This window comes from Plodia interpunctella, chromosome 13 (assembly GCF_027563975.2).
Source record: "Plodia interpunctella isolate USDA-ARS_2022_Savannah chromosome 13, ilPloInte3.2, whole genome shotgun sequence".
NCBI classification, from domain to species: domain Eukaryota; kingdom Metazoa; phylum Arthropoda; class Insecta; order Lepidoptera; family Pyralidae; genus Plodia; species Plodia interpunctella.
In genome coordinates, this window is record NC_071306.1 from 3,087,809 (window position 1) to 3,206,699 (window position 118,891).

General features: G+C 34.2%; 9 protein-coding genes across 16 annotated transcripts; 5 read left to right on the forward strand and 4 right to left on the reverse strand.

The window, feature by feature from the left end:
- Positions 1-2,250: 2,250 nt before the first annotated feature.
- On the forward strand, positions 2,251-19,448 carry LOC128675003 (uncharacterized). Of its 3 annotated transcripts, XM_053754050.1 has the most exons (28): positions 2,251-2,503; positions 3,067-3,209; positions 3,819-3,980; positions 4,366-4,564; positions 5,380-7,554; positions 7,812-7,952; positions 8,127-8,267; positions 9,080-9,234; positions 9,552-9,622; positions 9,704-9,795; positions 10,125-10,385; positions 10,492-10,677; positions 10,811-10,938; positions 11,367-11,528; positions 11,871-11,957; positions 12,477-12,675; positions 13,147-13,272; positions 13,757-13,885; positions 14,204-14,413; positions 14,877-15,083; positions 15,231-15,324; positions 15,800-15,892; positions 16,508-16,650; positions 16,808-17,048; positions 17,145-17,312; positions 17,849-17,936; positions 18,671-18,776; positions 19,255-19,448. In XM_053754050.1, exons 1-28 carry the CDS (start codon positions 2,327-2,329, stop codon positions 19,399-19,401), a joined length of 6,231 nt encoding a protein of 2,076 aa, XP_053610025.1. In that variant the 5' UTR covers positions 2,251-2,326; the 3' UTR covers positions 19,402-19,448. The 3 variants fall into 3 exon arrangements, 2 of the variants coding, with proteins under 2 accessions (XP_053610025.1, XP_053610026.1); XR_008405220.1 differs by lacking the exons at positions 18,671-18,776; positions 19,255-19,448 and having other exon boundaries at positions 16,808-17,052; XM_053754051.1 differs by lacking the exons at positions 16,508-16,650; positions 16,808-17,048; positions 17,145-17,312; ... (1 more) ...; positions 18,671-18,776; positions 19,255-19,448 and having other exon boundaries at positions 15,781-15,869.
- A 15,077-nt stretch (positions 19,449-34,525) lies between these two features.
- On the forward strand, positions 34,526-57,228 carry LOC128674952 (uncharacterized). Of its 4 annotated transcripts, none has more exons than XM_053753971.1 (28): positions 34,526-34,822; positions 35,911-36,053; positions 36,863-37,024; positions 37,508-37,703; positions 39,584-41,758; positions 42,199-42,339; positions 43,832-43,972; positions 44,739-44,896; positions 45,422-45,492; positions 45,833-45,924; positions 46,019-46,279; positions 46,968-47,153; positions 47,576-47,703; positions 48,257-48,418; positions 48,839-48,925; positions 49,522-49,720; positions 49,927-50,052; positions 50,231-50,359; positions 51,056-51,265; positions 51,350-51,556; positions 52,655-52,748; positions 52,890-52,982; positions 53,747-53,889; positions 54,418-54,658; positions 55,038-55,205; positions 55,356-55,443; positions 56,335-56,440; positions 56,988-57,228. In XM_053753971.1, the coding sequence occupies exons 1-28, from the start codon at positions 34,649-34,651 to the stop codon at positions 57,147-57,149; spliced, it is 6,243 nt and encodes a 2,080-aa protein (XP_053609946.1). In that variant the 5' UTR covers positions 34,526-34,648; the 3' UTR covers positions 57,150-57,228. The 4 variants fall into 4 exon arrangements, with proteins under 4 accessions (XP_053609946.1, XP_053609947.1, XP_053609949.1 ...); XM_053753972.1 differs by having other exon boundaries at positions 37,517-37,703; XM_053753974.1 differs by having other exon boundaries at positions 36,953-37,024.
- A 2,225-nt stretch (positions 57,229-59,453) lies between these two features.
- Positions 59,454-67,929, reverse strand: LOC128675013 (uncharacterized). The gene is made up of 11 exons (XM_053754062.1): positions 67,791-67,929; positions 67,604-67,667; positions 67,247-67,391; positions 67,002-67,092; positions 66,330-66,440; positions 65,845-65,925; positions 65,589-65,687; positions 64,475-64,557; positions 61,821-61,929; positions 60,812-60,950; positions 59,454-59,815 (listed from the first exon to the last, which is right to left on the reverse strand). Exons 1-11 carry the CDS (start codon positions 67,825-67,827, stop codon positions 59,668-59,670), a joined length of 1,107 nt encoding a protein of 368 aa, XP_053610037.1. The 5' UTR covers positions 67,828-67,929; the 3' UTR covers positions 59,454-59,667.
- A 644-nt stretch (positions 67,930-68,573) lies between these two features.
- On the forward strand, positions 68,574-70,371 carry DCTN5-p25 (Dynactin 5, p25 subunit). Its single transcript, XM_053753433.1, has 4 exons — positions 68,574-68,764; positions 68,880-69,067; positions 69,474-69,585; positions 70,030-70,371. The coding sequence occupies exons 1-4, from the start codon at positions 68,717-68,719 to the stop codon at positions 70,228-70,230; spliced, it is 549 nt and encodes a 182-aa protein (XP_053609408.1). The 5' UTR covers positions 68,574-68,716; the 3' UTR covers positions 70,231-70,371.
- An 836-nt stretch (positions 70,372-71,207) lies between these two features.
- Positions 71,208-87,850, forward strand: PAN2 (Poly(A)-binding protein-dependent poly(A) ribonuclease 2). 2 transcript variants are annotated; one of them, XM_053753726.1, is made up of 23 exons: positions 71,208-71,442; positions 72,138-72,298; positions 72,787-72,956; positions 73,325-73,445; positions 74,023-74,222; positions 74,651-74,876; positions 75,330-75,469; positions 76,126-76,278; positions 76,633-76,729; positions 76,904-76,999; positions 77,645-77,761; positions 77,987-78,068; positions 78,151-78,308; positions 79,432-79,678; positions 80,369-80,395; positions 81,383-81,525; positions 82,637-82,821; positions 83,485-83,569; positions 84,132-84,223; positions 84,626-84,737; positions 85,264-85,460; positions 86,112-86,243; positions 86,886-87,850. In XM_053753726.1, the coding sequence occupies exons 1-22, from the start codon at positions 71,391-71,393 to the stop codon at positions 86,212-86,214; spliced, it is 2,964 nt and encodes a 987-aa protein (XP_053609701.1). In that variant the 5' UTR covers positions 71,208-71,390; the 3' UTR covers positions 86,215-86,243; positions 86,886-87,850. The 2 variants fall into 2 exon arrangements, with proteins under 2 accessions (XP_053609701.1, XP_053609702.1); XM_053753727.1 differs by lacking the exon at positions 80,369-80,395 and having other exon boundaries at positions 71,209-71,442.
- A 72-nt stretch (positions 87,851-87,922) lies between these two features.
- On the reverse strand, positions 87,923-94,181 carry LOC128674818 (potassium voltage-gated channel unc-103-like). The gene is made up of 10 exons (XM_053753728.1): positions 94,060-94,181; positions 93,182-93,374; positions 92,541-92,712; positions 92,242-92,353; positions 91,763-91,956; positions 91,298-91,499; positions 90,813-90,910; positions 90,118-90,303; positions 89,486-89,675; positions 87,923-88,696 (listed from the first exon to the last, which is right to left on the reverse strand). The coding sequence occupies exons 1-10, from the start codon at positions 94,109-94,111 to the stop codon at positions 88,371-88,373; spliced, it is 1,725 nt and encodes a 574-aa protein (XP_053609703.1). The 5' UTR covers positions 94,112-94,181; the 3' UTR covers positions 87,923-88,370.
- A 330-nt stretch (positions 94,182-94,511) lies between these two features.
- Positions 94,512-98,358, reverse strand: LOC128674913 (leucine-rich repeat-containing protein 28-like). Its single transcript, XM_064436325.1, has 4 exons — positions 97,738-98,358; positions 95,804-95,954; positions 95,023-95,604; positions 94,512-94,699 (listed from the first exon to the last, which is right to left on the reverse strand). Exons 1-4 carry the CDS (start codon positions 98,132-98,134, stop codon positions 94,576-94,578), a joined length of 1,254 nt encoding a protein of 417 aa, XP_064292395.1. The 5' UTR covers positions 98,135-98,358; the 3' UTR covers positions 94,512-94,575.
- A 1,615-nt stretch (positions 98,359-99,973) lies between these two features.
- Positions 99,974-104,290, reverse strand: LOC135309840 (uncharacterized). Of its 2 annotated transcripts, XM_064436326.1 has the most exons (3): positions 103,372-104,263; positions 103,166-103,195; positions 99,974-101,453 (listed from the first exon to the last, which is right to left on the reverse strand). In XM_064436326.1, the coding sequence occupies exons 1-2, from the start codon at positions 104,090-104,092 to the stop codon at positions 103,179-103,181; spliced, it is 738 nt and encodes a 245-aa protein (XP_064292396.1). In that variant the 5' UTR covers positions 104,093-104,263; the 3' UTR covers positions 99,974-101,453; positions 103,166-103,178. The 2 variants fall into 2 exon arrangements, with proteins under 2 accessions (XP_064292396.1, XP_064292397.1); XM_064436327.1 differs by lacking the exon at positions 103,166-103,195 and having other exon boundaries at positions 103,372-104,290.
- A 10,254-nt stretch (positions 104,291-114,544) lies between these two features.
- LOC128674757 (larval cuticle protein LCP-17-like) lies at positions 114,545-116,799 on the forward strand. The gene is made up of 4 exons (XM_053753630.2): positions 114,545-114,593; positions 115,256-115,432; positions 115,876-115,977; positions 116,517-116,799. The coding sequence occupies exons 1-4, from the start codon at positions 114,591-114,593 to the stop codon at positions 116,619-116,621; spliced, it is 387 nt and encodes a 128-aa protein (XP_053609605.1). The 5' UTR covers positions 114,545-114,590; the 3' UTR covers positions 116,622-116,799.
- The last annotated feature ends 2,092 nt before the right edge of the window (positions 116,800-118,891 follow it).

Below are 118,891 nucleotides of genomic sequence, written 5' to 3' on the forward strand. Positions count from 1 at the left end.
AAATAGGCGTTAATTGTGTAATACGCTTTATCCATTAAATTTTTCTTAACATAAATTTTAAAATTTTTCATTGGCAGATTAATAGCCTCTGCAGGGAGTTTATTGAATAATTTTACACTTTGACCCACGAAAGACCGCCGAACCTTTTTAAGCCTGAATCTATTCATACAAAGTTTGTGCTTATTTCTAGTGTTTACACTATTTACTTCGTTTAATTTTTTATATAAATGTAAATTTGATTTGACAAAAATAAGCACATCAAAGATATACTGACATACCACAGTGAGGATGTTAATTGATTTGAAGAGTTCTTGAAGAGAATCTCGAGGTTTTAACCCATAAATAAAACGGATAGCTCTTTTCTGTAATACAAAAATTTTTCCTATGTCAGCTGCATTACCCCAAACTAATAGTCCGTAGGACATAATGCTATGAAAGTAGCTGAAATACACAAGTCTAGCTGTGCTCGCATGAGTCTCTGCGCGCAAATGTCTATGCGCGCAAGCGTCTTTAATCGCAAATGTCTTCGTGAAAGCGAAATCAAAAAAATCCTCTTTCCAAATTAGAAATAGATTATTAAACGGGCGACTAGATTAAACGCAAAAACCTTTAAATATGTTTAATGAAAACGAAATCCAGACACATTAAATATAGACGCGTTTACAATTCTATTGGGGTGAATATTTTTTCCACGCATTCCAACCTTTCTCTTTTATACTAAAAATACTAAATGAGAAAGCAGAGTCTATCATGGTTGTGCCATAGTGGACCAGCTAATCCTATAGAATACCCCATTGTTTTGCTTAACTCGAAACTCACTACTGGACACATAAGATATGACAATCCAGTTTAATCGTAGATTTTTACAACATTTTAAAAGCACACACACTTTTTACTTTCACTGCTCAGGGTTTAGTAATTTTATATAATTAATTTACTCGCTTCCCCTCATCGGATTTATTTATTAATTAATTGGGATGTGTTTTATATTTCCAATAGGCCCTTAGTGACTCTCTTATACCCACCGACCCACCATGATATGCGAATGTAACTACACATTAATGCGCACTAATGCAGTGTTAATTAAGATAATGTTCACCTTTGACTCGACTTCGCGGTATGAGATCCTTTCGACTTCAAACGTAAAAGGCGCTTACAGTGAAGGAAAATAGTCCTACATTATGTTGTTTTGTGTTAGGGTATGGTAAATTGAGTACTGCCTGTGTAAATTATAATTAGAACATTTTTTATTACTTTCCTTGGTTATTCTACTAATATAAGTACACAAGTGTACAAAACTTACAAATAGGAAACTAAGTACAAAGGTACCTATTACTTAATTCTATAGAATTTATTTGTTACTTCTTCATGCTTTATCTACCTACTCAAATTTTCTATACATATAGTTGGTCTTAGTGGAAGTTTTTGGGAGAGATCTGTGTCCAGCAGTGAACTTCTTGTGGCTAAGATAATGAGATGATAGTAATTAGGAGTAAGATTAGCTTTCATCTCAAAAAAAAAAACCAAATATTTCCCAAGAGAACTGAAGTGGGCCAACCCGCGCTTGGATCCACATTTCTTCTAAAAGGATTTGTCTCTTCTTTCTAACAACCTTTTATCCAAATTCCCTAGTAATTCCACTAAAACCCGTAAATAAATAACAAACATATACAGGTCCAATCACACACATCCAAACGATTTGTGAGATAAAAGATAGGTCTGTCTTACCGCTTGCTTCATAAGCCGCTTCTTGCCTGCACACTATCGCTATCTCACATTTCTATAAAATTATTTTATTTCTTAGCAAGAAGTAAAAAAATATTTGAATAGATTATGCCACACTAGACTAGAAAATATTATAGTTTTCCATTACACAATACACTGTGTAATCTTTTGACTAAAACAAAAACAGTGGCCACCAAAATCCGGTCCCTACTAAACTTAGCTGTTTCAATGGAAGATAGTCTCCTTCGTCGTGAACAAGGTTATGTGATAGGGTTCGGTGGTCACGGTTCAAAACTCTAGTTGAAAACGTGTCTATATAGCGCCCTTAGTACCACAGACATAATATCCTACTACGTACTAGTACCCCCCACTCTACAAATAGTTGCGATTACATACTCTTTGTATTGACTTGTGAAAACAAAGATATTTCTTTCTCATGGAATTAGTACTCCGTCGAAGTACCTACTAAATCCATGTTCTATCTATAAACCGTGACTTCTGTCATTCAAAAAATCTGCCCTTGTCTGAGCACTAAAATGTAATACCTACGGTAAAAAATTGATATCTTTAGAACAACCGTGTATATTTGCAATTGCAAGAAATGTATGCAGTTTCTTCACAGTCGAGTGTGAGCAACAGGAGTGCCAGAGATGAATTCGCGGATGACGACGAAGATTATGATGACGCAGAAATACAATGGAGTGACGCCATTTTCATACCGTTCAATCCTATATTCCAGCTGATTGTGTTATTTTGTGTAATCCATAAGACCTTTCTGGTAATAATTACTTGTAACTTCTCATTGTCAAGTTGCCTTTGAACACGGAATCTCGGTCTGGCAAAATGAAATGATAATAATTAATAGTTTGTAACGCTCGCTCGCCTTTTTTAGGTTACTGTGCCTCTTTTTGAGCTCGCCTTTTTTAATTAACAAACCTAAAATAGGCACAAAATTATCTTTTGATTATGATTTTTTTTAAACCGGGTTTCCTTGTTCTTATCCCGAACCGTCCAAATTTGCGGCCAACACTATTAGTTTAGTCTTGTATCTGAGATTCGTCATCGAGTAGAGTTAGCTACAGTCATATTTTTTTATATTACGAAGCTTTCATTCGTATCACTAGCTATTTTTACCACTCAGGAGATAATGTGACATTTACTAGAACATGCAAAACAAAGGCCATTCATTATTGTGGAGTTCGCTTTGGTTATACTTATCATAACACTGCCACAGTCTACAGACATTGTTCACATAGTCAAGTATCGAACATGTCTATGCAGGGTAATATTGAGAGGACTGAGAGATGCGAGCCGCGTTATAATGGGAGCTAACTTTTTCAGGGACCGATAGAGGCTGCTTTTAGTTTATCGGCCTGTTCAGATATAATGGATCTTCACATTATTACCAAAGGAATCAGTTATTTTTACTCCGTCTTTGCTAATGGCATTTACTTTTTGGATACATTTTTGCATATTGTGCACAGGTATGTAAAAGGAACTGACCAGTTCCTTTGCGAGTGCTTTTCAAGTGCGAGTCATTTTTAAAGAGGGATAATAAGAAAGTACCGAAAAAAATATACAAGAATAAATCTATGAATATGCTAATGTACACAATGCTGATATAGGTATAAAATTGTCGATATGTGTTGTTGTTGAAAATGATATTTTTCAGATTGACCTGGTTATCAGATGTTTACCTATATATACAGTATGATTTAATGTAGACTTGTGTTAGTATCCCATAACAAGTCTCAAACTTACCTTTGGGCTAACTCAATCCGTGTTGATCAAAATATTTATATGGACGTATGTTGCAGTACGTAGAATCTACGGGATGGATTGCGATGTTTGGTATACGGGTGAAATATATCTAGAAAGCTATTCCAATAATTCCTATTTGATTGTTCCATTTGATTTGATACAACAACTTTACGGGATACATATTGGTCCACTCTTCATGCCAACTGCTATACTTAGGAAGTACTTTATAGTTACATTAAAAAAAAAACTAATTTCCTTTTATCTATTTCATTTCAAATCAAATAACAGAAAAAGCCACACAATATAAATATTTGTTTTCTTGTATTATTCAGACAAGTTACAGATAAAGCAGTTAGAAGACAGCATCTCCCGAAATCGGCACTTCTAATTTTATTGGACGTTTTATCATTGATACCTTTCAATAGTATGATATCGTCAGAGTCCTGTACAATAAATTTCTGGCCGAATATATTATGTTTTACAGAGTTTATTATGTAAGTCCATATCCATTTTTATTCCTTACCTTACGCCCATTAACGGAATGAAAGCATCTCCAGAAAAAGTTTTATGATAAACTGAAATGGAAATTACATTGAATATATTTTAAGTATTTGACTGCATGTGGGGTATGGTATTGTCACATTTTTTCATTAATTAACCTTTTTACACATTTTGGGATGATTAGTTCTATTAAAACATATCATGGTCAAATTTTTTCTTACAGCTTATATATTTGATCTTCGATTTTGCATTATAAATTAGATAATTCATTAATATATCTTGCAAAATCTAGGATTTAATTAATTTTTTTCGTCGATGCCATCGTTGTTAAGAATGAAGTTCAATCAATTAATCATTTAACATATTTTTGTTTTACAGTATTTACAGAGTTGTAGAATATTTTGAACTCGTGACAACACATAATCATTGGAAACTATACATGGGATATACGATTACCATCCTGATATGTTTGAACTGCATGACATGTCTGCTGCTATTGCTTACATTTCATGGACTCTGCCCGAACTGTAGTAGCAGAACAGAATACTTCTTTGACTGGAGACAATTTGCTAGAAAGGTTAAAAATAAAGTAGTATATTTTTTTATTACAGAAACGTCTACCGGCACTCGGCCATACAAAAAGATGTTCTACCCCTAAATATTATTCGATCATAAAATATTAGTATGTTCCATGTTATTGACACAATAAAAGACTAGTCGGAGTAATTTCGAATCGTTAAGCGACGATTTTCACACCCTTACAATTTATGATCGTTCATAAAGATATTTCATAAGTCAAACTCTATGGGATAAGAGTCCTTATTTTTATTTACTGTAGTAATTATCTCGTACGTAAAATCAATGAAAATCACTACATAATATAAAACAGAATTGCTTCCCGCTTTATGCTTAAATCTTTAAAATTACGCATCGGATTTTGATGAGTTTTTTGACATATAGAGTAATTATAGATTAATTATTTATTAGGGATTAATAGTTTATTAGGGATTTACCTCAGCCTACATAAGCTTACCAAGGCTATATAGGAACATACAAAATTGACTTCCCTTACAAAAGTAATACCAAAATAAAATTTGAAACGTGAATATTTCAACATTATCCTTGTCAAACAAAATTAAACCCGCATATAGTTTTAAGTGAATGAAAAAAATAAAAAAATTGTAGTGAGTGAAAATAATAAACATGGACAATTGGTCTTGTGCAATAATGCACAGTTGAAAAAGAAATCAATATTTCTTAATGATAAATTTCCATGGGCATTATATACCACAATAATATATGATAGATATCAGATATTCAAATATTTGGAACCAAAAATCGTGTCGATGCTCCGCCGGTGCAAAATATATAAAGTTCTCTTTTCTTTTTCAGAAAAATAATACTTTGAGTAATAATGTTGTCTGGTACTTTTATGGCTACCAATATATTTATTCGTATATGATAAATATCTCATTGGACGAAACTAAACCATTAACTATATTGGAATTTGTAATAGCATGCGTTCTTATGATTTGTGGCTATATTTTTACGGTTGTTTTGCTTCTGCCAAAGTTCTTTTCCGAAGGCATTCTATCACTGCGGTGGATATCGAAGTTTCATCCTCATGTTAAAAAACTGATAGAAGAAACCAAACGGAGAAACACTTCGCCTACAGCATATACTAGCGTTCAAAGTTTCTACAACCTAATGTGGACTCAACGCAGTGGCATCGTCAACACACCTGAAATTTTGACGGAGTTACCAAGATATCTACGAATTGAAATCCGACAAGATTTGACATGGCAAGTATTTTACCACAGTCCGACATTAAGAAAAACATCAACATCCTTTAAAAGGCATCTTAGTGACTTAATACGTATGGACTACAAGTTGCCCGGTGCAAAATTTTTTATTGGACCACATGCGAATACAAATCTATATTATATAAAATCGGGCATCGTACAATTTATTTCTACAGACGATGGAATGACACCACTGTTGTCAGTTTCAGGAGGCACTCTTTTTGGTGATATCAGTTTCTTTATTTATCCCATGAAAAGAAAAATATATGTTAAATGCTTAACATACTGTGAACTCTTCTATATTACACGAGCTGATTTGCTAAGAGGTCTACATCATTACCCTGACGATAGAAAGAATGTTCTTCATCTGGCACAAGAAAAGATACGACATGCCAGAACATTATACAGTTGCAAACAAAATATAAAAGGTTTAGATAGATCTGAGGATGAAGGCATGGAATGGCTAAAAAGGCGATGGTGGGAAATATCTGACAGCGTTGATGCATATAAAAAAAGATCACGGCTATCTGTCAAGTGTGAAATACCTCCAGAAGATTCTAATTATCATTGTGCCAAGTACATTGGACAATTGGTCTTGTGCAATAATGCACAGTTGAAAAAGAAATCAATATTTCTTAATGATAAATTTCCATGGGTTCTATCATCGAAGTCAACATTCAACCATGTTTGGCATGTCTTTGTTGTTGCTATAGTATTATTTGTATTGATAACGTTTCCTCCTAATTTATCACTCTCACAAATACCACCGTGGTTCATAACTGCAAAATATTTCACAGATTTCGTTTACATCGCAGATATTTGTGTATCTTTGTGCACATCTGTATCATCCAATGAATCTGCTACAAAAGATTTTGCTTCGGCGATGTTACTCAGGTGCAAAGAATGTAGCTTCGTTTTCGATGTACTCGCAGCATTATGGGTTGAAAATATTGCTCTTTTGATCGGAACACCCCAGTACTACTATATTTTTCAGTTTAATCGTCTTATTAAAATTTATATGTTATTTCCAAAGATCGGGCGGAATTGGAGCATAGGGGAAGATCATATCTTTCCGGTACATTTGAGAATACTTATCGGTTATTTTTCTTATATGTATATTGTTTCCTATGTAGTTTTCATTTTGATTCGTCAGTTCCGAAATATGACACCTGGTTATTTTTTTGGATGGATTAATTGTAGCAACCCGAGTTTATCTATAACCGATTGTTACCTGCAGACTTTGCGTCATGTGTTTGTGGCTATAAAGTTTGTTTTTGAATATACATGTCCTGAAATTCTTCCTAATAACTTATTAGACATATTAATAGGTTTGGTAATAACTTATCACGGGTTTTTTCTGTCTATGTACTGCAAGTCCAGATTTCTGGCAGGCATGTATTTAAAGTTTAGAGAAAGGGTGAGCTATCAAAGATTTGTGAGTACATTAAGAAGTTATTATCATCATCATACGATTCACAAAAGCCTTCTGATAAGACTAGAAAGGTATATAGTATGTCATTGGAAATATTACCATGGCGTAGAGGTGCTTCGTCAAAATGCTATTAAAGACGAGCCTTATGATATTTATTGGAAAGTACAGGGTGAAGTAGCCGAGAATATTATTAGCAATTCACCACTCTTGAACAGCGCTGACCCTGGACTCATTAGAGAACTGGCTTGCAATATGAAATACTTAATAATGCCTAAATCTTCAACTTTGTTTTTATTTGGTGTATTATGTAAAAATGTCACCTGGATAGTTCAAGTAAGTAGAAATTCGGATCTCATTTAATTTTTTCACTAGTAGTTTGCAGCAAACATCGGCTTTTTTAAATCAATTTCGCCATAAACCCAAAATATTTTTCATATTTTTCAAATAGTATAAATAGTATTGAGTAGTTCATATTAAACACACCTACGTATGATTCATTTATGTATTTTCTCTTTCATAAGTTTAATTCAATGTCTGCGTATTCAGTCTGTTAAACTTTATGTAGTACTTTGAAATTGTATATATTTTAGGGCAGTGTGAAATGTGAGTACCTCAACGAAAATGGAGAAGTGATGAGAAGATTTTTTGGGCCTGGTGATATGATTAGTATTGCAGCTACAATATTTGAAAAACCATCAGTTCGTACTTATATTGCACTTACAGATTGTGAGGTACGTATAGGTAACTACTTACTGAAAAGTGTGAGCGCCCAACAAAGTGGTTTGTGATTTAAATCTTACATGTAAGAACCATTAAAATCTATCAATATAATGATTTAGATTTTTCGAAAAATGACTTTAATTTCTTAGTGTTTTTATTTCTTTTCTTTGTTTTAATATTTTCAGATTATTTATATAGAAATCAATGAGTTTAAAAACATCTTGAAAAGATTCCATAACGAATGGGTCCATTTATATAATACTGTTACAGAATTCTCAGATGCATTTGATGAAATAAATGATTTATATTTTACTAGACATGAAGATGTAAGTTTTAATGGGTATATTTTTTAATTCAGAAACGTAAAAAATATATTTACGGAGTGAGATTTTATTGAAATTCAAAATAGTTCTAAAATACTTATTACCCCATTACCCCGACAGCATAAAGCCATCGCCTGTCTTATATACTTTATCAATTTATCTAAAATTGGCACAAAATCTTCTCCTTTCAAATCCTCTTGTTTCTTATTTGTAAGTAAATACTATTAAAATTAATTCCTTTCATCAATATACTAATTTCTCTTTTCACCATTTCTTCTATTCCTACATAGAAAAGGAATAGAAGGAAAGGTGAAAAGAGAAATTTGTATATTGATGAAAGGAACCTTAACCATTGTCAGTTAACAGTCAAAACTCTTTTTAACTGAACACATGTTCAAGAAGACGAATATTATTTATTTCTTTTTGAGTATATTATTACTAAAACTGGTAACAGCCTATCATCGCGAAGGATTGCAAGCTCTGTTGATCCAGCATTATTGTATGTACCCACCTATTTCAACAAGACCTAGGCAAAACTGTAAAACTAAATGTACTAAATTAATAAATTTACTGAAAACTTAAAATGAATGCGAACTTATAATTTATTAGCGCATCAGCATAATTAGCATAATAAATTTATGCCAACATTATGAATATGTCTATGGCGGTCGGAATTATTGATCAACCGCTTCAGATTTTATTACAGATATCTGACATGACTTTTACCACTGCCGCTGCGTGTGCTTTAGTGGTAGTAGACAATGAATACTTAATAATTAGGGTGAAAGTCTCTTAAATTTAACATTTATTTTCAGTACCAGCGCAAACTGCGTCATCGCATATTTTGTGCGAGAAAGTCTCTGTATAGCATACAAGCTTCAAAGCACCTTTTACCGACGATATCGGAAAATCGCAAAAAAAGAAAAATGAATGATTTACAATCTGAGTTACATGTCAATCCGAAATCTAAGTTAGTATCTTTTTGTCTAAACTCTTGGCGTTGTAATCCTTGATTCTGAGACGGTCTGATCGTAGAACTCTGACTATAATTGAACTATAAACTAGAAGATCGTATAAGTCGAGGAAAATTAATATTTGATTGTCAATTTGCAGTGATAATAATAATCTTTATTTTATTATTATTAATCCAAGTATACTTTTGCAATCCACGCTATCGAAACCACGGACAAGAGCTAGTTTTGTGGGATAATATTTAAATCTATTTGAAACATTGTGTTCATTTCATGGCCTTTTGTTTTACTCAAAACAGTTTTACCTTTTTTTCAGTTTCATGAAATTTTGGATGCCATTTAGAGCTATAACTGTAGTGTTAGCTATTGCTTCTACAGCATTAATTGGTAAATATGTTATAGATGACCCATTAAGTACTGAATTTGAAACATTTCGGTTTGTTATGATAACTTCAATTTTTATTTCAGGTGGTGGTGGAGTTTATTACCAATGGCATTTAAATTTTATAAAGACTTTATGTACAGCTATATCTTTAATGGATGTTATACTGAAAATGTTTGTAAGTTCAATTTATCAATCATTTGTGCCCCGGACGACATTATATTGTGCCATTTCGTTCATGATAATATCGTGCTATCTCGTTCATGATCCTTTTTCTGTTAGGTCCTAAGGTTTGACTGGCAAATAATACCTCACCTATTTGCATTGTTTACTAAGGATTCATCATATCCTACCTATCTAGGAATCTATTCAAAAGACTTTCATACTCACATAATGCCAAGGTTAAATCCTAAACTGCAATAAATTAAAACAGCACCTACCTAGGTAGGTAAAAAATATTAGAACTGATTTGGTAATCTGATCATGTATCGTATTGTCTGCTTCTAGCTAGCGTATTACGACGACAAAGGTATTTTGGTTACTGCAAGGCAGAAAACTATAACGAACTACGTCACTCGCGGGTTCACAATGGATATTATCGGCTTAATCCCTTGGGACAGTGTATTAAAACTATTACTATCCAGAAACATACCTGACGGCTATTTGAAGCTTATCAACACTACAACTCAGTTCGCTCATTTGTACATTCTAACTGGATATTTTGATTATTTAGCCGACCAGCCGACGGCGTGCGCCGTTTTCATCAAAGTGAGTATAATTTTTTTACTTCATTATACAGAAGACACAGTTTTTAGACAAATTTACTTGCGTGACAAATGTAAGATTTACCCATTAAAATTTTGTTCAATTTCAGATAATTAAATGGCAATTAGTAATGTTACTATTGACGCTCGCTAGCAGTCACTTTCTTATCAACAGTTGCGTTGAGTTCAGTTTCGACTCTAACAACAATATAGTCAACGTAAAAAAAATTGATACTTGTTGGCTGCCCATGTATTTGAAGATAGACGATAATCCAACATCTAGCCAATTGACAATGGTGATTTTATATTATATAGTTCGTCAATATCATTATCATCTGAGCATTTTTAAGCCCATCCATACCTATATTTTTAGCTATAGGGTATTTTGTATATGTAGTCATTTCAAAACTGATCTGTTTATTTTTCCAGTTATATGCAAATAGTATTAATTTGGCACAATCTGGCCTTAGTAATATCAATTTGGGCAAATTTCGGATTAAGGAGCAAGAAAGTTTGGTAGTTGCGATTAACTTATTTATACTCGGTGTAACATATTGGTAAGTAAATTAAACATGAAAATAGCCTTTTATTAGTGACATTAACATAAATTCTTTTGAAGTTATTTTAGTTCAGAAAGTCTATAGAGCAATTAATTCATTGTTATCAAAGGCTTTCACAAAGCATGTCGCGCGTCGGTGAACATGCTTACTTAAACCGGCCAATTGAAGAATTTTTAATTTTATAGGATATAACGTCTGGCTATAACACTCGCAGAAATAGGTATTTATTGATCAAGTAGTTATTTTTAACGAGTGTCATTATTTTGCTATGTGAAATTATCGAACAATGCGAAAATGGTTTAATTGCCACTATCGTAGATCGATCGTACGAACGACTAGCTATCGAGCTCCTCGCTTAGCCATTGAGCTCCGTACTACGCCATCGAGCTCTCTCAAATTCGTTATCACAACCTTTCTTTTATTAGGTTCGTCGTAGCATACTCATTAACAATATTGGTCCTTATGTCAAGAACCGACACCTTGTTCCAACATAGCGTCAGTCAACTTCGGAACTTTTTGAAAGCCGAAAGAGTTGAAAGGAAGATCATAAAGCGAACGATCGCTCACTTCAGCTACTGGTGGATAAGGTAAATTCGTTTTCCGGTGATATGTGGCAGTTATTTTGTAAAGAGCGAGTCGGATTCGTGCACTGTGAATTCCATAAATATGTACATATTTGTATATAGCTTTTATGTGTTATAGTAACCGTTACATAGGTGGCCAAAAGAGCTCTTACTTCTTGCCAAAATTTGTGATAATCAACGGTAATTGCGATGCAACGCGTAAATCATGAAAAAATCAACTTGTAAGACACAAGTTGATTTTTTCACAGCTGTAAGACGATTATTTGATAATATTGTTAAAAATAACTGCGAGTTATAAATTATACAAAAATGTTTTATACAATACAAATATTTTATATATTTTAGGACAAAAGGCTTAAATGTGCACACATTAACGTTTGAACGTATGGGAGTGATCTTCAGACAAGATCTGAGTTACTACTTTTACAAAACGTACGTATTAGTTTTACGTTGCATATTTAAATAGTAAAATATAGAACGTATTTAAATAAACAGTTCAGTGTCAATAACGTAGGTCACCATTCTATTACATAATTTTCGTCCAAACCATAGGTCCAAACTATGAATAGATTACGATCTCCCAGAGTATTGTTTGAGCAACATAACGTAATGAAAACGAAAAAAAATGTAAATTTATTACCAAAATTGGTTGCACGTTAGGTTGTTGTACCATGTTATATTAAATGAAAGTCAAAAATTAAGGTAACATTTTAGAATAAGGGTTTAAAACAGTACAATTAGCAAAGAGTTTGCAAATCAGGTCATATCTTCATTTATAGTTTATTACACGGTCCAAATATGGACTAGTGGGTTTAAACCACTGCAACTAAACTTTGCCTGTGTGCATGGTGACTTGTTCGCTTCATAGAAAAAAACCTGTGTTAGGCCTGGGTCTATAATCTATTCGCTTATATTTTGTGCTATTGGTTATTCGGTTTATTACTTTTTCAGAACTTATGCTGCTCTAGACACCATATTAAAAGGCGGTGAACAATTCCAACGTCAGATGTCAAGTCTGAGTATACAAATGTACTTTTTATCGAAGTCAGAGATCATGAAAGAAAAGCACCTAATGCCTTACATATACGTAGTCCACAGAGGCAAGGTAGTGGTGTCCCAAGACGGAGAGAAACTGGCCGTTTTGTCTAAGGTGATTTCGTCGACACCAACCATTATTATATTCCCACTGCTGAGCCAAGGCCAATATACCAAAAACCACTATATAGTTTATTTATAAATAAACAAAATGTGATAATACACTTGGGTAGACAGATAAAGCAGAGCGCGAGCATCCGCATAAGTCATCGTCGCCACCCATCGTTCGACTATAAAAAGGGGCGTAGCGTTGTCTTCACGAATTCGTTAGAATGCGTCTTTGTGGATGGATCATTACCGCATGAGCATACGGACAATCAGCGCCATTTATGTTATTAATGTCACTCTGCCCAAACTTGTATTCATTTGACAAGTGTCTTCTTGTTCACTAACAACTGATCACTATCAGTGGGTCACAGATACACGCGAAGGACACGGATCCCTGCCGTTCCGCCTACCCTTATCCCATTTACATTAAACCTATATGTTTTATAAACATAGTATTATTTTTTTATTTTTTTATTAGGGATCCATATTTGGCCAGCTTACAGGCACCACGCCGCGTCCCGTCAGAGTGAGCGTAAACGCCGTGGGGTTCGCTGATGTGTTACAGTTGACGATCAAGCAGTTCAATGAGCAACTCACTGATGACGTAATATCTTAGCTTGTACGGTTAAGTAGTACTCGAGTGGTTATTAATTAGGTTTTGACAACGCCTGTGATCGAATCATTTCTGGGGCGAAATCCTCACGCAATTCAAAGTTCAATTTATTTCGTAAGTAAACGCAAAAACAAAAAAAATCTTTTTAGGCAAAATTGTTCTTAAATTTCAGAACACGGATGAATAAAAGAACTACGATTGCGTGATTCAATTCAATTCAAAAAGGCCCTAGTTAAAAATACTTCCGAGCCACATAAATCTTCAAATAAATCAAGAGTCATATCTAGTTTTCATACATAGGTGAACACCAAGGGCTCGAAGATGGTTCAATCAACTTGTTTCTTTTCATTTCTTCAAGCAGATGTTTCACCTCTTTCTTTTGCTATCGGTTTTCACATTCTTTCCTTCGAATCCTTCACATCAATCTGATTCAACGTAGTTTACTTTCGTTTTTCATAACACGTATTTATTTCAGATAAGAAACACAATTAAAAATAATCCAGAATCAGAATTCGACTTTATGGCAACAAAATCATTTCACCGGGAAAAACCGGTGAATACAATAAAATACATATTAAGAGGTCGCAAAACTATACAACTGCCAGTAAGTTTGTATATTAATAAATGTCCGTGCGTGTATATCTTCTTGCATTCTATATATAGTGTTGTTTGTAGCACATCTTGCAATTATATTTCATACTGTATGAATACCTTGATTCTTTTTAATGGTCTGTTTTATTCAATCAGACATTAATTACCCAACCAAAATTTACTAAAACTTTACTTTAAAACTAGGCAAATAAGATAGAACGATAGATACGAAAAATTATATGTTAGAATGGAACACATCATTTGTCAGCAACTTAACGCATCTGCAAGATTTCTTTCATGACACTGGAGGTCTTTAGATTTTTTTTTTCAGTGGATGCGCTCACCAAAGGAAGCACATAGAGGCAACTGGTATTACCGGTGGCTGTACTTGTCATGGCTACTCGAGCCCGCCGCCTGCACCTATCTCACTGCAATATTTTTGGTTCTGCCTGAGGAAGCCACAACCGTCCGCCTGTATTTCCACGTGATCTTCCTCTTTGATCTGGTTCACTTGATTCACACTGTCACTCAATATTATAATGTTAGTATCAGTGATCAATCAAGTTCTTAGAATTAAAACTGTGACTGTTAGTCCATCTGATAGTTCGTAACAACTAGTAAGTTGTAGTCACTCATATCGCGATATGGTGGTCATGTAAATGTATGGTCTGACTAGTAGAGACAAAAAATAGGAATACGGACCATTGAGTCTCGACGCTCAATGGCCAAATAAAAAACCGGGAACACGCTTATGGTATAGATGATATGATTCATATCGTAATACACTTGGATGTGATAAAACAAAGACAACAAATTGTTTTGCTGGTTAAAACTAAATGCTGATTACTTTGTACTACCTAATATGTACCTATAATATGCAGTCATTAAAAAATAACTTTAACTGAATGACTATGCAGAAGCTTTACAAATGGCGATTTACATCTTCTCATCTTCATGCTCTGGAGAATTCCAGTAGTGTGTTAATTTTTTTTCTCTCATTTCAGTTGAAAGTTGAGATAGTCGGCGACAAATGTGTATATAGAAAAGTTGGCTTTCGAATATTTAAAGAGTGGAGGTTTTACGTCGATGTAGTGTCATTGTTTGTTCCTCCGCTTTCGTTTGTGTTCCAAACTTGGGTTTTTCGGTTGGCCAGGTTCCTCCGCTTGTACCAGTTTTACGACTTCAACCAACACTTTTGCAAAACTTTTAAGGTATAATTTTATGTATAAATCATTGTCATCGGTATGTAACATTAAGTAGTTTTTGATATTACTAATTTTTATTATTCCTTCGAATGCATTTCATTTATTAATATTGACATCAATTTGATTTCTTTTTAAATATATTTGTTGTTTTAGAGTCAAAGGGCTTCTATTACATTGAAATTTTTAATTTTGACATTACTAATACATCTCATGACTTGTGGATGGATACATTTTGCTTGTAGAGACCGTAAGTGGCAGTTATTTTATTTTATTCTACGTTTCTAGGCATTCTACTAACCCAGCAATATATCTATACTAGCTGCGCCTTGGGGCTTCGCGTGGAAATTTTGAAATAAAACGTTCCCTGTATCTTATTGCAAGTTGTATTTCAACCCAGTACCAAATTTCATAACAATCCTTTCAGTAGAATTTGCGTGAAAGAGTAACTATACTAACTCCTCACAAACTTTCGCATTATAATGTTCTTAGAAATTACTTGTAACATTATCGATACAATATGTACACGAATGATGAAATTTATAACAAATGGAGATATTATATTAATATTTTTGATAATAACTGTAGGAGCGACTCGTACTGCTATATATACAGAAATCATTAAATGAATCGTAATAATAGTCACTGAAATCAATTTATTGATTTTATATATAATATAATATACACATAAAATATATTTCAACAGATATTTTTGATTGCTTCAGCTAAATTTCCGATACAACTACCAAACATAACAGCTAATTATAATAGAACTATTGACTATGGAGAATGGACAATGGCTGACAAACGAGCTGGAGGTAAGTTTTTTTATACTACCAGTGCTTAGGAAATATGCGTACGGCCCGCCTAATGGTAATACTTCATATTGGTAAGCTCTCATTTGAGCTTTTTCCCGATTTCTTCCTCAGCCGTTGAGCGTCGGAGCAGTTATTGATAATATGTAAGTTGTTGATTAATTTACTAAGGGAAAATTCACACAAACGAAGCCGCGGGTAAAAGTTAGTATTAATATTGCCCATGTTTTTATACATACATTAGTATTAATATTGTTCAGAAATGTTTCCTTAGCGACTGTGACCGCGGTCCAAAACATTGTCTTATAATAACCCGTTTTAATAAGTTTCTAATTAATTATTTTCCTGATAAATTTATAAGATTTATCAAGGACAGAGGTTTATTTGTATTGTCACAGACACTATTACTAAACAAACAACTAAATATACATATATCAGAAACAACGATATATACTAAAAGAATAAAAGTATTTACAACATAAGTACTAAAAGTTAAAATTAAAAATTAAAACTATTTATTATCAAGGACATATTTTAGAATTTTATTATATGAAATACAATAATACTTAACAAATATTTGTAAGTTTTTATAAAATGGAAATTCAATACATTTTGCAGGCTGCGCCCGAATCACGCGCACCTTTTTGGGCACCTCTGGATATCGGAGGGTAACTTTTATAGTACCCAATAACTGGGTAGCTGATTACATTGTGGCATTGACGTTCGTACTAATACTGCACACACACCAAGCCATGGACTGCGTAAGTATTTATATCAATTCCTTCAGTAAAAACATTTATATTCATTTATTCAGGTCTGCAGAACTTTTTAGCCAACCCAAGTTCTCATCCAATAATCAGATATTTAGAAATTCGTCACGTATTTGTGTCACTGTAGTACCATTTTTGCATTTTTCAGGTCATGCAATTGAACATTACTCAAATTTACTACAAGATCTTCATATGCTTCATAATAAACTTGATTGATATATGGCTTATGAGCGTGGCTGTTAGTGCGGTGTATACCAAGTTTCGAGAACTTTACCAGTATGACTTCAGCGTCATAACTTTGACCAAGTATCTACAACACAGTGGGCTTTCCCCGTCTCTAGTTCAATCTGTAATCGAGTATTGCAAACACTTGTGGGATCGGCAAAAAGGTAGGTCTGTAAATTCACGAAATTGAATGCATGAAACAGTAGATAACACTGGTATCCGCACTGCTAAGATCTTCTTGATTTTTTTGTCCCATTCAGGCAATTGGCTGCCAGAACTGGCGCACCAAGCACCTCATTGCCTTCGCGAAGACATTCTTGGCGCCCTATACTTGCATCACATACTAACACCACCCATTTTTAGACAACTACCTGAGTATTTTACTAGGCAGTTGGTAGCCAGAGTTGGACGAATCGTTGTATTCCCAGGTGGGTAACTTATTCGTATTTTTTTTTTAGTTTAAAGGGTTCCGTACCTCAAAAGATGAGTTGAAACTCAAAATAATCACTTCTTTGTCAATTCGTTCTGTACATCTGTCGATCAAAACCCTTTTCTATGCAATGCGTAAGTGTATCAAGTTGGAATTTATGTCACTTGTTTGAGAGATTTTAACAATTAATTTAACAACTAGTTATCACACCGGCTCGAACAACAACAGATGACTGAAGAACTTATAGACGCATCTCAAAATGTTATATTAGAGATGAACCTCGAAGACAAAATGTCATGACATTATAACACAGAGACAGAACTAACATCCCTCTTGGAAGTATAGATATAGTGACCTAAAATATGTTTATCTAGACCAAGAAAGGTCTACACTTGACATCATATATGAGTATGTCACTTTCCAACTCTACCTCCACATCAAAAGTCCCCCTAATCCAATGCTTTAATTTAACGTGAAAGAAGCAAAACGAAAAAAAAAACTTTGGTTAATGAAAAAATCCACTGTATGTTTCAGGAAAGTGCATCGTCCAAGAAGGTGATATAAATTCTATCATTTACTTCATTCATGAAGGTGAGGTCGAAAAGTGGTGCAATTTTAATAGGTAATTAAAATTTATCAATGCTTGTTTCGCTGAATATTTGGTCACTGAAGTACGCTACGCATTGATCTGCGCCCGGGGTGTATGTATGTTTCCTCATGAGGGTCGTGGTCTTTACTTGAAATGAAACACACGTAACGACTTATCAATATTATTGGAGTTGTTTACTATTGCCTTGTCCAATTTTGATTACAGAGAAGAAGAGCACAGATTTTCTCACAATGTTTTCCTTCCTTATAATTCGAATAATTCGAACTTGGACCTTTCGGTCTTAACCTTTGGAACACTACCGTTACGGGGGTTTTCTGGGGTTATGTATGTGTGTGTTTATTCACCACTGTATTGAGCAGTTTTTTCACTTAGTTCTTAGAAGAAGGAAGGGTTTCGACACCATCTTGTTTTTCTTACTTCACGTTTTTCATTTAATTTACTATCATACCGTGGATGATACGTTAGTCCAGGTTCAGTAGTCATTTCACTTGTAACAAACATAAGTCCACTCATCTGAACGATTTGCTCCTTTGGATTTAAAGTATCCTACGTCTTATTCTATTCTATTCTAATAATTTCCAGATTCTATTCTACCTGTGTACCAAATTTCATAACAATCCGTCCAATAGATTTTGCGTGAAAGAGTAACAAACATACATATACAATACATCCCCATAAATATAATATTAGTAGTATATAATATTAGTAGGATTAAATATTTACTACACATATTTGACCTTTTTCAGTCCTGAAAGAAAATTGGTCTCCTTATTGACCACAAACGGTTATTTTGGGTTCATCCCTGGATTGTTCCCCAACATGCAATTTGTGTTCACTTACACCTCTCGCACGGTACGTTACTGAAAATGCACTAAAATTAACTAGTAAATTTATCACATATATCGTTGAGTTAGTATAAACAATACCCATAACACAAGTCTCGAACTTACTTTGGGGCTAACTCAATCTGTGTGATTTGTCTTAATATATTTATTTATTTATTTATATTTATAGACCTGTGAGATATATTTATGATTTTTTTTTATTAGATAAGACATTTTAAATTATGACATCTTAGAATTTGTACGTAATGAAACAACAAAAATACTTGAGCTATTTCTTTTTTCAAAATACCTTTTAAGAATTTTCGGAAAACTTGCTCTGACATAACATTTCTCAACGATATTTTGTACTCGTAACTGGGTAGTTTTAATTGTTGCAGATTTTAAAGTAATTTTGGACTTTTAGGGTAGGTCTAGTAATGTTCGAAATTCGAGAGGGCTTTAAGTCTAAAAGTGGAGCTAAGATGAAGGCAATTTGTTTATTACAGGTTGTTGACCTTGTATACCTGAGGCTACATGACTGGAGTGATTTACTGACCGCATATCCTGACGTAAAGGTAAAATTATATTTAATGGCTCGACAGCTGAAGACCAAAAGAGGAGATTCTTTTAAGAGGGATATGTCAGCAACTTAGATTTATTTAATTATATTATTGTTAATATAGTCTATTCTTATTAAATTAATTATATTATTGTGTTAAGGTTTTTCAATGGGAATTAAAGATGAATATGCATCCATCCTCTAAACAAACTTCTGAATATGATGAAATTGATAGGCTCTATATTGTGTCTTACTAAGTAAGGCTTCCCCGTTTTTCTTCCACTCATCCCGCCACTGTAAGGAATGAATCATTTTCCAGTTAAACGATTCCACCTGTCTCTTTTTAATTAAGACATTTTATTCCAGTTTCGCCCGTTATAAGAGACTGCAGAGTTGCTGCTGTAGTTTTTTTTAACTTTTAGACTCAATATTTTTTATTGTGTAACTTAATATTTATTATGTAACAGTATTTGTGGACCTTAATTCAGCGTTCATCATAATAACTCCATGAACGGATTGTAGCTGGATATTAGATCTATCAATTTGTATAGTGACAGAATTGGTTGTTTCCACGAGCTACGACGGGCTTTGTTGTAAGACGTTCAGCCAGCCTGAAACTATTTAATTACTCATTTAATTACTCATCGAATCAAACTATTTCAATATACATTTAGATCTACTCAAATATATTTATTTAAACTTTATTTACCAATATAGCACAAAGGGTCACCTTTGTACTATATTGGTAAATATAACTTAATACTAAAAGTATTCTCTACCAGTCGGCAAGGCAATTCATATATAGCTGGTGTCTTGAGATCAGACACCACCTATATATGAAAAAACATTTGGGGCATGGTCTTAGAAGAGACAGATTTATTTCTAGACGTGGACTTCCTATTAAAATTTGTGATGATGCAATTAAATTAAAAGAGCGTCAAATGTTTTGAAAACATACAAATTTAACTCAAAATCTCATATTGACAAGAAACAAAGCTCCCTCTTCTGCTCCCAGAAACGTATAAAATTTAAATAAAATATTATAAAAAATATATTGCCGAATTATTCCTTTTTGTAACTGTGACAATATTCTTACTTTACAATCAATAATTAACCTGAATCGAAATTGCATAGAAAACACGTATAAAATATACTATAATTCAGGGATAGAAACTGAAATTACATGAAGATGACTATACATTCTCTAGATTAATTTCAAAGTTTGAAGAACTTTCTGAACAAGTCAATCTAAGTTGCCAAGTTGGCTGAGGTGATAATTTTGTAGCGAATGAGAAAAAGGACTTTATCTGCAAAAAATTATAACTGTCAATTAAAATAATATTAAAATAGAAGTTCTATTTCATAATTAATCAAGAGTTTATTAGATTGATTCAAAAGGTAAAATATTAATAATAAATTATGTGAAAATTACTTAATTTAAGTACTGAAGATAACATTATCTTATACAATCGTATCGTTGAGTCAGTATCACATAACACAATCATCTCGAACTTACTTTCCGGCTAACTCAATCTGTGTCATTTGTCCCTATATATTTATTTATTAATAGCTATGATTGGGTCAGTATACTTTTGTATTTTTGTTTTGACGTGGTAGTAACACGGTTAAATCATTTTTTTTAATTTTTCACCTATAGTAAGACTGTCTTACTACTGGTGAAAAATTAAAAAAATTTATAACACATTAGTCTCGATGAAAAGTTGAGGTCAAACAAAAGATAGGAGAGATTGTTTGAAATACGGGAACGAAACTATTCGACTCCCGAAGTCAAATTATTCACTCAGACCTTTCAATTAGGAATAATTTACGTTCACGAAAATTCATTAGCGACCTTAAGAAACTTCATCTTGACGAAAATTGCGATTTCTCTCTGAATGGACGATTAACATGCAAATTGTATATTAATTCTAGCAAAACGGCCAGCTATTATAAGTTAATATCGAAGGATCAAAGGTTCTTTTTGAGCTATGAAAATAAGTTCCTCCCAGTTCATTAACAAAGGGTTAACAAATAAAATTAACCCAATATTAAACATAGCTCGTGAAACTTAAGAAATATAATATTGTAAGACAAAGTTGCGGTTATTCTCGTGTCGGAATGAGTAGAAAATTTGATTCACTTTTCTCAATGGAGGAAAAATGTTACTGCAGTAGATTGCATTACATTTTTGCTGTTTGCAGTTTCTGTAACAAGACATGTTCCCGGGGAAGCGCATAAAGCTTTTTGAAGCGACAGTAAATCCGACGCGAGCTAAGATTGTTCCAGAATTTTGCGGAATGCAAGTAAATTGTGCACTTTCTCGTGTTGAGAAATATGGCACGTGGTGTTATGTTTGCTCTATGAAAATATTAGCCCTCTTTGGCAAATATGTTCAGTATTCAGCTGTATAATGTTGAAAGCAGTGCCGTGGAAACAAGTTTTATTGCACGTTTACACTTTCGTGAATTTTAAATTATTCTGTGCAATGTAGACGCATTTATTTTACAGTCTAAATAATGTACCTATTCTGCTTATTAAGGAACGCGTAGGTGTACTGATTTAGCGGTACCACCTCTCTGCGAATATTCATGCCATGCAAGGATTGAAGCCTGTTATTAGATCTATCAACTTGTGTAATAATAGAATAATACATCCTACAAAAATGATCTGAAATCCTATTATACCTAGAGGAAGATTCACGGGGCGATGCACGACGCGTCAAACTTATCCAATCAACACATTAGACCTAAAAGGAAGATTTAAGAATACTGGTATTATTGTTCGGTTATTAGCACGCTCGCTTACTATTGTATTGTGCTTCGCTGTGTAGTTCCGGTGGGACGGTCCACCGCAGGCTTAATTTCTTAGGAATAAATCTAAAATGTAAGATCATCTAACTTTCTTCATTGTATTATGTACGTCTAGCGTCCAGAGAGACAATTACACCAATAGTGCCCGCTATAGTTTAACACTGATTATCCCAGCGGTGCGAAGGGACCAACCGCACTCCGCTCCGGTTTAATTGCGTTCGTAGGAGAACTCTTGTTACGGTCAAAATGTTTGACATTTTGAGATTTTAAAGATTTCTACATAGTTGAGGCTTTTCTCACATTGAGGATGCATTAGATTAGTATCAGCATAGAAATAAGGTAAAGAAACATAAAGAAACTGTTCATTTTAAGCGAGGCGATTCAATAAGTAGAGAGAGAGAGAGAGAGAGGAGGTAAGATTTACTTAGGTAAGAGGGGAGAGAGAGCACCGTCTCTCTTTCTCTTTATCGCGTATTCCTATTGTTATTTGTGAAATAAAGCCTACTAAAAATACTGTACTTATTACTAGTGTGTCGCGACATGTTTATAATCAAAAACAGAGTCTAATCTGCCGCATGTTACGAACCACCGAAATGACAGAGCAAAGTACCAGGTACGTGTTGACACAGGCCATGTTAGTGGACGCGGTACACAAGACCACTAACCCATTGGATTCTAGCTAAATGGTGCCGTCCACGGAACGAGGGACCTGATAATATTCCGCTATTTTTGCAAGCGTTTTTGTAATACTTATATATTCATATTCATTTATTTCAAAAAACAATGTAACAAACATGTGTTCTGTGTGAAATATTAAAAGATAATTAAACCAAAATGAAATAATAATAAAATAATAGTAAGTACATTAAATTTGTCACGAAATTCTGGTCCTATACGAAGAGTAGAGTGACAAAAATTTTGTTCCAAAGTGATTAGCTTACACTAACAATTGTGTTTTTTTTTTTGCTGATATAATTAATTCTAAATTCTACAACATTATTATACTTAGATGTGTTAGATCATCATTAAATCAAGCTATAAAACGAGTTTGTACACATAATAATTTGTGTCTCTTACTTTATATTGCAAATATGTATTTAAATAGTACAAAAACTTAGTACAAAACCAGTTAAATAAAGCGGACGAAAAATACGCTAAATCTTTTGATATGCTTATACATTGTTTATACAGGGTGGTGGATAACGTGGGCAGAGAACGTCGGACAACGGTGCCTGATTTATAGTCGCATATTATTCGAACACCCCGTATTTATAGCCGAATGGCTTATTCTAATGTGGGGACGCTGCAAAGATTTTATCGTGGCATTTCCGGACCTGTATCGCAATTTTGAATTAAAAAGCGTTTTTTATCATCGACTATATGGCCGATTGTATAATTTTGTAACTGACAGAAATGCCATATTATAGGTATATTTTTAAGGAAACACATTATAGGAATAAAAAAAGTGAGACGAGAATACATTGAAGTGTAATAATCGAATTGGCAGGCTTTGATCTCCCCATACTTACGATTTGATTTATTTACAAGCTCGTGCCAATCACAGTCGTATGCTAGCATGAAAACCTGTCATTTTCCTTCCAATATGTTTACAAATTACGAGAAAAAATATTCAGAACGTTTTGCAGCTAGATGCTGAGGAACTAGAGACGTAATGTAATTTTGACGATACGACAGATAGAATATACGACAAAGTACGTAAAGCTCAGAATTCTCAGATACCTGGGAACTACTTTAATGGGAACTTTATTTACCGAATCAACTATGAACTCGTGACCAAATATGGGGAGGAAAATGAATTGACAATTCGCACACCACTAATCAGAGATGAGTCTCAAACGGTCTGACGCAAACGGTAACCTATCTATGTCACGAATGTTTTCTGTTCAAATTTTAATTGTTCGAAATCAGTACATACGACAAAGTTTTAATGGCCAGATAATTTCTTTTACATATTTTGTTCCTAGAAATGTAATTTATATAAGTTTTGAATTCCATACTAACCATTGTCTTATTGCTAAAACAATCATGTAATGTTTCTTTGACAATGTTTTACTAGGAATCAATTAAATTACAAGTATTAATTAATCGAAGAAATTTTATTACAATCATGAAATATAAGTTTTCTATATATATTTATCATTTTGTACAGTCATAGCCTATAACAATACTATGACTTTAAAGTCTTTTGATATAAATTCTATAAGTTAAGTAACTATCTATGCCATCGAGAAACTCCCACTCAACACCTATCTAGTTAACTAACCTCTAGACAGAATCCAGTCTACAAACTTTACCTGATCGTATTTACTACGTCTACTTGTCTACCAAATTCTATGAAGATTGAACCAAACAGTACTCAATTTATCTGCCAAACTTACATACATGCAGTATCCGGAGCCAAGCACAAAATTGAAGTTTGTAGATTTAGATAAGTACCTATATCATGAAATATAATATGATATGTTAATATTGTAGGTATTGTTATTATTGCTGCAGTCCTACAGTCACCAGTCACGAATTAGGTATCCGAAGCCATAATTTTATTGAAGTTTGCCGATTATTTTTAGATAAGTATATCATGAAATATATTAAGTACAGTCAACAGCACTTCAACCTAACCAAACTCATTGCAATTCCTTATTATAAAGTTATCCTAATAGAGATTTAAAAAAAAATGAGTACCCAATTATTTAGTAACTTGTATTAATGTAATTTATTAAATTGTATGTCATATCATTTGATAGGTATAAGTTCAGTGCTATATATATATATACACTTCCAGCTTTTGGTTAACCAACCATTCAATCTGGAATAGATTATAGATTTAACGCTGGCTACACAATAACGCCGAACTCGGGCAGATGAGACGAAACAATGAACATTGAGCTTTTATTAACCGCAATGAAAAACCGCCATTTTGGCCATCAATGTTTGCCAAATATGCAAACTTTCAATGTTTTCTGATATTGTATAGCCGGCATGCGGCATAAAGATTTAGAACAATTATACTGAAACGGAATCTCTAATTCTGAATTAAATTTTTGAGTTCCAGACGCAAAAAATTCACATCACAGAGCAGAAAAAGAAATCAATAACAAAATCATGTTCTCGATTTCAGGGCGGGAAATATTCGCTTTTCAGCCATTCAGTCAGAGTGCAATCAAGTCGGATTGAGATCCGAATATTCGATATTAGGAAAATAAAGTTTAGACTGCGATATCATAGCATCAGCGCTATTACTGTTCGCTTTTTACCGACATAGCGAATTGCAAACTTAAAAATTGTTAAATCATTATATTTAGTTTACACGTAATAAAGTCTTTTCTTTTCTCGATAGCCTCGTATTCTCTTAAAGTTTAAGTAATATTACGAAATTTTTGTCAATCTTAAAATGATTTGTAGTAACTGATCTTTCTCATAAAGTCTCTAGATGTTTGGATTCGATGCCTTAGTATCGATATATACCTCTAGGTATATATCGATACTAAGGCATCGAATATCGAATAATCGAATTATTAAGTCAAATTCATAACGTGTTTTTTTATTCTTGGGTATGGATAAAGTTCCTGACAAAGTATGAATATATTACAATATAATCAAATTTAATTAAAATCCGTTCACCACTAAGACTGACTTAACTCATATGAGCATGCTTCAGAAACACTTTGCAATATTGTTAAAGTCACTATAACTCTATTAAATTTTACAATGAAACAAAGTTGGTCTGTGGAGCACGGAGCAGTGTTTGATTATGTAAAAACAGCGGTAATTCCACCTCAAGAGAAGAAAATTGTAATTTTCAAGTAAGTGTATATATTTTTTAAACCATCAACCGTTTGTCGCCCTCTTGTTGTCTTGTTACTACCAGTAGTAATTTAATGTCAAAAAGGCCCTGGCTATCCCAGAGAAGAAAGGCGAAGACGGCTGCAATAGTCTTCAGTAAATTTTTGACGTTAATAAATAAAGTATATCATCATAAGTTGAATGAAGAATTTATGGCTCCGAATGAAATTAGTAAATAATATTAGGACAAATCACACAGATTGAGTTAGCCCCAAAGTAAGTTCGAGACTTGTGTTATGGGATACTAACCCAACGATACTATATTTTATAACAAATACATATATAGATAAACATCCAAGACCCGGGCCAATCATAAAAAGATCATTTTCCATCATGACCCGACCGGGGATCGAACCCGGGACCTCTCGGTTCAGAGGCAAGCACTTTACCACTGCGCCATCGAGGTCGTCATTTAAATTGTTTTTCTAACACCATATTATAATGACGTATTTATACGCACATACATGAAAAGGGTTTTCCATATATATGTACCAGACTCTAATTTTGAACGATACGGCGATTTAAAATCCTTTCCATGTCAACGGCAATTAGTGACGTCACGTTTTATCATTAGAAACTCGATTATAACCGGAGTGCGCACGTCAACAGAGCATTATGGTGTGTTCATTTTAATATTTATTGTGTTAGACAGAGCCCCATTAAGACATAATTTGCTAGGTGTGTAGACTTTTTGATGCAAATTGTAATACAACATTAAATAGACTTGTACATTATTATAAGTAATGGTTTATTTACATTAAAAATATAGGCAAACTGGCTCTAGCCCGCGTGTGTAAAAAAATATGTCTATGTTTAAACAGGGGTCTTTAACTATTTGTATACCAAATTTCATCAAATTCAGTCCAGCGGTGTAGCCGTAAAGGCGGAGTCTGGTCGGATTTACTATGCGAAAGTCTGTCTGTCTGCTCCAGCAACATTAAATATAGCATTGAAGAGCCGTTAAGAGATATTGGGATGATCTTATGAATTGTGATGACTTTAATCAAATGGTTATATATTTTTTTAATCAAGCAATGTAATCTCATATAATATAATTGTAATCTTGCATCCATTTTAAAAATCAAAGCCATCATGTTAACAATTATGATTCAAAATGCGAATTCACTTACATTTATTATCTTATTAATATTACTACAGGTGTAAAAGTATAAAAAAACATATACTTAAAATATACAAAAAATCTCACAAGAACACCTGAACTTGTAGATAATTCTTGCTAAATTCAAAATTTTCACTTTGTAAAGAAATTTACATCAACATTTTTATATATATATTATTTTTCGCAGCTCAAAAATCTTCATTGGTTTACTTTAAGTTTGTAACTCTCATTTCTGTACCAGTGAAAAGTTATTACTCACTTTTAATCAACGCCTTTATTGAAGCTGACATTTTCTGACATGATTTTAAAAGTTTCAAAGATTCTTACACAAATTTTAGATATTTTTAAACGTAATTATTTATGTATATTTGTTTATTTATTTTTTTGATTCATTTTCGGTTTCATGTTGTTCTTTTGTTTGTGTGAACCTTACACGTTATCTTAATGCTGGGATAAGCCATAAAGTATTAAATATACTTTATAAAGCATTAAACCATTAAAGAGGTAAAAAATAAATATGTAACTAGAATAAAATTTCCAGTGGTTTTAGCAATAACTCACATCTCAGTCTATGAGAAAGTTCATAATCATTTTCAGTTGTTTTTATATACAAAATATAAGTAAAGTAAAGTATTACTTCAAATGTGTAAAACGGTGGTGGTCTAATTGGTTAAGATGCCCGCCTGTGGATCGAAAGGCCCTAAACCTACTCGTACAACAATCTGGCTTATGAATAGTAGTTTTCATCGACCACCACTTGCGTCCGGTGAAGGAAAACATCGTGAGGAAATCTGCACACTGATTGATTATTAACTTGTGAAATGGAGAAGGCAATGGCAAACCACTCTTAATAGTGCCAGGAAAATTGATGACCCTCAGCCCTGAGTTTCTTCATCTACGACTATGAAGAGAGAGATTACTTCAAAAATACGACGTAGTATGCTGATTGATGATGATCGTATTATGAAAAAGGAGTACGAGAAAAAGAGAAACAAAGTATTATATACTTATTACTGAAAACAAAAAAAAATATTCAATTAGTCACAAAAGCATTTGTAAGAAAAATGCCGCAATAAAACAGAAAAATAAATAAAGATCAGAGTCGCACGCCAAACAAAACGTAGGAAATTAAAACAAATAAATTCTAACAAAATTGCTTTACATAAAATGAGGTGATAATTGGAGTGGTATCTTTTATTAGCTTCATCGGCTTTATGGCCGAAATAATAAAATATCCGCGACTTTTATTGCTTCTATAATACGATGAAAAATTCAGAAAGCGGAATTGCTTTTAAGAATAGCTCCACACGGAACCGAGGGCTGCGGTGAAAATAAAGACGAAGTGCAAGAAACATAATAAAGCTTCTCTTTATGATTCAGCAATTTAATAATTAAGTACTATAATTATTTTTTTACTTCATCTACATTGTACCCCAGGGGGTATCATGCTTTTAGAATAAATGTTAGAAAAAAAAGTCCTGCAAAAGATTGCTAGATATGAACACAATAACGGTATTACTACTGGTAGTACCTCTAAGATTGGTAATAATAAGGACAACAAAGGACATGTTGCATACGCATTAGGAGGGCACGGGCCTCAATATTTAGGTACATATGAACTTAACATTTTTTTTCTTTATTCCCGCACTCAGCCTTACGGACCGAGACAAGGAGATGTCACTGCACTGGATAATGTAAGATTCTCTCTGATAAAAGTATCAGACGTGACCCCTAGACACAATATACTTGCGTATTATCCTTACTAATTTTATATAAAGATTTGAATTTTTATTTGTAATGAATAAACTCAAAAACTACTGGGCCGATTGTTATGAAATGTGGCACAGAGATAGACGAAACCTTCAGGTATAACATAATTTTGTTATAGTTTAACCCCGGCTAGGCTGCGACGGACTCCTTATAGTTTATAATTCCTAGTTACATAGAAGTTTCAAAGTATAATGTAAAAACTAATATAATAAACACACACAAACACAGCTATCATTCCAAAAATTGGTAACTAAATCAACCAAATACACCAGTAATTAATCCATTCCCAAGCTGTTTTACACTGGATCGCACTAAAAGCTTTGGTGAGCTTATCACCGAAAGTGCTTAGTCATACTCGTAAGCTCATATAAACTACGAAAGTTTGGTAATAACTGACACGCGCAAAAGTATTCATAAGAACTCTGGCAAAAAAGTTTGCCAACTGAATCAAGTCGGGATGTGAGAATAAAGTCTTAATCGTAATTAAGTAGTCCGTTTATTTAAAAGGTCTTTCCATCAATATAAAAATCTAATTTTGTGTTATGTATTAAATGAAAAATAAAAAAAAAAACTAAAAATGAAATATTATACATTGACAAATGAATCTGTCCCGATTGGATGAGTATTATAACTCATTAGATACCAAATTTATCTATACTAATATAGGTTGTTTTGTTATGGATGTGTTTTCGAATTTGCGAGTGAGATTCCAGATCAACAGTGCGTACTCAACTATACAAAATAATATTCATAAACGTAAGGAAATTATTTATAGAAAGGTATTAATTTACAGTCGTTTTCGATACGACCTTCGCTGAAACCCGTCGTTAACCGAGCAAGGTCCAATGAAATATTAATATTATAGGCCCATCTTCGATTACTTCTGCCAAAATGTAAAATTGAGAAACCGTTAAACTTTAAACTCCTTGGGTACCACCAAATTTTATAGAAACAGAAATCATCTGGATATTCTTATATCCAGATTTCTGTTTCTGTTATCATATACAATTTGGTGAAAATTATTTTCAAGTACAATTCTTATTTTACTTGACAATAATTATCTCGGTGTATTAATTTGTTATTAACTAGCGGCCCGTACCGGCTTCGCTTGGGTAAAACATAATAATTAATACACCAAACATTCCTCAGGAATCACACTATTTATTGGTGAAAACCGCATGGAAATCCGTGCAGGTGTTTGAAGTTTATCGCGAATACATAGACGCGGCTGAAGTCTTTGTCTTTTAATATTATAAGGATATTTATAACTCGCCGTAACATTCTCCATTTTTATTTTTATTATTATTATTATTACACGTACACACCTAGTTTATTTATAATGTAAATTAATGTAGTTTAGACATGTTACATTGTTATTTGGATCAATCGTGTCGTAAATCGGACTCTACCTAACTATATCTTTACGACCAGAGTACTCTATATGTATTCCGGGATTTATGGTTATCGACGAATAAAACGTTTACAACTTCCAATGGAAATTCTAGTGCTAGGTATTATTTTCAACTTTCAAACATTAGTTGAATTTATCCTAACTATCCCAATACCATTCCAATCCCAACTAATATTATAAATGCGAAAGTAAGTTTGTTTCTTCTTCACGCTTTATCTTCTCAACCAATCGTCATGAAATTTTGCATAAGGAGATTCATTTAGAGTATCTTTTACACGCAAGCGGAGCTGCGGGCGACAGTTAATAATAAAAAATCAATTTTAACTAGCCTTTCGTGCTGGTCTGGCAAACTTCTGCGACAGAAAAGCATACAATGTGCCAGCTATTTCTCTTCCCGCTCAGATAGTAATAAACCTAGGGATAGAATTACAAGAGATTTTTCTCCAAGGCGGCAATTGGCTCTCAACCTGTCACTATTTAATCTCAGTTTACTATTTGCTTACATAGTTTTACTTATTGGGCTTCCTTTAGAAAAATGCGAAGGAAAATATCAATGTGTTGTTTGACTTGTCTTGAGAATCAAAAAAGTCAAAAAATCATTAGTGTATTTCGTGAAATTAGTTAGACGTATTAATAGAAATGGTTTCATTGTAACGCACGTCAATATCAAACCCTTTAGAAAACAACAGAGCACAACGCAGCCGCTACGTGCTGCATCATCCCAACGGAGCACAACTGAGCAATGAATTGAATGCCTACGTCAAAACGGTTACAGTCTGGCGATCTTTGCCGACAATAAAAAGTCCTCAATCGTCATTCCAACACCAGGATTATATGGATAGCATGGAATGACCACGACATCGCCTAATATCAAATTCAGTTACATACTACTACAATATCATAAGAAACCATTTATTTATTTAGAGTCATCAGGTATACCATTGCCTTTAGAAATATTGCATGCAAAAAATACATAACCCGATATGTTTTCCAGAAGCCTTATCATAAAACGTTCTAGAGATACGTTTACGCTAAGAGCGCGCGATATCCGTTTACCTTTCGATTCTCGATATTCTATAACTCGCAGCCAATCATCCACGAGAGATCGAGCTATTTCCGAGTGCATCCATTCAAGGAAGTAATACGTTCACACTCACCCTATTACCCATATGACATAATGGGCCTCCAACTGATTGGACCAAATTCTATAGCGGCGAAAAAATCTCCGATAAATCGCGATCAATTTATTTTACGCCGATTCGACGAAAACGCTATTGTAGATTGAACAAAGCATAGACTTTTGCTTATGTGTTTTTTCAACTATATTCCCTTTTGTACCTACTCTAGTTCTAGTTAGCTACAATAGTTATATGCAAAGTTATAAGGACTTGTCTTATGTACCTACACAATGGACTTGTATAAAACAAAACAGGATTATTGTTAGGATTCGTGTATATTATTGGCAATGTTTATTTAGTAGATCCATTATGGATTTAGACTATAAATCTTTCTCTCTTCTCACTTCTCTTTCTCTCTCTCATTAAAGCGTGTTCTTTGACATTTTGGGCTGCGAGGCCTCCAAGCCCGTGATCCGATAAAATATAAAAAATCAATCGAACTTGGTTTTGATGCAAGATTTTATTTATTTTTTCAATAAAAAATATGCTTCATTAAAATAAAACTAACCCATAACCTAATTAAAAAACGAATTATGGGTGCGTCAGTCTAATCACATTCTTACTATAATGTTGTTTTTTCATCGCTCTAAAATTATATTTTTGTAAAAATATTAAATGTACAGACCACCTTTTTTTACTATTTTATTATGTGTATTGATGTGTCTTTTTTAACTTTTAGATTTGGTGGTTTCTCTGTTTAAAAGCATATTTATAAAACCACAAATCAAACTTAGATTTTATCAATTCCTTAGAAACAATGATAAGGGCAATGTTTAAACAGTCCAGCAGCATCTCAAAAATAGGGTTTCATTCTTCTCAAAGCTTAATTTGTTTGAGGAACAAAAGGCGAAAACAGTGCCTTTCCGCCGAGAGTACTTAATTAAATTCTTTTATGCTATGGTTTTATCAAAACCCGGTCATTTGCAAGCATTCTTGTTATTACTTCAAATAAAATAATATTTGAAAATAATTAACAAAAAATATTCCTTAAAAAACTGCGTCGGTATTAAACTAAACAATAATTATCATCGACTATGTTTAGCCTTTATCGACTAGACGATCGTACATAGAGGGTTAATTGTAGATTTAAGATTAGGTGGCTAGAATAGCACATACTCAGATCCGGCCCGTACGCATAGAGGAAAACCTAGTTAAACATACGGCCCATTCAAATACTTATAGGATCTGGAATTTTGCTTTGTCGATTTTGTCGATGGCGATATTGAGGCTCCCATAGCTGCAGGGTGGGCAAAGTGGAAGGAGCTAACTGGTGTCATTTGCGACCCTGACAGATCGATCATAAGCGCTGTGTAAGATTTATAAGGCAGTGAAGCCTGGCCGGGGTTCAAGGAGCACAAAAGAGAGAAAAGTGAGTCACGGAGCTGGATGTACGATGTCACGCGGCTCGACCGCATGAGAAACTCGCGCATCCACGGCAGTCTTCTGTTCGTGACATTGCAGACAAACTTTAGGATTGCTGCCTGCGGTGGTACGGCCACCTCTTGTGTAGGGAACAAATGTCTGTCTATGCCTCTCCCGCCTGGCCCTGGTAGAAGAAGAAAACCCAAGAAGTGCTGGCTTGATATCGTCAAAGATAATTTGCGTGCCATGCCAATATTCTGACTACTGGATACCGATGACCGTGTGAAGTGGAGACGAAAAAATATAAAAGCATTGTTAATACCGCTTTAAATATACTTCTATATATCCCGTAACCCCAACATCAGCAGCACCCAGCATCATCATATTTGGTATACCGATATAATATTGTTTATTTCGGAATTTTTTACACCAAAAGTCAAAAATTGCAAATCTAAAAATCCAAGAAACAGTGTCTCAACGTGGTCTCAACTCTCACTTGGTGGACTTGAAATATTTATGAGTTATAATACGTACATAATGGGCTCTTCAATTTGATTTATTCGTACCAGGAAATAAAGGGAGGTAAATGGCGGAAAGAGATATTTATTATCGGGGGAATTCGATATTACCTATTCGAGATTGACGATATTACGATTGGTACAAAAAATGTAGTACTTTTATTTCAATTCCAACGGATTTTGACTTCATCAAGGCTGTTGTTTTATGGAATTATACAGATGAGATACGGAGAGGAGATTGCGTTTGGCACTATGCACCCTTTTTTTGCCAATGGTGGCCATCGAAGAACACAGGAGCAAGAATATATCCGCATGGAATTAGTAGGTACTCCGTAATACCTACTAAATCCATGCATATCCGTTCATTTCCTTTTTCTGGACTTGGAAAAGGTCTTCATATTACTCGGCCCCATCAAATGAACTGTCGGCACTGAATTTCAAAAGACACATTCTTTTAAAATTCTGTGCCGACATTTCATACCCTAAATTGTTTATTATGTTTATGAATATAGAAATAGTATGTTTCTACTTTTCATCTTTATGTTTCTTAATCAATACTTGGAAGTATTTATAGATTGAACTCAACGATGAAAAAGGCGATAATAGCGCAATATTATTTGGATAAGATATTCAAAAGCAAATTATCCGAAATTGTTTTAGCTCTGAAGTGGGGAGGCGAGTAAATTAATTCTATAAAATTATTCAACCTTGAGCAGTGAAGGTATAAAGTGAGTGTGCTTTCTAAGTGTTGTACGCCGATCAACTGGGTTGTTAATATCTTGTTGATTGTGTCCAGTAGTGAGTTATGAGTTATGACTATTACTCGTATCATCTCTAATAGTAATATAGATCAAGAAGATTCCAAAACTTTTGGCATGGAACTTTTTTAGATCCGATTTTTTAGCTTTGGTGATCAATTCGAATTGAGACAGTGAGAACATCCCACAGTTTTAAAAACATTGAACATCCACTGTTGTGGATGTTGTGGGAAAGTCATGGATTTAGTAAGTACGACGGAGTACCTACCAATTCCATGGGGAAAGTAGTGTTTATACAATTACAATTTTCCACAGATTAAAATCTGTGCAATATTCAGAATAGAAAATCTTCAAAAAGAGGTTTAATACGAGTAGGGCAGGCATTTGAAGGTGATGGTGTATATTCTCTTTGGAATTTACTGAAAGAATTTACAAAACGATGTCTCTGTAAAAAGTTTACTTCTGTCATTCAAGAAGTCGGACAAAAATGTAATACCTACGGCAATAAACAGATATCTTTTATAATAACCGTATTCGTTTCAACTCGAAAATGTTAACAGCTTCACAATCAAGTGCGAGCAACAGGAGTACCAAAGAAGAATTCGAGGAGGACGACGATGAATATGATGAGCCAGAAATGCAGTGGAGTGATATCATATTCATACCGTTCAATCCTATTTTCCAGTTGGTTGTGCTCATTTGTGTCATCCATAAGACCTTGCTGGTAATAAAATTATTTGTAATCTCTCATTAACGTATTTTTCTAAGGCTTCATCTACAAAAATTGATAATGAACTTAAAAATTGTCTTAAAAAATGGAAACCGTGTGAAATGGAGCATTTTGAAGGCAACTCAATTTTTTTTTCGATATTGTGTGACATTTTGCGAAAGAAGCATATTGCGAAAGGTTTGTGAAAGAATTTGTTTGCTAAAAGGACATTTTACGAAAGAAACAAATTTTGACTTGGTGACATTTAGCGATGTGTTCTTGTATGTATGAACCCAATTGCATATTTTGGCCATATATATACCACCCCACAAGGTTACATCATTAAGCCCTAGTCGAAAACTGTCTCTTTCGAGACATGTCATTTTACAAAACAGTCTCTTTCAAAAATATTTATTTTCATTTATGGCTGTAAGCCATTATCTAACAACTATACTGGGGGCAACCGTAACAGGCTTGAAAGGCAAAATGATGCGTCGCTCACGAGACGTTTCATACAAATTCTATTTTGAACTTTTCATGGAACGTCGCAAGCTCTTCCTGGCACGGCGACATTGTGGTAGCTGGATTCAATGTTGTTACTCACGCGCTTTATCCTGAGCGGATTCGTCCCAACCATCAGCAATGAAATCAGGACCAGCAAGAATATGATTATTATAGAGCAATGCTCCATTGCCGCGTTGCGTTATCACGACGTAGCGCTCCGTTGTTTTCAATAGTTTTTGACATTGACCTACTTCGACGTACGTTAAAATTAAGTGCAATTTTGCGTTGATATGTGACGGATGAAAACATCAAAAGACGTTGGAGCAATTGGGCCTCGGTTACCAGCTAGGACTACAAAAATATTGTGTTTACTGAAAATCACACTGGCGAAGCCGCGGGCAAAATCTAGTAAAGTATAAAGTATTGTAATTAAATAGTGAATGCATTGGCATCAGTTTTATTGTGTAGACGGGGACGGTGGCGTCGAGACATTCTCGTCCATGGCCCTTGCAAGATTTTATTTGAAACAGACACCAGAACATGTGAAATGAAATAAAACTTTATTAAATTTCTACTAAAGCTTTGAAGAATGCTTTCAGGGACCGATAGAAGCGGTTTTTGATATAACGGGCTGTACAAACATCTTGGATACGAATATTATTACTCAAGGAATAAGTTATTTTTACAATGTAATTGCTGATGGCATCTATTTTTTGGACACATTTTTACACATTGTGCACAGGTATGTGATGTATTTGAAAGGCTCTTTTTTTATAGATTCTAAAAATCAATCTATTATTTCCTATGATATACCATCATCTTCATCGCGATGGACGGACGATGGAGCCATAACACAATAAAGGATAAGAAAATAAGGAACTTTTGTATTCTTTAATTCTGTATACTCTTATACTTTCATATCCGCCCTCGCGCAGACAATCAGTCATATTTTCGATGCCACTTTCCCCCGCAACCCATGTAAAAATAAAATAAATAAAACCTGCCAAAAAGGGTGGGACGGACTTGCCATTTAAGGATTCCGTAGCATTTATTTAGTTGCCGCAAACCTTATAATGCATGCAAAACAAGTTTTTTGTTGCTACGGAATTCCCTTTTCGAGACCGAATCAGACTTAATCTTACCCATTTTTATTGATAGTTATTTTATTTAAAAACAGTTTCAAATGTAGAAAACCATAGATAAAAGAAATATATAGAAAACCCTTGTTTAATCGAAAACTCAAACATAGCCAGGCGCGATCTATTGGCATCAGGAGGCAACATTGCATTTTAATGCCTCTAATTTCCTTGTGAGAAACCTGATTGGATCGATTTTGCTCAAACCAATTTTCGTTTGCATTTTTCATTGAATTCCTTATACCCAATTTTTTTAAATATTTCACTCCACCGTTTAAAATAAAAATTAGAGGGGAGTAGGTACAGTTTTTTTTACTACTGTAGAAGCAAATATTATAAACAAAGGAATAATGAAAAAATTGTTTTAGAAACATCCTCCTAGATGAAATTAATTAATAATTACTGTAATATTCAGACAAGTTACAGATAAAGCAGTCCGAAGAGAGCACCTCCCGAAATCGGCATTTCTTATTTTACTGGACGTGTTGTCATTGATACCTTTCAGAGACATGCTAGCCCCAGACCAATGCGTAATAGCTTTGTGGCCGAATATTTTAGATGTTATAGAGTTTGTTATGTAAGTTGTTATTTTTTCTTGAACTTTATTATGTTATCTTATTAATATATATCCATATGGACAAGTAAAATAATTGCAGTGGTTAATACGATTTTTTACGATAAAAAAATGTAATGTATTTCTGTGATGATGTGGTTATTTTTATTTCAATAGCCTGTTCTGTGATGATGTGGTTATTTTTATTTCAATAGCCTGTGGTGTTCTGCTGCTGGGCAAAGGCCTCCCCTCTACTTCGCTATCCATCTCTGTCCATTGCGTAGCTCCTTCAGTGTTTATCCGTCTTATCGAAATCGTCCGACCATCCTGTTCTGGGACAGCCTCTTTTTCGTCGCCAGCCAGCAGGGACCCATTTGTGGCTATTCGATGTGATGTAATTAAAAAAAATATTATCACCACATGAACTTAATAATTCGGAAATAAAAACAAATACTTTTTAACACAACAAATTTCATAAATTAGCCATCAAATCTTTTCATTTTGCAGTATTTACAGGATTGTACAATATTTTGAACTCGTGAGTACACATAATTATTGGAAACTATACATAGGATATACCATTACCATCTTTATAAGTTTGAACTGCTTGGCATGTATGCTGATATTGCTTACAATCCATGGACTTTGTCCAAACTGTAACAAGACAAGTGACTTTTACGATTGGAGAATATTTGCAAGAAAGGTTAAAAGTTCAAGTATTATTATTTTATTTTATATATTAGGATCCCATTTAATACATACTCTGACCGATGGATTTAATAAGTACTTTGTGAGTACCTACTAATTCCATGCTCTGACCTTAAACACTTCATTAATGATTAAAATGATTTCCCATTGACACGACAGTGTATTGAGATGTCCTTTTAAGCCGTTAATTCATTAATTCATTTGTTTTTCATACAATAATAAGGGAAAAACTAGAAGGTTATATGTCCGAGTATTTAATTTTTATGCGTGACTATTTTATAGTCAATAGGCTAGATGACAAATTATTGTTTTGATTACTATTCGAAGGCCCTTATATCATTAGAAACAGCAGTGAAAAAATTACTGTGATAATGACAATACATTCAAAGATATGACAAAAATAAAATTTTTTGACTCGTCCAAACGCTCCATACTAAATGACATGTAGGAGTGACGTCACATCGTACTACACACGTGACGTCACATCGTTCTCGGGTCTGGCCGTTACAATTTTCGGTTCCGGCCGGCTCTCATTCCGTTAAGCTCTCGATTTATTTATTTTTTGTCTGCTACACTCTTGGCCATGACGTTCTTGCTTTTATATTTTTTTTGCAATATTCTTGTGTGAGTACTTTTGAGTACACCTACATTAATATTAAACGAAGAATAATTACAATCGAATAATTACAGATAATCAAATTCACGTGGGCTAAGATGTTGATATGTAAAATATTTATTGTGCATTAAATTTGGTAGTCAAGAAAAATTAAGTACAACAAAAATCAGTAATTTGTTTTCGTGCAGCCGTTAATTTACGTTGCCTATTAAAACATTTCCGTACAACTTCTTAATAGAAGAGAGATCGGCGTGATAGTGGGGCCTATATCTTCTTCGGTCCTCTTGAAATTATAATTCATTGTCTAGATAGAAATGAAATATTTTTAGAATTAGTTAGATATAGGTTCCCTGCCTAGATATAGGTAACTCGTTATGCTAAATTAAATTAGGATAAAAATGTATGCGATAAAAGGGATCCCATAAAATATACTACTGTAGAATTATTAAAAAATATTATGATAATAATGTATTATTCTATGAAAAAATACGTTATTAACGTACCTATACGGCTTAAAACAAAATCTATTACACGCAGTTGTAGCTCTATCTCTTTTTAAAAGCATTACAAACTTCAATATTGAAAAAAATCAAATCTTTAACATCATATTTTTAACATTCTGTAGATGCATTGTTAAGACTTTCTGCAATTAATGTCGCGATTCCGCCCAGACATTATATAGCTATGTGAAGGTTAAGAAACTTATTTCTTGATATTCATACAAGTGTGCAGGGTAGGAAGTCCCTTTCTTTACTATGAAAGACTTTAAGTAATTCTTGTAAAATAAATTGTTAAATTAAAATATATCAGTCATCATATGGAGTGTGTTATTGCTAACACTGGTGTCAGATTTTATTCAAGTCGCCTAAAGGCATCTGACATGACTTTTACGACTACTTACCGCCGTCTAAAGGCAGGTAGTCGCATACACACTAGGGAACTAAAGTGTCAACCAGTGTGCAGGTTTCCTCACGATGTTTTCCTTTACCGGAAGCAAGTGGTGTTCGATGAAAACTACTATAATATAAATAATAAGTCAGACTGGTATACAAACCCATAATGGCACGAGTAGGATATGGACCTGAGACCTTTCGATCCACATGCGGGTGTCTTAACCATTACACCACCACCGCTCCGCTTAGTATATGTAAAAGAGTTTGATCAAAATCGTCATTTAAGGATAAAAACGTGTATTTTGTATATTGTATGGGCAAAATTATAATTGAAGACGACACTGTAATTGAAGTTTTTATTTTCAGGAGAATGAAACTATAAGCGAAAAATTCGTATGGTACTTTTATGCGAACGAATATATTTTATCATACGTTTTAAAATATGTATTTGACCAAACTAAACCGCTAACGCTGGTGGAATTTTTGTTAGCTTGCGGTCTTATGATCTTTGGCTATATATTCGAATGTGTTCTATTAGTGCCAAAGTTTTTTTGCGAAGGTGTTTTATCACTACGATGGATATCTACTTTTCATCCACATGTTAATAAACTTATAGAAGAAACGAAACGTAGAAACCGTTCTCCTACAGCATATACCAGTGTTCAAAGTTTCTACAACCTAATGTGGACCCAACGCAGTGGCATTGTCTCTACTCCTGAAATATTATTAGACTTGCCAAGATATCTACGAATTGAAATTCGACAAGATTTGACATGGCAAGTGTTCTACCACAGTCCGACATTAAGAAAGACATCAAGTCCTTTCAAAAGAAACGTCGCTGAAATAATACGTATGGACTACAAGTTGCCCGGTGCAAGATTTTTTGTTGGGCCACATGCAAATACAAATCTATGTTATATAAAATCGGGCATCGTACAATTGATTTCTACAGACGATGGAACGACACCACTGTTGTCAGTTTCAGGAGGCACTCTTTTTGGAGATATCAGTTTTTTTAGTTATCCTATGAAAAGAAAAATATATGTAAAATGTTTGACATATTGTGAAATCCTATATATTACACGAGCCGATTTTTTAAAAAGTCTACACCGTTACCCTGAGGATAGAAAAAACGTTCTTAAACTTGTACAAGAAAAAATACGACATGCCAGAACATTATACAGTTGCAAACAAAATATAAAAGGTTTAGATAGATCTGAGGATGAAGGCATAGAATGGCTAAAACGACGATGGTGGGAAGTGTCTGATAGCGTTGATGCATATAAAAAAAGATCACGGATTTCCGTCCAATGCGAAATACCTCCAGAAGATTCAATATATCACTGTGCCAAGTACATCGGACAATTGGTCTTGTGCGATGATGCACAGTTAAAAAAGAAATCAATATTTCTCAATGATACATTTCCGTGGGTTCTATCATCAAAGTCAATATTTAACTATATTTGGCATGTTTTTGTTGTTGTTATAGTATTTTTCGTATTGATAACCTTTCCTCCTAATTTATCACTCACACAATTGCCGCCGTGGTTCATAACAGTAAAATATTTCACAGATTTTGTTTACATCGCTGATATTTGTGTATCTTTGTGCACATCTGTATCTTCCAATGAATCTTCTAGAAAAGATTTTGCTTCGGCGATGTTACTCAGGTGCAAAGAAAGTAGCTTTGTCATCGATGTACTCGCAGCATTGTGGATTGAAAATATTGCTCTTTTGATCGGAACACCCCAGTACTATTATATTTTTCAGTTTAATCGTCTTCTTAAAGTATATATGTTATTTCCAACGGTCGGGCGGAATTGGAGCATAGGGGAAGATCATATTTTTCCAGTACATTTGAGAATATGCATCAGTTATTTTACTTTTATGTATATTATTGCCTATTTAACTTTTATAATGGTTCGTCTCATTCAAAGATTGACACCTGAATATTTCTTTGGAGAGATTGTCTGTGACAACCCGAATTTACCACACAGAGATTGTTACCTGCAGTCTTTGCAACATGTCATTGTGGCGATAAGATTTATGTTTGAACATACGCTCTACGAAATTCTTCCAAATAACATATTGGATATATTCATACGTATAGTAATAGTTTATCATGCGTATCTTCTTTCTATGTACTGCAAATCTAGATTTCTGGCAGGCATGTATTTAAAGTTTAGAGAAATGGTGAGCTATCAAAGATTTGTGACTACATTAAGAAATTATTATCATCATCATACGATTCACAAAAGCCTTCTGATAAGACTGGAAAGGTATATATTATGTCATTGGAATTATTACCATGGCGTTGAAGTGCTTCGTCAAAATACTTTAAAAGGCGAGCCTTACGATATTTACTGGAAGGTGCAGGGTGAAGTGGCCGAGAATATTATTGGCGATTCACCGCTCATGGACGGCGCTGACCCTGCACTCATTAGAGAACTGGCTTGCAATGTTAAATACTTAATAATGCCTAAATCTTCTACGTTATTTTTATTTGGTGTTTTATGTAAAAATGTCACCTGGATTGTTCAAGTGAGTAGAAAATTGGATTTTATTGAATTTTATCACTAGTAGTTTGCTGCTCATTATTCAATAATCTTTTAACTGATGTGTTCACTTTTTACTTGTAGTTACATGGTAAACCCAGATAACAATAAAAAACAAATGAAACAAAATAATGGTATTATAATAAAACTGAAGAAGGGTCAACTTTGTACATTCTATATTTTTAGGAAATCCAACGATATATATTTGTATCTATGTACATTCCCACGTATATATTTGTATCTATGTAGATTATAAATCTACAATTTTTAAAATCATTGTCTGTCTGTAAACGCGTAAGTCTACACAGACAGTGAATATCTAGAAAAACAGAATTTTATAAATGTGAGGACACTTAAATTTGTCACTTTATTCATCAAAATACACCAATACAACGATATTATTTTAGTATGTACTCTATATTTTAGGGCAGTGTGAAATGTGAGTACCACAACGAAAATGGAGAAGTTATGAGAAGATTTTACGGGCCTGGTGATATGATTAGTGTAGCAGCCACAATATTTGAAAGGCCTTCAATTCGGACTTATATTGCACTTACAGATTGCGAGGTTACTGATTAATATTAAAATAAAACAAAAGTAGCCAATTAAACTTACCAATTTAGTAGCCAATTTAAATTATTTTTTTTCTAATCTTCTACTTGGCCAGGTTGTCCTGCAACATCCAGCTTTCTCCATTCGCCTCTGTCTAGTGTGAGTCTTCTTCAGCCTTTTGAAAGATCATATTCCTACTTTTTAATAAGTAGGTGGGAAGTAATTAAAAATTACTGATTTAAAAACATTTTATTCAACGAGTTGCAAGTTTACGGGATAAGCTAGTAAACATTTGTTTAGCGACTACCTACCCCGACTAAACTCTAAAACAACACAGCTCCCATCTTCTATCCTCTCTGCGACGAGTGACCAGCCCATTGCTATTTTTACTTCACTTATTGTCTTACACTTTTTTATTTATTTCACGTTCTTAAACAATAAAAAATGTAAAACCAGTTTTGATCTTATCAAACATTGCAACTGTTGACTGAGATTAAATTAAGTCCATTCGTAATCCTGACGCGGAGCACAGCGCGCTCTGTGATGTTCTGGGCTACTGAGGCGTCGACGAACAGTCCTGACATTAAGTTTTCAACCGTCATGTGCCACTAATTTGGCGTCCTCAAGAACCGTCCACTTTGATTTCTCCAGATCAATGAATATTTAATGTTCTTTTGCCATTTTTGTTTGCTTTTGATCCACAATGAAAGACATAATTAATTGATTGAAATGTATGTTTAGTTCTCAGCGATGTTTAGAAGCTGGGCTTATTCTTGAGGAACATTTTCATTTCTTCAAGCGTTTCAGCAAGTCACAGTCAATCAAAATCTCAACACGACCATAGTTCAGTGATGTCAGATGTTGATACCTATGTCATTGCACTCTTAGTCTGAGGTCATTCGTGAATAGCTTCGGAGATCTCTCATTTGAACGCTTTCTCGGTTACTTCTGCCGCCACAGAGCCCTGACTCCACTTTGAACGGTGTTCGCCAACCATAGATGTCAGACTTGCTTGAGTGTCCATCTTGTTCGGAGTCATCAATCTTGAATCTAATGAGGGATAAAAATAATGGCCAATTTCAAACTTATATAATTATAAGCGGTGACCACTTCCTATAAGATGGCAGCCGCATGCCTGTTTGCTTACTCAGCAGGCGACCGACACTCTTGGATTTTCTGTTACATCACGGACACAAAGGCTGCGAAAATGCACAAGTTCCTTATGCGTCCTCATGCCTTTGAAATAATAATAGGATATAATCCGTGGCGTACTCCACGTTGTCTTTCATTTATGTCTCCATTTTGTCGGAAAAGTTCTAGTTTTCAGTAGTTGGTATTTAAATTAAAATCATTTATTCAGAAATTAGACCTTCACAGGCACTTTTTCTCGTCAATTTTTATATTTATAGTTATTTCTCACAAACTACATATATAATTACAAAATTGCGAATTAATTTTGTTTTGTTTTTGTTTTCTTGCATTCTAGTTAATTTTGGTCTATTTCCAGATAATACACATGGGAATAATTGACTTTCAAAATATCATAAAAAAATTCCCTCATGAATGGGGCTGTCTGCAAAGCACAATCAAGGAATTCTCAGGAGCATTAGATACTGTGAACAATCTGTACTTCACCAGACATGCAGATGTGAGTTATAATCAAATGACCCAATAATCATCAACATTAGCGTTCAAAATTACATGTAAAAAATGTACCTTTCGTCCTTTGCGCCGTTTGAATCCATTATTCACTTAGTAATACCTTAATATTGGAGTTCATGATTTTTATATGTACTTAATTTACGTGTTTAACAAGTATTTTTTGCATTATTTATAAAGAAAAATGGATGTGCCTGACAACTATTTATGACTAATAAGTTAAGAACAACAAGAAACAAGCGCACCTGTTGCACAGGAAGATCCGCAAACTTACTCCACCATCACATTTTCATCAATTTGATTCATTCATTAGCGAGAACCAAAAAGTAATCTAGACAAATTATGCTACGCTAGATAAAATATTACATTAGAAAGTATTCTAGTTTTCCATTACGAAATTTACTACACAGATTTTGATGCCACCGTTTTCGATTTTGTTTATTATCAACTCCTGTCTCCAATAGAAAAATATTTTTCCTTTTTTTCAAATCACATTACTCTACAGTCCACTTTTCAAAAACTTTGTTTGAAATTAAAAAGGTAATATATTTTATTTCACAATTTTATTTTACAAATTTTACAATATAATATGTAATTGCTACATGAAAGAACATTTAAAAAAATCGTTAACATAAGCAAAGTACATAAGTAGAAAATCAAAGAGCACCATTCGTCAAAACTGGATTACCAGCGAATCATGGTTTATCAATATTTTCTTTTAATAAATACCTATTTATCTTTTTTATACTTTTTAGTACCAGCGCAAACTACGGGAGCGTATATTTAGCGCGCGAAAATCGCTATACGCCATGCAGCCCTCAAGGCCAGTTTTACCGACAATGGCACAAAAACGCAAAAAAAGAAAAAACATTGTTGATTTAGACACCGATTTACATGTTAATCCAAAATCTAAGTTAGTATATATCTATGTAAACTTAAAAGCGGTATTACCTAGCATAAAAAGAGTCACCAAGTGGTAGGTGTTCCTGAAATCAAGCTGATATTGGATACTATCACAGCTGCACAGTCTCCGTAGGAGCACTACTACAAGCATGCAGCGCATGTAACCACTAGCCGTATGTCGCGTATGTTTACGCACCACAACTAAGAAATTACATTAGAACATGCATGATAAATACGTATATACGTGTTACGGCTAAACTCCGAAGTGCGGCTTCATCTAGGTTTAGCCAGTTAGACTAGGTGCAGCCGGACTTCTTTGATTACACCTAGGTATATCGTTTTTACCTCCGGATACATCTAGGTGCAGTCTGTCACAGATGGTGAATAGACGAAGATCAGCTGCAGAATAATCAATCTAATTAGTTTGGTCGTTAATATGGAAAGAGCAACATTCTCGTTCTGTGACCACAACTACAAGCCGAAAACTTTGTCCTTTGTTATGGTTTGAGTTCAATATATATGTTTCTTTTTTCAGTTTCATGAAGTTTTGGATGCCATTTAGAGCTTTAACTGTAGCATTAGGTATTATTGCAGCTGCATTAATAGGTAAATATCTTATACTTGACCAGGGGGCTTACCATCATCTCTTAACGCGATCCACTTTACGACCTAAACTGAACTGCATCGCAAATTCGTACCATCGACTTAATTTTTAGTATGAATACGATTCATTTTAGGTAACTAAATTGAACTGAGTTGCTTTGGAATCGTTCTGTATAAGTTGATGGTAGGCCTGCTGAAGTGTTACAACGGATTAGTTTGTGCCCGCGTATCTGCCTGAATGATTAGATTGAAGAAAAAAAAGGAACAAATTACTTTGTATTATTTTATTAGTTAGGAAATTAGAACTAGGATAGTTAGGAATTAATTTATTTCCTTATTTTAGGTGGAGGTGGAGTTTATTACCAATGGCATTTAAATTTTATAAAGACTTTATGTACAGCTATATCTTTAATGGATATCATACTGAAAATGTTTGTAAGTTAATAGTAATTAATAAATGCAACATTTGAAGAACAGTTAAATTTATGTTTTAAATAATATATGGCTATTATTGTCTTATTGCTTCTAGTTAGCCTATTATGATGAAAAAGGTATTTTGATTACTGCAAGACAAAAGACTATAACGAACTATGTCACTCGCGGGTTCACAATGGATCTTATGGGCCTAATCCCGTGGGACAGTGTATTAAAACTATTACTTTCCAAAAGCATACCTGACGGCTATTTGAAGCTTATCAACACTACAACTCAGTTTGCTCATCTGTACCTTCTAACTGGATATTTCGATTATTTAGCCGACCGGCCGTCGACGCTCGCCGTACTCATCAAGGTAATATCTTTTTTCATTGTATTTTTAAATAACCGCCATTTGCTGCAGATGATTATGAAGTAAGAATACAAAACTCAGTTTTCCTTTACTAAGTCTGATCATCAGTATGTATGGGATAGCGAAAATAATGTTATAATTTTTTTATCGAGTTTGATGACTGCATAGGAAATACGACGAAATAAAACAAAATTCTTCATTGCTTATTTCTATCAGTAGAATCAATAGTACTATTCGTAACGGCTAATCTTAATTGGCGCAATATATACGTTTTGCCGGTTAGATATAGGTGTAGCCTGTTAAACCTGCATATGCAGTCGGAGACCATGATCCTACCAGAATCGATAGCAACAAGGAGAGACTGGCAAAAACTAAGAATGTAATTCGTGCGACTTCGTGTTTCTTGGACACTTCTAGCCTTATGCCATTCATCTTGAAAATCTCAAGTCCTTTAGTGATTACAAGTTTACTGATTTTTTAAAAAGTTTTGCTAGGTTTATGTTGAGATGAATCTATATCTATGTCTAGCCGACAGGCTTCATTCATCTAGGAATAACCAACTTGAGACAGGCTACATCTAGATCCAGCTGGCTAAACGTAGGTGTTACCGCACTTCGGTGTTTAGCCGTAACATAAAATATAATGTTATGTAGTCCAATTTTTCGACTATAATGGTTTTGTTTAATTTCAGATAGCAAAATGGCAACTAGTTATATTATTATTGACGCTCGCCGGCAGTCACTTTCTGATCAACAATTGCGTGGAGTACACTTTCGACTCCAACAACCGCGTCATTAATGTAAAAAAAATTGACACTTGTTGGTTGCCCAGTTATATGGAGATGGATCCTAATCCAACTGAAGGCCAATTGACAATGGTGATTTTATATTGGATTACTTGATTTGTTCATTATCATCTCGGAAATTATTGCATGCATTCATATCATACGGCTGAATATCATTGTTGTTTCCTATATAAATCCGTTAAATCTCGGATGTCTTTTTATATGTAGACAGTGCAAGATTAGTCAACGAATCGTTATTTTTTACATGTGTGGTATCATATTTACAGTTGATGTATATGTATACGTGTCATTATACTGGCTTTATTGTGATGTAGGTTTCGTTTCAAAAAATAATCTTCGCAGTTTTAAATAGAATAAAACAATACGGAGCTCTTAACACAGTCACACATACGCGCGTAGTTCAAGTTAAGTTAAAAGCAGACCTCTAGGTCTTGTTGTATTATATAAAGAACTTACTCATTATGTATTTACACCGAGTATATTATTTTTTTCAGCTATTTGCCCATAGTATTAATTTGGCACAATCTGGTCTTAGTAATTTAAATTTGGGTAAGTATCGGATTAAGGAGAAAGGAAATTTACTCGTTGCAGTAAACCTATTTATCCTAGGTACGACATATTGGTAAGTAACTATGTCAAATAGTAATTGTACAAAGACGTAACCTAAGATAAATTATTGGTAAATGTTGTATAAAAAGTCCACTGTACAACGATATTGCTAAATGAATGTCGAAATAGTGTGCAATGAAATCGTATCTTGCAGCGGTGTTGGGAGTGTCCAATAATAGGGATGGGTACTTGCCACTCGCGTTTCCACTATGTGACAAACCAATTTATTGCTTATGGCGTAGTAGATAAAGCTTTAGATAGATAGGTATTTTATTAAATATTATAATTAATCTTGTTACGATTATATTAGATTATTTTATTTTTACATGTTTGAGAAATAACTTCAAGAAATTTAGAGACAGCTGGACTAACGGCTTTTGGTGTTTTCCGGAGCACGAAGGAGCTCGAGATAATACAATTTTGGTCACACATCCAATGGCCGACCAATGCAAAAATGGTTTAACTGCCCCACTATTGTAGATCGAGCGTAAGAAACACTCATCGAGCTCCTCGCTGCGACTTCGAGCTCTCTTTCAAATCAGTTCTCACAACCTTTCTGTTATTAGGTTCGTCGTAGCATACTCTTTGACAGTCTTAGTCCTCATATCGAGAACCGACACCTTGTTCCAACACAGTGTATGTCAACTTCGGCGCTTTTTAAAAGCCGAAAGAGTTGAAAGCCAGATCATTACGCGAACGATGGCTCACTTCAGTTACTGGTGGATAAGGTAAATTAAATAATACATCTGTTTTCCTTTTTTTCCTGCAATGTTATCCTCAAACTGCTCAACCACGAGACCATATTCAGATCACCACGCAAAACAACCACCTGCGACAACGTGATCCCCCGTAGTATCGTCGAGTTGATCTCAGGACTTGCTCTTTTCAACTTTGCTGCACCCGACCTGCAGCGCGTATGTACCTAATAAGTGTATCAAGTCTGTCAAACCCCTTCAATATGCGAACCATAAACCAGTCAATGAAGTCCTTTACCTCTAAGACGCCGTCCAGAAACTCCTCTGAGATCACTACAGCTTTCATTATTTACATTATTATTTAAAACATACAAGTAGTTGTAGCTGAAGTATGAAAGTCATAAATATGAAGTCGTTAACCCGGAAAATGATTTGTAATTTTATTTCTTTTAGGACCAAAGGCTTAAATGTACATACCTTAACGTTTGAACGCTTGGGTATAATCTTCAGGCAAGATCTGAGTTACTATTTTTACAAAACGTACGTACCTATCATTTATTTTCGTTAAGTAATAGTATCTTTATAGTCAACAGCATATCAAGCCATCTAAAATCATTGGAAATTCGCCGCTATTCCCGTTGAATATATGCCGGGTAGCTTCACTGTGCGGTTGCCTGTACACTACTCAATGTTACATATTACATACTAGCTGATGCCCGTTACTTCGTTAACGTGGATTTTATGACTAGTGAATTATAAATAGGCACGAAAGTAGTGATCGAAAATTTGGCGTTTTACCATCTTCACTATATTAGGTATATTCATCTTAGGTGTTCTGTCGTCCTCCATGCGTTCTACATGTCCTGCCCATTGAAGGCGCCCCACCTTTATTAGTCATTCTTACTTACTTGTATCTAATTGGCCAGTTATCTCCACCCAGGTCAGTTTGAAAAAGATCTTTTTCCATCTTGACCTGACCGGGGATCGAACCAGTGCAGCAGTCCGGCATGATAGGCCACGGAGGTCATCATCAATCGTCGACGTGTAACTCAACTCGTTAACGCTCTAACACAAATATTGTTTATAACTAAGTATATAAATACTTTTTTCGGTTATTAGATGTAATACTTTTTCAGAACTTACTCTGTTCTGGACTCCATACTAGAAGGTGGCGAACAATTTCAACGTCAGATGTCAAGTCAGAGTCTGCAAATGTACTTTTTATCGAAGTCAGAGATCATGAAAGAAAAACACCTAATGCCTTTCATATACGTAGTCCACAGAGGCAGAGTAGTGGTGACCCAGGGCGGAGAGAAACTGGCTATTTTGACTAAGGTGATTTAGTCGACACCACTCACTTTATATCACCATTGTTGGACCATGATTATTAAATTAAAACCTAATCATTATACAACTTTGTTTATGAATTATACAATTTTGTTTATGAATTATACAATTTTGTTTATGAATTATACAATTTTGTTTATGAATTAACAAAAACTAGTTGTACCTGTATATTTAATAAAGTATTTTCTCATCAGGGAGCCATATTCGGCCAGCTTACAGGCACCACGCCGCGTCCCGTCAAAGTAAGCGTCAAAGCAGACGGGTACGCTGATGTATTACAGTTGACGATCAAGCAGTTCAATGAGCAACTCACCGATGACGTAAGATCTAAACTTTTCTCCAACTGTTCTTTTCATATATTTCAGTTATTAGTTAGTCGAAATACATCCGTTGAGATTTTAGATTGAGAAGCTATTTTTACGTTATCCAAAATTTGACCATTACTTGTTTATGTGAATTTTTCGGTGACGCAATTTGTTATCTAAAACTTAATTTCAGATCAAAAGAAGAATTGAAGAGAATCCAGAATCGCAATTTGACTATTTAGCAACAAAAACAGTTTTCTACGAAAACCCTATGAATACTATAAAATACATATTAAGAGGTCGCAAAACTATAAGACTGCCAGTAAGTTTGTATCTATTCAAAAAAAATTAAAAGTATGTACAGATAAATACATTGTTTCTGGAAATTGCCTTATAAATATGAACATATTATGCTTTATGGTGCAAAAGGCAAAACGTCACCACATTTTATAATAATCAAAATTAATCGTGTAGGTAACCGTAACCTCCGTACTAGTAACCTCCATTCAGCAGGATCACCTGACCAAATTTCATAACAATCCGTCCAAAATTTCAAGTGAAAGAGTAACAATAATACATACGGATACTTGTATTTATTATTTTATAATAATACGGATGTATGTGTGTAAGTGTATGTATGATTCACAAGCTTTCGCATTTATAATATTACTAGCTATTGCCCGCGGCTTCGCCCGCCTTAATTTTCCGGAATGAAAGGTACCTTATGTCTTTCTCCATACTTCAAACTACATGTACCTATGCAAAATTTAAACAACATTGGTTAAGTAGATAGAGCCTTATCTCCACGGTGACAAACAAACAAACGAACAAACTTAGTTTCGTATGTAACATTATTTAAATTTGATTACATCTGAAATTAAATAACCTACAAAGAACCTCGTTCTATTTATTGATGGATAATGTATATCATCAGATACAGGTTAAGAATTTAAGTACAAATTTAAAAAAAGTTGTATAAAAATCTTTTTTCTATAATTACAAATGTATTTATTTTCAGTGGATGCGTTCAGCAAAGGAAGCACATAGAGGCAACTGGTATTACCGGTGGCTGTACGTGGCGTGGCTGATCGCGCCCGCCGGCGCCACCTGTCTCACTGCGATATTCTTCATCCTGCCTGAGGAAGCCACTTCTATCGAAATGTATATCGGCATCATGGTCATCTTTGATCTCATACACTTAATTCATACTATCATTCAATATTACAATGTAAGTACAGTATCTATAATTTCTCAGATTTTGATGAGAAGGAGTTCTTAATTACTTATGGCTTTTCTGACTTCTTTGTTTTAGTTGGAAATTGAAATAGTCGGCGACAAATGCGTATATAATAAAGTGGGGCTTCGGTTATTTAAAGACTGGAGGTTGTACGTCAATCTATTGTCAATGATGGTGCCTTTACTTTCATTATTGTTCAATTCTTGGGTTTTTCGGTTGGCCAGGTTGCTCCGTTTGTATCAGTTTTACGACTTCTATAAACACTTTTGCAGAACCTTTAAGGTATATGATTTATGAATATACTTAGTCAGGCCATAAATACTGTTTCAATTAAAAATACCCAAAACATTATTTTTGGAATGTGTCATTTTTATACGATTGTTCATTGTGTTTTCTTATTTTTGGCGCTAATATTTTGATATATATTTTGTGATATTAAAATAGAGTTCCTGAGTATAGAGTGATAAAGAGAACCGAATCGCTGACATTGCATTTCATAAAGTAGATATGGAAGATAATATTTTATTAAATCCTCGGCATTGGCATGCGGTGGATAAAATCCTAACGCAAAGACAGAAAAAAATGTTTACGTACCTATTTTTTTTACAATTAAGCAATATTTTAACAAACTGACCGTATTTATGTCAACGGAGTACAACGCAGCGGTGGTGGTGTAATGGTTAAGACACCCGCCTGTGGATCGAAAGGTCCCAGGTTCGAATCCTACCTACCTATCGTACCATATGAGTTTGTATACCTATCTGACTCATGTATAGTAGTTTTCATCGACCACCACTTGCTTCCGGTGAAGGAAAACATCGTGAGGAAACCTGCATACTGGTTGATTCTTGTTAACTTGTGTGTGAAATGGAGAAGGCAATGGCAAACTACTCCATTAATAATGCCAAGAAAGTTGTTGTATGTGTTTCGTAATGACCACGACCCTCAGCCATGAGGAATACGACTATAAAGAAGAGTACAACGCAAGCACTATCCGACTTCACAGATGGTTTATTGGGATGTTAGCCATGAAGGAGTGACTGAGCCGTATCTTTGTGAAAAAGGTATCAAAACATCAACACAAAGTATCAAGTTAGGTACCATTCTTGAGAAGGCAGTTGAGCCCCTTAACAAGACCATTAGAAGGTTAGAAACGAATGTTCCGGAGTTCATCTTAATCCACTGAAATGATTTATAGTCAATTTTAGATAGTAAGGCTTGCTTTAGAGCAAGCCTGTGTAAATGTGAGATAATAAAAAAATGTTTTTATTTGTAACAATATTTATGGCAAAACAAGATAAAGTTTAGTTTAGATAAACATTGTCTTTGCTTTTTAAAACAAAATATTTTAAAATTTATCTGACTAATTATTTTTTTTAGAGCCAATGGGCTTCAATTGCACTGAAATTTTTAATTTTGACATTACTAATACATCTAATGACTTGTGGATGGATATATTTTGCATGTAGAGAACGTAAGTGATACTCATCGATTCATTCATATCGCTACTGCCATTTTCTATAATGACTGTAACGCTATCAAACTTTTAATATATTATATGAAAATAGAAAAATATTTTTATTACGTAGGTGTATAAAACAAGACTTTGTTTTAGCTAATTTTCCGATACAACTCCCAAACATTACTGCTAGTTATAATCAAAGCATTGATTACGGAGAATGGACAATGGTTGATCAGCGTAAAGGAGGTAAGTAGGTATACTTTTTGTGTCGTTTGCGAGCAGACTTTTCGGTTGACTAGCTGATCTTGTCAACGTGAACTAACGCCATACTCTGGACATATCTTCGATTTCGTTCATACAAAACATGAATCAACGGAAAAGAAAATATATACCCGGGATATTTGGCTTTGATAATCTTTTCTGTTCAAATCTTACAACAAATTTTTTAGGATAGTACGCAAGCGCACTATCGCTTGCACACATAAAAATTACCTATGTAAAAAATCATTTATTGACAAATGAAAATTTGTACTCTTCATCATAGACATAGCCTATTTGATATACGACCTCGATAGTTTGTGATCTTTGATCGACATCCGACATCGTCCCGATGAGACGTTAGTAATTAATAATGTCTGAATTCAACAATAAATTTTGTAGTAAAATCCCAATCAGAACAGAACTAATATTATAAATGCGAAACTAAGTTTGTTTCTTTATTACCCCTTCACGCATTATCTACTGGACCGATTGTTATGAAATTTGGTACACGGGTAGAAAACAACTTGGGATACACATAGGATTTTTAGTTTTTATCCCGAAATTACCAAGGGAGCAAAGCCCCGGGGCGCAGCTAGTATCTTTTAATTGTGTTTAAATGTTGTGAAAAAGAAAAAATATTAACTCAATGTTGATGAAGGTAATTTTTTTTTGCAGCAGAAAACACTTGTCTACTTGTTTTTTCAGTCGAACGTATCATAAAGTTTTAAAAGCTTTGCTTAAATTTTTAGGTTGCGCCCGAATCACACGCAACTTTTTGGACTCCTCTGGAAACATCAAATTTACTTTTATCGTTCCAAAGCACTGGGCAGCTGACTACATTGTGGCGTTAACGTTCGTAATATTACTGCAAACACATTATGCTTTGGATTGTGTAAGTTTTTATATCAGTACGATCATAAAAAACCTAAGTTTCTGCGACGCGATATTCCCGATCGGATCACAAATTCATGAAAAGCCGCCAACCCTCGTGTGATGCTCCAGGTATTGCAGTTGTTTCTGGGCAGCGATCATCTTGTCCATACCATGGTGACTCGCTTGTTCTATTAGCCATCCTATGCAATATCCTAATCAAAACTACTGGCATAGATTTGTATGAAATTTTCACATTATTCATTTATAAACCTAAAATGTGATCAGATCTTCCTGCGGAAAATCTACCTAGTTGAACTCCTGTCTTATTTATAATATAATTTAATATATTTAATAATTGTAGATTCAAAAAATAACTGAAATTTATTACATTTTTGGTAAAAACACATTTTTCAGGTCGTGCAATTGAACGTAACTCAAATTCAGGTCTGCAGAACTTTTTAGCCAACCAAGTTCTCATCCAATAATCAGATATTTAGAAATTCGTCACATATTTGTGTCACTGTAGTACCATTTTTGCATTTTTCAGGTCATGCAATTGAACATTACTCAAATTTACTACAAGATCTTCATAGCCTTCATAATAAATTTGATTGATATATGGCTTATGAGCGTGGCTGTTAGTGCGGTGTATACCAAGTTTCGAGAACTTTACCAGTATGACTTCAGCGTCATAAATTTGACCAAGTATCTAGAATATAGTGGGCTCTCCCCAACTCTGCTTCGATCTGTAGTTGAATATTGCAAGCACTTGTGGGATCGGCAAAGAGGTGGGCTTCACGTAACATTCTATTAATTATTATTATGAACGACGAAAAACCTTTTCCTACTTTGAGTAAGCTTGCCTAGCGATATGCAATATACGTTTTCTTTTTATACTACCATGCAGACAAACTGACATGCGGCCCACCAGATGGCCACAGCACAGACCGCAGCCTACTCATGTCAACACTTGTAATACCAGAGGTGTCACACGTGCGTTACTTACTTTATGGTCTAGGATCTTTTGCCACAGTATCCTATAATTATAAACATTACTCCCTCTCTCATCCTTCAAACCAGAACACACCAATGCAAATACTAATGTTTATAGATTATGACCTATTTTACTGTGGAACGTTAAAAATGTTTCTTTTTTGTTTTTTTCAGGCAATTGGCTGCCAGAACTGGCGCACCAGGCACCTCATTGTCTTCGCGAAGAGATCCTTAGTGCTCTTTACTTGCATCACATACTAACCCCAACCGTGTTTAGACGACTACCTGATTATTTTACTAGTCAGTTGGTGGCCAGAGTTGGAAGAGTCGTGATATTCCCTGGTGGGCAATACGATTTTTTATTGTCTCTGCCTAGTCAATCTTTACAAATGTCTTTAATGATAGAAGTTGAATCTATATGGTATTTTTAATGAAGTTGAGAAATCTCAGTTTTCAAGACAGTGACAGTGAAAAAATCTAATTTTGTTTTAGGAAAGTGCATAGTCCAAGAAGGTGATATGTATTCTGTTATGTACTTTATTCATGAAGGCGAAGTGGAAAAGTGGATAAATTTTCAAACGTAATTAATTTATCACTATCTATTATCATTGAATATTTTCTACTAATATAGATGTAGAAATAATTTAGCGACAGATTATAATTATGATTTAACTAAATTTGCCGGAGTGTGTATATAAGATTTTTTAATTTATCTGCCTTAAGTGCTATCAACTCGTTTCAGAGCTAAGTAGTCCTGAAAATGTTCAAATGTTTTTTATTGGCAATATTTCCTAACATACTCGTAATAATTGATGTTTGTCCGGGTTCTGCTCAATCCAAATAAGCAGACTTCGCCTTAATTTTTGTTATTAAATTTACAAAACTTCACTGAAATCCAAAAGATTGAGTAACAAACTTAATCTAATGTATAATAGTTAAAAGGAAATAGTTTTCCTGAAGTGTTCTGCCATTATTATCGCCTTATCGATGGCCGCCATCAAGTCATCCTGGATCTGCACCCAGGATGATTTGATGGCGGCCCAGTTCCCTAATACCTACGTGTTAGGGAAATGGGGGCTGGAAAACAGGTGCTCCATTGTTTGGGGAGAGACGCTGCACTCTTATTATTTTTGTGAATTAGGTTATTACTTAAGTTCGCAGACTATTGAACGTCTTCCAAGTGGATCCAAGGCAGATACTGATCAGGGAGAGCACTCCTCTTGGCAAGATAAAGTTAGCTATAGCATTGTCTCTTACCAAGAATTGGGATCTCGCCTCCTTAGTGAACAGAAGTATTAGCGAAATCATCCTTTCTCTCTACACATTCAAACGATTTGTAATGAGTGAGACAATGGAAGAAATCAATTTCTGCGATAACTCCGTCTTTGTATCGTTTTTATTGTATCGTCTCTTTTACTTTACGGTTTGAAACAAACAAAGAAATTATTAACTAAAATATTTGATGTTTCAGTACTGAAAGGAAATTCCTCTCTTTGTTGAGCACAAACGGGTATTTTGGGCTCATCCCTGGATTGTTCCCCAACACGCGATACCAATTCACTTACACCACGCGGACGGTATGTAGCTGATCAGTGGGGGAAGTTTGCATTTCACTTCTGACCATCGAATCGATTCGAAGTGAGACGCAGCGAACCAATTATTGCGCCATCGTGACTCAACGACAACTACACTGCAATGTGATTGATTCGTTACGTCTCATTTCGATTCGATGATGAGAAGTGAAATGCAAACCTGTACTAACCCCTCAGGTCGCCAAACTTTAACGGATTCGGCGAACATTGCGGTAAATAAAATCTCTCATTCAAACTTTGCAATTAACGTGCGTTCATGTCGGCATGTGTCCGTGTTCCACATTCATTATTTTCTTCTTTAGATAGATTTCTTCTTTAGAGATAATTAATATTAATAGAAATTAGTGTTATTACACCTCAAAAAACTTGTTACAATTACAACAATTGATAACCAATTCAGTTATCATTGATTTTTTACTAAATTCTTCATGCTGGAAGCTTTAGTAATCATAAGATAAATAATGATCTTCGATGTTGGTGGGTTTAAATGGTGGGCCAGAAGTGGAAGATGAATGTGATATGTTTTTTACAGGTGGTTGACCTTGTATATCTTAGACTGCAGGACTGGTCCGATCTGCTAGCTGCATACCCAGATATAAAGGTTAATTTATATACGAACGCTCGACAAATGAAGATCAATAGAAGTAGTCAATTTAAAAAAGAAATATCGGATGCATATATAACGAAAATTTAGCATTGGTAATTTGAATAGTTTAATTCCGTTGTTTTGTTGTAGTTTGTCGTTTATTTTCTTAATTATATTGTTTATTGTATTCAGTTGTGTTTTTCTTTAGTGATAAGCATACAGATAAGGAACATAGTTGTAAATGGAAAAATAATCATTTAATCGTAGACCCATGGAGTACATACCTACTAATACAATGCGCAGACAATAATTAATAAAAAAATCGAACATATCTACATAAAAATTCAAGAACATATCTCCTCCTTTTTAGGAAGTCAATTAAAATGGCATTAAATTTTAATGTCATCGACATGGACACCTATCCAATTTATCAAAATCAAAATATACTTACATAGAAAACACAATCGTATCAGAACCACTCACTAACTCTTAATCCCAAATTACTAACTACGTCTCAAGGTATTTACCATATGACATTATTATACCTGTGAGACTGTAACTTTATTACTTCCACCAAGGTAGTAAAACATATATAAATTCGAAGTTAATCCCGTGACCCTTTTTCATGGCATAATAATAAGAAGGGTGCAGCAATTTATAGGGCTTGTCCTAACAAGCTTGTAATAAAATTTAGAACTAGGGCCTTAACGGGGCCAGAATTGGCTTGTTTCGTTTTATGTTTTCCTTGGATGAGAACATTTTATTGGAGTAATAGTATTTTGTAAGTGTTTAATAAAGTGTTTTGGCAATTTCACTTTTAACAGATTCATTTCGTAATCGTCTAAAATTAACTAATAATGCCTAATTCTTATCTCATTCTATGCACTTTTTAGGTTACTGTGAAAATTACGTAGGTAGATATTTATTGAACTAAAATACTTTTACAAAATTAAATACTACAGGTTTGTCTTTACATAAGCACTGTAATCATCATCATCATCATTAACAGCAGATGGATAAGTAGTAGAGCCTTGAACCCATGACCCTTTGCGGATTAGCGGGTTTTAATGACTGCAATTACAACCGGGTCTGAAGCATGGAGGAGCAGCTTAAGATAATACATTTTTGACCACCCATCCAATGACCGACAATTATGAGAGTATCTTCAAAGTAAGTAAAATAAGAGAGAATAGTTGAGTAACAATCTATTCAATCTATTAACGAGAATCTAAAAGCGAGCAATATGTAGGTTCTTATTCACGGCGTGTAATCGGAGTTACAGAAACAATATATATAACCTAACTTACCTAATACACACTAAATTAGCTCTTCCTCGAAGATCTCGCCGCCATGGTAAATAAATCACCGAGATAGAATGACAAAGTTAAGGAGGTTATTCTCAAAGAAGGCTTGCGAATATTTTGAATTGCCTATGGCCCAAAAAGACCTAAGTACCTATATGTGTAACCTATTTGAATTGTACATATCTCCGTTGTTAATGTAGATCAGTAGGCATCTAAAGTAACTAATGTTTTATTTATTTGACCTTTATTTTACAAAATACAAGCAGTAAAACAAGCATTATTGACGTAAGTATTAATCATATGTAGTAATCATATTTACAAAATGCAATTAAACTTTTAATCATAGCTGAGAGCGAACGCAGCCTTAACCAGGAATTTTCTAGAATTCGAAAAAGATTGCATCGTAATGCACATCATTTGGCGGCGACCCAACATTCGATACCGGACTATTTGGAGAATCACCCTCTCAAAATGGAGAAAAAATGGAATTCTTGACAAGAAATAGCCAAACAGACGAATTTTGAAAATTTGCCAACCAAAGGATTGGTATAAACCGCCATCATTATTTCTATGTTATACACTTTTTTTTTTAATTTTCCTAAGAATTTCATACACAGGTATATATCGTAATATGGGCCTGTTTCCAATTGTTGATTAATTACTTGATGCCTACATAACATATCCATTCACAAGTAGGGCAAATTGACCAATCACTTCAGGCAGATTTATAGCAGCAGCATATAGTATATCTGTCAGATTTCAATGTAATAGTATATCAGAAAGTGGTAAAACAAGTCCTAAGTATTTTTTCTGAAAAGGTATACACATGAGACGGATTCTGTAAATCTAGACTTTACTAGTGAATTAAGTTCGCCTTCTGAATGTTACAGAGTACCTGATTTCCCTATAGACGGATGGGATTTTGATAAGAGATTAAGTTTCTATTCGACTTACACTGCATGGACACGGTTTTCTTGTGAAATTTACCAAGTTAGGACGTATATGAGTCTAGCTACGCTGTAAGAAAGTAACATGCCTAAATATGAGAATTAATTACAATTTTTATGGTAATAATGACATTTTATTAAATATTTATAGCAGAGTTAAGTACAAACTTTACTACAACTCCTAGTACAAAAGTAATCTACGAAAACTAACAAATAATAATATAGACACTTATCCACCCCAAATATAAAAAAAATACATTGTGCGTTGTCCAGCACTGAGGATTATAATAAAAAATTCTTTCTTCATTTTTAATTGAAAACGTATTTGATGAAAATTAAATTTGTGACGCAAATAAACATTTCAATTTCAAAAGTTCAAACAGCATATTCCTTGCAGATTTTAGCGACGTGATGGGCGGCGACGGCGGCACGACGAGGCAGTGTCGCCACGTCGTCGCCTGTCGCCGACCGCACGTTAAACGCTTGGAATCTAGATGTACCGGCCATCATTCTTCCTATAATTCTGTAGGATATTCATTTATTTGCCAACTAAGTGTACAAATTGTGGTCTTAAAATGATTACATAGTTACTGAAGTGGCGCCTCATATAGTTTAATATTGAAATAGGTAAGTATAGCATTTGTATTGTTATAATAATCGTCATATTAATATATCTATGGCTGGCTTTAAGTATGCGTGTATTAAGTTTATATAATAAAAATATTTTTTTTGCATGTATTCATCAATTAAGTAGTAAGTACTTCATTTTCAACTATAGGTAATCAAAATACTATTTTACAAAAGACGCATTTTCTTTCGTATTGGGTGGGATTTTCTGAACAGTCTAATCACCTCTGATGAATGTTTACGTAAATTCGAAGATGATATACCTATGGCTACATTTATATGATCTTTCAAACCATACTTACGGAATCATCAATTCATTTCTACAGCTCTTATAATAAAGCTCCTATAATCAGCTAATATAATCAACGCAATGTGCACACAACAACGATACAACATTTATCAACTGATATTTATACCTATCAATTTCAATTAGGAGTTTCACAATCAATTGCAAGAAACCTGAGGGAGAAACCTGTTGCGTTAAAATCGGAGTTGAAACTATCTTCCATTGCTTTCACCAAAGTTTCGAGTCTGGAAACTTTAACTGAGCACTTAAAAGTTACACCCTCATTTCCAATTAGCTTATTAACTGAGATTTTCATGAGAAAATCGTCACCTTATTCGAATACTTACTAAACTTAGTCTACCTTGATAATCAAACTCTTGAATACGTTCTCTAAATGGCATAGAAAGGAATCTGTCATTGGATTCTGAGTAAGTATTATTTGTAACCTTATTCGTCCAAAAACTAAGAGTTACACACAAAAAGTCACTCGACATACTATTATAACGATCTTAGCTCTGAAGACGCAACGCTCCTATTAAAATAAAACAGAATAAGTTTACGATAGCTGAAAATTACTGCACAATGACGTAAATGAAAAAGTCTTACCTGACAGTACATGGAGGTTTGAGCTCGGGCAGTAGAAAGTCCACTTCGTAATAAACAATTTGCATAGCCGGCCCGCTCTCGTCCCTTACCACCAGGTTCTTGGCACAGGGCTCCCCGGGCCGAATACTTACACATTTAGCTGGAAATTATAAATATTAACACTAGCTGCGCTTAAGGGCTTCGCTCCAATACCCCGAAGAACCCCGAGGACCAACTGGTTGGTGAAGTTGGCAGATATATATATATATATGCCTGGTATAGCTACGTGTGTACCAAATTTAATGGAAATTATTAGTGAAAATAGCTATCAGTGACGGACAGGCTAAGGCGTGGGCCGTGTCCACGCCGTGTCTTGTTTAGAAAACGAACATGAACACTTGTCTAGAAAAAGGTATTCTAAAGAATGAAACTATAGTCGACTTCTGTCGATAACCACACGTGAATGACCCGTACTCTCATTATCAGTGTCTATTCTCACCGCAGATATATAGCTCGATAAACGTCTGTGATTCTTATATTTTTAATTAAATTCATTGTAATCTCAGGAGTTACTTAAAATTTAAAATAAATAAGTTTAATTTGATAAAACGTTACTTGAACATAAAATCAAAACGCCGAGCCTACTCGGTTCGCTTATTTTCAACCTCTCAAAGCTAATAAGATCTATGTCAATAGTCTACAAGTGCTCTTGTGCACGAAGCGAAAATAAACCTACTTTTGTTACACGATACAAGAGTTAGATCAATAAATGTTCTTTGTTTTTATGAAACTAGTAAAAGGTTTTTTTATGTGGCGTAAGAATAGGACCACTCCGTATCCTCCCGTGGGCGTCGTGCAAGGTGACTAAGGGAAACAACCTTGGCAGTAATTTTCACCAATATTCCTAAGATTGACGTCTGGCAGGCGCGGGTTATAACACAAAATTACGTCAATTATACATCTGCACTTCATCTTCTTTTGAAATCGTTTTTTTTTTACTTTTAAAAATAATAAAAAGATGTACACATACCAACAATCTCATAGAGTGCATAAACGCCAATATCCTGAAGTGCTTTATGCCATTTGAGGACCTTCTCGACTGGTCCGGAAAATACTCTTGCGCCACTCCTGTGAAGTGCCTGGGTGAACATCAATGTATTGACTTAATACATTTATCAACAATTCATAAAAATAAAGACAGACTAAACAATTTTTTTCTACACCCTTTTTCCAATTATACATTTGAGATTTACATAACTCTGTCACTTGCCAATCTTGCCTTCCTATACTTTCAGACACAATATGGACTAAACGATATTACAGCTACAATAAACGCCTAAAGCGACAGACACACAGAACAAGACAAACACGACAGAACTTACATTTTAGATAATCTAATCCGCTAAAAGTCGTCGTGCAAGCTAAAACTAAATAAAAACATAGAAATGATTCCAATAAAAAATACACAACAAATATTTTAGCATTGTATAAACATTTTCAATTATCTTTTTTTTAGAAAAACTTCAGGAAAAAAAGAAATACAGCTCTAAGGATAAATAAAGTCTACCGAGATCTTGGTTCTCGTCGGGCAATATCCGTCGTTTTGTCTTAGAAAGTAGATTTTTTGTAGGCTCGCTTCAAGATCTTTTTAGTAGCAGATAGCGTCAGCATATCTGTCTATTTATTATAAATGTTAAACTTCTACCACAATATAATATAAATATATTATACAGGTACATTATCAGTGTTCATTAGAACACCCGTATCTGGTGATATTGATATCGCCGCTGGCGATGTGAAGACCGCGGTATTTACTTCATAGAATACCAAAAAATAACACACGAAATAAGCTATACAACTAGGTATGTACCCATGTTTTTTTTAATGGCGCAACATGCCCACGAAATTTAATGCTATTAGGCCGCCTTTTACATGTTTGTTAGTAAAGTTATATAAAGTTAAAGTAAGTAAATTTATTTTTTGCCCTAGGGCGCCTACGGCCTAATATAGCTACGCCACTGGACACACTGAACTTTATTTTATGTCGGCTAAATCACTTGCCATTTGTGCTATTACTTTTAAAGATGACGGGAAAACTGCCTACTTTTATTGCCAATGATTATTTGGACGTTTTATTACAGTTTTATGCTGAGAGTTAAACACTTTCCAGGTTTATAAACATTGTTGTACCTTTGTACTACAATGTTTATGCTCTTTTCACCAAAATTCCTTTATAGGTAGACAAACACGAAAAATCAAAATATGTCTAAGGCTAGGTAAATACAATTTCTTACGAATTAGTTAATATATTTGTCTTAAGGATATATACAGATAAAGGATCTCAAAACTATATAGGTTCCATGTTCAGTTCCATGAGAAAACATGGTCAACATAAATTAAAAAGCTGCCAAAGTAGTCTACCCGAATATAAAAAGTTTGGATGTCGCTGATTAAGTGTATATTTTGATTGGATATCCCAAATATTCATACGAGTATAATTGGCGAACGTTCCGAATGCCGACAATTTGTATAGATAAGCCTAAAATATATATGAAAATCATTAGTAGGTACACAGTTAAGAATTCTCATACAGTTACGTCATAAGAGACTGCAATGAGCAAAAAAATATTAGCACCTACTTGAATTATACGGCTAAATTCATTTCGATAACCCGTTAACCAATTTCAATGTGCTTGTCTCAATAATAAACCATTATTGAAAACGTTCTTTGGAAAATTGATTAACGTATGTTTACCTAACAAATATAAAATCACCTTTCATTGTTTCTTACTCGCTTGACTTGTGAAGATCTGAAGAAACATTATCAATACAAATTTGGAAAATTCAACAAGACTTGTGGTAGTATACATACTCTATAATACAAACGTCATTATCTGATGAAGAAAACAAGGAATCTTCTGGTCCTATAAGATATATTCGATCGCGGAAAAAAATAAAAGAAGATCAAGCCACAAAAACCTATTCAAAACAAGAACATTTTTGCAATGACTTCTAATATTTTCCTCGTAGTTTCCATTCTGATCTTAGCTGCAGTCTTTCTAGAGGCACGTCTATACTTCCGCGCAAGAACACCAGTGATCGGCCATGATTACGCTGAAGATGATTTGCTTGTTATAAGAAAAGATAAGAGGGATCCAAAAATGATAACATTTAAGGGATTGCCACACGAATTGTTTAACACTTATAAGAACTCTAATGGACAGTACACGGCTGATTGCCTTTCACATAGATTGCCTGAAAGCGCATGTCCTTCATTTTTTACTATATCAGTAGATAGTACAGAGAGTGATGACTATGAATATTACTAACGCAATGAATATCAAAAATATATTGAAATATATTGAGATTTTGTAAACACATATTCTAACACACTATCTTTAGAATATTAGATATGATTGTTTTACAGAAAGTATTGATTAAGTGACTTAGTAAATAAGCATTTTTTTCGAAAGGATTCTTTTTTAAATTCGAAAAAGTTCTTTCATTCTAAACATGAGTTTCAATTTAATATACCTACGCATGCTAATGTAAGCGTTAAAGTATAAGCGTAAGTAAGTTATTATGAAGTCAAGCAATGTATCGATGGGGTGTTAGTATCTGTGAATCCAATAAAATTTAAACTAAGTTGTTAAGTTAGTTGGATAAACTTCGTACTTAACTTACCTTAAGTTTATCCGCGCGACTCATAATCTGATTCTGAAATTCGGATCTGTGCGCATCCGGAGCCTCTATTTTCTTTGTTGGTGCTGGAAATACAATGAATGCATTTGTTTATTATAATTCATTACATATCATAGCATTCTATCTTACAGTTTACTCGTATGTTTAATAAAAAAGATTTATGTAACAATTCTAGGAAACTTATAAATTTAATATGGACGAAATAAATAATGTATGATTTGTCTTTTTGTATAGTACTTAGTTATGATGAATCGGTAGGTACTCTAAACTGACCAATGTTCCTTGCAACACTGATGTACATACATACTTTTCTAAGTATATAATAATATTAATGTCATTATTTTATGAAATAAAATAATTTCAAATAGCTTTGAAGTCTACCTCCATACTTTAGCGGATTAAGTAAGTACAAATTGCATACAATGTCTGTATGAGACTTTTGATCTCCTAACCCATTCAGGTCACAACTCAAGAGCGAATTCAACCAAGTATCACGAAGTTTGCTTGAACTTAGTTCTCTCGAAAATACAGAGTAATGAGCTTGTTAGAGCGAGTTAAGGCTTTAGCGTGGCACAGGTTTGCTAAAATGCCGAGACTTCAGGTATATTTAGCAGCTTTAAATAAGGCTAGCTTTTAAAAAGGATTTGCGATTTTGTCATCCCAACACTGAAATAAATCTGACTACTACCTATCTAGGTAGTAGTCAGATTTATTTCGATTGAGTAGGATATCTTCATTATAATTACAAGCTTTTATTTAGTTTCACCTGTCCGATGTTCGTTTGTCTGTAATCAAATTTTGCAAACAAAAATTTACTGACTCCGCTCTTTTCTACGTCGCTTCAGTTTCTATGACACTATATGATAAGTATGACCTGATGCACCCAGGATCGGTTCTCGACGAAGAAACTCCTGAACGGTTTACTTCCTTGAACAATATCTTTTATGTCACGTATTGAATGCAACAAGATATATCTGACGATGACAATACACGCTTGTGGCATGCATGACATTTTTGTATATAATCTTCTCCGTTTTTATAAAGATATCAAAAGAAGTCTGTATATTCTAATGAATAAATTAAAATCAGGGCTTACTGGTGTTTACTGATTGGCAATTGTTTTGGGAGTTATTATTTTCTTTAGGATATTGTATCGGTGGTTGCATTATATTTGACGTTGGTGCTTGAGATCCCTCTGAAATAAGAGGCAAATGACCATCGTGTGAATATATTTAAAGAGATGAAAAAAATGTGAACTCGAGCGGGAACTGGACCTACAATGTATAACAAATACGTGTCGTAAAAATTATAAATAATCGCTTATAAATAATTTAAAATATGTTCAAACTTACTAGAGTTCACTGCTTGCCAATGAGCCTGTGTATTGTTGTGAGTATTAAAGGGCTTCGGTGGGTCCAAAATAATTGTTGATTCTAGTAGTAGAGAAACATGCATAATAATATTATTATACTGTTAGTATTATGTTTAAATAGTTAGAAATATACATATTTACATTATGATATAGTTCCCTTACACCTAACAGATTGCTATTGTTATAAAAATAATCACCAGTGTGATTTTGTTACCTATACTATAATTATAAAGAGGTAAGCGTTTGTGAGTTTGTATGTTTGAGGCAGGTAATCTCCGAAACTACCGAACCGATTTCAAAAATTCTTTCACCATTGGTAAGGTACATTATCTAAAATTGATATAGGCTATATTTTATCTCAAAATTCCCACGGAAGCGAAGCCCCGGGCAACATCTAGTTAAATATAAATAAGTGGATGTTTGGAAGTTTAATAACCATAATTAAAATCAAAGTGACATAGGTACCTGCGGCTGTAAACGTTTGAACCAAGTTCCTTTCCGCAGGCATTTGGTTTTGGTAATCGCCGTGTAAAGCCGTATTAGGGGACATATGGGCTATCTCCCTTTGAATCTGACCTTTAAACATGATTACGATTTAGGGAACTTGCTATCGCACTGTGTAGGAGGCTCGTATAAGGTATACAGGGATAGGTTTACGCCAAGTATTTTCCCTATTTCTTAACAAAAAATACCTAAACCCAACCATTAGTTGGAGTTTGGGTATAAACATATTGCATGTAAAAGAAGACTTAATACGAGTAAGTGAAGTGTTTAGGAACTTTCCTGAAATAGACTGGAAACATACTAGAATGAATGGTACCAGTAAGTATTTTCTAATTAAAATAAAAATAAATTTTAATTTAAAAACCCCCCATCTCCTGACCACGAGGTCGGAAACTGGTCTGTACAGGTTATATCCTCTCATCCTATAAAAAGAACTGATGGTTTCCAAACGGCTGACTGAAAACACTCGATTAAATCCTCTTTCAAACAAAAAAATACTTGTAAAAATCGGTACGACTACCATGCCATACAGATACTTTTTTATTCTTCTTCACTAGGTATTTAACTGTTAATTTGGTTTATCCGTAATGGTAGATTAAGTTATTATGACTAAATTAAATAAAAATGACTTACCAGTAGCTATATAATTCGCATTAGGGTCTGCATATGCAGCAAGATACCTGGGATCGATTCCGGATAACATAGGCCTTTGACCCGAAGGAAGCTGTAATTTTTTTTAATAATAACAACTAAAATAGGTAAAGTCAACGGCAAGTCAGCGTTACCCAGAGTAGAACTCGTAGAATTTGCAATATTTTTGGGTTAATAAATATCAACGTTAAACTAATGAAAATAAGCAGGTAGGTAGATAAACTAACACAATTAACCATATAACCAGGTGAATCAATGTGTACAATGCCAAAATCTTGTTTATTTGCTGGAGGATATGGCACATACAATGGTACGCTATGTGCAAAATTTGATCGACGAAGAGGCCGTTCTATAAACATGCCATTATCGTTTCTGAAACAAGCGAACATCAGCATGTTATGTTGGTAATTACAAAGTTAAGTAGGTATGATGTAATATTTTACTATTACATATTGGAAATAAGTACCTTATCTGTTGAACCTAATTAGGTATTTATTTTCACTACCTAATAGTAAAATTTTAGTTTACATTACAGCATATAAGTAATGGATACATAATAGTACCTAATAATAAATTGCACCTACCTTTCATTATTTCCTTCTGTGCTAGTAATCATTTGGTTTGCACTTAGCGAATTTGTTTTATAATCTATAAAAATAATAAGTTTGTCAATCAGTACATAACAAAATATAATTTAAGAAATGCTAACAAATATTATGTAATGCAGTTACTACCCGGAATCAAGTACCTGCCTATTATTTAAATACTTACCAGCTACTCTAGGTTCTCTCACAATATATCTCTCCATTTTAATGGAAAAGCTCAAACAAATAACAATATTCAATTTCTGATTCGTAAGATGTGCAACAATTTTTCAATTTCATTCAAATTTTCGCGGGCGCAAGGCGAGAAGCTGGGAAATGGCGGGAACGGAAACATTACTGAAAAAATAAACAGTATAAGTTTTAAATCTTCACGGTGTCTAACTCTAGCAATTTAGCCAACGGCGTTACACTGTCTGTTAGATTCATGGATCCCATTTTCTTTTGAAAAAATATTCAATCAAATGCCTGTAGGCCACAGATATAAGAACATTACCATTTGTTTTTATATATATTCTGTAGGCATGGAACCAGTAGGCACTCCGTACAAGTACCTACTGATAGGTAGCCTGGTAAGTGGTAGTACGCCCTCAGACATTTAATTTAAAATTGAATGTCTACGAGTACGCCCCACAGACATTACTTATAAGCATAAAATTATGCATATATGTCTGTGGTGTCTGTGAGTACACCTAATCCATAAATTTAGAAAGGTGCCCCATAAAGGTGCAGGCCCATTCCACTTGTCATAAAATGTATATATTGAAAGCTTAGTTATGTTGAACTTACTAAACCTTGGTTTGGGCCACATTCTAAATGCGTACAAAACGAAAACGAACACAACACGAAGTGTTGTTGTATTTTAGTCTGAGAATTATGTACGTTTCCTTTGCATTTTCTTTTAAAAAATATAAGATATTCTGACAGTGAGACATGATGCAATCAATTACAACGACATTGACATCTTGACATTGGTAACATTGCAGAAATGCCAGAAATCACACTAAAATTTCTATCCGTTTAAATATAATTAAAATAGTAGCGATTTCTGTCTAATATTTGGTATTAAGTGCTCTCAAAATTCTTTGAAATAACATGGAACTCCAAGACACTTACTACAATAAATCAGAATATGTCGAAACGGTATGTTTTGATACATCAACATCCTGTAGCATTCTACTGTAGATATGTTTTGATTCACACATTTACAAATCGCATTTTGCTGCAATCACTTTAAAACATTTTATTTTATTTAAAGGCCTCAGGAAACAAAGTAAGCAGACAAACAGTGTTATGTGGTTCACAAAACATTATACTACACGGAAAAGTGATTGTCCAGAGCGATGCAATAATAAGAGGCGACTTGGCGAATGTGAAGACAGGCAGATTTTGTATCATAAGTAAAGGATCAGTTATCAGGCCACCTTTCAAGAAATTCAGTAAAGGGTGTGTAACTTAAGTACCTATATTAACACATTTGTGGACATTTTTTAGTAATGGAGCACCATCTGGCTTCCTTCCTCATCATGAGCCTAAGGTCCGCTTAATGATAAAAATAAATAGGACAATGTTAGTAAATAGGACATTGTGTAAAAGTGAGAAACTTAGAACACACTACTTAAAAGGTGCTGCTGTACATTTTAAAATTTGTTTTTTGTATGTGTGTTCCATGAGAAAAGGTAACTTTTGGAGGGTAGTTTCTTATGATATAATAAGTGTTTACCTAAGTGAAATGACTAGATTGAATTCTGTCCATGAGTTCTATCTCATATGTGTATAGTCACATATAACTTGTTTCATAAACTGGCAGTGAGATTTATTACTATTCTACAATTATATGCTCTTATTTCAGGGTCGCTTTCTTCCCATTACAAATGGGAGATCATGTCTTTGTTGGAGAGAATACAGTTGTTAATGCAGCTGTTGTTGGATCGTATGTGTATATTGGAAAAAATGTAGTAATTGTATGTATAAATCAAACTTATTTTTTATAAAATCACATTTTTACAGTATGTCTTTGTTCTTCTTCACTGTATTCCTAATTTATATGTATGCCAAATTTATATGTATGCCAAATTTATATGTATGCCAAATTTGTTGAATAGATGAAATGGTTCAAGTAAGTAATCAAAGTTTCTCTTTCACATTTGTAATTTTATAGTTTGAATGAAACATCTATTATAATTGCAAGGATTTTCATAGAGACAAGGATATAATTGGGCATTACATAATATTTTGATAAAAGAAACCGAATGCAATTTAAATATGAAATAAATATTGTTAATAAAGTTTGTAAAATTGTTATATGTGAGTTGTATCTTCCCAGTCATAGCACTTGAGCCCAGAGCACTTATTTTTTCTACATGTTACCTACTTGTTATAATGTACATATACAATTGAATTTTCAGGGCAGGAGATGTGTATTGAAAGATTGCTGTATGATTGAAGATAACTCTGTCTTACCTGCGGAGACTGTTGTACCATCCTTTGCTCGGTACTCCGGCAGTCCTGCTCGACTCATCACAACATTACCTGAAGCGATGCCGGATCTTATGACAGAGTTTACGAAAAGTTATTATCAGCATTTCCTACCTACTGCTGTTAATTAGAGTTTTTTTTTTATCATTCCCATCATAAAATATTTACTTATTCTATTAGGCTAAGTATTGTTTGCACATAAATGAATTTTATTTCCAGTGTGTCACTGTTTATAAAAATAATAATAAAGTAATTTATTATTTAGATAAAAATAGCTTTTTTTTTATCCTTTGATTTCTATGCCTGTTATTGACTTTTGGAAAACAATCAAAGAAATGTATGAATTTCAATATTCTGTATACAACATTTTTTTGTTGTATGTTTTGGCAGAGATATAATAACTAGAATTAAAATTTAGGTACTTTTATGTAAAATTAGTTGCTGCAAGTGGGTCCAACCGCGGCAAAAATCTAGGTATTGCCTATGTCCCACTAACTTCATCCACACTCAAATGCTCAAACGTTGTTTTAAAGTGAAAGTAGGAGGACAAACACTTTGTATGTGTGTGTACCTACAATGTATGTACGTCACGAGATAGTCATACGTAGTCGTACTACTTCGCGGAGTACCTAGGTACTAATTCCATTGCTACGCCCCAATAGTGTTGACAGCACACAATCTTAACTATTATTATAAAGAGGTACCTAGGTAAGCGTTAATGAATTTGTTTGAGGTGGGTAATCTCCTAAACAACCGAACCTAATTCTAATATTCTTTTACCGTTAGAAAGGTACATTATCCAAGATTGCTATAGGCTATATTTTATATCAAAATTCACGGAAGCCAAGCCCCAGGTAACATCTAATAAGATAATAAGGCAATAATATATATCTATCGATAGAGATAATACCGATAGTACTTTTTATCGTAGATTTATTTAAATGTTATAAGGATTAATTTATATATTAACATTCTCATAGTCATAATGTCATCTTTATTTGGCTGACCTGGTAGACCTTCTATGGCTATAAAATTAAAAAATTGAATTGATTTCCTATTGGTCCAATGTCCAAAATTGTCATAAGTCAGTAAATTGATTGACACTACTGACTGCCAGCAGTGACAGCAAGAAAATAATGGACGGACGAAGCAAGCGAAGCAAATCATCTCAGTTTTCGACTTTGTTTACAAAAGAGTGCTAAATAAATACTCATGTAGTAATTAATACAATTTGTTTTGTAGTAGACAACATTGATGCCAATGGATTAAAAAGTAATTATCGTATAATACAATGGAGTATCATTACCAAGATCTTTGTATGCCAACAAATCATCTTATGCCTGGTACGTAAACAAGTTTTCTTGAAATTGATCCGTTTCCCTAATTTTCGACTATAATTTTGTTATTTGATAGTATTCTCTTTCACGGTTTAATTTATTATAACTGTTGTTTAGTGATTTTGCATTTTGTGTGGTCGTGCGCCGGCATAGTAAGTAAATAGAGTTTGGTAAAAATATCCACGTCCATTATTTTTTTTATAATGTTTGTGCCTTATTTTAAAAAACCTATCAGTTACTTCTCGGTCTGTTTAATATTACTTAAAAATTGTGATATATTATATAACAAAAATTATGAAATATGACTGAAATTATGAAATATTTTTTTAAATTCGAAAATGAACGTGATATATGATATTTTATTTAATTACGATAACTTAAGGTTCCACCAAATACTGCTTTAGGCACCACAAAATACATAAGTAAATGAAAAATATTTCATTGGAATATTTATTGTTAAACAAATATTGAAAATTCATTAATGATCAGGGTTCCTAAGAACGAAATCTTCTCTTAATGTGGCCAGTATGGTGTCAATGAGTGTTGACACTCAATAATTGTTTGCCATGCCCATTCATTTTGTTAGAAAAAAAAATATATTTCTAGTGTTAAAGATATATATACCATGTCATTATATGTGTTGTGGTTCAGAATATTTCCTAGTCATATTCACAATAAAGTTATAAAATGAACTGTTTCAGACCCGTATGCTGCAGAGTATACTCCACAATACCTACTGCCGACTCATGAGGCGGAGTATGAAGTACGGAGTACTGTGCTGGTGGATGGCGGAGATAGATTTGGTGTGTCTGCTGTGGTGTTTGATAAATATGAAGAGTTAATATGGATGGGTAACCAAGGTGTAAGTAAATCCTACAATCGTACTCATGAGGGTGTTTGTTGCCACATCATTTTAGCTCATTGTATCTTGATGAAATTTCATACATTAGAGTAGTGTAGACAGAAATGGTCTGTAAAAGTAGAGACCTAAAAAGGGATCCGTAGATAATAAAAAAATGCTGTCACCTTATGGGCCAAACTTACTAGAGACAAGGGAATGCTTAGAATTTGGAAGCAGCCTATGTGTCATAAGGACATGCTGAGGAAAGAAACCCTACAAGAACTGATGTGTTAATTTTATCATAGTATTAAGTTTATTTTGTATCTCATCAATTGAAGTTGATATTGGTAAAATAATACAAATTAAGAAAAGGACATGTGGAAAGTGATTGAGGAGGCTTTTGCCCAGCAGTCATGTTACAGCTAATTAAAAATACAAACTATTCTCATTGATTTATGTGAATCTAAAGCTACAAAATCTATTGTTAGCTAATAACCTTTTGTTCACAGGGTCATGTGACATCTTATTATGGTGCAAACATGCAGAAGTATACTTCATTTCAAGTCCATCAATCAGAGGAAGTGAGAGACATACTAACTGTTGAACAGGGAATCTATGCATTGACTAAGACTAGTCTAAGGCATCAAATACGTAGAGGCATTCCGAAGCACACATTTAGGTAATAGAAAATGGCTTTATTTACTTCACCTACCAGAATTAAATAACTAGTAGCAGCACTGGAGACAACCATCTAGGTCCAGTGAATGTATTTTTTCTTTGTTTCTCAATCCAAGCAAGTGTTGTTAAAAAATTAAAATATATAAAATATATATATATATATATATTTAAATGCTAATGAAGTCTTTTGTCTATTGAAGTCATGCTATCTTACTAATTTCTATAGATTTAATTGAAAAAGTGTATATTCAATATTAGTGGATAGAAGTGGTGTTATTATACCTCTGGCCTATGCTTTTTTTATCTAGCTTTTGCCCAGCAGGGGGACTTGACAGTTATACTATTACAATATTTATTTTTTATTTCTAGGTCACAAAATATGACTGATATGCAATGTTTGTATCAAGTCAGCCCAACAAAACTCATGATGGGTGGGCATCAAGAGAAGTTAATTGATTTGGATCTCACAAAGATGATTGAAACAGTTCTTGTAAGTTTAATCCTATTACCGGACAAGTGTTATTTTTGCCTGCATGCATGGATTGGTCATTCTCAACAAATTCATTGTCCAGATCTATGGATGCATGGAATTGTTAACACTGTGGGCTATGACAACAGAAGTTAGAAAAAACTTATTTTGCTTTTCTTTGAATAGTCTTTGAATATTTTGCAAAGTTACATCAAATTTCATTTTATATGCATGATATATGTACATAAATACAGCCAAACAAAAATAAAAAAGGGGTAATTCTGCATGGTATATAAGTACTTCTCTCTCTCAACTTTGCAACGTTCCTGTTTTCATCCAGGGCAATTATGCAGGAAAGCTCAGATCCAGCATCAAAAAATAAATTTTGTAATTCAAGTGTTATTTTACAACAGGCCGACATCTGTAGTCGTACCTCCTTGGCATATCCTTCCTCCCATAATCGCCTCGATCGACATCTAGGGAGGATATGGAGCGGTCTATCCTACAGCGAAACGACACGCCACATAGAATATACTTTTACATGTACATACTAGCATATATTTTTAAAATTTATTTTAATTAATTCTCACCTTCCCAGCCAATACAAGCAGAAGGCTGTGCAGTATTAAGAAGTGGGGGTGGTACTCTAGTAGCCTGTGGAAGTGCAAATGGTACAGTTGCTCTTCGTGATCTCCGGTCTCCTTCAGCTTCAGAACAAGTGTTCAAGGCTCACACTGCTTGCTTGTCCGACTTGGACATGCAAGGGGACTTGCTCATCACTTGTGGATTTACAGAATCGTGAGTTTATTTTGTTCATTCATTTCTGGATTTTTTGTATGAGAATAGACTTCTTGTATGTAATCTTTTCTGTTCTGTGCTTATCTCAAATGCAAGTATTGCTTTCGTAATCATGTAAGGTTCATTCTTGATAAATAAATAGTACTTATTGATATTTCTTATATGATATCTGAATGATTGCTATAATGATTCATTGACAAGATTTGATTGATATATTTTCAACGGGTAGAACATCGAACACAGTTTGATATTAGAGGTTTTAATTTAGATTCTTGTATAACTGTACTAATAAAGACGATCTAGATACATATATATGTAATTTGTGTTACTTAGCCATTCTGATACTAACCCTTTTGACGCTTAACCGTTAAATTTGTAAACCTCCCACTAGGTTTAATAAAGTTATTTTTTTAAAATCAACATTATAGTGTTAACGGCGTGGCAGTGGCCGAGCCGTACGTGGTAATATGGGACGTACGCTGTCTCCGCGGCAGCAACAAGATAGAAGGCGCGTGGTCCATACAAACCGCTTCGCCGCCACTTCTATTACATTTCCTGCCCGCGTTCTCCGGTCGCGCTGTTGCGTTGTCAGGAGACGGTCATGTTGCGTTGTTACATGTTAACGCGCCTGATGAAGAGCAGTCAGTGTTTCAAGTAAGACTAATATATTTTAGATACAATAACATCTTTTATTATATTTCTAGTGAAAGCGGACTCTGGGCTCAGACACTCCAAAGATTATTTTTTTATTTATTTATTATATGCTCTTCTTCGTCACAGTCGTATTTCCCTCATGCCTGAGCGTTGTGGTCATTATGTGGAATGAAACACACACAATAACTTTCTTGGCGTCATTAATGGAGTGGTTTGCAATTGCCTTTTCCATTTCGCAACAATCAACCAGTGTGCAGGTTTCCTCACGATGCTTACTTTCACCGGAAGCAAGCGGTGGTCGATGAAAACTATTATACATGAGTCAGATTCGTATATAAACTCATGTGATACGAGTAGGATTTGAGCCTGGGACCATTCAATTCACAGGCGGGCGTCTTAACCACCGCTCCTAAGCTCTAGACCTTAAAATCAATTTTTCATCAATTTTTAAAGGTGGACACTCACAGTTCGCTGTGCAGCGTGATGGATGTATCGTCGACGAGTCAAGCGCTAGTGTTCGGAGACCAAGCAGGACATCTGCATCTGTTCTCACCGCAGCACAATCACGAACCTGTGTTTAATAATTTTTCCAGGTATCTATGTAATTTAATTATTTACTAACGACCTGGACCGACTTTGTATGGGATCATTCGTGTATGTGTAAACCTTCGGGAGTAAATTGTCTAACAGTGAAAAATGCATTAAAAATCCGTTGCGTGGTTTACAAGAATAAAGCTTAGAAACAGTCGCTGAGGGCGTTTTGTTTTTATACTATGTAGGTACTGAGTGTGTTTGTCCTGAATCCTTATTTTCGTCTGAGTTTCAAAATATCGAAGAAGTCCACTGCTGGACTATCTATCTGACTTCATTTATTTCTAAATGATTTTTCTTTATTTTAACATCTCAATTGTACACCCGTTGGCATGCTACACAACTAAATTTAAACACAGACAGTGCTCTTTAAACAGTTTTAGTGGTTGAAGGGCACTGTCCTGGTAAGGAAGGGGCATAGGTTCGACACCCGCTCGATTCCAGATTTTTTCATCATTATAATATTGAAAACTAGCTTATGCCCGCGGCTTCGCCCGCGTTAATTTATCTGATTTTCACCCACCTATTATAGTCATTGGTGTTGATCTTTGAAAAAAGTATTATTTTAGCTGATAGTAATTTGGGGTTGATTTTTAAAAAAGAACAGGGGTCTTTAACTATTGATTGGATATGAACTATGGATTGATTTTTCTTGCAGAGCAACGGAATTCGCTGATCAAGTAGTGGGGTTACCGTACGTGAGCTTCAACGACACCACTTTCCAGCACTCGTCCGTGCCGCTGCCGCCGCTCGCCTCCGGCAACAAGTGGTTCAACGCCTTACCTGAAGAGTTCTTCAAGAAGGTCTTCAGGTAAACTACAATACTTGTTTCATTTCCAACATTTGAAGAACAACGTTCTTGCTATCTCTCTCTATCTTCAGCCACCGTCTTGACCTCCCTGCATGTTATGATTGTGACCGAATGCGAATGAAAAAATATCCTAATATTACAAATGCGAAAGTTAGGTACCTCTTTACGCTCTATCTACTCAACCAGTCTTCTTGAAATCTTGCATACATGTAGTTTGAAGTATGGATAAAGGAAATAGGGTACCTTTCTGGTATCCCGGAAAAATAACTGCTATCGTGGTAAATTAAGAGAGCGTTTTTTTTTTTTGTAAAAAATGAGGTTGACAAAGATTTTCACATTCATGTTCTGTTGCAGGAAACCAAAACCAATAGACGCCGAAGTGTTGAAGTCGATGAAAATGCAAGGCCCGATCGGCTACGCGCCAAACCCTAGAACGACGAAACGTAATCAGGTATAGTCGACAGCACATAAAATTCACCACTATTAAACCGGGTCCACATTTGATCATTTTAGCGTATCAGATTCCCGTCGCGTGGCGTCCAAGCGTATCATACGCTTACCCCACTCGTCTGCCTTAGCCCCGCGTATCGCCACACAACTTTTGTTGATGATGTTATGTTTGTAGATGCCGTATATTGAAGACAATCTAGAAGACTTGGTGGCTTCGCGGCAGATTGAGAATAAGTTCATGTCTCAACCCGTTCCTAAGTATTATCAAAAGGTACTATTTTATTATTTTTTTAATACAAATAATTAAAAAAGATTTGTTTTTACTTTAATTTAAATTTCGATAAATAATACAGCTTTGTTGTGTAAGTAAAAAGAACTTCATTCTGTTTCATACTTTAACACAGTTCAAACATTGACTGATCAAAGTCAAAATTATTTATTCAAAAATTTGACCTTCACTGGTGCAAATTATATATTTCCTGCCAAAGCTACAAACAAACTACTAGCACTTCGGTACGACCACCGCTTTAATGTCCACAAAACTTAGCTTACTTACTAGTGTTAGTCCATATCATGCCAGATAGGTTTCCCTTTATAATTTTTTTAAATTTTTTTCAGTAATATAGCAAAGTGAGTACATAATGTTCAAAACAGTATATTATATATTTTGGTCTCAGTCATACAATATTTATGTAGGTATACTTTTCAAAAATTATATAATTTACATAAAAATATTCTTAACCACACAAAATATGAAAATATAAGAATCAAACTGACGCCCCACTGGCAAACCCCGTTCACGAGTTGACGCATCAGCTTAGCTATTACGATTTTTTATTATTATCTATTTCGTTAATTAATATAGAAACCCGGTGTCCAACCAGGGGACATTAAAATAATGATTTTTACGCCTCAGTTGGACCTTCGGTACAATAAACACGCGTCTAACGATGATTTGGAGCTGTTCAACAAGACTGGGTTTCCAGGACTAGAGTCCACACTCCCGAACTCTTACTGCAATGCGATGCTTCAGGTAACTGTTTTATCCATACATTCATTTCCATACTTATATATATTAGTATTTCGAAAATTTGTCAGAACTCTCACAGCTAAACAGCGATTTTGATGAAATTACAGATCTTGGGCGTTTGTTGCAATTGATTAATAAGTATTCACGTTCAAACTTTATTGGTGAGCCCCTACAAACTATGTATTTAAGAAGTTACAGAATAAGGAGTTTTGAATTGTTTTGTTGTAGGTTTTGTATTACACCATTCCGGTCAGGGTGGCGTTGTTGGCTCATTCATGCGCTAAAGAATTCTGTCTTAGTTGTCAGTTAGGTAAGTTATTACATTTCTCTGTCTCTGTCCATATATTGCACCGCGGATTGCAACTAGTAATAATAATAGTTTTCCCTCACAGGTTATCTATTCAGGACGCTAGATTCATCTGGCGGCACGCCGTGTCAAGCGACCAACTTTCTACGTGCGTTCAGAACTATACCGGAAGCGGCTGCGTTAGGGCTCATACTGCCAGACCGCGGAGCCGACACTAGAGTGGATTTAATGGCATTGGTGCAGGTAAACCAACCAACAGCACATCAACTTACCATGTATTCATTGCAATTTCGCCCTTATTACCACCGCAAAGAGGGTATGCGGTCGACTTTACTGTTACTTTTGTTAACTAGTAAATTACGTAGAGAAAAGTCTGGCCTAGTAGAAGAACAAATCCAAGAAGTGCTGGTTTGATATCATCAAGATAAGCAACCGGAGTAATGCTCAGGTGTGTTAAAAACATGTGTCTTCTTAAATAAAATCAAATTCCAAAACGACGTGCACGACGTCAAAAATTATAACCATCAAAGCGGACAATTTCCGCTTATAATTTTGCATGACTGTATAAAAAAATGTGTTATATTTTCAGGTTTCATTTGTGTATGTGAGTATATTCTATCATGATTGCTAGGCGCCCAGATACGGTTTTAGTTGATCCGGAATAATGTAAGGTTTTATTAGTTGCCTTACATTATTGCGGATTATGAACGGCTATGAGTATATTTCAGGAGTGTAGGTAATGATAAAAATATCTCGTGTTTGTAAATTCATCTTTAAAAAATATATATATTATCTTCTAAAAGACCTTACAAAACATTAAGTAATTAACTTAGCGTAGTGAAACCACTAAAATTTGAAATTATACTAAGAATTAAGTTTACATAAGTCAATAAACGAATTGTACACAAATAATACAAGAGACGATAAAAATAATAACAAGAATTGGACAAATACATGGCTTTAATGTCGTCGTTATCTATGTACTTATGCGATTGTAATTTGCTCTCTTATTTTTAAATTATTTTGTAAGCAATGAGTAAAATAAAACTCAAAGATATATAGTTTTACTAAAAAAAACTATGTCTAAAGTATAACACTTATCCATGTCCGTCCAGAATGAAAAGTTATGACAACTAGAAAACGCCATTTACGCGCGTAACATCTTAAAATTACAGGATAATGTGTTTAGCAAGAATTTCACACCATTTTATTATAAGATTGTTTTATTATCTTGCAAGATGAAGATATTGCCAATATTCATTTTTGTGTTTAAAATAATTAAACACAAATTTAAATGTAGGTATATCTTAGATTTATTGAAAGTTTGTATTTGGGTGTACCAATATTTTTCGTGTATTATTCACAGAGTTGGAATCGCTTCATACTACACCAGATCCACTACGAAATCCTCGAAACGCGCAAGAAAGAGAAAGCGCTGTTGGCCCATAACGCGAGCAGTCCGCCAAAAGGCCGAATGGTACCTAAGCCGAGAAGTTTGGGCGGTATGAACGGGCAATATGATGAGTATCAATACACAGAGTTGGAGTTCTTAGGGCCTAATACCGATTTCGAACAAGAAGAGAGGGAGGATGGATGGAATGCGAATAATGAAGGTATGTCATAGATATAGTAGATATGTATTGTATAGGCAATACTATCTATGTATCTATTAATATTACTAGTGGTTCGCCGCGAACTTAGACCTCGCGAACACAATAATGTTTGATGAGTTTTTACAAAACTGTGAGTGGTTTTTGAACCACTTAATCAATTTTGATGCCCCACGAACTTAAAAATTATATTGACAGATCCTACATACCTCCTGAATTTCATCAAAATCAGACCAACGGTTCGAAAGTTATCTACTATATGTTACAAACATACATACCGTCAAAAAATGTATTTTTGCCCCATTTGCTTGCTCGGTCAATTAATTGCTTTATGTAGCGTGTGAAGACTAACATTTCCTCCAGTATATGCCACAGCATTGGCTTCAGCTGATAGGCCACAGTAGCACTCCCAAAAAGGATTGACGTAAGGCAGGTGGCCGGTTCTAAAATCACAGAGTAATCTTCAAAATTTTGACATTTACTTTCACCACGGGCTTTGCGGCCTCAACCCATAATGCAACTGGGAGCAACATAAAAAGAGAGCGAGTCATGGACAAAATTACTGCTCTCTTAAAAATGATGTGTATCTATAGTGTAGAAGTATAATGTCATAAATCCGACTGAGACTGAGATTCATTACGCTCTTTGAATAAATAGTAAACATAATTTGTTTCTTTTTGTTTTGACATGCAGTCATGTTTGGACCTACGGACTATTTAGGTGGGTATGGTTAAATAATGATTACAGTTTATTGTATAACCAAGTATTATGCTTTGCATGAACTCGTATCAAGTGTGTTATATTGGCGAACTTACTTGTAGATGCCGACGCGAACGATCAATAAGTACATAATTAGTTTGTGAGCTTTAAAAAAAAAAAGTTTGGCAAATTTAGTCAGATTTTTCTTAAGTAGCCTAAAAGGATTTGTCACGATTTAATCACGCCACTATCGCCATCTATAGTCCAGTGCAAGTTTCCTCATCATGTTTACGTATTTGAGGGGGGTCAAAATCAAAATCAAATCATTTATTCAGAAATTAGGCCTTCACAGGCACTTCTTCACATCATATTCTAAATTAAATGATGTTTACCAAAGCTACAAACTACTAGCATTTCGGAACGACCACTGCTGAAAAGAAATGCCGAAAGAAACTCATTCAAACAGTGTTGGTCCCTATTATGCCAGAAGGGCTTACCATTTTTTAAATATCAGTAATATAACAATGTAAGTACACAATAAAGTACATGGTGAAAAGGTATACTGAAACATATTATGATTGTGTTCAAGTGCTGATGAAAAGAAAATATATATACCTATATATATATATGTATAATTAACCATACAAAAAAAAAACTTTTAATAAAAGATCGAGCTGACCAGTTCCCCCGGCAGCACCCGTTCACGAGTTGACGCGTGGGTGGGGATATATTATTGATAATTATATATCCTCCTACAATCTTATTCCATGTGGCGTGTAGTTCCGCAATAGACCAGGATATGTCTTATAAATTCCCATGTATGTCGTATGTGGCGAGTAAGGGACAAGTATAATTTCGATGTTTTGTTTCACTAGAAACAAAATATATATAAAACTATACAAGAGTACAAGTAAATTTGAACCTTTTGGGCGGGCGTTTTAACCACTCGACCACTACACATATAAATTAACAAAGTCAAACTAACACGCATATTGTCGTCTATTTCAGCACTGGTAGGAGAAAACGAGCAAACCAATGAGAATCTTGAATTGGCTAGCGAGAAACAGACGGAACGAGAGGAGTCTGAAATATCGCAGCTCTTCGCGATTGGGCGCCATCAGCTGAATAGGTGCCTTAAATGTAACAAGGAGGTAAAACAACTTGGATATTGTTTCAAAGATTATAAATAAACGAGAAATAATAGAAATACTAGGACTTATATTATACAAATTTAGCAACAAAAATTTAATAAGGATATCGTAAAAATTAATACATTTTGTGCAAAATATTAAAATATCTACAATATTTTACAAGTTTGCCAGTAGGGGTATATTAATAGGATTGCATAGCATGGTATCTTATGGATGTGGTTTCACCCTAAAATAGATTCATTCCATATCCTCCCACGGATGTTGTACGAGGGGACTAGGACATACGCGCCTTGACGGTTGATATATAAAAATAGCATTCCGAAATTACGTGTTAGGCAGGAGGTCGCCAAGTGTCAAAAATCACAGCCGAATTGTCAATATTTTAAAATTGGTTTTTTATGCCGCCCCGTGCGTCGCGGCATCACAGTCAACATTTTTATGCACAGCCCAAAATGCAAGCGGGAACACGCGAAGATGAGACGGAGAATACAGAATCCTAAAGACATCATCACAACAGTAATTTTTTAAAATGGCGTCTCTAATAACATTGGACATTCGATAATCGTCGAAATGAAAATTATTCATGTATTGTCTGTAATCTTACTAACAATGGGCAAACAACAAATTTTTGTTTTGATGACTATTCGAAGCCCCTTATATTATTAGAAACACCAGTGAAAAAATTACGGTGACAATGACATACTTTCAAAGGTATGACAAAAATAAAATCACACATTTTTAGACTCGTCCAAACGCTCCATACTAAATGACACGAACAAGTGACGTCACAACGTGCTAAAATGTTCGCGAAGAAAACTATGTTCGTTCGACAGCTTCATTAAATATTATGTTTATGGTGATGACTTCTTAATAAAAGTTGTTACAAAATTTTAGCTTTTTATGATGGTCGAGTCGAGAGTTTATAATTACATATTTTCTGAAAATGGACTTTCCAACCAAGTCGCTTTGTTACAGTCCATGAATTATAATAATGATTCTAAATATCTCTATTTTACCTAGATCATACATATTTATTACAATTCTCTGACCTAGTCAACTATATTGTCATGGTTACTGGAATAAATGATCAAACAAATTAAAAACAATGTAGGAAGAAAGGGAATCGGTGGTGCTAGCGTGCGCCCTGCAGTACCCAGGCGGGGCCGCGCGCGAGGGCGAGGCGCGCGGGTTCGCGGAGCTGCTGCGGGCTTCGCTGGCCGCGCGCCGCAGCACGCCCGCCTGGTGCGACCACTGCGGGAGATTCACGCCCACCACGCAGCGGGGCAGGGTTGTGAGGTGAGGAAGGACTTTTTTCTCGTCTCTTTCATTCTTCCTACGAAAAACTGAGCAACCTGTCACGATGACCATAGGCCTCCCTACGGAAAAGAACGGATTGCTCAGTCTTTCTTTCTTGTCTTTTTTGACGGCCTCTGCGGACTAACGCCACGGATACACTAGGGAACATTTGATTGATTCGCGCGACATATCGTACTTTCCTTTTCATTATAATTTGCATCACTCGAGTCAGTGCGTGAGATAGATTATATTTTGCAATACGATTTGACGCATACACTAGGGTGTATTCATAGATTAATGGTTATTGCCGGACTGCTGCACTGGAGGACCCGGGTTCTATCACTTCTATCCCTGCTCGGAGGGAAAATAATCTTTTTCAGATCTACCTGGTCCTTAGATGTTTATCAATACTGTGTATCCTATCCTACTTATATTATAAATGCCAAAGTTTGTGAGGAATGTATGTGTGTATGTGTGTAACTTTCACGCAAGATCATTATGAAATTTGGTACACAGGTTGAATATAACCTGGTATAAAACGATACTATATTTATAACATACTAGCTGCGCCAAAATATAAGGATACACTGACCACCCACTATTATACATAGGATCAATATAAAGCTCTACATATACTGTCTTATATAATATATTATCTTACAGATTACCACCAATTTTAGCGATAAACTGTGGCGGTGTGACGGCTCATGAGAAAGCATATTGGGCTAAAGGATCACAAAAAGACATGGTAAAAATTATTCGATTACTTTATTAATTTTATTATGTTATAAACATTTTATTTATTTATTCAATACATAATACACTATCATTACAGAGATGCTCCAATGCTGTAGCGTATTTAATTAAGATTTGTACATACAAGTTACACTTTGATAAGATTTAAAAATCATTTATATTGACAATTGCATTATTCCCATTTTCCACAAAAACATATCTTATGGTTAAGTAGTAGTGAATGCTATGGCTTTAAAGTATTTTTTTAAATTTATTCAATTAAGTTTTTAACTAAAAACTATATTAACCGTTTTATCTCCGGACGTCATTATATCGTGCCATCTCCAGTTTAATGTAATATCATCCATGGCTCGAATGATTATCGATAATATTATTTTTTACTAGCGGCCCGTCCCGGCTTCGCTCGGGTAAAAACATAATAAATTATACATTTAAACCGCATGAGAATCCGTGCAGTATAGTTTTTGAGTTTATCGCGAACAGACAGACGCGGACAGAGGACTTTAATTTATAATATGGAAGGATGGCTTTAAAAAAAACACAATAATTTTCAGCCAGAAACAGTAAAGAGGGGAAGTAGTGGCAAGCCTTGTCGATACGGGCTTCATTGCGCTCGACTCGGGTGTAGATTCAAACATCCCGAAAGGTACAGTTTTTCATTATATTTATTTACTAGCTGTTGTCCGCAGTTCCCCCTGAGGTAACCTATGTTTGGCCTCGGGTCATTAACTATATCTATTCAAAGTTTCATCAAAATCTGCCGAGCGGTTAAGCCGTGAAAGCGTTAGGTACGTGACAGCTAGAACTAATTATCAGCGTTCCTTTGTGATAAACTTTGTTACTGAAAAATAGTCAGTTTACTTATTTGTGATAATATATTGTTACTTATCCAGAAGGACTAGTCCATCTACGAACCAAAATACATCAAAATTGGTCCTACATACAAAAATATAAATATTTCTTCCTATTAATTAACATTTTGGGTTCTATCTATTCTATTTACTAAGCACGTTTAAAGTTTTATATCAAAAGAAAAGTACTTTTTTAGGCCCGGCAGCCAGTCGATGTCGTCAAAGTCAAGTCAGGATTCCCACTGCCTGTTGCCACATCAGTTGTTGATCAGATTGCAGTCTGATGGAGATGTCCTTATCAACGACAAGGTAAACTGTTGCAAGATAGCCATTAGCTTTAGTAATTTAATTAGTTTTAGTAAAACCGGCAAATTATATAGGGAAGCCTGACCTTGCAGAAAAGGCAGATCTAAAAAAAAACTCGTCAAGGATGATATACGTGCTAATGGTCTGACAATTAGGGATGCCGACAACCTTGCAGAGTTAACGAAAAAGTTGGATAGCCGGACCCTGGGCTTCGACGTTCACCTGCTGGAAGGAAGAAACCGAGAACACTCTCAGAGAGAGAGAGAGTTATAAAATAATAAAATAAATAATTCATTTACAGACGACCTCCGTGGCCTAAATGGTCATAATGCCAGAATGCTACATTGGGAGTCCTAGGTTCGATCCCCGGTCAGGTCAACATGGAAAATGATCTTTTTCAGATTGACCTTGGTCTTGGATGTTAACCTATATGTGTTATAAAATATAGTATCCTTGAGTTAGTTAATCCATAATACAACAATCTATGTGATTTGTCCGTATAGCGAGATATTTATTTTCCACATTTCAGGGCGACCAATCCCCAAGCGAACCCCTCACGCCCACAGCCCGTCTGGATAAACACAAGAAGAAAGTAACCACTCAGTCCGAAGAGGAATACACTCTGTTCGCAGCCGTGGTCGCGGTGGAGGACAACCCTAAGAATCTTGTGGCGTATATACAGACGGGGAGGGAGGGGGAACAGTGGCATATGTTTAACGACTTATGGTATGTCATATCATTACGATTCGGGGCTTCACTCGGTCGGGATTTTTTGGCATAAAAATTAGTTTTTGGCTGGTATAAACATAGAAATACTGAACATAGAATAGTGTTTATCAACTACTATCTTATGCCTGCGGCTTCGCCCGCGTCAAATTCTCGCGGGATTTATTTTTTCAGGATGAAATCCTATTTTCTTTTCCGTACTTCAAACTACATACATACTAATGCTTGTAGCCAAATAAAAATATTTTATTTTACTCTTTAGCAGTAATAATTTATCGTAGGTGAAATTATTGACGAACCAAATTGTTTTGATGTCACTGTTGTCATAATGAACATTTAGGCTTTATTAAGAGCCATGCCTCATTGGTCAGTCACGCTCCGACAGTCGACGTCCGTCGGTAGACGACGCAGAAAGCGCAGAAATTGTATAAAGTTTCGACGTACGTCAAGGCACAAGTGACAAAAAAGAAAGCCTACAGAAAGCGACGGAGCTACAACGTGCTGGGTCGCAACAGCGCAAGGCTGAGCAATTAGGCACGGATTTTTCATTCTTATCGAGTATGTTATTGCCAATACTAGTGTCAGAGTTTATTCAAGTCGCCTACAGGCATCTGACATATTTATCATGATTAATAAGTCCATATTCCTCAGCATCGTGCCAGTGAGTCCGGAAGAAGTTGTCCAATTCAGCGCGTGGTGGAAATCTCCATGCGTGGTGTTCTACGCGAGCCCCGCCGCGTCGCACGCCTCATAGCCGATGTTGTATGGGGCCTATAGCCAAGGGTGAGTTTTGTGACGTGTGCTCCCGCCCTGGAATACCACCACTCGTATCTACTAGATAGACAAACTAATAACCCAACACAACGTTGCTGGCATCGGCCGCTGTCAACTGATAGTTTACTGATTCTGTTGTTATTGTTATGCATCACATTTTAACTTTTATTTTGATCTCTCGTAAACATTTTCAAAGAGGACCATGATCATAAATTAGCAAACTTGCTCTCACACCTAGGCCATGGCTAAAAATCTTTGTATTTTACCCTATTAAGTGTTTAAATGCACTAATCCGTCTCTATCGTCACTTTGGATACAAAGACAAATTAAAAATCCCCCTACTTTCAATATTCATTTCGCTACAACTTTTGAACGGCTGAACCGATTTGCATGAAACATGGCTAAGAACATTCGGGATAAATATATCTATGACACAAAAAAAAAAACTAAACGAAAATCGGTTGATCTGTTTGGGAGCTACGTTCCACAGACATATACAGACACGTTAAACGTATAACACTCCTCTTTTTGTGTCGGGGGTTAAAAATTAAATTTTGAACCCGTATGTGGTTGCCGATGGGGTAGGCAATACGCATGATTGTATGCCCACTATGCTATAAAACATTTTAAGGAGACATTATTTTGTTCCAGAGCTATGGCCCCATACGAAATGAATGAAGTCTATTATCCTCTTCCTCTACCGATCGATGAACGATATAGTTACATTCAATAGTGTCAGACGGTGTGGCGTTAACCATAAACGAATAAGAGATATTATGTTTACAGTTCAACTTTGCCTTGAGGCGAGTACTGAATACCTGTTGACTAGTATTTAGTCCAAATTGTACCCAAAATTGGATATATTAAGGCTCAATTTAGCTACTACTGTTTTAAAAGATGATTCCTATGCACAAATGGCAAATATTAAAGTACTGAATAAAAAAACATATTTAAATTGTGATAGTTAAGCTAGATAATTAGGTTAAGTTCTGTCAGTAATAACTATATTTGGCCAACTCATGACAAAGATCAGTGTATTTTTTTACAGATTTATTCAGGCTATTTTATTCTATACAATGTGAGAAAAAAATGCTTATTTGCAAAAAGTTGTGAGCCGTATGGAATATATTTAAAAAAATTAATATTTAAAATTTTTTTAAAAGACAGAATCCGTCAAAAATGCTTGCGCTTCCATACTTTTTTTTTAATACTCGGTTGTGATTTTATTTAAAATCCATTATTTGATATCACTGCGTAGTGCGAGTTTTATTCCAACTCTGATCGACTTTGGATGTTGCCAACCAATCGCATTGCGGAATTGATAAAACTCGCACTAAACACTCAGCTTTTAGTGCGGGTTTTTCGCCATCGAATCATTACGCAATGAGACCCAACCAAATACTCTTATCTTATTACATGCTTGTCGTCGCGTCACAATGCCGCTAATGCGTTTGGTTGGTTGCATCTCACTGCGAAAATACGCGATAAGTGAATTGTAAACCCGCACTAAGGCCATACTATAAATTTCTCAATTTTCAGATTTTCAATAAATTATTAAAATGTTGCGATGTAAACATAGACTATGGTGGCTGGTTACAAATACATTTTTAAGAATATTTTTGAAATCTTTTCACCTTCTGCGGCTAAAAAAGAAAGAAACTGAAAATGCATATTTTATAACAACATGTAATTCTTTTTGTTATAAAATCTACATTAAAATATTCTTCCTATTTCGTACGACTACTAATAATGCACATAACTGTTGCATGTTTAAATCTTACAACGAAATTAAAATTATCATCATGTTCTTATAAATAAAATAAACAGTAACCACCTTTCTACTCCTTCGTTGAAACACAATAGATTCTTAAGTAAAAAAAAAACACAAAGTTTCACTAATGGTGTGTGGTTCCCGCCCTACAATATGTGGATGTCATAGGAGATGACAAGCGAAAGACTTAACAGTTCACAACAAAGAGGGGTAGACGTCAGGTCCTAAAAGCACCGCCGAATCTTCAATATTTCACTAAATATTTCTTTTTAGCGGCACCCGGGATCAAGGCGTCACAGCCGAAAACGTAGTCAGGAATACGCTCAGTTAATAGAGAGAAAGAGAAGAAGTGTCACTTCTAAAACTTAAACAACCTTACTATTACTAACAATCTGTAACTCCGCCTTTTGATGTTCATCCAACACGCAAGTCCTCTCGTACCTAGTTGTGGCCAATTTTTTAAAGTACTCATACACAGTGGGATAGCACGCGACGGAACCTTCAAAATCCTCCTTGTCCAGTCTAAACAATTCGCAGTTGGTAACAGCAACGCTGGACGCTGTACGGAACCTGTTCTTTAAAACTAGGGCTATTTCTCCGAAGAAATCCCCGTCTTCTAAGTGGCATACTTCGCGACCAGACTCGGAGTAAATGGCTACGGTTCCCTTGTGGATGAAGTAAAGACAGTCACCTGTGATATATAATAATATATTAATATCAATTTCCATAAAATCAAATCAATTCAGAAATTAGGTCTTTACAGGCACTTTTCAAGTCATATTCTAAATTAAATGATATTTATTTCGGAACGAGTACTGCTGAAAAGAAATGCCGAAAGAAACTCATACAGTGTTGGTCCCTATCATGCCAAAAGGGCTTACCATTTTTTTAAATAAAAATTTACTAAATACTAATTTTATAAATTCACTTGTTATTATTAAGGTCAAGTTGTTTTAAAAGGTCAGACAGGGGGGAAGGGGGACAAAGTGTCCTCAATCGAAAACATAAGGTTCATTTTTTCCTTACGGGCGTGTAAACAAACTTCATAGTAAGTACATATTGTCGAATTTTGTTGAAAATAAATCGAAAATTCGGCTGCTTTTTTAATGAACGGACAAAAAGTACCTACCTCCAAGGAACTTACAAATTGCCTATATACTTATACATACCAATACGATGTGGTAAGATAAAACAAGTTCTTATAAACAATTTTTTAAGTTGATATTATTAGTAAGGAGGTGCTCGTAAGGAGGTTTTCATAATTATCATATTCATTACAGTGGGTGCTACAGTTTTTCTACAACCCTTCTACAACCCTTAAAAGAAGTACTAAGTGCCCAATGTACCATATATTTACATTTTGTATATTTGGAACATGCATGCATTTTTCATCGATATTTCTTTATGTACAAGTCCGCGTATTCTCTGGAGACAGAAGTATTTGACAAAATAAAAAGCCTATAAAAATACGTATATTTACCAATAGTATTGATCTTGAAGATGATATCCCCCGCGATGAAGATGACCAGCTTTAGCTTCATGCAGATCTGGAGGTGCAATGAGCCAGGCAGCTGTTTCAAGAACTCCATCTCTCTCACCAGCTCGCCACCAGTATGCATGATTATGTCGCCCCGGAGTTGGCCCGATACACAGCTCAGCATACGAGATTCCTTCAGAAAATTGTAAGGCCGTGACTTATTTAAAACTAGCAGTTGCTCGCAGCAGCCTACGTTTGACAAAAGATAAATGGGTAAACTTTATTGTACAGAATTTAAACTGCAAATCAACTTATAAATGGATTAAACGTCCAAAAAATCCTAAAATGGGATCATTATATGTCCTCAGGTGGATGTCGTATGAAGCGACTAAGGGACACCTTGGAAACTGGCAAAAGTATCATTTCCAAGGATTTAAGGTTTGATTTCATGCAGGCAGCCGGTTTTAAAATCATAGTTGAAACTTTAAAATTGTAAGATTTTGTCAAACAAATTTACACAACGTCAGATTTTTTAGTTTAATATGTTCTACACTCTATAGAATATACACAACACTGTTCAAGTCGTAGGTACCTATGTCAGAAGTCTTTGTCATAACTAAGCGGTAAGTAGGTACCTCAAAGAAACAAGATTGGAACCTCAAAGAATAGAACTTGAGTATTTTCTTCTTGATCCTTGGAGGAAATTTCCTTTGGTTCATGTACATTTCAACCTGTTTTATCATCGTGAAATATTTGGCTTTAGATGCTTCGGTGCCAAGCATTGACATTATGTATTTCAACGTGCAGTGTATGAGCAAGATCTGAAAAGTCAATTTCATAATTGATATCAGGCAGACGGCCTATTGTAATGCTGGATCTACACTACCTAATCGTCGACAGATGCCAACGCGAATGCCGAAAATAGAGTAGTTTGAGTAATTTTATTTGCCGCAATGAAAAACCAGCAATAATGCCGAATCCGGCAAAGTTCAGCAAACTGATAGTGTGATAGTGTGGAGTCTACATAATATTTCACCGCGCTTCGCAGCGTCACAGTCAATAGAAAGAAACCCAATCGAAATCGAATGCAACCAAGAATACGCGTGGATGAGAGAGAGAGGGAGAGAGCAAGAACTTTGACATGTCGTTCACGATTTCAGCTGATAGTCCAATAGTCGTTTTCCCTCTTCTAGGTCACAAATTTGAAATTCACAATATAAGGTCATCCAATAATTTCATATAATTTCAAAATTGAATATTCATTTCAATTTTGAAATTATATAAAATATAAATCATGTTTTGAAGGAATAATACCTATGTAATTACTAACCTCTGTCGTAAACCATGACATTACAAAGAAGATCTCAACGCATTCATTTGGTTTGTGTATTTGCTGACTTTCTATGTGGTTCTTTCTGAACATGCTCACTGGAAAAGTAAAACTAAGTTTAACATCCACCAAATATAAATAAGGTTTGACGAACATGTACGAACAACAAGCCCACAATATTCTTGTAATGTTTTAATCGAATTAGGGATCTAAGTATTAAGTAATAAGTACATAGATTCACCTATTAAAGCAGTGGTGGTTCAATGGTTCAGACGCCTGAAAGATCCTGTATCATCTAGAATGTGAAATGGAGAAAGCAATAGCAAACTACTCCGCCAATATTGCCTTCTTGGCAATATCTCATCAGTATCCTTAGACGATTATAAGGAAGGAAGATTTAGACTACACTTCCATGGATATGACACTTTTATTTTTTCAACAAAAAGAAGTCAATGCTTGACTTGTTTCTGTGCGCCAAAACTTACCAGCTCTATCAAAAGCAAAGAGGAACCTTAGACTAGTAGTTTCATTCCAGAGCTGCGCCTTGTATATCCAGGAGCAGTTCGTCGGGTTTTCTGGCTGGTATGAACCTTCGCTGACATAAATGACAGCGAATTGAACATACATGTTCCAAATTAGATACAGGTACACCATCATTATCACTTCTGATACCGTTTTAGCTGCAAACTAAATAGTTTTGTTGTAACTCTTCAGCTAAATATATTTATGAATAGGGCGTGAAAAGATTTATTCAGAGCAACGCTTGTGACATCCTTGTATATATATATATATATATATACAAATGGCTAGAACGTGGACTTAAAAGTTCTTATTTTGAAAATATCTTAACGATATAATATACATCAGAGCATCGATTTCAGATCTCCAGATGTGAGTAGACAAAATCGTAACTCTAAACCCTAAAAATGCTAATGAGTTAACTGACTTACTGAAAAGCGGTATGCTGTCAATATGTTATTCAGATAAACAAGCATAGTCGGTATTCTGAATATCTTCATAGCAACGAGTGGGCAGACCACTGTCACATCTCGTGTATCAAATAGCGACGGAATAAAACTTATAGCAGATAGCAAGTCAAAAATCATCCAAGTGCGAGCGTAGTGCAAGAATATTTTTGGTAAACCTGAAGAAAGTGTGGTAAAAGTAAAAATGTTATTTATAATTTTTGTTTATTCAACAATAAACGAAAAACGTTAAAGCAGTTTTAGCTGTTTACCTATGTAAAGTATTTACTTTACATAGGTAAACAGCTAAAACTAACTACCTATTCCAGTGCACTAGAAATGCAAGCAATAGACGGAAAACCATTGCTAAAATAGCAATCTTCGCCCAGGCGACGGACAGCACAGAAGTTCCCATTATATTTGCATTATCAGCACTTAGTCTGGAGAATAATAAGAAGTTCTACCTAATATGGCAATTTGGTTCGTGTATCCTTCGATGTAGCCCGTAAAAAGATTGACAACTATATTGAAAATATTGACGAGGTCTGTGAAATACATTAAGGAATCATGGTGCTCCTGAAAAGGGAGATTAAAATTAAATTTGCACTTTTTCCTTATCAATCTGTTTAATTTACAAGTACATACGACACGTACTCGTAAATTAAACAGATTGGATATCTCGATAGAAAGTGGTATATATAAAGGTTCAAATGGTTAAGTAAATAGGATATAGCCTTTTTAATAATGAAAAGAAGAAATTTACGCATTCTACAGGATTTTTCTCGCTGAAATGTACAGCCAGCAGCGTGTGAGAGTACAGCATAATGAGCAGGAAGACCATTTCGATCCACCGCCGCAGTTTGCTGTACGGGTGCAGGGACCACGGGTGGTACATGTACTGCTGGTAGCGCTCTGCACTCAAACCAGCGTAGGATCTGAAATGTTTTTATTCTAGACTGATTTCGGGAAAAAGGGACGGAAATGTCGCAAATTTTAAGTATTACAGTCATGTTTTCTTAATGCGTTTCAAGTCCTCTGTTAGTCATGGGCCTTCCCCAAAGATTTCTAAAATGATCAGTTGAAAGTGCGCGCGAAAGAATGAAATCTTACACAAAAATCACCTCTAAAAAACTTGAAAGAACGCACTTTCACAATTATACTAGCATTAACCTGCGGCTTCATCTGCGTGAATGTCTCTACCAAAGCGGAACAGAAACGATTTTCATACAAATTTTATTAAGAAAATAGTTTGATGAAAACAAAAAACTGGTACCAATACTTATGATACCAATTTTTTTTATCAATCTATATTTAGCTTTCATTACTGGCACAGTAAAGTTGTTTCTGTTTGCTTAATTATACTTTGACAGACAAAATAAAACTGGTCTCCTCTCTCGGACTTACCTGAACAAATTCCTGGCTCTAACATCGTCCATATCGACGGTAATTATGTCCAAGATCTTCAGTCTAAAGTTGGAGCATTGGAAATTGTATTTTGAAAGCTTGCTGGCTGGCAGCTGGCACGGGTGCCCTTGGAAGTACCTATGAGATGATGCGCTACCGGGTTGTTTGTCCTGATTTTTCATTGTTGTGGGATCTAGGTGACAACTTAAACTTTATAATTTTTTACAAGTTATAAATTACGTATATACCAAACAACAAGTATTAAACGCGTACATAGCTTTTTTTATTTCCCAGACGTTTCGGGCCTTGTTACAAAGGTCCGTGGTCACTTGGCGACTGACCCAGCAAGCTTCGGCGACGACGTCTGTTCGATAGAAACTTCTTTTACCACCAATTATTTCTCCGCCAAGTACAGTAGCTTGCTGAGTCAGTCGCCCTGTGCCCTTCGTAAGAAGGCCCGAAACGTCTGGACAATAAAAACAGGTATGTACGCCTTTAATACCTGTTGTTTAGTATATATATTTCACAATTTTAATAAAAATGCTCAAGATGCTTGATGCAGGATTCTGGTTTCCTTTTAGTGTAGCCTATACCTACTGTTCATATATTTAATTTAGTTTCATATATTTAATTTGTTTCATATATTTAAGTGCCTCATCTAGATCACAGTATAATAAAGAGTTGTATAGGTGCAGAAGATGCATGTTTCTGGGCACCCCAAACTTTTAGGTCTATTGCAACAGCTACTGACCGAGCAAGAAAACCTAACCTACCAATTTTAAAAGTAAGGAACTAGGTCCTCGATTATAAAGCCGTCCCAAAATTGGTATAAATTATATTACATAATAAACAAGTGAACAAGCAAACAATATAAGTACCATTGGATGATGCAAATATTTTCGATTGCCAATCACCAATATTAGCCCACATACTTAATAGGATCCTGTTTAAACTGGGGTTAGCATGTATGATGAAATGATTCCTTCTTGTTAGAGAAATATTTGTGATATATATATTTTTTAATGGTTTTGTGTCATAATATGTCAACTTTTTATTTTTCTGCTTTTGTATCTTGAAAGTTAAAGTTTTTAATCTATCATCTTTTACCATGGATTTAATAAGTACTGTACCTACTAATTCCATGCCTTTTACTTCTGTAACTTTTGCAAAAACAAGAATCCTTTTTTTTTTCCTTTTTTCTGGTCTATTATTGGCAAGTATGGATTTACTGTTTCTATGCAAAAATATAAACAAAAATTCTTTACTCGTGTGTCTTCTTAAAAACAGCTTGACACGATATGTATACACGGTGTAGAAAACAACAACAGTATTGTTCAAATCAAATAATTTATTTTAAAATAACATTAATTTAACAAAAATTAGACTAGACTAGACTAGTTTTCTATGAACGTCCACGGAATTACGAGCTTCCCTGTCTTCCACCTGATCGCACACTGCTTTGAACAGAACGCTGCGCTCAGCAAGATCTCTTCGGTATTGTCGATCAGAATTATTTTTCTGGAAAATATTTAAAGCGCAATGATGGAGAGGAAATTCAGAAGACATCTCTTTTAAACTGAAAGAAACTATTTAAAAAGAAATTCAATACACATTTCGTTAAATAAAATTTATTTAAAAAACGAGCTAATTTCAAATCCTCAAAAGGTTTCGAGCTATGATTTCGAGGTTAGGTATTTTTGTTGAAATTAAAGATGAACAAATAACAGATGGATTTGGGAAAATATAGAGACATCTCGAAACGAAACTGTCTTAAATTTCATTATAACTTAACTTATTTTTTTTAGTTCAGAAAAAGTAAAAATATTAATACAAGTATTTACCCAATACAAAATTCGTAATAAACATAATCAAATATTGGCCTTTTACAAGCAACATTCTCGCATCTCGATATTGGTCCATTACATAGATCGGATTTTATGAACGCGGGGAGAAAATTGTAATATTTTTCAACAACATCTGTTGGCACATAATAGTCATTTTTATTCCTTTTCATCCTCTCACCATCATCATTCCTGTACTTTAATGGCTGGTTTATTTTACAATTGTTTCCATTCTCATCGCATTTTGCTGGATCTTCATTAATTAAACTAAATCCTTCTAGGTTTATTTCTAAATCATCAACGTAATTATCATTGTAATAATTTATTCTATAAGTTAAGTTCGTATCTAAATTATCTTGATGAATTTTCGTAAATTTATCTGCAGTGTCAGAAATAGTTTTGTAAAGTTGTCTTTTAGATAGTTCGAACAGGCTGGGTATTAGGTGTGAATTATTTCTTTGAATATTATTCAGTTCATGTGGGACATCAATATCTAATTCCCATTGTCTTGAATCTTGACTTAGTTTTAAGCGACAGCGGTAGTTCTGTGCTACACATTGATATGTCGGAATTTTCAGGCATCTGGAAATAGATCGTTGATATAAGTTTCCTATAGCGAAAAAACATTTTAAAGTACTATTGTAAAGCAGAGAAAAAATTACCAAGTACTTTATAATACCCGTGATTTTTTTTCTTAATGTAGTAAGTTACCTAACTTATTTAATAAGCTTATAACTGCCTATTTAATCAATACTAGTTATATGAATTGAATTTTTCTCACCCAATATTTAAGCTTCTTGTCATTTGATCCCTAAACATATGATACCACAGCGCGTAAGGTATAACTTTCAAGTTGATATTTCTCCAAAACCTAAATTCGCAGTAATGGTAGTTGTAGACTGGCCTTTGTGGAAGCCAGTGCAGTTTATTATCTGAAAAAATAAATATCTTTTCATATTACTATTCCTAATTTATCTCACTTTTTTATTTAAATTTAAAAAATAGTTATGAGTAAATTAGTGGATCACAACAAATTAAAAAAAAATACACGATCTTGAATTTAAAGTTTGTTTTTGTAAAATCTTTAACTAAAATGAAATTTAGAAGCCAAATTTGCGGTCACAGTTTTAATATGTAAAAATGTCGCTAATTAAAAATTTTAAACACGAGATATACCTACCTATAATTTACTAAAAATAAATATAGATGATATAAATTCTAATCTAGTGTTGAAATAACAGTGTTTGAAACGGGAGCGGAAACGTCTCAAAGAGCATTATAGATCATCGAGATTCTAGTTCATAAAATTATTACCGAATCGTTTACATAAACCAAGAATCTAAAACAAACAGACAAACCGACACAAATCCAGGAACCGGGGTATTACGAATTGTTTGTATACGGTGCAGCCGTTGGCTCGTCAAGTGCATTGCATCACGTAAACAAATGAACTGAGAAGGGTTTTATATTTACGTAAACATTAAAATTGCACATCAAAATCAGAGCAAACGGAATCTTGAAGAAGCTGAATTTGACCATGAGCACTATTATAAATATTTCTTAAACTAACTACAAAATAATCAAAAAAAATCAAATAAATAACATGTTTAGGCGTTTATGCGCCTACAGTTTGGCGTGTCCCAGATACAAAGGTATAAAACTAAAGATTCTCCTCAAATAATGAATCTCAATTCCAACTATACAATTTACTAATTAATATTATTGATATATTTTCATTAATTAATAAAATGAAATCAACAGTTACTACTAAACAATATACCCGTCTCAACCATGTTAAAACTACCACCCACATTAATTCGTAGATGCAAGATCATTTCCTTATCGGATGCGAGTATTTTCGTCCCAATAATGACTGCAGCAATGTCGTAACTGTTCTAGTGTAAATGGGTCAAATCAATGGGGAAGAGTGTAATTTAACTGATAGTTTGTTATCGGGAGCCCTTTACGAGCGACAGTTAAATGCTTTTGGTCGGGTACCTTGATGATCGCGTGTACAGAAATACAGCTATTTTTCTCTCACATTCGCGTATTCCAGGTGGCATCCGGAGCTGTGACGCCCAAATTCAGAGCAAAAATAAACCTTACAATTTCGAAGAGACAACCCTCCTTGCAGATGTTGTTTTTGTCTATCGGCTGCCAATTCTAATATGTCCCTTAGTCTTCTCCTTTGAAATCAACGGACGGATACCGAGTGGTCCGACTTAAGGATATCTACTGTAAGTATATATTTGAAAAAATTACCTATAGTCTATCTGCAGAATATGTAGGTGATTTTTGAGCATTACATTGCCTTAGGCGTATTTTTAAAATATGGAAAAATTTATTTTTCCGAATATGAGACCCATATTTCAAAGTATCGTGCTTGGGTTCTTTTCGAAAACGTTCAGTCTTCCTGGTACATTAGTGATTGATGAGTTACGATATTAAGCGCGTCCTAGTGGAGGCAGATTAGCTCAAAAATCTAAATTACAAATTATGTCTGAAATGCTATTAAAATGCACAAAGAAAATTATGAACATGATATGAGTGTCTGAAGTCAAAGCATTTGAGTAGTGGTAAAATTGATTTTATAGTATCATCTAACGAGGCAGTCATAATCATCATAATCTGACTATTAATATGATTAGTAAATAAGTACTCAACAAGAACAAAATACAACAACGCAATAATTGTCAAAATATAAACAAAATTTACCACAAACCGAGAGATACCGCAGTCCTCTTAATTCGGCCAGTCGTAATGGCAGTTCCACCAGCTCATTCTCATCCAATATCAAAAATCTCAAACTCCTCACCTCGCCAATCTCATCAGGCAACCTTCGCAATCGATTCCCGCTCAAATCGAGACATTTCAGACATTTCAACATCGATATCTCTCGAGGCAATTCTACGATATCGTTTCCACTTAAATACAGACTCTCTAAGTGTTTGAGCTTATATATTTCCTTAGGGACCCTTGTTATAAGATTGTCTTTTAAGTATATATCGGTAACTTCAGATTCTTCTCCATCAATTTTGTTAATTGGGAATTCGGTGAAACCACGATAGTTCCAGTGAAGTACATTTGCTGTTAGTAAGTCTTGATAATCCATTGTTATTAACAGTTCAAAAACATCATTTTCAAAATGATAACGAACAAGTTTATGTATCTAGATGCCTTTTTTTCCACTGGACAAAACTCGCAAAGAGAAATTCAGAACCAAGTCCACACATTTAAAACCTCGACGTAATAATACCATGTAAATATTTGAACTATAAACACTATACACATAGACAATAATGGAACGAGCTATCCCCGAAGGCGTCCCGACCACACTGCAACGCATCAGCGGTACGTAAACCTGGATATTTTTAACAACAAGGTCTCGCCTATAAAAATGTGTAAAATTAACACATATATTTACGCTCATAAATATTAGTAGGACCCAATTTTTTATCGTTTTGTTGAGTAAACACTTTATGAAACAGTTTATGCTTATTTTTCGCACGGGTAATTACGCGAAATCCAATCTTAGCATCCTCATTTGTTGAAATCATAATATTTACTTTTAAACAGGATTTCAGGGTCAGTAATAGTAGGTATATAAATATCTACATTACATTAGTGGGGAAGTATGGATTAAAAACGATGTTATATCTATTAGTATTCTAAGCATTAGCGTGTAACGATCGGATATGCTCTATTTTTTCTGTTCTTGAGATTCTTGAGAAAATTACAATGAGAGCACAAGGCATGTTGCAAAAATAGTGATAGGATAATAGACATACTAACTAAAGAAAATTCACGCTGATGGTGGACCCAACAAGCTTTTTACAATCAATTTTGCAAGAAGTCCGTAGGATGCTGAAGTGAGGACTCGCTGCCATATCATGTTAGTACACTAGTATGACATGTAAGATTTTGCCACAAACGGATTTCATTTTATAAAAACAAAGCTATTGTGAAATGTTACAGATGGATCGCATATTTATTTATGTAGGCATTAGCCGTTCAAGGCGAAAAACCAATATTATCGTGCGTGATCCGGCTTGGTGACCTGGCGGGGTGCCAGCGAAGCGAGAACGATGATGGTGGATCGAGAATGTTGGGCCAGACTGTTTTCATCATAAATTTATTGCAAATTTTAATATATTTTTATGAATTTTTGGCTTGACTGGTTCGGTGTTCGTCCAGTTTTAATTTTTTACGTATTTACAATTCTAGGATATCTGTGCGCTGAAGCGCATGTTGTATTAGAAACTACAAAGTTGTGTGTTGTTGAGTGTGTCTCTTCATAAAAATCCGTTTGCATTAACCGTTATTACCCGCCCACCAGCGCCACCATCACATTTTCATCGATTTTTATAATTGCTATTTTCTTTTATTTTGTGATGGCGGTGCTAGTGTGTAATTTTTACTCAAAAAACATGGAGTAATATCGATGAAGGCAACGCCAATTATTATGATTGGATTTGATGTCTAGTCTGTGAGAATATTCAGGTAGGTATCGTAAACAAATACATACCTAATGTCAATTTACCTTGACGTCCAAGTCTCAGCTCCATGTCCATTAGCCAAGCAAACTAACCCGACAAACAACAAAGCGACGCTAGGCCTTCAGTAGCTTTAGGGTGTTTGTCTACGGAGTCTCGTTTTTGTTCTGGAAGATTTTTATTTAGTACTAGCTGCGCCTCGAGGCTTCGCTCCCTTGGGAATTTCGGGATAAAATGTACTCTGTGTTATTCCAGGTTAATATTCTACCTAAACCATGGTACCTTTCATAATAATCCGTCCAGTAGACACACATGCATCCTCACATTTATAATATTAGTGGGATATTTTATTTATTATAAGATTATAATAAATAAAATATCCCATATTATAATAAATAAAATATCCCATAATTTGTGAAATTTGAGAAAATAGGTAAATGGACAGAAAAACAGATAGATAAGGTAAAGTAGTTACCTTTATTAAGGAACATTTAAATTAAATTTTACAAAGTTAAAGTGGTTTACAAAGAGTACAAGACAAAAGATTAGGTGGTACATAATTATCACACAAAATCAGTACATAGATTAGGATCAGACTTTCGTAAATTACTAGACCATTTAAATGGTATATTTATAATGTAAAATTGTTTCTATTTTGTATATAGGATTACATAATATTCCTACCATACCTCAGCAGCATCGTATATTATTGGTAAATATGTAAAGGAGATCAAATTTTACTTATTCTACATCAATATCATTAAAACTAGACAAAATATGCAAAAACAACAAACGATATTTGAAATAATTGGTCAATAAACAGACTTCGATTTAAAAACTAAAAAAAAGGGAAGACATTTACAAAGTTTTTCATAATGAAAGGAATTAGCTGCAGTTTACCTCACGTACTCTTGATATACTCTACCTACTCGTAAAATATTTTTATTAACAAAATTGTGATTTCTATCAGTTTAACAAGTTGCTTATTAACTGAACTAGAATTAAGATTTCTTGTAAATCTATTCTACAGTGGCCGAAGACTAAAAATAAATTAGTTGAAATAATAACCATTTTTATACTATAGTTTGTAATATATAAATTCAGTCCTTTGACAACAAGATGAACCGATTCATTCAAAATTAAAGCGACAGGGACAGATGTATTATTTCTATATCTACTATTTGAGATCGGTCATTGGACTCAAGTTATATTTTACAAAATTCGTAGACCAAAAAAGTGGTGCTTAATTTATTGTACATAATAAAATAAAATAAAAAAGTATAGAAATTGGAAAGTAACCAAAGGGCAACGGCGAACTCTCATGAAGAGATCTCTTCCAGACAATCGGTAAGCGAAAAAGAAAATCAAAAAACGAAGTGTTATTGAGAATTGAGATTTCCTTTCCTAATCGAATCGCCTAAAAATCAATAGTTTGTGAATCAAGTGTGACTAATGTTTGTAAATTGTTATATGGCTTAAATGGATTTTCAGGTTTCAAATTCAAAAGTATTATTTAAACACATTATATTTTCTTCATAGTCGGACATCAAGAGTGCACATTGCAAGAGTGGTCGTGATATGATTACTCTGAGATGAGTGTATGTGTTTATTCAAACTTTATTTGGTGTAACACTCTGTAACAAAATGGTACAGAGTGTTTCCCTAATTTCCTCCCAAACGTCCCGCACAGATCAAGTTGAGTTTGTACTCTACTTTTTTTAAAAATCTGGGAGTAAAGCCATGATCGTGTCACAAATACTTCTTCTAAGAATCTAAGAATTTAATATCTTCTGATTATCCTAACGCGTCGGCCCTTTCCGTCTTCATCGTCGCTGTCAAACGAAGGTTGTCGGTTCCCCAGCATTAGAGCTTGGACTTCTGGGTTGAGGGGTAGCGCGGGGAATGATGACCGCCGTACCATCGGGACCGGGCGAGCTCCTAGATCAAATTGACACTATTAAAATTAAAAATACACATATCGACAAATCACATAGATCCTTGCAACTTGTATTTTAAGAGACTAAGATTATCTATATTATATTATAATTTTATTTATTGTAAATAAACGTCAATCTGAAAAAGCAAGCCCTTTTCAACAATATGCAAAATTGCATTTGCATCTTATTGAGATTTTTCCTTTCTTATTGAGTGTGTCAGATACTACTGTCAGAGAATACTGGGTCAGATTTCATTGAAGTCGACTACCGACATCTAGTAGCATATAAATATCTCTGGGATACCTAAAGTCACTTGCTTGTGTTGCACACTGTTCTATGGTACATGTCATTTAGCACATTAGAAGAATAGGGTAGAGAGAATACAGTACATTTTATTATCTCACATGCTATGGGAAAAATTACCATCTAATATACTTACGTATAATACGTAAAAAATAATAATTCATATTAATTGGAGTAGCATATTTTAATGAACGTAAGGCAACGCATGCAATTGAAAGCAATAACTAAACAACATGTCAAAAAGAGTCAATATTTATATCAACTATTTTTATTTAATGTAAGATTTTAGAAAATAAGGAGTAAAGTAAATTGGATTCCTCGTTAAAGCTGGCTGCTTCTCGAAGCCAATTAGTAATACCGCAGAAACCATATCTTTGGGTTTACTAAGAAATTGTAACTACAGCTAAGGGATCAAATCGATATAGTCTAACGTGGTGGTGTCAATCGATGTAGTTTATTGTAGAGGAATATTATAAAAAATGTCATTAAATTCCTTTCGCTCATACAAACACGAGAAGAAACGGGACAGAATCCATTGTATGGCTATGTTTTATCTAATTTGGTTATACTAGCTCGCTTAGTTTTCTTCGTTTTTGCTTTTGACCGCTGCTATCAAGTACCTGTACTTACAAAAAAGTGCATTTACTTCTTTAAACACATATTTATTATTTTAATACCAAATGTGTTATGCACATCATACGTAATAAAAAATTACAGATTTTGTCGTAAATATACAATCACGACATTTGACGCATTGGTCTTGTAGAGATACAATGTAGCTACAGCGGCTAATTTTATTTATTTATTTAGAGCCATCGGGTGTACTACTGTTGGGCAACTCCCTCTATTCTCAGTGCCTGCGGCTTTTATGTGTTTCACAAACACGATATTTGATTTCTTGTAGGTATACTTTAATAAATTCATAAATGTCAAATTGCATGCCAACATAACATAACTTGAAGTATAAATAGTTATTCTAAAAATTAAACACTACGTTAAGTTAAAATCAAACGCTATACTAATAAACGGCCACTATAAACTACAAGCATTTTACTAGTTATGTGAACAAACGAGATGAAGCTTTGACCAATCATTCAGAAATCATTGTTCAAATAACCGTAAAACAAATGCTTCAGTTATGCGATTTATTTATTACTCAAAGGAAAAGTAATAAAATTATACCCATTTTACTAAAATACGAGGAAGAGAGTAAAATTGCTAGGTAATCATTACAGTTCGCTGAAGATAAGCGCTAATCCATTGCTGCGAATCTGATGTGAAATTGCCTAAATATAATCATAACCAGTAACGGATTTACGCTTACAGCTTCGCCATGATAAAAGCAATACTTTCAAATACTAATGCAGTTTTTGCGCAAATTTTTACTATCTACAAGGGTGATTTAATTACCTGAAATGCTTTTTCAGTCGTCAGACAGACCTTGTATTGAAACAGAGATAAGAAAAAACAACAGTAGAGACAGACTTTTGAAAGTTTTAAATAATAAAACATCTGAAGATATAATTAAAGTCATTCAATTATGCTTTTGACAACATCAAGTAAATTTGAATTTTAAATTAAGATAGAAAACAATTTTATTAATGCATTTACCGTACCAATAAGTTTTGCAGCCGACTGCCTCTTGATTAGTTTAGGTTCTGAAGCAGTTTCTCCAATTGAAGCTGGTGCAGAATTCTCAGATTGAATTTTCTTTTCACTAAAATATGATGTTGTCGATTCTCCTCTCGTATAAGGTCTAGATTCTCTACGAGTTTTGTTTTCATCTTCGCCATTGACAAAAGATTCGGCAATTTGAAATAGTTGAAGACCAAATTTGCTAGATTCTCTACGTAAAGATTTCTTGTTGGCAAATTCTGCCAAAGATTGTCTCCTTTCACCGTTTGGATTTAATTTGAGCATTGCTCTTTCTTCTTCTTTCACTTTCAGTACATCCATGAATGCACTCAACACTAATATCACTAGAAATACTGTTATTCCTATCACTGTTATAGCATTGCCATTATTACCTTCCATATCTTGAAGTTTATTCTGCTTGAGTTTGAGTTTAGTATCGGGTTTTTTGGTAAACACTTCTAATACGCTACAACCATTGTTTATGAACAGCGGAATGTCACTATTAATTTTTCTTTTCACTGGTTTTTCATTTATTTCAACGTGTTTCGGTATTACTTTTTGTTCTACCACGGGCGGAACTGTGTCTGATATTTTTCTATCAGTGTCTTCTACATCGTCTTTCATTTTCAGCCATATCTTAAGACTATACAAGCAGTAAATCGCCATGCAGACAACAAGAAGTATAATCTTGTGTTCGTTCATGTTTACATGGCAAAAGCACTGGTTTGTTTTGACAGTGGGTCGGGCGTGCGTGTATTCTATTCGCGTACTAAAAATTGTTTGAAAACGCTCAAAAGCTTGAAACTGATTTATATTTTTTTTTGTGGGCAATTTGAGGTTATTTTTGAAGCTACTCGTAGTGCTGGACCGATTCACTGCGTAATTTCTAGTTCTGTGTGAGGTGGGTTACTGACTGCGCATGTGCGGCGTCTGGGTGGGTAACTCGGGTCGAAGTATTGGTTACCGTAGCTACACGAACGCAGACTACTGGTGATCCGCATATTGGAAGTGTCATCTGATAACAATGTAATTTCTTTTTCCTGTGCCAATCGGGCTGGAGTTAATTAATATCTTTTATCAGCAGACTGTCCTGATTGCCTTTTATCAAATTCGTTTGAGTGCAATCGAGTGCAACGTATTGAAACGAGATAAACTTTTTCATTTATTCGTTTTATCTGATCTATTTGTTGTACAACGTATTGCTATTTGGAATGACTTCTTTGAATGTTTGATTTCTTCATTCATTTAGCAAATTATACCCAAAATCATACTCATAATACGTATCATAATGATTGTATTGTAAATAAATAAATGAATGTTTTATCATCTAATTACACAGATTATAAATGATATGTATCTATCAATCACATATATTTTGAACAAGGAACCAAATAAATAACCATCATAACGTTTTCATTTTGTTTTATCGTTATATATTCTGTAAGTACATTCTCATATAGATACGTATAATTTATGTTGTCGTTAAATAGTTATATTTTAAAACTATAAAAATTAACATTAAAATTTCCTCACTATTTTCATAAAAGCCAAGAATACTTGCTCTATTGATATCCCCAATATAGAAAATCGTCAAGTAAGATCTTGTCAGTTATAATTTTAGAAGCACTCAGCGCTCAGATTATGATTTGTTGATTGAAATATAAACAATTATTATGCTTTACGGACCGACAGAAATACAGTGCTCATAAAGTGGCGCAATTTTAAAAAAGCTTTACACGACTTTGATAGGCGTGGTTATTACAATTCGTTTACTTTTAGGATTATAATATTTTCAACTGGCTTTTCGACTTTTCTTTATATTTATTTATTGAACAAAATAGAGTATGTAAAATATTTATATTGTCCGTCAAACTGTAATTTGTTTGATTTTCTGTGAAATCCGTTTAGTCTGTTTAGCAAGATATTGATGATCAACGGCCGAGGAAGCAACCGGAAAAACGATCAGATGAGAGAGATAGAGAGATTAATTTTGATAGATTACTTTCAAAGTTTCCTATTGTGCAAAAATACCATTATTATAAACAATTTTAAAACAATTTATTAATGCATTTACCGTACCAATAAGTTTTGCAGCCGACTGCCTCTTGATTAGTTTAGGTTCTGAAGCAGTTTCTCCAATTGAAGCTGGTGCAGAATTCTCAGATTGAATTTTCTTTTCACTAAAATATGATCAGATGAGAGAGATAGAAATATTAATTTTGATAGATTACTTTCAAAGTTTCCTATTGTGCAAAAATACCATTATTATAATAATTGTGCTTAGTAAAGTGAGTAGTCTTCAAGTTTTCAATAAAAATCATTAAATGAACTCAATGATTGCCATCTTTATTTTTATTTTTCCCTGCGACATTTACCTTGAAGAAAGAAAGAAAGTGCTGCTCCTAAAAAAATCATGTCTCGCGACTAGTCCGTTGCAATTACGTTTGATATATAATATTTATATTCAGAAATAATAATTAAACTTTCATGAATGAAACACTGTTGTTTATTACTGGCTTAGTATACATTTGTATTAATGCTTTCTGCAGCTGAGATTCTGTGCATCTTCAGCTTGGCTTTAATGGCGGTACGTGCGCTGTGTTTTGATGCAACTGCATCGAGAATTGTTTTCGGTTTACGGAAAGCTGAATGCTCATGAAAACCAATTACAGAGTTTATTTTCAGTGGTTAATGTAGTTTTGCAAAAGAGTTGTTTTCTCGTTGTAATAAATTGTATTTGCTTGATTGCTTTTAATGATGTTTGCTACACTAATAAATGTAATCAAGCAAAATTTTGAAGGAAGGATTATTTTCGGGGAAAAATAATAAAATACGAAATACTCCATATATAAATATTTTGTGTCATATTTAGTGTACATGAACTTGTAAATAAATTTAATATCTACCCAGGTTTTGGTGTCATCTCGCACTAGGAAAATAGCTTACCATGCGAATATTATTATCGTATTTCTAGGAAATGCCGAACGATCGATACCTTACGTTTTTACGCAATTTTAAATATATATTTTCCCGAATAAATTACAATAAACAAAAGTAAAGTTAAATTGGATTGTAATAAATAAACATATAGGTATAACAAAACAGCTATTTTCCATTTACAACGATTTCTATTTCTCGCTTCGGCGCATCGGTGCATTAAAATATGCCCGCTGTTATGCTGGAGTCCCCGGCAGACTTGCATATCACCCGACTTAATTGCATAACTTGGTTTTTATTATGCTAGTGTAAACGGGGTAAGTAAGAATTATAATCTAGAAAGGAACTAACCGGTAGTAATGAGATTCTGCTTGCAGTCAACAGCCTGTAAACATTGTACAGGTAAGGAGAAGTTAATAGAGATTAATTTTAATAGTTTCATTTTATGTCGTAAAATAAATAATTGATAATTAAGAGGCAATAACAACATTGCCAAAGAGGGTTGACGCCAGGCATTTATTTGGCCTTTTGTGAAAACAACCGAACCTTTTACTTTTTAAGTGGACTTTGGGCTTCCAGAAACCCGCTCAAAAGTCAGTTATAGTAAAAATATATAAGCACTTGTAGTTAAGTTTGCGATGTGTAAAATAAAGTTTAAATAAATAATTTATTTGCAAACAAACTACATTGCTTTTAGAATTACATATTTAATCATAATCTCATCAGTGATACAAAGGGCTGTCACAAACGATATCTATTACCCGACATAAAAAGTCTTTTTAATCTATTTCAGTACGCGTGTCGGGTATAAAAGCGTATTTTTCAACGCCAATTACACAGATTATCTGAGCCAATCACGATCGACCATATCCCAGCTTTCAACGTTTGTATCAATAAATTTGTTCTGAATAGGCAATTTGGGTTGTAAAGACGCTGCGGGTTACAGGGCTGGCGAGATAAAAATGTTGCCAAAAACGACATTCATTCAAACATCAGACATTCAAAAACAGACATTTATTCTGTAATAATATTAGTGTTATATTAAATCCCGATCGTTCAAAAATATTTGTGATTGAATTAATTTGGTAAATGCTTTAAATAACTTCTCCATCATCAAAGCTAATGCTTAGTTAGCTGTCTTAATATATCGAAGATTGTGAGAAGTGGAAAAGGAAAAATAGGAAAACGGATCTTAAGCCCCGACGCTCAATGGCTGTGAAAACAAATCGGGAAAACGATGTGATAAGAGACAGATTGGGATAGGGGAACGCTACCATAAAAAGTCCAATTTTTAAACTCAGAAGACACTCAGAGACAACCCTACGATTGGAGTTTTCCGACGCATTTCCAAAAGCATGCTTAATGAACCTGAATGGCTTTATGATGAGATATATGCCTTATTTTGACGATAATCGACCTTACTCCCTTGCCATAAGGCATCGTTAGGGTGGATGTATCAATTCGATTTCCAATCGGTATGATGGATTAGAGTGTGACTTGCGTCGATGGAAATAGACTGCAACCGAGATTTCCATTAAAGCTATATTTGATTTTAAACCAATTTCTGAAATAGAAGATTTCCAATATAAAACCTACATTTGTTAACTGGCGTCTTTGGAGAAAAGGCCTTTGGTGAAGTTTGTTGCGCCGCTTCTTCTTCACCTGCGCTTTGAAAGTCGGCAATAGACCTAGTGTAAGTAATTTTTTTGACGTCAATAAGTGATGTATATCATCCTATATTGAATAAAGAATTTTGAATTTGAATTTGATTTGTATAATTACTAGTTGCTTAAATTACTTTTCTCTCTCTTATCTAAACATTTTGCGGTGTCTTCCTCGGACGTAAGGCGTCGTAGCACATGGTCCGATTTCCTATTGCTTATTATATTATCATTAGCTTTTGCCCGCGGATTCGCCCGCGTGAATTTACCAGAGGAGCATTTATTTTTCCGGGATGAAAGGTACGATACCCTATGTCCTTCTTCGTACTTCAAATTACATGTATGCAAAATTTTAAGAAGATTGGTTGAGTAGATAAACTGTGTAGAGGTAACAAACTTATTTTCGCATTTGTAATTATTATAGTCAGGATTAGGATGCAGCAGAATCTATTGCAAACTTACATCAAACCTTTGGTTCTTTGTGCTTTTGAATGAAGCCTTCAAGTAATATAATTATCGTCTACGAAAGGGTGGCGTCACGTAATGGAACGGCTACGGCGTAGCGTTTCGTAGACGCGTAGTTCAATGATGGCAGTACAGCCAACAGCACATCAAGTTACCCTGCATTAACCTCTATGGAGCGACAATAGTTGTAAGACGATTTAAAAAAATATGGATAAATAAAATTAAAATAAGGATCACGTTATGGAAATTCCTTGAAAGCCTGTGAGGATTTATATGTGTATGTATGTTTGTTACTCTTTCACGCAAAATCTACTGTTATGAAATTTGGTACATGGGGAGAATATAATCTGGAATAATACATAGAGTACTTTTTATCCCGAAATTCCCAAGAGAGCGAAGCCCCGGGGCGCAGCTAAGTTGTCTATTACAATTCATATTTCATCAAAGCTAGGCTAATTAAAATTAATGAAATTTCCAATGCATGAATTGTATTATCTGCGGTTCGAAATTGAATATGAAATATATTGATTAAGATTGAAACGTTGTCATTGTGGAATATTTAGCTTACCTACGTCGTTCTAGGTGAGCGAAGCAATGCTGCACGTCACTATACCACGGTATGCGATATGACAGATAGCAGCGACTTGCTTAACGTGTACATTATATCATATATACGTAGTACATAATACGTGGTACATTATATCACCATTACATGCCTTAATTTGAAGGAAACTGTCTTTATATGATACAAGTTTGGTTAAGCAGATAAGCATGAATATGTAACGAATATAGTTAATTTGAATTTATTTATTTATATCTATATTAAGTACCTATATTAATACTCAATACTTTTATAATAGTCTTGTTGATACATCGCTCCACGCCACGCTGCTTTACAGCTCTTGTCGTTCACCAAATTGGAGGGAATTTCATATAACAAACATAACAAACAGCATCAGTATGCTGTTTGTTATGTTGCAGAATTATTTTAGGCACATAAGAGATAATTTATATTCCATTAGCGGTCTGAGGCTCTGATTTGCTGGCTTATTTGGGTTTCAATCAATAGTTTTGATTTAATTTTAGGTCTTGGGGGCTTAGCATCATTTATTTATTTATTTATTTATTTATTTATTTATTTATTTATTTATTTATTTATTTATTTATTTATTTATTTATTTATTTATTTATTTATTTATTTATTTATTCATTCATTCATATTCTCTTAACAAGATCTACTTTACGACCTAAACTGAGTATAGAGAGAATTCGTACCATCGACTTAATTTTTAGTATTAATGCGATTCATTTTAGGTTCCTAAATTGAACTGAGTTGCATTGGAATCGTTCTGTAAAAGTTGATGGTAGGCCTACTGCAGTTAAATATTATACCTATTAAATTAGATCTTTTTGACTGTGTTAATTGCTCAAACTGGCGTCAGATTCCATTCAAGTCGCCTAAAGGCATCTGACATGTTTCTTACGATTACTTACCGCTTCTAGTAGTAGTAATCGAAAAACACTGTCAACCAGTGTGCAGGTTTTCTTACGAAGTTTTCCTTCACCGAAACACAAGTGGTGGACTATAAAAACGACTATAAGTATATGAGTCAATTTGGTATAATATCAACTCATGTGGCAATAGGATTCGAACCTGGAATCTTTCGATCATAGGCGGACGGTCTTGACTACTTGACCACCACCGCTTTATAAGTTAGATACCTGGCTATTCTGGCAAAATTGAGATGGGAGGGAAACAAAACCACGGATATATAATATTTTTCTTCATCATTTACCTGTTTCTCATTCCCTGCGACACACCGAAGCCTTACATACGTACTTAACTCAATTTAATATAGTTAAATTTGATCATATTTATATTTGTACATGAGGTAAAAAGGACCCGAAGATAGCATAAACTGGACAACACATGGACCCAATTAGACTGATAAAATCGGTTTGAATAGCCAATCGGAAAGGCAGCCTTTTTCAACCCCATTTGAATTGAACAAGACTTAAAGAGGCGAATTTGGTTTTGATATCGGCCGATTTGGTTTCAGCTTGGGTCTCATTGAATTTATTCACGAAATAGAACGTTTTCTTCATTGGAGCTTTTATTTACGTTCACCAGATTTAAATTATTATTTTCTTAATATTTTTTTAAATAATTTGTTTCGTTTAAGTCTGATATTGTTGTTTTATACGTATGTACCGATAATCACTTCTTTTACTCATTTCCATATATTTCTCCTCTTATTTCCTTACAGTTCTTACCAAGCCATACATTGTTTCTAAATATTTCAATTACTACCTATTATCACAGTAATGCACCACATGTGTTGTTGAGTTCCAAAACCAAGTGCTGTGGATAAATGGCGTCTTCCAGAATCGGTACAATATAATACAACAGCGTTTCCTTGAATGCGTCTGAGTGCCGTCTTTTGTACGCTATAATTTATATCTCGCTGCTGTTCATTCGCTTATTTGTCTTTATTCTATGAAATATGTTTTAAAATTGCCTATAGAAGTAGATATGCAAAACCTTGACAACTGGTAGGCAATTAAATCATTCCCAAAGAGGTAATGTAAAATAGGTATGGTTGATGCAAAAAAAAAAAACATTTTTCTCTTGAATTAAAACTGCACAGTTGTATTTCGAGTGCAAAGAGCTGTTTATTAAGACTAGTCTATTTTTAAATTTCCATTTTAATCTTAAAAATTTAGGTATGTCTAAAATGAGATAGTTCAAGTTTCCTAAACATTATGAAACAATAAAACACCTCAACATTTTATATTAGCCGAGCAACTGGCGGCTAGTGTGAAATATGTTCGTAATATATCGCGCTAATACCAACTTCATGAATTATTCGGTTAATAAACGTACGATAAGCTATATCCCTAATCCTGCCCGTAATTTTTCGGGGTAAGAAACATCTAGAAATTATAAATAAGAGATAAATTAAAGAACTTGCCTTAAATTCGTATAGATGAGTTAAATAACCTAAAAGTTGCTGGCTTGATGTCGTCTATGATATGCGCGCCAATGATCTGACAACTGGGGACACCGACGACCGCACGATGTGTGGTCGGTGGTTTTCAAAGCATTTCGACCGCTGCGGCTTCGCTGTCATTACAATTTTGCAAATTTTAACAAAGACAAGAACTTTTTAGTTTAAGTTTTACTGTACAGTCCACAGCACATCAAGTTATCCTACACGAACCTCTATGGCGCGGTAAAAGTGACGAGTTTGCAATTAATTTGGGTAGGTTGATGTGCTGTTGACCTGGAATATATTGTATAATATAGACATATAACATTTAATATTACATATTTTTTTTTTGGACACAGCGGACTGTAATTTCTCAGTATTTGTCCATTAGTAACTCAATATATTTACTATGAGTGGTTCCTAGAACAGGACCACTCATCAACCATTGGGAGTCGTACGTGGCGACTAAGGGACACATAGCATAGAAAAAGCACCTAATATATAATAGTAGCATTCCCAAGGAGGCTTGACGGCGGCCGGTTGTAAAGTCACAGCCAAATCTTCATACATTTAAGATTATTTTTACGTTGACCCCGGGATTCTTAGCGCCACAACCGGGAATACGCAGAGCTGAGAGACCATTTGGAACTCTTAAAAAACTGACTATGATCTCTGAACGAATTGTCGTCGCCGCCGGGTCACCTCGAGACGAATCACTTTCGTTAGACCCGCGTTATTCTGAAACGAGTAAAGTTATTTTAATAATTATACTTAGTTCAGATATCATGTTTAGTTTTAGTTTTAATTGCGAAAGTTTAGTATCATTTCTATATTGTGTTTATCTATTTTGGAACGACCTTCATTGTATTACGTTTTTATACATGGTAACCTATATATCAGACATACGTAGGTACATTAAAATTAAAATCCAAATACACAATGATAATGAGCGACCCATATAATAATGCCCGTGAACTGCATGTAAATTCAAAAGTTCATAATTTGCTAAATTATGAACATATACTACATACTATATACATATATAACATTACTTAGTTAAAAAATATCATTATTTTCCGGTCAAATAATCAGTGTTACAAATCATCATGCTATCATTTTATCAATAACTCAATTTAGTGATTATTATATATCAAAAAATATATAATTTTCATTACAGACTATCAATCTAGCAAACTATCATTATTATTATCAGGTATCATTATTATTATCAGTTATTCATTAGAATAAATAAATAAATATAAATATATTGGACAAACCACACAGATTGAGCTGGCCCCAAAGTAAGTTCTAGACTTGTGTTATGGGATATTAAACTCAACGATACTATATTTTATAACATATACATATATAGATAAACATCCAAGACCCGGGCCAATCAGAAAAATATCATTTTCCATCATGACCCTACCGGGGATCGAACCCGGGACCTCTCGGTTCAGAGGCAAGCACTTCACCACTGAGCCACCGAGGTCGTCAAGAATAAGTGGATAGATAATAATAGTGAATTATAATAATAGACTAATTTGTTAAAAATGTTCTTGCTTTGTAAAAACTTGTACGAATGGTTGTTATACTAGATTTTTTAACCTTTTGATAACATGTCCCATTGCTGGGCAAAGGTCTCCCCCTTATTTTTCCCCTCATTTCGATTCAAGATATAGAAGAAGAACAAACATTACATATGTTGAAGTCTAGAATTTTATTTTTTATTATTCCAGTCGTCACTCGGAATTTCAGGAACGAAGCTTCGAAACGCGATAATTTTAAATTGTTCGATATTGGATAACATCATCGTATAGGCGTATTACTATTATACTTAGATAATAAAATAAATTCGGCGTAAAACTTAATGGGTCCTTTTGATTTCTATAATATCGGTCTGGTTACCTCAAGATAGACCGGTCAGACCAGTCAACACCTGAGATGGATTTGGACAGGAATACGTAGACTCATTAGCTATCGGATTTAAAGCTTTAAAACCAAACTATATGACACAATGTGAATTTTATTTTGCATAAAAAACAATTTTGAAGGAACTAGGTTAATTTAATTTCAAATCAGATTTCATCATGATTTTAAGACAATTTATTTATTCATTTATTCGATATTTTAATAAAATAAAAAATTATGAGTTCTTGTTGCTTGTCAATAACATTCATTCATTCATAATTTAGCAACCCTGAAAAATTTCTAGTTTTCCATGATTAAAAATTACTGCCAGTGTTACAAATTACTTCAATTAATTTGTATAAAATAATAAAATTATTACGACTTTTAATATAACAGGCCACTAATGTTCTTATTTATCTAGATAGGAACCAGTCTAATTTTTTGCGATGATCTATACTAAATTGTTTTTATGAAACCTTAAAAGCTTAATTAGTATAAAAATATTTATCGCTTTTTTTTTTCAAACAAACGTTATCATACTATCAAAAAAGTTAGTTGCATGGGGCCACGAAATCAGCGATTAGTCAAATTCACAATTATTTTTCAACTTAGGATTATATACATCACTTATTGACGTCAAAAATTTATTGAAGTAATTTGTCTACTGTTAACTTCCAAAGCGCAGGTGAAGAAGAAGCGGCGCAACAAACTTCACCACAACCTTTTCTCCAAGGACGTCAATTACCAAATTTTAGTTTAGTTACTTTCTAATACTTTTTATTTTATTTATTTCAAAAAAAATATCTACACAAAGGGTAATCCCAATTATGATCTAGCAACTCAGAGGACAAGGACAAGGACAAGAAAAGAAAGAAAGAAAATCAATTTATGTGGTACACAAGATATGGCACTAAACTAAAAAAGATTATAACTAAATCACAATTTTAACATTCTTCTAAAAGAATTATTCCTATTTCAATTACTTTCTACGCTTCGTATTTAGGTAAATATAATAAAGAAAGATATTATAAAGTTTGTAAAACATAACAAAGAAAAACAGACAATCGATTGTCATATTAAATAAAAGAATAAACCGCTTATTTCCTAGCCTATGATTTTCTTTTTTGGTTATTATTTTGGTCGTATTTTTATTTTTAAATTAAGTAAATACTATATAAGAATCTTAATTTTCTTCAAATACTAGTCTTGAAACAGGTTGAAGGAAGCTAAGACAAAATGGTAAGTATTTGTTGCATGCATAATCCAAAAATAACATCTCTTCTTTTTTGGTGTCAAATTTTTATTTTTATCGCCATGAAAATTATTCCAATCATATACGTAAAAATATCTTCATTATGACCTACACTGAAATTTAAAACTTTACAATATTTTACGTATATGCAAAAGATTATAACCACCTATAAATATACTAATTTGCATTGGTATTTGTAAAATATGATATTAAATTAGACTAAAATCATTCTCATTATGAATAACTTATAAGTGTTTTGAAGTTTTTGTCCTCAGTATATACATATATATACACATATGTTTAATTAGTATAATAAATCATGTTCTAGAATATGTTAATTAATAGACTTTTAATGGATTTAAGACATTCTTCTTCTTGTTTTATTCATACTAGTTTGAGTAATTTCCATACTACCTATGATGTTTTTGAAAGATACTTATGTATTTTTTTATTAGGTACTAATTATATTTTTAATAAAGAAAATATCAAAGAAGTACAACAAAGTTGTTGATAATCAACAATCAAATCATCTAGAGTAGAGGTAGTCTTGCAATATTGATAATCTTAATCCTATAAGAAAATTTGAAATGGGCGATAAAATTTGTTTTCAACCAAAATCCGTATCCAACCCAATTTCTTCTCTTTGCAGAAATTCTTAATCGTAGCGTGCTTGATCGTCTCCGCCTATGCGGCAACTGACGATGTTTCAGCACCAATCGTGAAGAGTGACTTCAACAGCAGCCCAGATGGAGGGTTCCAGTTTGCTTATGAAACTGGCAACGGCATCTCTGCACATGCTGAAGGACATTTAAAGTCTGTTGGCTCGGTAGGTGAAACAAAGGAACATCACTTACTGGCTTGAAATATGGGACGTTCCACGAAAGAAGGTACCTTTAGGAGCGATCTCGCTTAGGACCTTCTTTTATTCTTTTTTTTATTATGCGCATGCTACATTGATAGCTACTGTCCTCCATAAGATGCCTTTTCTCGTTGAACATCACATATAAACTTTTTGCTTGAATCGTGACGATATCAAGCGAGAACTTTTTGGGAGAACTTTTCCCCGCTCAAACTGGACCAGGCTGTTACGGCAAAGATTACATTTCTTCCCTTCGTAATTTACTGGTTCATGCAAGACTACACGTATAGTATATGATCCTGTTGCATACCCCAAAAAAGCAAATCCCGATTCAGATTTATTTATTTCAAGTGTAACAGTTGGATTGTACTAACCATGGTTATGTTTCAACTTCTTTTATTTTGTCACAGGATGAAGTTCTGGAAATTCAAGGTTCTAGTCAGTACCAGTCACCAGAAGGAGAAATCATCCAGTTGAGTTATGTTGCCAATGAGTTAGGCTACCAACCACAGGTAATATTGTACTTATTTGCTTGTGTCTAATAGATTTTATACATTTTACTACTACCATTTATACAACAATTAATAAATGGAAAGGGATTGATGACCTTGCATTCTATTTGCCAGTTAGGCGGCGTCAAAATGCTCAGTTCCTATTGTCATATTCATAGAGTCGACCATAATTACCATATAAAACGCCTTTTATTAGCTCTATCAAGTTGCACGAATCTGGGTAATATGTACTCGAGTGAAGCATTGTCTGCAGCGGTTCTCCACGAGCACTGAATGCTGTCCGCGAAGCCTGACTGCACCAGGCGGCTTTTATCATGAACAAACTGTCAAATTGTATTTTTTCTTATGACATTTTTCATAGCTGACCAACAGAATACCAGCCGAATCTACTAGGCGTGCGAAGTTCTAAACACATGTACTTAGTTTCTTTGAGTAGCGCAGTAATATATATTTGCTAAATTGTCACGGAAAAAATATTTTCCGAAGTAAAGCTGGTAAGTATATAGGTTTTTGATTTAGTCCCATATTTTTGTTTACAGGGTGCACATTTACCTACACCCCCACCTACGGAACCAATTCCAGATTACATTCTAAGGTCTCTAGAGTGGATCGCAGCTCATCCTTATCAAGAAAAGAAAGTTTAAGTTTAAATAATGTATCGTGACGTCCAAACAAGGTTAAAGGTTGTATAAAGCGCCAAAAAAATGTAGACTCGTGCGCAAATCGCGGCATGAATTCAAGGCAATTAGCGCATGAGTCTATTTGGGGCTTAAAACTAACATTTACTGAAATGTTTAGGTACTTGTACATATCTATTCACTAGCAACCTGACCTAAGCACCGCTCCTGTAACTTGTAGGCCTCTAACTAAGCAACGTAAAATGCGTTTTCGCGAATCCGTTTATAACAAATTGCCAGATGTAGACCTCACAAAAAACCCGAATGACCAATACAATGAGGTGTTCAATATAGTAGAAAAAGAATTCAAAAAATCTTTTCCTATCAAAACTTTCATCAAGAAAGATAAACTTAACTTTTGTGATTGGGCCTCAAACGGTATCTATATTAGTAGAAACAGACTTTATGAACTTTATGGCCAAAAACAGTACAATCTTAATGCGGAATTCATAACATATGTTAAACGCTATTCTAAAACTTTTAAAAAAGTATGTTCTGTCGCGAAATCTTTGTATTTAACTAATAAAATAATAAATTCGAGTGATAAGATAAAGACCGCCTGGTCCATCATAAATAAAGAGACTGGTAAAATTAACACGCGCGACGTAAATTTTGTATTAAAACTTGACGGTAAAACCATAAGTGCAGATGACGAAGTTTCCAACGAATTTAATAATTTCTTTTCCAACATTTCTAAGAATATCACAGGATCCCTTTTCTCTTGCTCCTATGCGGCAGATGATCTATTAAAAAGAAATGCTCCGGACCCTAAGTCCACTTTTACATTCAGACATATTACACCAGATGAAATTATATCTGCTTTTAAAGCCCTAAATGTTAAAAACACTGAGGACCTGTGGGGGTTTTCCGTCTCAGTATTGAGCAGCATTATTGACCTGATTGCTCCTCACCTAACCATAATATTCAATAAATGTATATCTGAAGGCGTGTTCCCAGACTTAATGAAAATAAGTAAAGTAATTCCTCTATTTAAACAAGGCGTTAAACATGATCCCACAAACTATAGACCTATTTCTATATTACCCACTCTAAGTAAAATATTTGAAAAAATTATTTTCAGTCAACTTGTGTCGTATTTTAATATAAATAAAATTTTACATAATCGTCAATACGGTTTCACCAAAGGTCGTTCAACTACTGATGCAGCAGCCACTTTAGTCGAAATAATTAATGAAGCTTGGGAATCCAAGCAAGATGTCGTAGGTATTTTCTGTGACTTATCGAAAGCTTTTGACTGTGTAGATCATAATATACTCAAAAATAAACTTCAACATTATGGTGTCACTGGCGCGGCTCTTAGTGTTCTTTCGTCTTACCTAGATAATAGAACACAGAGAGTAGAAATTAACAAAACAATTTCCGATAGTGCACCTGTTCACATAGGCGTACCTCAAGGCTCCATTATCGGTCCCTTTTTATTTTTGATTTATATTAACGACCTCCCATGCCTTGCCCAACATTTATGCGAAGTAGTTCTATTTGCAGACGATACATCCTTATTATTTAAAGTCGATAGAAAAAGTGAAAACTATAACTTTATAAGTAATAGCATGTCGGTAGTGCTTAACTGGTTTACAACCAACAACTTAGCTCTAAATACAGAGAAGACAAAATGTATTAAATTTTCTCTCTTAAATAACTCGCACAATGTTATACCTTTAACAGTAAATGGTAAAGCTCTGGAATGGGTACATAGTACTAAATTCCTGGGCATTACTGTGGACGACAAATTAAAGTGGGATAAACATATTGAAATCACGGCCAAAAAACTTAGTACGGCAGCTTTTGCAGTGAGAAGGATCAGACAGTGTACGAACATAGATACAGCTAGACTTGTGTATTTCAGCTACTTTCATAGCATTATGTCCTACGGACTATTAGTTTGGGGTAATGCAGCTGACATAGGAAAAATTTTTGTATTACAGAAAAGAGCTATCCGTTTTATTTATGGGTTAAAACCTCGAGATTCTCTTCAAGAACTCTTCAAATCAATTAACATCCTCACTGTGGTATGTCAGTATATCTTTGATGTGCTTATTTTTGTCAAATCAAATTTACATTTATATAAAAAATTAAACGAAGTAAATAGTGTAAACACTAGAAATAAGCACAAACTTTGTATGAATAGATTCAGGCTTAAAAAGGTTCGGCGGTCTTTCGTGGGTCAAAGTGTAAAATTATTCAATAAACTCCCTGCAGAGGCTATTAATCTGCCA

Excerpts from the sequence above, each read along its gene's own strand:
- LOC128675003 (XM_053754050.1), top strand. The coding sequence starts at position 2,327 with ATGTATGCAGTTTCTTCACAGTCGAGTGTGAGCAACAGGAGTGCCAGA. Across the intron at positions 3,981-4,365 it reads TGTTTTACAGAGTTTATTAT|TATTTACAGAGTTGTAGAAT; the intron begins GTAAGTCCATAT and ends TTTGTTTTACAG. Across the intron at positions 7,555-7,811 it reads ATGTCACCTGGATAGTTCAA|GGCAGTGTGAAATGTGAGTA; the intron begins GTAAGTAGAAAT and ends TATATATTTTAG.
- LOC128674952 (XM_053753971.1), top strand. The coding sequence starts at position 34,649 with ATGTTAACAGCTTCACAATCAAGTGCGAGCAACAGGAGTACCAAAGAA. Across the intron at positions 46,280-46,967 it reads CGCTCGCCGTACTCATCAAG|ATAGCAAAATGGCAACTAGT; the intron begins GTAATATCTTTT and ends GTTTAATTTCAG. Across the intron at positions 47,704-48,256 it reads ATCCTAGGTACGACATATTG|GTTCGTCGTAGCATACTCTT; the intron begins GTAAGTAACTAT and ends TTCTGTTATTAG.
- LOC128675013 (XM_053754062.1), bottom strand. The coding sequence starts at position 67,827 with ATGGAGAGATATATTGTGAGAGAACCTAGAGTAGCTG. Across the intron at positions 65,926-66,329 it reads TCAAACGTTTACAGCCGCAG|AATCAACAATTATTTTGGAC; the intron begins GTACCTATGTCA and ends CTCTACTACTAG. Across the intron at positions 65,688-65,844 it reads TTGGCAAGCAGTGAACTCTA|AGGGATCTCAAGCACCAACG; the intron begins GTAAGTTTGAAC and ends CTCTTATTTCAG.
- DCTN5-p25 (XM_053753433.1), top strand. The coding sequence starts at position 68,717 with ATGGAACTCCAAGACACTTACTACAATAAATCAGAATATGTCGAAACG. Across the intron at positions 68,765-68,879 it reads AATCAGAATATGTCGAAACG|GCCTCAGGAAACAAAGTAAG; the intron begins GTATGTTTTGAT and ends TTTTATTTAAAG. Across the intron at positions 69,586-70,029 it reads TTGGAAAAAATGTAGTAATT|GGCAGGAGATGTGTATTGAA; the intron begins GTATGTATAAAT and ends TTGAATTTTCAG.
- PAN2 (XM_053753726.1), top strand. The coding sequence starts at position 71,391 with ATGGAGTATCATTACCAAGATCTTTGTATGCCAACAAATCATCTTATG. Across the intron at positions 72,299-72,786 it reads TATGGATGGGTAACCAAGGT|GGTCATGTGACATCTTATTA; the intron begins GTAAGTAAATCC and ends TTTTGTTCACAG. Across the intron at positions 77,000-77,644 it reads TTCCTAAGTATTATCAAAAG|TTGGACCTTCGGTACAATAA; the intron begins GTACTATTTTAT and ends TTTACGCCTCAG.
- LOC128674818 (XM_053753728.1), bottom strand. The coding sequence starts at position 94,111 with ATGTGGGCTAATATTGGTGATTGGCAATCGAAAATATTTGCATCATCC. Across the intron at positions 93,375-94,059 it reads AATATTTGCATCATCCAATG|ATCCCACAACAATGAAAAAT; the intron begins GTACTTATATTG and ends GTTGTCACCTAG. Across the intron at positions 92,713-93,181 it reads AGAGCCAGGAATTTGTTCAG|ATCCTACGCTGGTTTGAGTG; the intron begins GTAAGTCCGAGA and ends AAAACATTTCAG.
- LOC128674913 (XM_064436325.1), bottom strand. The coding sequence starts at position 98,134 with ATGGATTATCAAGACTTACTAACAGCAAATGTACTTCACTGGAACTAT. Across the intron at positions 95,955-97,737 it reads GCGGTATCTCTCGGTTTGTG|ATAATAAACTGCACTGGCTT; the intron begins GTAAATTTTGTT and ends TTATTTTTTCAG. Across the intron at positions 94,700-95,022 it reads TATTACGAATTTTGTATTGG|AAAAATAATTCTGATCGACA; the intron begins GTAAATACTTGT and ends AATATTTTCCAG.
- LOC135309840 (XM_064436327.1), bottom strand. The coding sequence starts at position 104,092 with ATGAACGAACACAAGATTATACTTCTTGTTGTCTGCATGGCGATTTAC. Across the intron at positions 101,454-103,371 it reads GTCGGCTGCAAAACTTATTG|GAGCTCGCCCGGTCCCGATG; the intron begins GTACGGTAAATG and ends AATTTGATCTAG.
- LOC128674757 (XM_053753630.2), top strand. Across the intron at positions 115,433-115,875 it reads ATTTAAAGTCTGTTGGCTCG|GATGAAGTTCTGGAAATTCA; the intron begins GTAGGTGAAACA and ends ATTTTGTCACAG. Across the intron at positions 115,978-116,516 it reads AGTTAGGCTACCAACCACAG|GGTGCACATTTACCTACACC; the intron begins GTAATATTGTAC and ends TTTTGTTTACAG.